Raw genomic sequence first — 121,338 nt, 5'->3', positions numbered from 1 at the left:
CCCCCGGCCCGCCTGGAGCCCCCGGCCTCCCTTCGGGCCCAGGAGCCTCTGCCGGGCGGGGCAGCAGCGCCCCCGGCAGTGTGGGAGGCAAGAGATTGCACCTCCCCATGAGCAGCACCATGGGCTTTGGAGTACCCTTGGCCAGGCAAAGCCTCTTCCATTTCTTTGCCCTGAATGCCCGTCTCCTTCCACTCCAAAGCAAAGTCCGGGCTCGACCTCTCTGTGCAAATCGATGCCCGGATACTTTTTCTGCTGGGCTGGGAAGGGGCCCCGAGGAACGCGCCTTCCTGCTCCCTGAATAGGAGGGAAATGTTCTCCCTTGGGCATTCCCCCCTCTTCTAGGCCAGTCCGGGAGGCCAGTGGCAGGATTGCCTGGGGCAGAAACCGAAGCCATCCTTGCCTAACCCCACTGGTGCTGTAGTCCCAGGGAGCTGTGTCTTCAGTTGTCATCATCTTGACATGTTGGCTTCAATCTTTTGTTTTGAAAGATCCTCACAAACAAAATTCTGCCAAGAGTGAGAATGCCATGCTGGAGGAGGGCCAGGGGATAAAAAGGAATAGCTGTGTTCACACAGGAATTAATGCTTTATTGAATTGACTCATTATCTGGGCTCACATCATGCTCTGAAGCATAAACTAGCAAAGATAACAGGGGCCGCAGAGTCCGAGCCTTGACTAAGGTTGGTATTGGTTAAGGATCGGATAGAGACTAGCAGGGGATCCAGCCACTGGTTTCATTTAAGGATGAAGACGTGCTTTCTCTTAACAGAGACGGACTCTGTTGGCTTGAGGGCCACAATGGGCAAGATCAGGATTCACTTGAGCCAAGGTGGCGCAGTGGTTAAATGCAGCACTGCAGGCTACTTCAGCTGACTGCTAGTTCTGCAGTTCGGCTGTTCAAATCCCACCAGGCTCAAGGTTGACTCAGCCTTCCATCCTTCCGAGGTGGGTGAAATGAGGACCCGGATTGTTGTTGGGGGCGATATGCTGACTCTGTAAACCGCTTAGAGAGGGCTGAAAGCCCTATGAAGCGGTATATAAGTCTAACTGCTATTGCTACTTGGGGCAGCATTGGGGACCTTAAGAACACCTTACAATTCATGATGAAGGTATCTTTTCTTTTATGTATGCTGAGAGCATCTGCACCAAAGACAAATTCACACTTGGCCAATAAAGAATTCTATCTATCTATCTTACAGCTCTGCAAAGAAGATCCAAACTTTGGGGGCCACTTATCGTGGACACCAGAAAAGGATTCAAGGTGCATAGAAGAGTCGGCAAAGAAAAATGGGTTTTGCATCATGTCAGTCCAACTGACCCAAATTTGCCAGTCCTGAACCTTGGTGAGGAAAAGGAAAATCCAGAAACATTCCATCATCCAAGAGTTTAAATGACAATTTAATGCTGGATGTTTGTATTCCTGGGACTTCTAACTGCCTGTAACCAATCTAGAAACAAAACCATTTCTTGACCTGCAACAAAGTAAACTCAGTTAATGGTTCTCTATATAATCACATTAATTTATAAAGTGCTTTGATTTTTGTTGAGTACACAGTGCAGCTGGAGCTATTCAAGCTGTTTATCCAGGTTTTATGATTTGTGTAATTGCAAAATTATAGTCTGTTCATTAAACCTGGGTAACCAAAACCATGATACCATCTGAACAAAGCCAGCAGGCTCCAATTGCCTTTCGCTTTCACTAGCACCCAAGCAGCTTCACTCCATACATCCTGCCTCCCTGCCACTTCTTAGCTACTTCTCTAGTTCTTCCCCCTTGGCTCAGGGCTAAGAAGCCTAAAAGGAGCACAGGAATCTTATGCGAGTATGAGAACGGGGATCAAATATTTTTAAAAAAATATTACTTCACTGGAGATTGCTCAGCTAAATCCATTCCAATTGAGAAGCAGCAGTTCCATCTTTTAATTTGTGTGCAACTGTGTATCCACACCCATCCTAGGGAAAAATGCTGCCTCTGCACCTGCACAGGGAGGATTCCTCTCCAAACCGTTACTCAAAGACAGCGCTGAATGGAGCCCTGGGGGGGGGGGGGCATGCAGAAGGCTGGCATTTCTGCCCAATGGCATCACCCGCTCACTTGTTCCCCTGCGATGCTAGGGGAGGAGAAGGCAAGCGAAAGTCAAGCCAAATGAGTGGTTAATTCTCAGGATTGAGGTCTCTCTGTGTGTGTGAGTATATGTATGTATATATATATGTGTGTGTGTGTGTGTATAAGTACATATATATGTATATGTATGTATATTTGTGTGTGTGTTTGTGTGTGTGTTTGTGTGTGTGTGTATGATTTTCACGGGTGTAGGTATGCTGGTCTTGTTGTGTTCGGGTCTTTTCCCATGTAAGATTGAGATTGTCTTGGCAACGTTGCAGCGAGGTCTCACTCGCCATCTTCAGGCTGGTGTTTTGGGCTTAAAGCCTGGTCGGGGCTGCCGTCTTTCTATAAATCTTGGTGGAGGTGTGTGAAGTGCTGGCTTTGTTTCAACCTGAAGATGGTGAGTGAGACCTCGCCGCAACGTTGCCAAGACAATCTCAATCTTACATGGGAAAAGACCCGAACAGAACAAGACCAGCATACCTACACCCGTGAAAATCTACGAAAATACACACACACACAGACACACACACACACAGTACTGTGCAAAAGTTATAGGCAGGTGTGAAAAAATGCTGTAAACAAAGAATGCTTTCAGAAATATAAATAATGATTGTTTATTTTTGTCAATTTTCAAAATGCAAAGTGAGCAAACAAAAGAAAAATCTAAATCAAATCAATATTTGGTGTAACCACCTTTTGCCTTCAAAACAGCGGCAAATCTTCTAGGTCCACTTGCACAGAGCTTTTGAAGGAACTCGGCTGGTAGGTTGTTCCAAACATCTTGGAGAACCACAGATGATCTGTGGATGTAGATGCTTTCTCACCTCCTTCTGTCTCTTCACGTCATCCCAGACACACTCGGTGATGTTGAGAACGGAGCTCTGGGGGGGGGGGCATGCCATCACTTCCAGCACTTCTTGTTTGCTGAAGATAGTCCTTAATGACTTTGGCTGTATGCTTGGGGGTCCTTGTCCTGCTGCAGAATAAATTTGGGGCCAATCATACGCCTCCATGATGGTATTGCATGATGGATAAGTGTCTGCCTGTATTTCTCAGCATTGAGAACACCGTTAATCCTGACCAAATCTCCATTTGCAGAAATGTATCCCCAAACGTTCAAGGAACCTCCACCACGCTTCACTGTTGCCTGCAAACACATTATTATACCGCTCTCCAGCGCTTCGACGAACAAACTGCCTTCGACTACAGCCAATTATTTCAAATTGTGACTCATCGGTCCAGAGCACCTGCTGCCATTTTTCTGCCCCCCCAGTTCCTATCTTTTCGTGCACATTTTAGTCGCTTGGCCTTGTTCCCACATCGGAGGTATGGCTTTTTGGCTGCAACTCTTCCATGAAGACCACTTCTGGCCAGACCTCTCTGGACAGTAGATGGGTGTACCTGGGTCCCACTGGTTTCTACCAGTTCTGAGCTGATGGCACTGCTGGACATCTTCCAATTTTGAATAAGCTTGATGTGTCTTTCATTTGCTGCACTAAGTTTCCTTGGCCGACCACTGCCTCTACGATCCTCAACGTTGCCGGTTTCTTTGTGCTTCTTCAAAAGAGCTTGAACAGCACATCTTGAAACCCGAGTCTGCTTTGAAATCTCTGTCTGGGGGAGACCCTGTTCACACAGTATAAGTACCTTGTGTCTTGTTGCTGTGCTCAATCTTGCCATGGCGTGAAACTGTCTTTCACAACCTCACCTTGGTAGCAAGAGTTTGGCTGCTCCTCACCCAGTTTTAAGCTTCCCACACAGCTGTTTCCGTTTCAGTTCATGACTGGGTTTCAACCTACGTGTGACACTGATGATCATTATCACCCGTTAGGTATAATTGGTTGATCATACACCTGACTATAATCCTGCAAAATCCCTGACTTTGTGCAAGTGGACCTATGAGAATTGATGCTGGTTTGAAGGTGGTTATACCAAATATTGATTTGATTTAGATTTTTCTTTTGTTCACTCACTTTTCTTTTTGCGTAGATTTCTCCATCTTTGGCTAGTGCTGCTTAAAGAGGAATCTGCATCTAGTAGAAAGACAGCCACAAAGAGCAGCTCCGTTTCAGAGCAACACAAATCCACCGGACACCAAGGTGGTGCTGCTGCCTTTTGCCGTTCTGCTGGATAAGGCAGTGTCTGTCCTAAGGCAGGGAGCAAACGGCTCCTCTTTCATGGGGTCCCTCCCAGGAGAGGGAAAGATATTTTTCTCTTTTTAATTTTTGCTATCTCGCCCCAAAATACCTCCCCCCCCCCCTGCATACACATGAGTAGCCAGCCATGAGAAACCATGGCTGCAATGGAATCGTTTGAAATGGACCCAGCAGCCAGGCCGAGAGGCTTCTTTGAGGGACACTCCTAGACTCCAGCAAAGAACCTGCCACTTCTCCTCAAGCCACCCCGACCCCCTCTCCCTTGACACGAGTTCCCAGCCGGTTCCCGGCCATTATTCTGCAGCAGGTCACCCCAAACTCACAAAGGAATGAGCCCCTTCCACTTTCTGCCACTGAAGTCGGAATTGCAACATCCACAGGAAATTGAAAAGGGCTCCACCGCCCTGCATCCCATCTTCCCCCCTTTTCACTTCCCTGTGCTTATCCATGTGTCTCTGCGATGATTTGCGTCCTGGTCCAGTTTACAGGAAGGGAGTCCAGTGTCGCTTGGGCTGAATGCTGGTCTTGGTAATTTGGCCACCTCTTTGGAAAGCTCCACTCTGCAGACCGGCAGCTGTTTCTGGCCGTGCTCTAGCCCGTTCCTTCTCCAAAACCAGCATCCAGGAGCCCTGGGAGATCATTGGGCCCAGAGAGAAGCAATGCTTGCTTTTTGGCAAGCAAGCAGATCCCATCACCCAAATCCTGGATTCCTCGTGCCGTCCCATTGTCCTGCTCTGTCCAGCATGGGGGGGGGGCGTTCTTCCCTTGGGCAGAGAGAGACTCTGGCACAGCAGAGACAAGAGCTTTGGCTCATCTTTTTTTAATGTACCACAATGAGCAGGAAACATACTTGATGAAATATTTTCAAAGGAGTATATTCAATACCATCTACAATCAACTTAACTATGACAACAAAGTGTTTTGTGACAAAATTTGTTTGGTTTCTTTTTTAAGAGTTCTGTGTGGTTCTGCTTTTGTCCATCTCTATGTATTTTGGTACAATTTGAGATCAGCATTATTACAGTAACAAAAAGGCTAACAAGACAACATTATAGAAAAACACCAAGAACGTCATTTTTGGTTTCACTTGCTCTAGTTTTTGTACATTGCAAAGGCTGTTTAGAGACTTCACCTCATTTATACTTTCTGTTTTATCCAGTCTTGTCCCCCTCCCCCCAACCAAAGGAATGAAAAAATAGTAAAAAGTTATGTGTTTCACAGTGGGCAGGACTTTCAGAGCCATCCACCCGTCTAGACAACCAACCAACCAGAAAGAATTCCACTTCCTCGTGTGCCCAAGGCCTAAGGGCCAGGCCCAGCTGGGCACCACCTTGGAGCCAGCCACGTCCGTCTGCATTGCTAACATTCTTGGGCAGGACTATTCCTGGCCTCTCCCTGGTTCCTCCCGTCAAACAGAAGGGCTCAGAGGCGGAAAGACCCTCAGCCTCAAGCGCTGGCACAGCCCTCTTCGGAGGCCAGGATGGCCATAGCTGCTTGCTCCTCCCCAGAGGGCCCCAGAGGGTGAGGTGCAATCACGGTTGGGCCCTAGCTTGGCTCAAGGCAGGAAGCTGCTCAATGCTTGCCACTGCCCTGCCAGGGAGGACCCTGCTGCCAATGTCCTCCCCGGCAGCTCTGCAGCGTCAGCCCTGCTGAGTGTAGAGGCCTGCAGGCAGAAGACTGGGAAGGACCTGGGGATGCCCCAGGCAGATGGAGGAAAGGCAGAACGGGAGAAGAGGGCAGAGGGAGGGAACCAGGGCAGAAGATAGAAAGGGGGCCAAAGAGGTCAACGCAAGCAGGCCACAAAACTGGCCAGGAAAGGCTAGTGTTAAACTAACAAGGTATGTACCACATAAAGAACCAAAGATAAAATGAATAGTCTCAGGATACTAAGTCATGTTCAACAGTAACACACTCTCTCAAAGAACCCACCCGCACCACTTTGGATCTAAAGAGGGGGCTGTTCGGGGCAGTCCCGGCGGCCACTGGGGCACAGGGCAACTCAGGGCAAGGGGTTTTCTGTCAGGGAAGGGTGGTGGATCCCCCATCAAGTGATCAGCAGCTAAGAGAGGGGCAGCAGTGGGGAGGCTGCCTTTCCCAGAGCCCCCTTCCGTCAGTCAGGGGGAGGGTCTGGAGCTGGGAAGTGAAAGGGGTGCAGGCTCTATTGGCAGAGCACTTGGGGGCGGGGGGGGGGTATGGCACGCAGGGATGGTGGCACTGGGCTCAAAACACCTGGCCGCAAACTCAGCCTGGCAGCTGAATCCCTTTCCCTTTGCAGGAGACGGTCATAGAAGAACATCTGGGCTATGGGTCTCCAGGCTCGCCCTCCTCGTTTCTGAGCACGGCACGGCGTAAGAACCCCGCAACTGTCTGTCCAGGCTCAGGGCGGGAGAAGCACCGAGGCTCCTTCATTCATGGGCGTCCAAGGGAGCCTTGTGGCCAAAACAGAAAGGAATCCTCAAAAGGCGCCTTTTTTGCTCCTTCTGCACCAGCGGCCGAAAGGGTTTGTCTTTGGGTTTTATTTAAAGCATAAACTTCTTCTGGAGGAAAGAAACAAAAGGCCTGCCCACTCGCCCCATCTCGGAAAGTCCTTCAAAAGGAACCTGGGGGCCCCAAGGGCAGAAAGAGAAAGGAAGGCCGACATTTCCAAAATGGAGCCTTTACACAGGGAGGGAAGGAAGCCGAAAGGAGAGAGAGAGAGTTAAGTGCACAATCGACAGGGATACACCTTAGAAACTTTTGAGCTCCCAAGAAAAATATTTCAGAAGGGATTCCCCTTTTTTCCTTTAACTTTATAAAATAACTTTGCAGCCGCCCTCTGAGGAACGAAGGCAGCGACTGATAAGTGGAAGCTTAGGACAGGATGGCCTGGGGAACAGAGGGACGGACGCAAAAGCTGCGGCGAGTCAGACTGGGCTCCATCCGGTCAGGACAGGAATGGACAAGACAACATTGAATGAGAAGCCGCCAGCCGGACCATCTACAAAAGCTAAACATACACAAAAGGGTGGGGGGGGGTGTCTTTAAATCTACCATACTGCTTCAGTTCATTTCCAATGGAACAATCTACTCAACACCAAAAATGGTCATATCTATCATAAATACAGAAAGTCAGTTGTTTAGAACTCCCAAGTCCTTAACGCTCGGCGTCTTTTCTTTTCTGAAAAGGGGGGGGGGGGGCTGAATGGTCCCCCTTGAAATTGGCTTCAGCAGAAAAGATGCCCCTAAAATCCCCAGAAAGCTAACTTACTGTAGTTCACATTGTTTCTCTTGAATACTTTCTGCCCATTTTTAAATTAACAACAAAAAATCCTTTCCTTGGAAAAAATCAAAACCAAAAAAAAGAAAAGAAATTATATATATATATATATATTTATATAAAACAATGATTCTGAAAACCAAACAAAGTGTGAGCGATTGACCTGAGAATAAAACGTTACATTTCTTTTTTCCTTTTAGCAAGCAAGCCATTGGTATCTGAATGCTAAGATAGCGAGAAAGTTAAAATGGTCCCGGGCGATCTGCTTTCCCACACAGTTATGCTGGCCTCCACTGCGCTCTCAAGGGGGTTGTGCGGGTGGGGGGGGGGGGCTGATTCCTGGGGGGGGGGGGTGACAGCCACCTTTGAGAGAGCCGCAGCAAACCTTTCGGCCGCCCAGAAGCAAGCCGAGCTGCCAGCATCGGCCTCTGGGAAAACCACCCAGGCGTTTTCTCCCTCGGTTCGTTTTTCTTTTTTGGTTAGAAGCTTTGGGATTGCAGTTAGTCTATTTCTGAAACCGGTTTGTTATTTCTAGATTCATTTTGCAAGAGTCTGTCTTCAAAGCTTACAATCGGAAAGGGTCCACGCTGGGGAGGCCGCCGTCCCCCCGAGGGGAGCTGGGCTCTAGCAGCCCCTCGGCCTCCGGCCCGCGGCCCGAGTCAGACTCCTCCGAAGAGAATTTCCTTGGCATCAGAGAGGGCCGAACCCCTGAGGTGCTGCATGAGCTTGAGGTAACCGTTGAAGATGAGGAGAGAGGCGGGGGCTTCCCTGGAGGGGAGGCTGCCGGAGGCCAGGGCTTTTTGGAGGAGTGGGGGGCAGCGGCGGGCAGGGGGCCGTCCTTGGGGTGAGCGGTGGGCTGCGAGGTAGATGCGGTGCTCGGGTCAGGGAGGCAGGCAGAGTGAGGTAATTGACTGGGGGGCTCTTTGGCGTTTCTGGCTGCTGCTCGGGGGACTGTCTGGTGCTGTCTGTGGGGGGCAGACTCCAGATGCTGCTGGAGGGCCTCTTCCCCACACACCGTGCTCTCACACGCCACGCACTGGTAGGAGCCGCCCCCGCCAGCGAGCACCTGAAGCGCCATCTCGGGCAGAGTCCCCATCGACTGGCCAAAGCAGCAGAGGGATTTCAGGTGGACGTCGGCCGCCTCTTGGCTCCCGAATCCGGCCTGGCATTTCCGGCACACCAGTCTGTACTGCACCGGAGGGACAATGAAGGGGTCCCAGAGGGAGTCCGGGGCGCTGCTGCTGCTTCCTGCGGTGGCGAGCTCTCTTCGGGGGGATCCCTGGCGGGAGCTGCTCTTCTCTTCTGGCCTGGGGGATTCTTTGGCAGGGCCTTTTTCAGGGGAGAGGCCCTCCGTGGGGACGGGGGGCTGGCTGCCTTTAGGCAAGGGCAGCTGCACTTGCCGTTGCAGCGCCTCCTGGAGGCTCTGTTGATATTGCTGGTAGTGCTGCAGCAGGGAGCCCGGGGAAACGCCAAGCAGGGCCTGCGACAGGGCCGGGCCGTAGGGGAAGACCCCTTCCATGCTGTACATGGGCTGGAGGTATCCACTCTGCAAGGCCCCCGGGAGCTGAGGGGCGTAGTACGGAGAGAAGCCGGGCACAAAACACGGGAGGAAGGGATTGGTCAGCAAGGCCAGGGACTCCGTGTTGAGAGCCGCCTGCAGGGCCTGCAGCTGGGTAGGCTCTGCCGAGTACTCCAGCGCAGGCCCCATGGCGGGGAAAGCCGGGCCAGGGTTGGGCGCCTCCCCTTTGTCCTTCTTGGGCCCCGACAGGGCCTCCCCCCGGGTCTTGGGGGGGCGCTCCTTCTCCTTCGCCTTCTCGCTCTCCTTGTCCTTCCGCAGTGGGAGGGGGGTTGTGGAGCCCACGGAGGTTTGTGCTGGCGGGGGGGAACTGAGGGAGGCCATCTTATTTGGGGATCCCGAGGTGGGAAGCCCGGGCGAGGGAACGCTTGTGCCTGGCAGACCCATCAGGGCGGGTTTGGGAGACGTTAAAGCTGGAACAAAGCAGAGAGACGGGTTCAGGGACAGGGAGAGAAAAAGCAGGATTTAGGCCTAAATGGTCAGCATGGCCCTGGTGAAGGAACCCCCCCCCCGCCCCCCATAGTAACTTTCAAACACAGAATGTTTAATCTATTAATGTTCACATACATATGTATCTCATTCACTTTCTTTTTTCCTGCTGCGTTTTTGTTCCTTTTTCTAATTCTGTCATTTTAAAGTTGTCTTGCTGTTTTGTTTATTCAGTAAGCAGACATTTAAAGGGAAATCCTCCACTCCTATTGCCCCGTCATCTCCGAGAGGGACCCAAAGGGGCCCCACCAGACCCATCCGGGAGCAGCCCCCTCTAGGGCACCCAGAACGGCAGGATCCCACTTGCAGGACAGTCTGAAAAGCTCAAAAGTTCCTGCTGAGATCAGGAAGGTGAGCCCAAGAAACCAGAAATGGACGTGATTCAACAGGGTCAGGAGATGCACAGAGGGGCCACACCTCAGGCAGGGCATTGTTTTTTCTCAGAAAACAGACACTCAACGCCATAAAGCTCTTGTAGAAATCCACGTGGCTGCTATAGAGCAACGGGAGGGCTGGCAACGGAGCTTCCCCCATGCCGGCCTAAAGAGATGATAAGAAGCAAGGCCACCAGTAACCTCCCCATCCCACCTGCCTCCAGAGGCAGAGGGCTGACCCTTCTCCTCCGTCCTCGGGCTCCCTTCCCCTCCTAGGCTGCAAGAGGCTCTCAAGACGAGACCCCTCCCCACGCCCCCACCTGAAAAGGAAGTGCCTCTAGCAGAGACTCCTTCTGCCTCCGCAGGGGCGTGCTTCATCCACGTTCTCCCCTCCTCCCATTTTGGACGGCCAAACTGGGAAGTTCGCAAGACAGGTGCAACTCACCTGTATTGGAAGGAGTGAAGCCAGGCAGGGATGGGCTGTTCAAACCTGGTAACAGGACCGGAGGGATGCTCTGAAGGGCTGCTGGGTAGCTGGCAGGAATGTTCAAAGCCTGCAAGGGGGGACTGTCAAACATGCCTTGTTGCTGAGCCGCCAGGCCAAGGGCTTCATTGGCCTTCTTGAGTCGGTCCAGCTCTTGCTGCGCCATCAGCTGGCGGACAGTGGCCGGGTCAAAATACTCCTTCTCTTTGTCCAGCTGACTCCCAACCGTCTCTTTCACTTTGGAGATGTGCTGCTCAGAGAAGATGTGGTCCCGGACAGATAGGCGGGCACCGTACTTGATGCCACACAAGGTGCACTCGGTTTTTGGCCCCTCGTAGCCACTTTGATTGATGCCAAAATGCTTGGCCATGTTGAGCTTGGCTTTCTTTTCTTTGGCTCGGGCGTTCTGGAACCAGACCTGGATAACTCTCTTGGGGAGCCCAATGTCATTGCCCAGAACCTCACACTCCAGCATGGTGGGGGTCCTGTAATCGCTGAAGCAGGCCTTCAGGACTTTCAGCTGGAGGTTGGTCATCTGGGTCCGGAAGCGCTTCTGTCCTGGCCGATCCCCGCCATCCCCGGATTTGCCTGCCGAGCCGCTGGTGCCCGGGCTAGGAGAGCAGGGGTCTGCCAGGCTTGAGGTCTCGCTGTAATCCACGGTGCCTTCGTTGTCGTACTCCTTGCTGTGGAAGCTGGGAGCTGGGCTCACCAGGCCCGAGGAGAGTCTGTCTTCGTACTCTGACATGGCTAACATGGCCGCCTTGGTCAGACCCTCGCTTGGCCCCAAGGTCCCCCTGGCTTCTGTGAAGACCCCTGTAGCGCTGTCGTTGTCTGCATTGGTCTCGTCCCCCGTCGTCGTGTCTGTGAGGGCTGTGTTGACGGAAGAGCAGTCGTCATTGTCCAGCTTGGCTTGGTCAAAGCTCAGGTGGACCGAGGACACCGAGGGACTCTCCAAGTCTTCCACGCCTTCCACCTTGATGGAGGACGGGCTCAGCAGGGTCTGCGGAGAGAGCTCTAGAGACTTGCTGCCTGGGGAGAGGGGGATTCCCTGGCTGTCACTGCTACTGCCGGGGGCAGACAGCTGTGCAAAGTTGGCCCCGTCAAAGAGGTCTCCTTTCCCCAGGAGCCCCCCCCCTCCTCCTCCTCCTTCACAGTCCAAAAGCATGGCTGACAAGGCCAGGTTGTATCCCGCCCGCTTGGCTTCATGCCAGTGCCGAGATCGGATATGGGCTTCCAGGGCGGTCTTGGCTTTGAAGAGGGCCCTGCAGAAGGGGCACCGCCGGTGGGCTTGAGCAGGCCCCACTGCTCGGAACTGCCCTTTCCTCTCCCGGGCGCGGGTGTTCTGGAACCACACCTGCACCACCCGCTTCTTCAGGCCCACTTCGTGGGCGATGTGGTCGAGCATCTTGCGGGTGGGGTTGGAGTCCAGGAGGTATTTCTGGTACAGCACTTCCAGCTGCTCAGGGGTGATGGTGGTCCGGAGGCGCTTATCCCGCTGGGGCTCCTCTCCCCCAGCGCTGCCATCGTTCCCGACCGGGCTGACCCTGGCTTTCTCCTCCAGCTTCCTCTTCAGGCTGCTCATGGTGGCGGTTGGGGTGGAGGGCGAGGTGGCCGAGCTCATGGGCAGCTGGGAAAGGGTCCCAGAGAGCAGCTGGCTAGCCAGCAGTGGGTTACTGGGGTCAAAGAGCATGAAGGGCAGGTCGAACTGAGGGTGGAGAAACTGGCCCTGAGTGCTCAGGAAATGCAGCTGCTGGTGTTCTTGCCAGTGCTCAAAGGAAGGGAAGGCCAGCTTGCACTGCTTACACTGATACGGAACAAGCTGAGGGGGCAGGTTGGCCAGCTGCTGCGCAATGGGCGTGGCCAGGGGCTTGTGAGGCAGGTGAGACAGCTGGGCGGGGGGAGGGCTTGCCTGGGGCGGGCCCCCCTGCAGAGGGTGGGCCGGCTGCTGCTGGAGGGGCGGGGAGGCCTTTGGGTGCACCGAGCTCAGCTTCAGCTCTTCTTGGTCCTGCGCCGGGACTTGCCCATCTCGCTTTGTTTGCCGCTGCTTGTCTGAAGCCGGGCTTTGTTGCGCGCCGCTTGAAGGCTCCGGGTGCTTTGGTTTCTCATCGGCAGCGTTTGCTTTAGGCTGGCAGGCAGCAGGGCAGTCGCTATCCGCCTCGGTGGTACTCTGTGACGGAAAGGCCGCGCTGGCGGAGGAGGTGGGCGTGCCGTAAGCCTGGGAAGGCATCGGGGTGCTGCAGGAGGAGCTGCTGGGCGTCAGGAGCTCCGTAGCATCCATGGAGTCTTCGTTCTGACTGTCCTCCTGCCCGTCTTCGTCTTCGTCCTTGTAGCAGAGCTTTTTCTGATGTTTGATCAGGTCGAAGATGCGCTGGAAGACTAAGCTGCACTTCTTGCACTGGTAGTTCAGGTTGCTCGTCCGGATGTATCGGTCGTTGGTCAGCTCCCGTCGCTCCCCTTCTTTGCCTTCCCCCTGATTCTCGTAGTTCTTCCTGGCTTTCTGGCGAGCGTTCTGGAACCACACCACGATCACCCGAGTTGGGAGGTTCAGCAGGTTGGAAAGCTGCTCAAACTCGTCATCCTTGGGGTAAGCGTTGGCGTCAAAGAAGTCCTGCAGCACCCGAAGCTGGTAGTCTGTGAAGCGGGTTCGGGAGGATCTCTTGCTCCCCCAGTACTCGTGTTTCTGAGGCTCCGGAGAAGACGGCCGGGAGTCCACCTTCAGGTCTTCCAGGCTGGTGATTGGAGGGTTGCTGAAGTTGTACGGCGAGTCCTTGTTGCGCTGGCGCTCCTTGAAAAGCGTATTTCGGAACCAGTGTTTGATCACCTTCTGCGGCAGACCAGATTTCTCGGCCATCTCCTTGATCTGCTCCTCACTGGGGGAATTGTTGATGTCAAAATACTGCCTCAAGACCCGGAGCTGCTCGTCGGTGATTCGTGTCCGTGGCCTCTTGTTCTGCTGCTGCTGCTGCTGCTGCTGCTGCTGCTGCTGCTGCTGCTGCTGCTGCTGCAAGAGGCCCTGGTTGAGCTGGTGCTGGTACAGCTGAGCCAGCTCTGCTGGTAAAGAGTCGACGGGGGCAAGCTGGGGCGGCAACTGGGCCGGCAGGGCTTGCAAAGGCATGGTGGGCATCATGAGTGGCGAGAAGAGAGGCAGCTCCATCGGCAGAGGGAGGGGCTGTGTGTGGGGCAAGGGAGGCTGATTGGGGGCGAGGGAGGGAGAGGTCATGGGGGAGGCGGAGACCTGCAGGGTGGGCGTGGAAGGTGGCTGGGGAGGGGCAGCAGTCACGGCTGGGGCAGGAGGGGGCGGTGGGGCCGGCTCAGGCGTCAGGGACCGCAGCGGGTAGAGCTGGTCGTAGTGCTCTCGGTACTGCTGGGCAAAGCTTTCCAGCTGCTGGAAGGGCAGGTAGTGCTGGTGGACGTGTTCCTGGTGGGTCTTCAGGATGAGCACGTTGGAGAAGAACTTGCTGCAGGACTCGCATTCCAGCCTCTCCAGGCCGATGCCCTGCTCGACCCTCCCGGCCGCCTTCTGCTTGTTCTCGTTGTACTGAATGACCAGCTCAAACCCAAAGTTCTCCAGCAAAGCTTTGGTGGCGTTCCCACGAGCATCCACAGCAATGCGGGGAGGGAGCCAAGGCGCCTCCTCGGGGCTGCTCCCAGCTGCTTCTGTGGGCCCCGCTGGGTCAGCCTTCTCCTGGGCCTTGCTGGCCTCAGGCAGGGGGGGCTCTTGGCAGGAGGGGCTTCTGCCGCCCTTCTCTGCCATCTCCTGTTCTCGCTGGGCCTCCTTTTCCTTCGCCACAGACTTGGCCTTCTTGTCCGGGGCCACGCTCGGTGGGACGGGCACACATGGAGGCTGTGACAGTGGAAGCGGCGGCTGCTGCTGCATCATCTGCGGGTGGCTTGGCTGTGGAAGCTGGGGTTTCAGATCCTCCAGCAGGCCCAGCGTCAAAGTGCCGTTGGTCATCGGCAAGCTCACCTCGGCGTTCAGCTGCAACTCGGCGCTGGGGAAATAGAAGGGGAAGAGTAGCTGCTGTTGCTGCTGCTGCTGCAGGAGGGCCTCTGGGACCATGGGGAAGTGGGGCAAGAGCGCAGGGCTGAAAAGCTGGGCCTGCAGAAGCGATGCTTGCTGCTGCAGCTCTTGCTGCAGCTGGGCCTGCATCAGAGAGTTGGGCGGTGGGGGCAGCGGCTGGCGGCACGCAGGCGCATCTCCGGGCTTCTTACGATTGGTCTCTTTAGGTTCTGAAGGACTCAAGGGGGCTGCAGGTGAGTGGCTGCTCCGGATGGGCAGGTTCAGAGGAGGCTGCCCTGTGGGGTCGCAAGAAGCCTGGCTGAGAAGAGGCGGAGTAGAGCCGGTGCTACCTGTGCTTATGTTGCTCTGGGGGGCAGCGGAGGAGGAGGAGGTGAGGCTCGTGGTGCCGGCCCCCAAGGGGCTGGGCATGGAGGAGCCCAGGGAAGCATTGCTGTGGCCACTGCCGCTGACTGCTTCCAGCTTAGCTGCTCGCGCCTTGGTCTGATGCAGCACAGAGCGCATGTGGATCTCCAGGGTGGAGCTCTGGCTGTAGGCCACGCTGCAGATGCTGCACTTGAAGGGCTTGTGGTCGGGGCTACTGGTGGCCTCGGACTGGCTGGCGGAAGACTCCTGCAGGGCCCTCTTCAGCTTGTGCAGGTGGGAAACGGAATTGTAGTGGACCAGGAGGATGTTCTTCTGCGTGAAGGATTCTTTGCAAACGGTGCACTTATAGGGGCGGGCTGGGTCCAGGAATTTTTCCAGGGTGAAATTGGGGCCCTTCCGGAAGGGAAGAGCCCGTTTCGGTTCTGAGCCAGAGTCTTCCTGGAGGGACCCGCAGTCGCTTCCCGCAGGGCTCTGCTTGTCTTCCTGGTCGCTGTTCTCCTCCTCTTTCTCCTCCTCCTCCGTCGTCGTCATCATGGGGTGGTCCTCAGCCAACGGAAGGTCCCCCACGGCGAACAGTTCGCCGTTGACCAGCAGTCCGCTGTACAGCTGCTGGATGTCGGCTTCGCTCAGATCCAGGTGGCTGGCTTCCAGGTGCTTCCTAAGGGCCTGAAAGGTGCGGAAGCTCCGTTGGCAGAGGCAGCACATGGTGGCTGCCCGGATGGCGTGGTACTGGGAGTGCAGCTGGAGCTTTTCGACGGTCTTGAAGGCCAGGCTGCACTGGTTGCAGCGGTACTTGTAGACGTGGCGATCGGAAACAGGAAGCTGTGGCCGCCTGCCGTGCGTCTCACTGAAGTGGGCCTGGAGGGCAGAGGAGCTCTTGAAGCCCTGGCCGCAGCCCTTCTTCCAGCAGAAGAAGCCCGTCTCCTCTCTGGCCCCGGGCTGCTCGGACGCCGCAGGCTTCCCTCCGCTGCTGCCATGCCTCACGGCCTCTGGCAGCAACCGCAGGCCTTTGCCCCCTTCCTCCGAGCTCTCTGTGGAAGGGGAACCAGAGCAAGGACTGGTCAGTGGTGGGGCACCCCTGCTTTGGTCCTCGCCTCCTCCTGGCCTAAAGTCATGTTCCCCTCTTGCCTGGCTCAGCTTCCCCTTTGAGCCCGGCTCTCCCTCCCTCCCTCCCTCCCTCCCTCCTCGCCCCAATTCTATCCGGGCTCTGTGTGGGCGCGTGTGGGCGTGTGCTACTTCCCAGCCCCCTGTGAGATTCTTCCTTTACGCCCCCCCTCCCCCCCTTCTGGAATGAGCAAGGCAGAGGTGTGGATGCCAAGGCCAGCTCTGAGCTACCGCAGGCCCCAAGGGCCACCCCAGGGCCGAGGCCATGTCAGGGGCCCCGCCACTCCCTCTCAGGGACACTTTGGCAAGGGCCCAGGGAAAAATGGGACTGACCGGGTGGCTGGAGGGGCTCCTCGTTTCCATCTCGATCCGCTGCCGCCGCTGCTGCCGCTGCTGTGGGGAACACGTTGCTAGGCATCACGGCCTCCGGCGTGGTCACCTGCCAAAGCGCCAAAGAAAACCCGGAGACAGCATTTAAAACCTTCTGCAAGGCGGGGAGCCTTCCAGCCCCAACAAAGCCCCCGGGGGGGTTTGCACTTCAGCTCCTTCTGTTTTTTAAACAACATGCAAGCCCATCACGCCTGTTCCTGCGATTGCATTCAGACGTAACTAATGGCATCCACGGAATGAAAAGCACTGATGTTATTTCTCCACTTTGCACGATTCAAACTGAATTTGTAACGGTGTTTCTGCACAATTCTGGGGTATCCTGGGAGGAAGTGAAGTCGAGCGGCTGAGAATGCAAAAAGCCCTTAACTAAAGCAAGATGTGAGGACGCGCCAGAGCTCTCAGCAAAGATGGCTGCATCCTTGTTCCTGGGGGTGACTTGGCCCTAAGGGAGCGCAAGCAAAGGAGCACAGCGGGATCCAGGAAAGGAAGGCCAGGAACAAGGAGGGAGGCTTCAGCTGCGTCAGCTGCACACGGGAGCGAAAGGAACCCTGGCAGCCCCCCTCCCTTCTCCCCACCAATAGGCCCACCACTCAGGCCCCCTTCCCCCATGAACGCTTGGCCTGGGAGCCCACTCTGGACACACACACACCCCACTCAAGGGACCTCCTCCCTCACTGCCACAAGTCCAGACTGTAGCTGGGGAGAAGATGCTCCAAGCTCAGGATTAGAAGCTCTTCCTCCACCATCTCCCAGGCTGGAGGAAAGCAAATCCCTCCTGGGTAAACTCCATAGAGAGAATGGACGTCCTGGGGAGCTGGATCATCAAAAGCTCCAACCAGACCCAGATCTTCAAGCATGAAGACCCCTCTCACGGCCGCCACAAGTTCCAGCAACTCCTTTGGAAGGCCGGCAGGGAAGGGACCATGAGCCACTGGGGGGGGCGGGGGGGGCGGGCTGCGGACAGTCCTGCCATGACAGCCAGCAGTAGGAAGTGGGGGTGGGTTGAAGAGCCGTTTGCAGAGTCTCTCCAGCCCTGACTGCTACGTGGCAGAGGAGTGGCAGAACCACTCCTGAATGGGAAGCCCTGCCGGGGAACTGACCGCCATCCGGGGCCTCCTTCTGGACGCCTAGGAAAGAGGTGCCGGGAGTCCTGGGGATGACCGTCCTTCTCTCAAGCGAGTGCAAGGAAGGGAGCAGCCTGGATGGCTGGGCAGCCTTTGGCCCACCAAGCCTCAGCCCAGGGAGAAGGCCTTTCCCAGGAGCCCAGGGCCAGGCTGCTCCCACTGGGGCAGCCTGAGGAAAGGGAGCAGAATCGGGGGCTGCTGGGTCCCACAAACTCCTCCGTGCCTTTTCCAAGCCCTCCGGCACAGAGGACCTGAGAAATGTTTTCATGCAGGTTGACGAGGGAAGAAATTACAGGTGGCTACAAGTAACAATGGGAAGCCAGCCAAGTAAGGAAGGCTCTTCTCTGCAAGGGCGAAAGGCAAGAAGTTCTCCCCCCACCCCCCCACACAGACGTCCAGGGGCATCTTCATCCCAGGTCCCTCAGATCCCCGCTTGGCTCAGTCGGCCCAGGGCTGCTCAGGCTTCCTGGGATCCCTTCTTCTCTCCCCCGCCCTCTCTCACACACACACAGAGGCAGAAACAAACGCAAAAACACACACACTGCTAACGCCCCCCCCCCCGGAGCACCCATGGCCGCCTCCTCCTCCTCCTCCTCCTCTCCAAGGGGGCAAGAAAGACTCTCCTCTCGGTTCCTCCCTCCCCTTGGAATATAATTGCCCCCAAATAAATTCTGCAGCCTGGAGGGGGAGGGGTGTTGCTGTGGGGAGGCAGCCAAAGGGGGCAATTTCCATCACAAAGACCCCGAGGCAGAGCCAGCCAGGAGGAGGAAAACTTCCTTAGGCACAGCATCAAGGTCGCTTCTAATTTGGGCCTCCTAATTGGCCAACGGGGCTCCAAATTAACAACGGCCCGAGGGCTTTTTCCACCACCTCCTATCAGAAGGGGAAGGAGAGCCACCCTGGGTGGCTGGGAGGTCGGAGGACAGCTGACGGGAGGGGCGAGCAATGGGAGCAGGGAAAGCAGAGGGTGGGCTCCCCGCAGGGACTTCTGCCCAAGCCTCCACCCGCCCTCTGCACGAGAAGGCTGTAGAGAACCCAGGCCAGCCCCCAGTCCTGAAGCCAGGGGGGCCACCGAGCCAGAAGACCCTCAGCTGGTATCAACAGGGCTCCTCATTCCTCCTCCCCCCTCTCCAGGTGGACTATTGGCAGGCTGCAGCTGCTCCCCCCTCCCTGGGATTTCACTATGCCCACCCCCCCACCCCCACCCCCCGCAGCACCAAGGGGGACCCAGCCCTTCCTCTCCACTGGAGAAGCCATGGAGGGATGTTGGAATCCAGAGCTGAGCCCCCGAGCACAGCAGACCCTCGCCTGGCCCCATTGCCCAGAAGGTTCCTGGCTGCAGCAGCACAATCTGCCGGGGAACTGCGAACCCCCCCCCCCCCCGCCCCCAGATCCAGCTGGGTATCTCAGAGCTGAGGCTATTTCCAGAGAGTTTCTCGGGCTAAGGAGGAGCCCTGTCCCAGCAGCCAGGAGGAGGGGGGACCTCTGCCACGCCTGTAGCGGCAGCAGCCTCCAAGTCCAGCCCCGCCCCTTTGCCCAGGGCCAAATTGAGATGGCTGGCAGCGGACGAGGTCCTCTTCCCCAGGGGCCTGGGGGCCAGGACGTTCCCATGGAAAGGGGCCACCTCCCCCGTTCTCTCCTGGGCCCAGTCGTTGTCCACTGCTGGCAAGCACTGCAGCCCAAACGCTCTCACCTCACGGGGGCAGCCCTGGGCACCGTTCTCAGCATGGGGGTCCTCTCAGGGAAGAGGGGACGAGGGGGGAATCCCTCGGAAAGAGCCCCAAAAGGAGGCTGCGGAGAAGGTCACGGTGGATCCTAGGCCTCCATGGCAGCTGGAGGAGGCCTCCCAGTTCCACAGCGGGGTCTTCTGACCCCTCCAAGCTTCCCTTCCCTCTGCTTTCCCAAAGCTCCTCCTCTCGGTGCCCGCCTGGATGCCTTGAACATGTCCTGCGGTGGAGGGACCCCAAAATCCCCCCCGGAACTAACCGTCAAGAGGAGCTTTTCCACACAGTCGGGAGACACGCTGTGCAGGTGGGTCAGGTGCAGCTTCAGGTGGAGCTTGTTGCTGAGCAGGTCCTGACAGAGGGGGCACCTGAGCGTCGGCTGGATGGAGTGCTGGGTCACGACGTGTACCCGCAGCCGGTTGACATCCGGATTGCTGTACTTGCAGTAGAGGCAGTGGTACACCTGGGGGCAAAAGAGAGCAGGTGCTGACAGGGGTGGGAAGGTGACCAGGTGACAGTACAGCCTGCCCCACCAGCCGATCGTCACGGCTTTTCTCAGGGCTCCCTCCCTCTCCCTCTCCCCCTCCGTCCCTCCCTCCCTCCCTCCCCCTCCCTCCCTCTGCATGCTGGCACTGGGCTGCCCAGAGGCGCAAAGGCAGCTCATTCTTGCTTCAGCGCAAGAGCAAGGTGAGGCTTCTGAGGCGCCAGGGCCACCCCGGCATCTCACCTGCTCTAGCTTGGCCTCGTCTGATGGTGTGGGCCATCTGGGGACAGGTGACGCCGAGTGTCTTGAAAATGACGGGTGCTTGGAGGGCAGTGAGGGCTCTGCTGGCTCCTTCTCAGCCTGGGGACCTTCCGCTGCCAAAGAGATAAAAAGACCGCTCTGTGAAAACAGGATCCGATGGCCTCGGTGGGCAGGGGGAGAGGCTGCAGTAGCCTCGGCCCAGAGCACCCCCCCCCCCCAATCCCTGCCTTCCTCCCGTTTCAGCCTCAGCCAAGGGGCTCCTGGGGAGGAGCTCAGTTTTCTGTCACCCAGAAGGTGAGTAGTTGGGGCTGAAGCTGCTGCCAGCCTCCCCACCCCCACCCCCACCCCCGCAGCTGGGCCTGAGGATCCTATGGCCAAAAGCCAGGAATCTCCCCATTCGAGCGCCTGCAAGGGGCTCCTGTCTGTACACAGAAGGACTCAGGCTGTGCCCACCCAGTGAACCAGCCCCACCTCACCCACTGGGTGCCCGGGTCACTGGAAGGCTCCCCCCGCCTTCCCCGTCCCTCAACCACCCCTCCTTTTCTGCCTCTGCCATGTTGGTGGTAGGGAGGGGGCTGAAAAGAGAGAAGCAGGTGGCATTCCTAGACTCTCCTAGGGCTGCTCTAGGAATTCTTCTCCTCTTCACTGGCAGCAGGAAGGGTGGACTGGCCAGGAGGGGTTCACTTCAGCCCCAAGCAGTCCTGGGCCCCCATACGTATGAAGCCCCCTCTAAGCCCAAGTCCTGCTCCCTGGGCCCCAGAGCTGTGTGCGTGAAACACACCCGGGCCTTGCCAAGGGCTCTCTGCTGCCCTGCTGCCTTCTCTGGGTTTCCCACATCCCTGCTCAGTGCAATGCAGCCACACGCCCTCTTTGTGAAGCCCAGTGGACGGCTTCTCCCTCTGCCCTGTTCCTCTGCTTGCCCACGGCTGGCTCCGAGTGGGTAAAACACCCGAGGGCGATGTGTGTGAATACAAGCCCCCTCTGAAGGGAGGGATTCGTTCTCCCTCCTTCAGCTTCACACTAGCCGTTTGACGGACAGATAAAGCAGCACTCAAATCCACCTGAGACCCCATCGGAATCTCCGCTCCGGTTGGAAACACGAGGGACAAGATGGGCGGAGGGAGGGAGGCGTACATGGAGCAGCAGGAGCCAGCAAGGCCTCTGCCCACCCTGCTCACCTGCCCACGTGGCCTGGTCCTGGTCAGCCACGCTCTCCACTTCTTTGGCTGCCTCATCAGGGCTTGTTGCCACCTCGCCGAGTCCTTCCGCATCTCCAATGAGCTCCTCTGGAGGGGACGAGAGTGCGAGAGGCAACCTGAGGCCTCCTGCAGCTGGCTCAGTCGCCGGCCCTGCCCAGAGTCAGGAGAGGCCCTGCCAGGAGCCTTTCCCAACCTCTGGGGGCCGGTGGCCAGCTCCCCATGCTCCCCAGCCCTCAAGAAATGAAAGCGCCTCTTAGGCAGAGAGAACCCCCAAGGATTAAATCCCAGCCTTCTGCACCCCCTCCCGAAGCCCTGAAGCAGCCTCAGCTGACGTTTCCTGAGAGGGAGGGGAGGAGAAGCCCCTGGACTAAGAGGGGGAAGGAAAGACACACAATCAGCAGGAGTCAGTTGGGGGGGGGAGAGAAAGAGGGAAAGGAGGGCTTATTTCTTGGCCACAAAACCAAGAATTCCCAGAGGTTTCTCGGACAGAGGCTCTGGGGAACGTCAGCAGGGCCTCAAAAGGAAGAGAAGGGGAGAGGGGCCCCGGGGGCTGCTTGACCCAAAGGGGATTTTCTTCAGGGGAGTTCGTGAAGTGGGACAGGGAAGAAGGGCCACCAGAGGGAACCTGGCAAAGCCAACAAGACTCCCCCGGAAGGAAAGGGAGGGGGGAGCCCTGGGCCCCAAGGGAAGGAAGCACCAGCAGGGGCCCCTTCAGGGCAGAAGGGAGCCTCCTTGAAGCAGCCGAAGCAGCCCACTTGGTGAGAAACGAGGAGGAGGAGGAGGAGGAGGAGGAGGAGGAGGAGGAGGAGGAGGAGGAATTCCATGGGAAAGGCCGCAGCTGAAGGCTCCAGGAAATGACGACCCCCATCCTGATTCTGTCGCTCTGCAGAAATAGGTCAGCCCTCAGCAGCCCTGCTCTCGGGCACTGGGCCACTCTCCTCCCACGGCAGATTCTGCAGCGAGAAGGACAGTCCGGGAAGCGGAAGAGCCAACTCCTTCTCTCCCTTCCCTGTGGCGGCAGGGACAGGGGACGGATGGGCACCCCCCCCCCTCCGCTTAACAAATGGAAACCCCCGACCAGCCTTTCCGCCTCTGTGGTGGGAGAAACCCAGCTGGAGGGGGCTCCTGGGACTCTGCAGCCCCTCATGGGCACCACCCCCTACCTGGGAGCAGGGGGCTGCCAGTCTGGGGCGGAGGGAATCCAGGAGAACTGCCCCAGAGGCTGGGGGCTTATCCCCAACAAGATGAAGCAAAGCAGATCATTAGGATGCTTAAAAACCATGGAGGAGAATGCCAATTAAACGTGGGGAGGGGGAATTCTTCATAAACTGGACCCTCCTTGCCAGTTCCCTTCTCCGTGCCCGCATTGGACCGGCTGTCCCCATCCGGACTCAGCAGTGTCAGCAGCAAAACTGAGCGCCTCCGGAGAGGAGACAGGGGAGCCTGTAGGTGGCCGGGATCCAGCCAGGCAAAAGGCTTTGGAGCCTTCTGCGGGTGGCCCCCTAGGCCGCCACCTTCGTGACAGGCTTTTGGGAAGTGCAGGGCAGAGCAACGCGCCTGACAGAGGCAACTGGGGCCAAGAAGCCTTCTTCTCATCCGCCTGAGCAGGGGTTCTTATATTCCACCCAGCCCTCTGCATTCCAGGGTGCTGCTCTCAGGGCCTCAACGAATATGGGCAGGTTGGCATCAGAGGTACCAGAACCCCTCTTTGCCTTTGGGCAGGCTGGCCAGCTGCCTACCTGAAGAGTTTTCAGTGCGGTTGAATTACTGGAGATAAATCCTCCCGCTCAAGCCAGGGCACCGCCAGGCCCTAAACAGGCACACGGTGGACTCGTATTCCCACGCAGGAAACCCTGTTTTGCCTCTCCCGCCCTTCGTGCTGGCAGACATCCAGATTTTAGGCAGCAGAGCCAGGTCTCCCTCCCTCCAGCCCTGGGTCTCTCTCTGGGATTCAGGCCTCCTAGATGCTGGCTTAACAAAATGACAGTCCTTACCAACACGGCCAGGCTGGTGTGGCTGGGGGAGGCAGAGGGCGGGAAGAGGAAAGTGGAGCACTGCGCTGGCTCCCCCCCCCCGCACACCCCCCCCCCGGCATCCCATTCCAGAAGATTCAGCAGCCGAGAAACATGAGCTGTCACAAACCACAATCAAATTGGGTCTGAAATATTTAGCAGTGGCTTGGAAAATGCAATGGTGCAGCTCTGACAGGCGAGATGGGTACAGACACCATTTTCCATTATAATGGAAATATCCAGCCTGCTCTGAATATGTATAACCCAGAAAAATGTATTGATTTTTCTTTCAGCATTAAAAAAAAATTGAAATACCCCGCAGCTGTCAAAAGCCTTTTGTTAAAAGCTCATCTTCCTGGAATGAGGTTTACCAGAAACAAGTTTTAATTGTGCACAGGCTGCTTCTTCGAAACGCAGCACCTTCTCCCATCCCGTCTCACCAGAAACAGCCCTCCCTCCCTCAGCCAACGGAAGGGGGAAGCCCCGGATCCCAGCCTTCCCAATCCCCTGGGCCACCTGCCATGTGCCGAGGCAGGGGAACAATGCCACGGAAGGAGGGCCAGGCGAGCGCGAGGATGGCCACCGTTTCCCATCCACCTGCAGAAGGCCTGGAGGGAAAAACGGGGAGCTTGCAGGAGGAAAGGGAGACTCCCACCTTTTGCCTTTTCTCCCAAGGATGCAGGGACCACCGGAGGGAAGGCCTCCAATTAAGCACAGGAGTTCCTGGTTGCTGCACAAGACAGGAGCAGGAGCCCCCTCCCCCCTCCTTCTTTGGAGATGTGATATTTTGCACTCGAGCCCCAGCCTCCCTCGGGGCCTCAAGCAAAGGATTATTTCCACCTCTCTCTTCTTTCTCCACCTCCTCTCCAAACTGCCCAGACTGACTCCCGTATGTGGCATCTGCATCTACAGCAGCCCCTTCCTTTGTTTTCTTCCCCCCATCTTCCCCTCCTCCCCCTCACTTCCCCCTCACTTCTCAGGTCAGGCTCGGAACAATGCCCTGAAAAACCACTCTGCCTCCCTGCCCTCTTAAATGCCACCAAAGCACCTTCTTCTGATGGTCAACCCACAGAAATCTCCCAACTCGAAACCAGCATCCCTAACAGAGACCCCAAGGCTTTCCTGGAAGACAAGGCTGGATTCCCAGCCACAAGCAGCACCCCAAAAGGGAGGCTGTCACTAAGAGGAAACCCTTCTAAGGGGCCCCTAGAGGGGGCCTTGGCAAACCCCCCAGCTCTTACTGGCCGAGCAGACTCATCCTGGGTTAGGGTTAGGACAGAGCTGATTCTGTTGTAAGAGTGGATCTAGGTTGGATCCAGACAACCTGGGCTGATCCCTGTGGCACCAGCTGAATATTCCAGGTAACGCTTCAAGGTCATTCCCACAAACATACATTACAATGTCCAGCCACAACGTGACCAGCGCATCAATAAGAGCAAGCAGGACGCCACTTTTCCAGAGGAGCCCAACTGGCCTAGCCGTGGCCTCCACTGGCTGTGCAGGCAGGAGGCATGAACCTCAAGCCAGCCACACCCGCGGGAGCATGGAAATAGGCCATCCTTGGGCTCAGTTGGGTTCAAATGCATTAACTATTTAGGCACTAGGATATTAGCAGTTAAAAGTATGTCATTCTGGCAAATTATGGCATTTTCCTTTTTCACACCAGGTGTTCTCTGAGTTGGCATAGAACAAAAAGCTCCACTGAATGGAAAAGAGAGGTTCATGAGAGAGTCAGAGAGACCATTTCCATTCATTCCATGGCAGCCCATCCAGAAGAGCCAGGAAACATTAGCAGCTCCTGGGCAAATGGCTCTCAGGGGAAGGCAGAGAAGGGATGTTTGGGAAAGACCTCCCTCCCTCTTCCCTGGCTTTCCCGACATCCCAGGAGCAGGATGTTCACCTGATGGGCTGCAGCATTCCTGGGCAATCAAGAGCAGAATCCAAAAAGAATGGGGCATCCAGGAGGTGCCTGGACAGCTTCTGCGGCTTCCTTTCTTCAGCCGCTTTCTCCACTACTGGCCAGTGGCTCTTAGGTTTCCCAAGAAACTCCATGGGAAAGACCAACCTGCCTCCTCAAGGCCAGAAGGGATGTGGTCCCCTTGCTTCTGTCTGGAGACGGATTCCTTCAGCACGTTTCAACTTCAATGATTGTGGTGGTTTTTTAGAAGAGAAATCCACAGAAGGAAGCCACACACCAATTTCTTTCTCTTCGGCTAAAACCTGCCAAAGTCCCTGACTGACTCTGGAGAGCACGGCCAGCCTCTGCAGCTCAGCTCCTCCAAGGCAAGCCGGGCTGTGGAGAGGCCCCCGAGGGCTTCTCTGCTGGGGACCCTTCTTCGGCTCCTCCCCCTGGAATGCCCTGCCAGGCTCCAGAAGAGCCTGCGCTTCTCTTGCCTCTCCGTTCTAGCAGCCCCGCGACTGAAAGGAAGCAGTCAGGTGCACCCAGGCGAGGCTGCTGATGGGGCAAGTGGCAGGTGTTGAGAGGGGGCCGTCTAGCACGCAATCCCCATCGCACCTTCTTGAAATGGGCTCAAGCCAGAACTCACAGCCTTCCTTGTGCAGGGAGCGTCTTTGGAAGGCTGTCGGAACTGGAGCCACCCATTTGATGCTGTCCCCCGTCTGCGCTGCTCCTCACACCAAGACGCGTGCTCCCACGATCACACTTTTTCCAGAGAGCAGATGGAGACAGGGGAAGGCACTTCCATCACTGTCTGTATGGAGCCCTATTGATCTCACCCAGTGTCTTCAAAATTGTTTATAATCAATATGCAAATCACTCCTAGCATCGATCTAGTATTAATTTTCAATTAGAGAATCCACCAGGGGTCTCCCAAGGTCAATACCTAACAGTGAAAAGGAAGTGCCAGAGTGAAATATCGGTGTTGGTGCTCAGAGACCCTTCGGCAGCTTCCCGCAGGCTCTCTTCTGCCGCCCCCACTTCCTCCTGGACAGAAGCAGCCACCGAATGGCTTCCTCCTCTTTCATCTTCCGCCACTTCAGCCTCTTATTTCCCACAAAGGCAGAAGGCCCTGCTCACACCTGTCCATTCTCAGAGCGGACATTTTGTTTGCTATACCTGAACCCAAAGATTGGAGAGTTTGCCATCTATTTTGACCCATCGACTCCACGGAAACTATCAGCTTATGATATCAAAATATCAGGAAACCCAGTGACGGGAAGTGGTAAACTGTCCTTGTGGTAGTGCCAAAGCAGAAGAAGGCGAGGCCCTTCTTGGTTCAAAGAAAGCATAAATCAATGTGTGATAATGAGCCCTTCTCAATTCGTGGCTTAAGCAGCTCAGACACCTTACGTGGGAACTCAGTGTAAACCACTAAAGCTTCAATAAAGTCTTTAAAACTCACAATAAATGAAATTGTACCACTATGCCTATAAAATATAAGCCAGTTTCCCAGTGTCTTCTCAAGTTACACAACGAAGATTGTGCTGTTATAAAATTAATTAGAAGAAGCTTTACAGCACCTCAGTGGTAGCTGGATGATGCTATAAGACGACTCAGCGGTTCTCAATCGGGGGTCCTCAGACCGCCAGGGGGCTGCAATGTCATCCCAGGCTTGAAGAAATGTTGTGATTTAAATCTTAAGTCTTGGGGGGGGGGGCGTCCATGGCCACGAAAGGTATTTAAAGGGGAGGGGTCCTCCGGGGTGAAGAAACGGTTGAGAACCTGTAATAAGAGGCTCTAAGTCCCAAATGAGGAAACCGCCATAAAGTGGCCTTTCTCTTCTTGCATGGACCCACTAAGATTCTTTGGTAGAATGACCAGCGCATATCGGGGTCCTCAAGACAGGGACATTTGCCAAATGTGATAACAGCAGAATATTTTCCTTTCAATAAATCTGGTTAAAGGTGAATTGGAGAAGTTTATTTTTTTGTTCCAATGGAAGAAAACGTTTATAGTCCAGCCGTGGAATCCTTGATGCTCTCTGAGCTGTTTGCTTTCAGACGTTTCATTACCTGACTAGGTAATATCATCAGTGCACTGGCAATTTTACCCAGTCGGACAATGAGTCATCTACAAGAAAACAGCCGTGCTCAGAAAGCATCAAGGACTCCACGGTTCTTTTCGATTTTAAGCGGCTGCCGAGAGCCCTGGGCGGAGGGCAGAGAAGGTGGCTTGCAAATGGTCTTAAGTGCATTAGATAGGTTAGCACAAAGTGGGGAGTGGGGGGAGGGGGGGAGGGCAAGGCCGTAGACCGAAGGCTGAGAAAGCTTGGGCCCCTCCGGCGTTTGATTTCTGACGGCCTGTAACAGCCCATGGACCACTGCCTAATTGGTTCAGCTAATTGGTCTACGGATAATGTTAATTACCATGTTTCTCATTAATGGATGAAATCTTTATTGGTTTCATTGATTAGCAGGACTCGTTAGCTAGCTTAACCAATGGCAGATGTAACAAGTTCTCTTATTGGCATATCAATTAGCATAATCAATTCCCGGCCAGCGCATTCCCTCTCCTGCTCGTTAGGAGCTGAAGCCAGAGCCAAGCCATGCTTCTCCAAGGGAGCCTCTGTCCCAGATGCAAATCCTGCAAATCCCCAGGTGGAACTCCTTCCTCTGAGGAGAACAAGGGGCCCTTTTGCACGGCCCACAGCATCCTCTCTGGCCAAGGGACCGGATTTCCTTCCTGCTGCTCAGGATGCCCTGAAATGCCACCCTTGCTGGTCCTTGGTTTCGCATGTGCCCTGTGCGCCTCCCCGCGGATGGGCCAGGCCGAGAGGAGAGAACGGGAAGCCTTGCAAGCAAAGGGGATCGGGGAAGCTCCCCCTCCGTTCTCCAGCAGGACCAGAATCCTCAAACACCCGGCAAGGCAGAAATATCTCCCTGAAGGGAATTCATAACACAGGGCAGACTCTGGTCCTCCTCGCCATATCCCAAAAGCAGTTGCTAAGCTAATTATCCCGATTCCGTCCTGGTGCCAGCTCTAATGACCTTCCTCTCTGCCCAGAGCCTGTGACTGAAGAAGCTACCTTTGGAGCACAGTAATTACCGCTTTCCCTTTCAAACTTCTAACTGGAGATCAATGCTGCATTTTAAGACTCATTGATTTACAATTAGCCCAGCTTTCCTACTAAAGCGTCCTCAAGCAGAGTTTACTTTTATTTTATTCTGAAATCTCTGGGATCTGGTTCTTGGATTCCACATTCTCTGGAGGCTGAAGAGAGAAGAGAGGCTTCTAAGTTAGAGAAGGAAGGCACCTGGGCCACACTAAGGGCCAGCGGAGAAAAAGGGACCCAGCGGAGGAGGAAACAGGAGCGTCCGAGCATCCCTGGCCAAGTCAAGAGGCCCACCTAATTGACCCAAGGAACGCCAAGCTCTTCCCTCCTCCGCCTGCCTCCCTCGCTAGCTGCATCCAGGGAGGGAGGCCGGCTGCCTTTTGCAAAGCAGCAGCAGCAGCAGCAGCAGCTAAAAATAGTCGGGAAGGTTCGGCTGTGAGCAGCCAGCAGCCCCGCTGCGTGTGCAGAAGGGAACAGAAGTCAGCAGAGCAACTGAGCCTTTGATGCCAATGGCTTCTCTGGCACAAAGGGAGCAGCAGAGAGGTGGGTTCTCCTGTCTTCCCCCCAGCTGGGCTAAGGGCGAGGGGCTGAGGCCCCAATCCTTGACTGCAGTGAATGCAACGTTCTGCAATTAGCTACAAAACGACCACCCAAATCTCCTGCCCTTGGGCAGCCCTCTTGACATTCAGGGAAGGGCCCAAAGTGTTCCCAAAAAAGAAGCTTCGTTTGCATCTCCTAATAATCCTGCCAGACACTGCGGTGAACTTCGCACCCGCTTCCTTTTCTCATCACCCGGCTCAACTGTCTTCCCCTTCTGCCCCTTTCACAGAAAACAAACCAACCTCACTTTAGAAATATGGAATTAAGGCCCAGCATCACAGGGAAGTCGACAGCTCTGATCTGAACAAGGTCTCTGGGCACAGAATCCGAGTCTCCTTCACATTCTGTGTCGGTTCCGGTGCAAAACCATCGAAGGAAAGGCCTACGCAATGCATTCCTTTGCATTCCTTTCACACATCCCCCCCCCCTCTCTCTCTCTCCCTCTCTAATGGACTCCTTTCCTAGTGCAATGTTTTCTCTCACTAACAGGAACCCATGAATTATATATTCTCAAAATATACACTATCTGAAATATTGCACAAAATTGCATAATTTAGTATTAATTGGATTAATGCAACCACTTAGCATACTTTGGCAGGAGCATGGCTCTGATATGTGGGGGGTTGCCCCCCCCCACTCAGTTACATCTGGAGTGCCGGGATGGCAGCAGGAATACCGAGAAAGCCCAGAAGTCAAGAAGCTGCTTCACTGACGACTGAATGACAAGTAATAGCAATAGCAATAGCAGTAGACTTATATACCGCTTCATAGGCCTTTCAGGCCTCTCTAAGCGGTTTACAGAGAGTCAGCATATCGCCCCCAACAACAATCCGGGTCCTCATTTTACCCACCTCGGAAGGATGGAAGGCTGAGTCAACCCTGAGCCGGTGAGATTTGAACCGCTGAACTGCTGATCTAGCAGTAGCCTGCAGTGCTGCATTTAACCACTGCGCCACCTTGGCTCTCAACACAAGAAAAGGACGTCCACAGAAAACAGCCGAGAAGAGCCCGCTGGGGCTTATCTGTGGCAAGAGTTCCGTTTGCTTTTGAGACCCGAATCCTGCCAGGAATAAGCAGCCCCGGCTTGCCCAGTGCAATGATGCAGGGGAAACAAGCTTTGCGAAGGCAACACCACCCACATCCACACACCAGTTTTCACCACAGTTCTGGCTCTGCACACCAGCGGGGTGGAGGGGAGAGGGAACGGTGCCGCAGAAGCAGCGGGCAGGCGGCCTGGTAATGAGCCACCCCTACTGTAGAGCATATGAGAAAAGCCTTGGGCCCCTTGTCAATCCTTGGACGGAGTCATTTCTGGCAGCTGTGGAGAAGCAGTGAACCTCCACTCTTAAGACCGTGGAAGGGGTGGTCGGCCACATCAGTGGATGCCCTTGCAAGGCCCTCTGCCAACACATGCGGTGGCAGCCCCCCCCCTCCCTCAAACCCCTTCTGGAAGGAGAAGCCCGTTGCTCCTCCTGTACGCTGCCTGTCAGTTTTCATCAGAAAAAGGACCCCCTGCCCTGCCCTGCTCATTAGGAGGGGCCACAGCCCCCTTGAGCCAAGCTGGACAGCCACAAGGGACATACTGGGGCCACACGGGGAATATCTCCCCCCCAAGAGGTGAGGGGGGGGGTCCCAACTGGCCTTTTGGAAATGCGTAACCGTAACCCATCTTTTTAACCTTGAATTTTATCTACCTTGCCTTCTAATACTTATATATAGTTTTTAATGTTTTATATTGTACACTGTCCAAAGTCAGTTTGTGAGGGAGATGGGCTGTTTTCTAAATTTGAGATATAAATAAATATTATCCAACATGTTTCTGATGGCCCCAAATGGGCCTGTATGAGCAGACTGGTCCAACCCGTGAGCCACAGGCTGTTCGTGGCCCCGGACAGCTTGTCGTGCGGCTCCCCAAAATATTTAAAAATAAAGGAAATTTGTTCTTTATACACATTAACTATCTTATATATTCAATATGAGGCCCCAGACAATTCCTCTTCCCTCAGTACAGGCCGAAGGTTTGGGCCGCCGTGCTCCAGGGCCGGGCTCAGTTAAGCCAAGCCGGCCGAGAGGCTCCCACCTACCCCCCACCCCCACCCCCAGCCTCCCCGGTCTAACACGGCCAACAAACCCGCCGTCTGGAAGAGAACGGCCGGTCCTCCTTCCCTGCTGGGAAACGCAGCCGCCTCTCTCCTCCTCAGGGCCCGTCCTCTGCAGCCCTTTCTAGGCTACGCGCGGCCGGGCGGTTTGCCTGAGGTGAAGAGAAGGGTTAACGCGGGAGGCACTTCATCGCAAGGGTAACTCAAGCAACACTGATGTGAATCAATGTTCCTTTTGTGAATGCATTATTTGGCAGAAACTGGCTTTTTGTATCCCCCTTAAACGAAGCCGGCAACACACAAAAAAAGAGTGGGGGGTGGATGTCCTTCAAACAAAAGGATGAGGTGAAAATAAAGAGAGACTCGCCTGCACTTTATCCTCTTCCATAGAAGCAAATGCATTTGGTGCTTTTTATACATTAATCAATCAATATCACTGACTGTACATCAGCAGGGCAGCCAAGTTATGAATGACCTTTCTGGCAAAGAGGACATTTTTAATGCTCACAAAATTGCTCAGAGATTTGCAACTTTCTGAAGTTCTGCCTGCATGGCTGCACCTTAAAAGTGAGACTCTCTTAGCAGAAGCCGCTGGATTGCCTCAGCTGAAAAAGGGGCCACTGGGCGCGTGTTCCCCGTGTGTGCAACCCTATGCCGTCCCAACCCCCAGGCCTCCCTTCCTCTGTCCAGCCAAGGGGATCCCCAGCTCTCAGGGCAGCAGTCTCCCCGCTCTCTCCCCATAGGAGACCCACCGAAGGCAGCTCCCCGAAGGCTGCAGCCAGAACAACCGCCAAGGGGGTGGCCTTGTCCCCACTTTATATTTAAAGGTAAACAGAGATTTAAAAATTATCAGTTTTCCCTGAAAATATTTCAGTATTCCAAACTGACTTTGTTTAATGTAATAAATTTGACTAAATGGTAAAGTACCTTATAACCCTAAAAGGCATTTAGAAATCAGACTCTTTAGGTCCAAACCCTTTTCTTGCCCTCCAGACTCATTTACAATCAACCTCTGGAGAGAGAGGGAAACGTGCTGCACAGGCATCCGTGGGGTGGGGGGTGCTTGATGTGCACAACTCCCATTTCTGTGGGGGGGGGGGGCAGCTGGAGACTGAAGGGAGGTTGAGGCGGCAGCTCTGACTGCCCCCTTTGTTCCCTTGGGGGAGGGGGAGGGGAGCAGGGGGCACTTGACAGATGAACTGGCTCATTCATTACTGACTAATTTTAGGGAAAGAAATGTTTTTGAATGGAAGGATAGAAATGCTCCCCATCCCTTGAACCCCCTTCCTAGCTGACACGTTGCCTAGAAAACCACGGGGGGGGGTCTCCCCACCCCACCCCGCCTCGTCTTCTCCCCCCCCTTGAGAGCTGAGAGGGAAGACACCCCCCCCCCACCCCAACCAGGCCCAGATCTCCCCGTAGGCAGGAATTAAGGAGGCCCATAGATGAACTGGCAGAAACTGACATCACCCCAAAGGTTCTTCAGTTTTATTTCTTTCGTGTATTTCTGATGCCCATTTCATGCTTTGAGGCGTCCCTTTGGGCTTTGGGGTCATTTGCCTAGTTTTGACTCACTTCAAGCAGCCCGAGAGGTTAATGAGGAGCCGCCGTCCGTCGGCCACCTGCTCTTCCCGGAAGGTGCCGGCAGGGCAGCCATTTTGAGAAGGGCGGACTGTATTTACCGAACCACCTGCTGTAATTCTGCAGACCTTCACAGGTGGGATGCCTGCTTCAGTCTTGCCTGGCAGCAAAGAGCAGGAGCCCCCTCCACTGTCATCCTCCCCTCCCCCCCCAAGGCTGCCATGTCTGTGATCTCCCAGGCATCCTTTAGCAGACAGGAGGGCCGAGCGCTGGGTGGGGGCCCTTCCCCTGCCCCCGTCCCTTCCAGGCCCAGCCCAACAGGGAGAGCAGCCCACGACTGCCCGGCTGTGGCCAGCAGAGGGACCCCCCACCCACCGCCAGGTTTTCTAGCCCCGAAATTGGGCAGCCAGCTTTCCATCTGGGTGGCAGATACAGCTCTGGGGCAAGTCGACAGCTCCAGCTTCCCCTCTCGCTGCTTAATGGGCGACAGGAGCTGTTGAGGACAAGCGTGGGGAGGAGCAAGCCAGGGCCGCCACCGCTGCCTCCCCCTCCCTGCTCCACTAGCCCCTTCTTTGGGCCTGGGACACCGTGGCTGCCCCACGGCAGACCCCCCCTTGCTCCTCCTGCTCAGCCTGTGCCTTCTTTCCTTGAACCGGGTGGTGGCCTGGCTGCTCAGGGGGAACGGGACACCCTTGCACAGGCAGGCGCTGGGACGCCCTGGAGGAGCCAGCCTTCCGGGGGCTGGACCTGGGGCTCTCAGGCTGGCGTGGATGGGCCAGAGGGGGAAGAGACAGAGAGGAGGGGAGGAAGGGCCAGCGCCTGGAATCCTGCTTCCCCTCCTGTCTCTTTCTTCTCCACCCGCCCTGCCCAACTGTGTATCAAGCCGTCAGAAGTAAGGCGAGGAGCCCTGGGGCAATTCCTCCTGGCTGCTGCTGGTAAGTTGACATACACTGGTGTGTGTGTGCACTTGTGTGTGTGTGTGTCTATCCAACCAACCAAGCAGTCAGAAAAACTGAGGGAGCTCACCCAGGGATGCTGACTTCCTCAGCCTTGGCCTTTCCTGGCTTCCCTGGGAAAGTCTGTGGACACCCGGGCTCAGGCCAAGGGCAACCGGGGGTGGGGGTGGGGGGGGAGGAAGGTCCCAGAAGGAAGAGCAGCCCCCCTGCTCCTGGCAGGCAAGGCCGGAAGTGGCCTCGGGTGAAGACTCCTACAGAGAAACCCAGGTTGCTACCCCTGGAGTTGAGTCCTAACAGGAGCTGAATGTACTGCTCAGTCTTCCAACGTCTCAGGGGCTGCCCCAAAGAAGAGGGAGCCAAGCTATTCTCCAAGGCACCCGAGGGCAGGACAAGAAGCAACGGGTGGAAGCCAATCAAGGAGAGAAGCGACCTAGAACTAAGGAGAAACTTCCTGACAGGGAGGACAATTCATCAGTGAAACAGCTTCCCTCCCGAAGTTGTAGGTATTTTCACCACTGGAGGTTTTTAAGAAGGGACTGAACCACCTCTGGTCTGAAACGGTGCCAGGGTTTGCTGCTTGAGCAGGAGGTCGGACTAGAAGACCTCCGAGGTCCCTTCCAACTCTGTTTCCAACTTTTGTTCTTCTGCAAATACTGCTTAGCAAGTTCAAAATGGAAAGAAAACACCTCAAAACATGGAACAGTCTCAAATAATGACATACATGCCCACCATCTTTTGGGATAAGCCATGTTTATACGATCACAGAAAATAAACAAAAAATAGCAGGCTTTCTAACATAGGCCGCAACACGTTTGGCTTTTCAACTACCAACACGGCATTAACTACATTCAAAAGCAACATCACCAAAAATATTATTTCTACACATCCATTAATGTATGAAAGAAGGAAGGGGGCATTATCACCTTTGCTTGCCCGCTGCCTGGGCCATTTGCTAAGCATTCCATTTGTTCTCATGCATATTTTACTTCCATCATATACCATTCTTACCACATTCGGCAATCAAATCCATATTCGTGCAAAACATTCCATAATTCAAGCCTATTTATTGGTCAAATGTTTTCTCTGCACCAAGCTGCTGCGAGGCTAAAAGACAGAATGATGGAGGGAGAGAATAATCCCAAAGGAGGGGAAAGGGGCAAGAGACGGAGCAGGTCCCCTCAGCTGCAGGGGGAGCCAGGGGGAGCCGGGGGGACCTGCTCAGCTCTGCCTCCTTCTCTCTCCTCCGCCTGGGCTGAACAGGAGCCGCTCCCTGGAACAGCCGGGGCCAAAGAGGTCGGGTGAGCCTGAAAGGAACAGCAATTCTCAGCAACCAAGCGTCTCTTCCTCTTGGGGCCAGAAAAGCACAGAGGGACCCATCACACCCCACCACCACCCGCGAGAAGGATGAGCAAAGTTGCTCTGAGTCCCCACTTGGGAGGGGGGGGGGGGTCTTGTGCAGGAAGGAAGCCGGGGGGGTGGAAAGCAAGGACAGCGGAGGACTGAGCTGGAATCGGAAAGAGAACAGGGAGCGACCAAGCATCTCTTGGGCAAAGCAGCCAGATGCTTGGAATCGGGCCAGCTGAGCAAAACCTAAGTAAACCAGCCATGATGATGCCCACTGCAGAGGACCCTTGGCAGCAAGGGGGAGATCTGGGAAAGGAAGCCGGCGAGCCCAAAGGTTCCACGCAGTGCAAAAAGACTGTTTAAAGCATTGGGGGCTCCCATTTAGACAGCAGGCCAACCAAGAGGGCCTCGTGCCATTCTGGGCCAAAGGCTGCCCAGCCTCTCTTTGAAGTCCTCCCTCCACGGATGGAGGCGGCCTATCCTACTCAGAATGGGAGGCACAGGAGAGGCCATACGAGGGCAGCCTTAAAGGATGCCTTCGTTTCTCCTTGATTTTATGGCAAAACACTCCATGTTTTCCAAATCCCCGCTCCCCATTTCTTTTTGTCTCCGTGCTGACCCAACGCCCTGATGCGTCTCACTTGAACACCTGACTTCGCTTGGGAAAGGACCGGAAGCCTTTGACCTGCCTGCAGCTTTCCCAGAAGCTGCTGAGGAGGCCGAGGGGCCGGGGTCCCTCTCTCACACCCTCTGCCCTCTACAGAAGGGCCTGACCACCGTTGCCAAGGATGCCTGCAAAAGGCCAATCGGCCCAAACAAGGAGGAGCCCGGGGCAAGCGACTCTTTAGCACCCTCGACCGGACTGCAGCGGAGGCCTCTGGAAACCACCGGCTCCCTGCCCCAGACCAGCTCGGGCCCCAGAAGCACCTAAAACATCTCGCCGCTCTGGACAGACTAGAAACCTTAAGCAGCATCGTCCACGTGCAATGCTCAGGGGGGAAAACGTGCGTGCCCCATGGGAGCAGGACTGCAACCTGCTGGTCGAGAAGGCCACTCACCAATGTCAGCAGCTGGGCAGTGCTGGATGGTGAAGATTTGGCCCAGGTCCTCCTCTTCCTCGGGAAGGCTCTTCTGCAAGCGCTTCAACTTGTGCAAACTTTCGGTTCGCTGGTGCTTCAAGGAGCGCACGTGTTGAACAAGGTTGAGCTTGGCCTTGGTGGAGTAGTTGCAAAGGACACAGTGGTAGAAGCAGCTGTCCCCCTCCAGTCTGCTCTCGTGCTTCTGAAGGTGCTGCAGGGGAGAAGCACAGAAGAAGGAGCCCAGGTGAGAAGCGGAGGAACAGCTGAGCTCCCTCTGGAATCTGCATCTGAACCTCCAAAAGAGCCCAAGTGCCCCTTTGCCCCCCACCCCCACCCCCTTGGCACTGCAAGAGTATCCTGGGAAGGACGGGAGCCTCCTTGAGGCAGACAGGGCGGAAGGATTCTGCTTCCAAGAGACGTTTGCTTCCAAACTCATCCGTGCTCATCCTTACCCAGCCATGGGGGTCCTTGGAGGCTGCTGTCTAACAGCCGCCCTGTTGAGAAAAGGGAGCCCGTGGACCAGAATGACTTCTAGTGAAGCCACCGGTTCCTAGGGAAGAACCTGGTTGGTTTCCAGTCCAGTCCCTTGGAAAGCAGCCCTCCTGCCTCTGGGTCAGGCGCTTGGGACACAGGAGCAAGGGGAAGGAGAAACAGGGCAGCAACGGAGGAGGAGGAGGAGGAGGAGGAGGAGGAGGAGGAGGGGAAAGTCCTGATTCTTTGCTGCTCCCCCTTTCAGCACAGCGCCCGGCCTCCCATGGCACAAAGGGTGGCTCCTCAGGCGCTCTGCCGGGGAGCCGCTTGGTGTCGCCAGGCCCGGCCTCTTGGCCCAACCCCCAGTCAACTGCTGCCCGCCCCCCCTGTCCATCATCTCCTGCAGCCGGATGGTCGGCCGGAAATATTAGTTTTGGGTGATCTATGTACACACACCATACCCCAAATTGTGTGGGCGACCTTTTGGGGAAATGAGCAAGTAAAAAAGGAACTCAACAATTCCCCACCAGAAGAGAAGCCTCCCTGCTCTTTGGGGCTGACCTGGAAACCACTAAAATGGATTTACTGCTACAAAAGAATCCCCCCCCCCCAAATAATCTATTTTGCCTGCTGGAGGTCATTAGAAAACTCCAAGCAAACTCTGAGAGGACAGGCTGATCACCCCCTTCAGTCTGGAGCATCTCTTCCTCCGGAGAAGATTCTGGTTAAGAGGTTCCGGGGGGAGGGGAGGTGTTCACAGAATGTCAACTCTGGATCCCTTCACTTCTTTTGCAGCTGGATTAAAGTCCCATCTGATCTGCAAGACGTTTCTGTAACACCACCACCCCCCCAGCCCACGTATGGGAGAGGGGCTGCAGCCCGGGGCAGGGCAACCTCTCTGCACGGCACCTGAGTCGCCTGCAATCCCCCCACGGCAGCCCTCAGTGTCCCTCCGGAGGGGCAAAGAAGGAAACTCTCCTTGCGCCCACCCCCCTCAGGGCCACCCCTACCGCCGCGGTCAGAGGAAAGGGACAGCGGAGATCGCGAAGGAGGAGGGAAGAGGGGATTTCTGCTGTGGGTCAGACTGGTGTCTTTGGCACCTCTGCTCCTCCCACCATCCAAGGGCCTCGTGCCAGTCTAGGTGGCTCAGGAGGAGGCAGAGAACCTGCCAGCTGGTGGCTCCAGCTGGAGCCCGGAGGCAGAGGGGTCTCTGCTGCCCTGACTCTCAAGCAAGCAGCGCCCTGAAGGAGAGGAGAGAAGCCGGGCGGGCAGGGAGGCCCGTTTGCCCCAGGAGACGGTTGATCAATTTCACAGCAGCTTAGATTCCCTCCGCACCCAACTGGTGCAGTTTCAAGGCAGAGCTCCCCCTTCTGCCCCGCTCCCAGGTGGGGCAGGAGGGTGGCAGTGTGCCAAGATACTCACAGGTGAGCCCCTCCCCCTAAATAACAGGCCCCTCCCAGATCAGTGCCAATCACTTTTCTCCCCGTGGTTTGCTCCACATCTTCCAGTCATCAGAGCCGGATTCGAATCCCTCTCCCATTCCCCAGGGATAGCTGGCTGGTAGGATTTTGCTCCGCCTTCCCAGCCTCATTAAAAGCCTACATTGCTCAGACTCAGGATGGAAAGCTCAGCATAGATTTTACTGAATGTTAAATCAAGCAGCAAGCACAGCCAGCAAACTCTGTGGCACTTTAACTTTAAATAATGCAATAATTATTGAATTTCCTTTTTATAACTGAAGTGCTGGAATGTAAACAATGGGGCTGTAATTGCAGGAAGGGGGGATCAATAGAGGCAATCGTTTTCAGCCATGTTAATTGTAAATACAATTGCTCCAAGATGTCAGCCTTGTTCCTCTCGCTCCAGAATCACCCTAACGGATGACAGAGTCCAACTTTCCCATTATAGCTGTTCGTTCCTTTAAGAGGTTCTCAATCAGGTCTGATCAATCTGTCAAGATAATGCATGGAGTAAGTAAGACTCTTCCAAACACAAATGCCCAATCAATAGCCCCAACCGGCTTAATGAGGAGGGGCTACGGCCCCCGGGGAGGCAAGAGTCAGCTCCACCGGCCAGCTAAGCAGATCAGCCCTTAACGAGGCTGCCCTGTAGGAGGGAAGGCCCAAGCCAGGCAGGCTGCTGGGGGGCCCCGGGAAGGCCCCGCATTGGTAGCCCCGGCAGCAGCTGGGGCATCTGCTCTCCTCCCATGGCCTCCTCAGCTCCTCAAATCAGCCCTTCAGGATTTGGCCCTCAGAGAATTCTGGTTTATAAACCCGCAAGGCCTCGTCCTGGATATTATAAAACCAGCGGTCTCCCAACAGGATGGCTTGCCAGATGTGGCCCATTCCTGCTCAGCTCCTGTGAGTTGGCTTCAGACATTCAAACACACCAATTATATATATTTAATGTATATCCCGCCTTTATTATTTTTATAAATAACTCAAGGTGGCAAACAACAGCAACCCAGTGAGGTGAGTTGGGCTGAGAGAAAGGGATTGGCCCAGTCGCCCAGCTGGCTTTCATGGCTGAGACGCTGCATCATTCTAGGCTGCATCAACAGAGGGATGGAATCAAGATCACCTGAAGGGTTGATGCCACTCTATAAGGCCTTGGTGAGGCCACCCTTGGAATCCTGCACCCAGTTTTGGTCGCCACGATGTAGAAAAGATGTGGAGACTCTGGAAAGAGTGCAGAGAAGAGCAACAAAGAGGATTAGGGGACTGGAGGCTAAAGTATATGAAGAACGGCTGCAGGAACTGGGAATGTCTAGTTGAATGAGAAGAAGGACAAGGGGAGACATGATAGCAGCCTTCCAATATCTCAGGGGTTGCCACAAAGAAGAGGGAGTCAAATTATTCTCCAAGGCACCTGAGGGTAGAACAAGAAGCAATGGGTGGAAACTAATCAAGGAGAGAAGCAACTTAGAACTGAGGAGAAATTTCCTGACTGTCACAACAATTAACCAGGGGAACAACTTGCCTCCAGAGGTTGTGAATGCTCCAACACTGGGAGTTTTTAAGAAGATGTTGGTTAACCATTTGTCTGAAGTGGTGTAGGGATTCCTGCCTAGGCAGGGGGTTGGACTAGAAGACCTCCAAGTTCCCTTCCACCCCCCCCCCCCACTTCTCTCTCTCTCTCTCTCACACTCCTAGAACCTAACAGAATTTATCTCTTAGATACTCCCAATGAGCGGCTCGAGCTTGTTCCAACTTAGGGAAGTTTTGAGCACATGTCAAGGAGCTCCTTGAGGTTCAAGTGCCTCTCATCAAACAAGCCAAGAAAACCGAGCCTTTTGCTCAGGGCCCCAAGAAAGCAAGACCTCCGGGGCCCAGGCTGTTGGTGACTGCCATTTCTGTGTGCATCACAATCCTAAGCAGGTCCACACGAAGGAAGCTGCTCATCCCGCGGGAAACAAAGAGCTGCCATCACCTGGGGTTCCAGAACCTCAGGCCCAGAAAGTCCCCACACAGATGCGAACACACGAAGGAGAAGCCGCTCAGCAAGAGACGGGCAGCTCTGGAGCCCTGGGTGAACTCGGCTCTTTGCCTGCAGGCATTTCATTTTACCCAAGTAGATAGTATCATCAGTAGGAATGAATGTGGGGTTTGGTCCCTCTTTATATACAGTAGCTTGTCCTGCCAGGGATGCTCCGTATCACAAAAGGGAGAATAAAAGAACTAAGAAGGAAACAAAAAGCACAGAGCGAATCCTTTCCAGCAGCCAATGTCCAGATAAATAGGGGCGAATCACACAGAAAACAATTCTCTAACCAAGGAATCACCAAGAAGAAAACCACATCTCCACCAAAACTGGAATAGCAAGCTATTGTGTATAAACGTACCTCACACTCACTCACACTGATGTTGTTACCTAGTTGGGCAATAAAATGTCTGCAAACAATCAAACTCGGGGAGCCCCACGGATTCTACAGCTGAACCTTAAGTTACTTATATTCTGTTCTTTTAGAGACGGACAACTCTCCTTCAAGGAGACTTATATAGCAATGGTTCTGTCAGGGCCTCCAGCTGAATTCTTTGCCTGAAATAAGAATTATAAATTACAATTACAAGCAATTACATGAACAATCCTGCCTTAAATTCCTACAGTAACAGCCTCTGGCAGGATATAAGAGTTCTGTAATCAAACAGCCTTGAGAATATTTGGTGAATAAAACGGAGGATAGCTACACCTCAAGGTTACGACATTTAAAAACGCCCATTTGGCTGAACCTCAATGAGAATTAGTTGACCCGAAAGGAACAAGATTATTACAGTAGGAGCTCTTCTTCTCCTTGCTAGCTCTCAGAAGGCCTAGCACCCACCACCTCTGAGGAAAAGGGGGTCAGGCAGAAGGAGACCCTAAATGCTTGCAGAAGAGACTCTGCTGAGATACATGGACCGAAAATTCAACCCCCAGCAGGTCCTGGCACTCGACGGAGCCCCCTGACCCTTTCATCGGCCCCCGTTGCTCTAAGCAGCAGCAGCAGCAGCAGCAGCAGCAGCAGCTTTCCCTTCCTTGAAATGAGCTCAGCTGTAGCACCCACCATCCAAACAACTGTATCAATGGGCACGGAGCAGGCCCTCTCGCCTTGCAGCCTCCAGGATGAAGGAGAGATGCTTCTCCGTATCAAGGATTGGAAAAGACAGTGACATGATCTGCTGGAGGTGTCAGCTCCTTGGTCCTGGTGGAGAAAGGAGCCAACGGATTTTTATTCCTTTCCAGTGCCTGCCTGAGTGGGGTCAGATCTAGCAATGCAATCCCACCTGAGAAAGCGTCTTCCTGGGCTGCCGTTGTGTGCCAAGCGCTGTTTAATTAGAGGGAGAGGAAGGCGGCTGTGTGTCCTTCCGCCTGATGCGTAAGGTCACTGAAAAAAGGCCGAAAGGGAGCAGAGGAATGGAGGCCTTGCAGCCTTCCACGGGAGCCTCTCTCCACTGTCAACATTGGGACCTACTGATGGCAACAAGGCCTCCAACGTAACTGGGTGGACGTCACATTGCGCTTCAGGCTTGACGTCTCCATGGATGCTACAGAGCTGCTTCTGTTTCAGCAGGACAGGCGCATTGCGGGGAACGAGAAAATGGGAGAAGAACCGCCCAGATTCCGTCATAGTGACCAGCCAAGGCTTACGGCTCTTTAGGAAACTCAGATGCAAGACCGGATTCCTCCCAGACCAAGACAGCAAACCAGTTTGGTAGAAGGACATTAATGAGGGAAGCTGGGGGCCGGGGGGGGGGGGATTATACACCATGCAAAGCAAAACAGGCTTTGAACTATAACGCCAGCAATGGACAATCCTGAGTAGGATTCGTACGTCACGCAGCCCCTCAGCTGCAGTTCATATAAATCATGGGGATTTCGTGAGAGCTCCGAGGTCCTGAACAGCTGCTGAGACGATATTTCTTCTGGCCAGGCTCTCCGCCAGATTTATTTATTTTATTTACCTATTTTATTACCTTTATAAGCCATCCAGCCCCATGACGACTCCGAGAATCATGCCAAATACCAAACTGAAAGTGGGGAAAAACCCCGGTCTGGAGGAACTGCCCCACAGGGCTGGTTCTTCGGCTCTGCTTTCTCCTTAAACACCCCCTGGCTCAGATTCTCTTGCAAGGGCTCCCTCGGTCCAGACTGTTCAGCCGCTGCTTCTGGACTCTTCTTCCGACCCTCCCTATCCAGAGGGGCACTGCTGGTCCAGCCTGAAGCTGCTTCCAAAGCCGAGAAGCTCCTGTGCCCCCAGACAAAATCGGTGGGAAAGGATTGTTGAGGCGCTCCAGCCCTTGTCAACACTCCTAGTCCTGGAAGACCCCAAGGACATCGAGGCAAGGGGGGGGGGGGACACTCTCCAGGGAAGGCGGCAGCAGCAGCAAAAGGCAAGCCGGTCAGGGGCATCGGAGGAAGCAGCTCAGCCCAAGAGACGGAGGGAGGGGGGGGCTCCTCTCCCAGGACCAGCCACCTGCCTTGTAGCAACCTGGATTATGTTCAGGTGCTTCAACGTCCCCTTTGGTGGGGATGATTAGTGGCCTCTCTCCTACGGGGCTGCTTTCTTCTTTCCCAAAAGGCCCTGTTGGCAGCTAGCCAATCTCCAAAAGCCGGAGGTGAGCCAGGCAGGGAGTGGAGGACGGCCACAAGTTTGGATAAACACGACTGAAAATCTCGACTGCCCACAAATTGATAGAACTGGGACAGGTGGCGGGGCAAGCCCCCCCCCCTCTTTCAGACAGAGGAGGGGCCGGCCGAGGGGAGGGGGCTACCAACAGGCCCTGGGAAGGGAGCCTCTTCCCCAGACCAAGAGCCACGCTGGCTGCTCAACCAGTGCGATGCGGACAACGCGCACAAGAGGCCTGCTGGGTCCATGAGCTTCAGAACAAGCAGCTCTCGATGGGGAGGGTCCCCCGTCTGTTTTGGGAGCAGAATGCGGATCCTTTCACTGAGGGGGCACAAGTGACCCAACTAATGAATCTGGCAGATCTCGGGAGATTGGCGCAATCTTTATCCTGCGGCCTAAACCAGCTGAAGCCCCAGCAATGCCATCGCCAGAGCAGCTCAGGCCCTGGACCTCATGAGGACCCAGGCCAAGGAAGGGCCGCCCGAGAGGAAGGATCGCAGCTCTGCCCCCGAAGCAGAGGGACGAGGGCAGAGGAAGGGGGGGCCCTCGGGCACTTCCCAGGGAACGCGGGGTCACGTCCAGCCGTTCAAAGCTGCCATGAAGGCAGGCAAGGACAAGTGGGCAAGGAAGCCAGAAGGGCCCAGTCTGGAACTGGCACCCATCAGCCACCTTCCCCCACCGCTCCCAACAGCCTCCCCGTCAATAGGCTTCGGGTGGATCCCTGGGCTTAGAGGGATCCCCCCCGTCGATCACCACTGCTTAAAATCTAACGGGGCAAATCTCAAGCACCAGGTTGATCTCCAGCCCTCCAGCTCCACCAGGCCAAGAACTGTTTCAGCAGCTGCACCTGAGCAACCTCCGCTGGGTGGGAAACGGTCCGTTGTGTTGGATTTGGATTTTGGAAATAATTTTATAGATGTCTCCTCTTCATTCAACATTAGGATGATTCATGGAGAAGTTACATCATTCATACGTTGTGTCTGTACTTTTATTCTGCCTTGTTAGTGTGAAATAACAAAACTAATGGACAAAAGGCCCCAAGGCCACAGCAAGGCAAACTGGCCCAGCTTCCTCGGGAAAGGAGCCCAGAGTCCACTCCAGCCAGAAGGCCCCCCCGGAAAGGCCTCCCCCCCCCACACTTTTTCTGCCAGGGAGAATGATGCTACAAGCAATGGGCTGGGGGGGGGGGCGCAGGGGGCTCTTCTCCTGCCACTGGAGCTTTCTGGAGCATTGCCAGCCACTGTAGGCGGGAGGCACGCGTTGTGTTTCCTGGCGGGCTTCATCTGCGTGGTGCCCGGAGGTTAGGGAGCATCAGGAAGGAAGGAGAATGCCAGGGGGTGGCCTGGCGCTCTCTCTCTCTCTCACCCGGCCAGCCATTGGAGGGATTCTCTCCAAGAGGAGAGAACCTGATTACATCCAGGTAGCTGCACTGTAAACTGGTTAGGCAAGTACCAGGCGAAGGACTCCGTTTAGGAGAGGCCAAGGAGAGCGGAGGGAGGGCTGGGGGTGGGGCCAATGAGCCCACAGGTCCCCCACCAGGCCAGTCTGCTGCTACACACACCAGCAGCCCCCCCCCCACATAAACCAAAGGGGGAGCTGCATCCAGAGCCACCTCCTTGCTCTCGCCAAGATGCAGAAATGAACCAGCAGGTGAAACCTCTGGGGACAGAAAAGAGGCTGCTGGGAACCCTCCCTCTAGCTCACAGGATGCCAACATCCTCCCCACAGATCAGAGGTGCCCACTGTGGCTTTCGGAAGCTAGCCGGCTTCTGGGGCCAGGGGGTGGTGGTGGTTGTGAGATCCAGGGGCAGAGCCTCCGGAGGGGAAGGGAGGAGGGCAGCAGGCAGGGCTGGGAAGCAGGAGCGCAGCCGGCCAAAGCCCAGAAGGCGACGTGTCTGGGGAGCAAAGCTGCCGCTTAGATTTATCGCAGGTGGTGCCCGATTGTTCATACTAAAGCCATTACGGGATGATTAGAGGGAAAGGTGAAGCTCGCAGTCCAGGGAAAATCGATAGAAACGTCTGGAGCAATTCTGCCACCCCACTGGAAGGGCTCTGTGCTGGGGGGGGGGGAGGAGTAGGGAGAGGGAGCTGCAGCCAGGCAGACCCAGCGGAGGGTGGGGAAGGTGGCCCTGCGATGGCCCTCATCGGCCTTGGGGGCAACAAGGGCCTCAGCAGGCAGGGGCGAGGAGTGGCGCCTGCTGGCCTGGATCCCCCCCCCCCCGGAGCCCCTGCCCTCCCATGCGCCGCCCCCTCCGGCCGCCTCACCTTGTACAGCTTCAGGCTGGCCTCGTGCCTGTAATTGCCGGTGTGAAGGCGCAGCTTCTCCAGGCTGTTGGTGTAATAGTCACAGGCGTTGCACTTCAAGTGCAGCGGGTTCCCCATCACCATGCACTTGAGGCGCCACTCGTTGGCCTTTCCACCCTCCCGGATGTGCGCCACCAGCTGGTACTTCTGCAGGTGCTTCTCGGTCTTGCAGTGCAGCTGGAAGTTGGCCTTGAGCTGCGTGCTGTAATGGCACAGCCGGCACTGGTAGGCCTCCCCCACGGCCCCCTTCCACTCCTCCTCGGGCAGGGCCCTCTCCGCGTTCAGGTGCAGCCCCAGGAGGTCCAAGGCGTCAGTGGTGAACTTGTTGCACATGGCACACTGGAACAGCTTCCGTGAAGGGTCACTGCTCTGGTCAAAGGTCTCCCCCAGGTTCACGAGCTCCTCGGGCACCAGCTGCCCTCCCCCGAGCGGCGGCTCCAGAGGGATCTCTCCCCCCACTGTGCAGAGAGAGAAGAAGGGCAGTCAGAGAGGTTTCCCTGGCCAACTGCCCACCTCCAGGGGACCCCGGGCTCTCGGCCCAGCTGGAGCGTGTCTGGCTAGTCCCCCACGTGGCTCTCCCACCACAATGTAACCCACGAGCACACTGGCGCACGCCTGCCCCACAGGCCTAAAGGGGGCTGAGGGGTGGGCTGGTTGCCTCCCGTTGGCATTCCACCCTGCGGGGCTATTCGGCATCTCCTCTGGCCGGGGCCCACAAAACCCTGCCACATACGACGGGACGCCTGCTGTGCTGTTCTGTGTGATCACGCTAACATCCCCACATCTCTCCAAGTCCAACTAATAGCATTGGTTTACTAGATAGTTTGTGTTTTGCTTTTTATTCTATTCCCACCTAACAAAGATCACATGATGAAGCTCTTTGCGATTTTCTTCCTCAGACATTCCTTGCTTTTTGGACAGAGGCACCTGTCCTCTTGATACGGCATACATTAGAACCGCAATTCCCCAATTGTGGGAAACAACAGCTCTGTCCACTGGTCAGAACCAACTGAGTGCTGGGTCCAGTTCTAAGCACCAGCAGAGGAATTCAAACCATTTCAAGAAGGGCAACGAGGACCCTGAGGAGGAATTTCTAGAGCAAGAAGTGAGGAACTGGGTCTGCTCGGCCGCAGGAGAAAGCGGCGCAGTGGACATCGCAGCCTGTGCCAAACTCTCACGAGACACACCAGCTCCCTCCACCCAAGGAAGGAGGAGGAGGAGGAGGAGGAGTCGGCTTAAGTCACGGGGAGACAAGCTGCAGCTGCTGAACATGAGGTGGAAAACTTTGGCCAGGAGCCGTTTGAGGGCGGGGCGTGTCCCCAAGGAAAGGGGTCAGGAGCACCTGGGCTGCTGCTGCTGCTACGGAGGCTTTAACCCTGAAAGCCCCTTTCCCCTATCCTGCAGTCGGGCCAAGGCGATGTGAGAGCCTGGAGCACCCCGGACCGTCCCACACCCCCAGCCAGCCTGTCCCCCAGAGAGGAGGAGGAGGGAGAGCAAGTGGGGAGGGTCTCCCAGCAGCCTGAGCAGCTTCATCTTCGCAGCCCAGAGTTCAGGAGACGCCATCTGTGGTGCCACCCAATTTGCATAGGGAAATGAGAGCTCTGGGTCCTTCAGGGGACGCTTGGCCTCTTCTGCAGCAGCCGAGTCTCTTCATCTAAAAGCTTCCACAAGCGTCCTTGCCACACGCACAGGGACAATGGGGCCCTTTTTCCTAGCCATGGAATGGAAGGACTCGGACAAGGCAACTCTTTCACTCGAGTCCACCGCAAGCCCTTGAAGCAGCTGCACCTCCAGTTGGGTCTCCAGCCTTCCCAGGACCAGGCCTCCCTCGTAATTACAACGTTCAGGTGCAGGCTTTGCCCAGGTGTCCCTGCTAAGGAACCAGCCCTGGGAGGCTCCCACCCTCTGAACCTTCTGAGCTCCCTCCCCACTTGCCCCCTCTCTCCGACTCTGGAGGGCCCACCAGCCAAGCAAGGCTCCCTCCGTCCCGGCTCGGCTGGCCAAGGCGGGGACCGGGGGTGGGGGGGTGCTGAGCAATAGGAAAGGAAGGCAGGTGAAGGTGGCAATTAGGAGAAGGGAAGGGATTCCCAGAAGACCCCCAGCCCTCTCCTCAGGGCCTCCAGTGGCACAAACCTTAGAAGGATCGTGTCCCTTTGGCTTACGGCAAGAGACTGCACGCAGAGGAAGCCCTCTCTCTCCTTCTCCCCTGGCCCCAGCAGCCTCCAAGCGCCACCCAAGACTAGGAGGGGAACGAAGGCGCAGAGGGGTCTTGTCACCACCCCGTGCCCACACGGGCCACTTCCTACTGAGGAGGGCAGGTGCCGCTAGGAGGGCTGGGCGAAAGGTAGTCCCTTCCTCCTGGACATCTCACCTAGGGATGGGGCCACAGAGGCCAAGGTGTGGCTGGGCTCCACCGGGAAATGGCTGCCGGTCAGGAACTGCGCCTCGGAGGCCGGGCTGTGGTCCATATTCAGGTTCTGGCCCAGGTAGTAACTGTAGAGCTCGGCTTCGGCGGAGAGGCCGTCCAGGCCGAGGGGCACCTGGCTGCTCTTCTGCTGGAACAGCACCATGTTGTGCATGTGCTTCTCGCTGGTCATGTGGATGCGGAGATTCCTGGCGACGTTGGTCTCGTAGTCACACACCTCGCATCGCCAGGAAGGCTTACTCTTGGGCTTGGTGGGGGAGGGGGCCCCACAGCCGCCCCCAACACTGGTGGCGGCTGCCGTGGCCACGGCCACGGCCCCCGCAGCGTGGCTGAAGCCTTGCTCCCCGCTGCCGTTCTGCAGGGTCTGCATGTTGTTGAGATGCTTGTCCGACTGCATGTGGATGCTGAGGTTGCCTTTGGTGGTGGTGGAGTAGTTGCAGACCTCGCAGCGGAAGGGCTTGTAGCCGCAGGTGTAGCTCTCGCCCCGGGCGAGCCGAGGGTGCAGCTGCCCCGACTGGCAGAAGGCGCAGGTCCCTCCCGGCTCCGGGTGCTTCTCCTTCATGTGGGCCTCCAGGGTCTGCTGGTACTTGTAGTGCCAGTTGCATTTGGGGCACTTGAGGGTCTTGCAGGAGTTGCGCGAGTGCATCATGGTCATGTGGCCCCCCAGGGAGCGCGAGGACCCCAGCACGGTGTCACACTTGGGGCACTCCACCCCTCCCCCCGAGGGGCAGCCCTCCCCCCCCAGATCACAGAGGGGCCCTCCGTGCTGGTGGTGGGGGAGGCAGAGCCCATCCTCCCCCTCCGGGCTCTCGCTGAGTTCTGGGGCATCGTCTCTGTTGGCACTTTCCTCCCCCGTATCATCAGCTGCCCTCTGGCTGCCCTCCCTGTTAAAGCTCAAGCAGCTCCTCCTGTTTGCACCATCAAAGACGAAGGAAGGAGCGGGAGGAGGAGCAGCGGAAGGAGCCAGGCCCCTCGACACCCCCTGAAGCACGTGAGGCATTAAGGGGGATATGCTTTGGTTTGAGAGAGCAAGATCCTTCAGGCGGCTGCCACTGTGGGCCACCAACCCGGGCTCAGCGGTGGCAGGAAGCTTCTCCTCCGGATCCTGCTCCAGCCTGTGTGGAAACAGCCCTTGGCCACCCCCGCCAGCACCTTCCTCCTCCTCCTCCTCCTCCTGATCCTCCCCGGGCAGTTCCGCCTTCGCCAAGGAGCTGCCCTGCGCATTACTGCCGGGCCCCCCGGGGCCCTTCCCTTCGGAGGAGGCGGCGGAAGGGCTGGAGGAGGGGGCATCCAGGGGAACTGAGGTAATTGGGGTCTTCAGAGCTGAGCTTGTCAGCCCCCCCAGGTTTAAGAGGCCCCCTGGGGCTAAGAGGTCTGCTGCCTGGGGCTGGTCGCTTGTGCTGGCGGCCCCAGTCTGGGAGCCCCCCTCCCCTTCCATATGAATCCCACTGAATTTGCCGTAGAAACTGTGTCCGGGGCTTATGAGGTCAGTAGCGGAAACTAAAGGGTGTGAAAAGTTTTTGTTTTTTGGTTCCAGGAAGCTCACGAGGGGCTCCTTGTCTTTGCCGATCCCTTGGATGATGGCGGAGATGTTCTTGTTGCTAAGAATCCTCCGCTCCTCCTCGCTCAGAGTCATCCGGTGATCGTGCACTGCGTGGCTCACAAGGGAGCGGACAAAGCCGAAGGAGAGCTTGCACAAGAAGCACATCAGGATGGGCTTCCTCTTCCCATAGAGGACAAAGCTATCAAATTTGGACATGTCCACATTGTTGGGAACATCTTTGGATACGCAGGAACTTTTGGCAGAACCGTCGCTGTTCAGGTAATCCCTGTTGCTTCTGTGGCGCACGTCAAAGACGCGGAAGCTGTGCAGGACGGGGCTGACCCCCACCAGGGCGGAGGTGCTGGGAAAGGCCTCGTCTGGGCCTTCAAACCACTTCCCAAAGGAGGAGGCAATGTGGAAAGTGTTGATGATCTGCGGATAGACTTGGGGCACGGCCGCAGCAGAGTCCCCCGACTTGGCTCCTGGGATGGTGAGAGCAGAGTTCGCCAGCAGGGGCGGGAGCCCCCCACCGCCTTGGCTCAGCTGACTGAGGCTTTCTACAATATATGCTGAGCCGTCCGGTTGGTAGACGATCTCTCCGGCCAGATTCTCGATATCGCTCTCCTCCTCCTCCTCCTCCTCCTCCTCCTCCTCTTCCTCGCCAATGTCACTCCCGCAGTCCTCTTGCGAGGGGAGCAGAGGATGGGCACTGGCACAGGGGGGCTCCATGTAGGCCTGTAAACTGGCAAATGAGGCCGCAAAGTCGTTACAGCTGATCTCCTTGCTGCTGGGCTCGGGGCTGCACGCAGCAGCGGCGGCTGCACTTCCTGGCAAGCGTTCGCAGAAGGAAGCCCGCTCATTGCCTAGCTGGGCTGCTGCGGTGGACTCTGTGTCATCGGGTGCAGTGGGGAGGTGGTGAGCGCTGCCAAACTCAGGCCACTGCTGGTGCTGAGGCCCAGCGCCCCCGAGGTCCTTGCCTAGGATGACCGGCAAATCACAGCCTTCCATTGTCAGCCCTGCAGCCAGCGTTCATCGCACCTGGCACGGCCGGGACCTAAAAGTGGGCAGGGGGAGAGACAAAGAAAGAAGCACGTCACTCCATGCTCCTGGCCACGCCATGCCCCCAGCCCATCTCGCCCCCCCCAAGCCACTTGCAGACAGTGTTTCCTCCAAGAAGCCCCCCACCCTCCCTCAGAGCCCCTCAAGGGCCGACTCAAGAATGATGATGGGTGGACCTCCATTCAGTCATTCTCCCACCCAGCAAAAGCTTCCTCCTTCCCACACCAAGGGTGGGTGGGTGTCTAAATGCTTCGTCTGAAACCCACGCCCTGACCCTGACCCACAATGCCTCTTGCTCCCATTCTCAGGCACCTTCGGCCATGCAGAGATCCAAGGAGGAGCAGATTGGAGCTCTGCAGGAGGACAGGGGAGGCCTCCCGGGACCAGTCCTGCCCCTGGTCCTAAGCGCCTCCATTAGCTCCAGCGGGAGGGCTGAGGCGGCCAGGGACAGCTCTCAGCTCAACAGCCAGGAGCCTGCAAGAAGCAGCGGAGGCAGGGGTGAAATCCAGCAGGTTCTAGCGGAAATTGTGAGTAGTCTGGAGAACCGGCAAATGCCGCCTCCGGCTGGCCCCCAAGTGGGGAGGGAGTGGAGATTTCGCAGTATCCTTCCCCTGCCACGCGCACAGAACTGGCAGTAGAAAGGTTGGAAGGCCACCCACTACCCCATCTTGCCTTACATTTCCCACTAGGGCCAAGGGGGCAGGGAAGCTGTCCCAGAGGGTGGAGGCCCTGTGGGAAGCAAAGACGGAGGAGGGGGTGGCAACAATGAACCCTCCCACTTTGAGAGCTACTTAATGGGTTTGAGGGTTTTTTCCTTCTGCTATTTCTTTACAGAGCTTCTGTGCGTGTATCACTTTTCATCTAGGTGCGACTGACCAATTTGGGATGTGCAGCCGAGGAGCCAAGGCTGCTTCCTGGCACAGCCGAGGCCACGGAGGCCTGACTGACAGGCTGGACCAGGGGGCTGGCAGGGTGGAGGGGGAGGGAGGGGAGGGGGTTAACCGCCTGATTGCAAAATCAATGTCATAAATGCTTGGTAAGTTACAGGAACAAGCGGGAAGAGGAGGCCACGATTGATAAAGGGCTGCGGCTTTGATGCTGCACTGGGGACGTGTTTATCGACAGGAAGGCCGATCTCCCCTGCAGGCCAGGCCAGGCCAGGCCAGGCCAGGCCAGCCGGCAAAGGCTTCCCAATTAACTGGGGCTCTCTGGCCACCCCCCCTTCTCCGCCAGGGCCAGGCAAAGCCCTTCGGTCACCAGCAGGAGCCACGCTCTGCCAGCATGTGAGCACACACACACGCGCACACACACACAGACACACACACACGGCCTGCACCCAGGATTATGCCAAGGGGATCCAGCCTCTGGGAAAAAAGCCCCAGCACTGGACTCTAGATCCCTTGCGTTGTTCCGGGCATCCCCCACTCCCCCCCCCCCCGCAGTCGTTAAGGAAAGGTAGCTCTTACTCAAGGAGGCAGGTCGATCGGCTCACTGTCTGTAAACATGTTTCCCGTAAAATCAATGATGCTCAGTTAGAGAGCACCGAGACTGGGAACCCCCCAGCCTTCTGCCCAGCCCCTGCTTGGCAGCACCCCCACCCCCACTGCCCTGGTGCTCCTGCAACCAGGCCCTTCTGCTCGGGGTGCCCCAGTTCTCTGGGAGGCTTCTGGGTGAGAGCTGAAGGGCCGCTTCCAGCCATCAGCAGAGCAGGAGCCAAGAGAGAATCGAGGGCAGCGCCCAGGCTGAGCGCATTCACTCTTTTAATGTTGAATTTATACCCTGACTTTCTGTTTATTCCAAAAGGCAGATTGCAAAAAAAGAAATGCAAAGTACAAAACTAAAGAAAATATAAATATGATTAATAAATACATACATACATTTTCAAAATCAATTTGGTCCAAACCATTTTGTGTGTGTGTGTGTGTGTGTAGATTTTCACAGGTGTAGGTATGCTGGTCTTGTTGTATTCGGGTCTTTTCTCATGTAAGATTGAGATTTTCTTGGCAACGTTTCGGCCAGGTCTCACTCGCCATTTTCAGGCTGGAGTTTTCAGCTTAAAGCGTGGTTGGGGCTGCCGTCTTTCTATAAATCTTGGCGGGGGGGTGTGGAGTGCTAGCGTTGTTTCAGTAAGTGGATTGATTGGCTGTGTGGCTGTATCATGATTGGCAGATTGATGCTGATTGGTGCTGGCTGTGTGTCCGTTGTTGTTTTGTGTTGTAATGGCCTGGGTGGTGGGTGGGGCTCGTTTGTTTACCAGGGCTGGTTTCCAGATGTCTGGCAGGTGGGAGCATCGTCATGTTTATTCATGTTGTGGGGGTGTTTCTCTATTTCGATAGCTTCCATAATTATTCTCTTGTTGAAGTGTTCAGTTTTGGAGATTAATTTGGTTCCTTCAAAATTAATTTCATTCCTGTAGCTTTAAGGTGCTGGAAAAGGGAGGAAGTTTTATCTTTTTTTCTTACTGTGTTCTTGTGTTCTGCGATGCGTGCATTTATTCTCCTATTACTTTCTCCAATGTATGTGGCTGGGCAGATTTTGCATGGTATTTCGTAGTCTACTTGGTTTTCTAGCTGGATCTTGTCTTTGGGGTTTCTTAAGATGTTGGCTATTTCTTGATCAGTGTTGAAGGCTGTCTTGATATTGTGTTTGTGGAGAATTTTGCTGCTTTTATCTGTGGTGCCTTTGATGTAAGGGAGGAGGGCGACGCCATTGTCCTGTTCTGTGTCTCGGGTTGTTTTTTTTTGGGGGGGGGGAGTCTCCATTTGGATTAGGTTGGTAATTGCTTTTCTTTGGAAGCCATTGGAGATTAATATGTTTGTGAGAGTGTGTAATTCAGTTTCCAGGTGGTCTTTGTCGGCTAGGCGTTTGGTTCTGGAGATGAGGGTCTTGGCTACAGAGTTGATCTGTGCAGGGTGGGGATGGGATTGTGCGTTTAAGTAGCGGTTGGTGTGTGCTTTTTTCCGGTAGATGGTGTGTCCTAGGGAGCCGTTGGGCTTTCTGTAGATTAGGATGTCCAGAAAGGGAAGTTGATTGTTTGCTCCTATTTCCATATAACGTTCGCTGAAACATTGCCAAGACAATCTCAACCTTACACGGGAAAAGACCTGAATTTCCACAAGGCCAGCATACCTACACCCGTGAAAATCTACGAGAATATTGTTTTGTATATATGATTGATCCTACAGATTATTAGACTAGACTTGGCATTTTTCTCTGCCTATCAAATCCTTCCCAAGGACCTGGGACAGGCAGGGTTAATAGCGTTAAAGGCATCCTTGGGGCAGGATGGAAGTTGTTCTAAGTAAAGCTCCCTTTTGCAATTGACGGCCAATTATCTCTTCTTCGTTTGCCACGAAGGGTGACCACCTTTCTTTCCACTAGATCTCCCATTGCTGGTCCTGGTTGCTCAGCCAAACCTTCCTTCAGCCAAGAACACCTCACAACTCAACATTGTCAAAAGGGATCCTGCTGCTGCACCAACCTCCCCCTTCAAAAGGAAGCCAATAACGCTGGGAGGCTCTGCAATCCAGACTAGCTGAATGGTCAAAGGAAGGAAATCAACCCAAGTGAAGCTGATCAGCCTGAACCAGCACAAAGCCCACCTCCGGCAGGTAGGGAAAAGATTAGCTGCCATCATGCCAGCCACAGCCAAGGCTCAGCCACAGGGGTCCCTGTGGGCCACCACCTGATCCTGGCGTCCGAAGAAAAGGAACGAAGGGAACACGCAGCTCCATCCTTCCCTGCCCCAGGATTCCCAGAGTTGCCAAACCAACATGCTTCTCTCTTTGGTCAAGGAGATCGACGGATCCTCAAAGTCAGCACTAAAGAAATTCCTTGTGTTCCAGAAGACGGAACGAGCAAGCTCCTTAGGAAGCCGTACGAATGGAGCTCCCTCTACTCACACATGAAGTCATTCATAAATGGGATACCTGCCATATACGGAACTGATAAAAATGCAAACAGGCCAAGAGATCTTCCAGAGAAATGTAAATGCCTCGTTCACTTGCAGCTACCACCGGCCTAGATAAATATCCAATAAGATATTTGTGTGTCCAGAGAAAGTGGGGAGCCTCAGATGACCGGGGTCCCTGGGCACCTAATGCATTTGTGTCTCCCCTCCCCCAATCCAAAACAACAGAACAGGCCCACTCTCAGTTTGTCACCACCTGGAACCGTCTGCAGAGTGCAGCTATTCTCCCTGGTTCCCAGCACCGTTTAGAAAGGAGCCAGGAGGATCCATGCTGCTTGGAGAATGAAAGAAACCAGAATTGCATCGCTTGGAAAGCTGGAGAGTCCAGAAAAGATGCAAGTGGTGGCAAATTCCCGTGACCAGGGACACCAATCAAGAACCCAAGGTGGCCCGTTTTCCATCGGCAGGAATTTGGGATAATTAGCAAAAATACATGAGATCAATTCAATAGGCTCACATCTGAGGTAAATATGATCTAGTGGGAGATACAATTTTAGGCTGTGCCATGAATAAAACATGAAATCACAGGAAGTCATCGTTCCATTCGATTCGGATTTCTTCAGACTCAGCTTCTCCTTCTGGTTCCACTTCTGAACGTGCTGTCTCCGGGACGGCCATGTGGGACAACTCTGGGCTTATCACGGGCCGGATTAAGCCCATGGGCCGGGTGTTTCACATGTCCGTTCTAAGACCAAGTGGCTCATTCAAATTCTAGGATTCTAATCATGATTACTGTATTTTTCGGAGTATAAGATGCACCTTTTTCCCTCAAAAAAGAGGCTGAAAATCTGGGTGCATCATACACTGAATACACTATTTTTTTGCCTGCCTCACGAAACCCCATCCCGTTCAACAAAATGACCATGCATAGCCTTTAGGTGGTTTGCAGAGAGCTCCTGGGGGCTGAGGAGGGCACAAACGGGCCGTTGTTGGGAGAGTGCAAAAACTTTTTTTTAATTGCCTCTTCAAAATCTTGGTGCGTCTTATACTTCAAAAATATGGTAGGTTGCATATATCATTTTTTTCAATAAGAAGCAACCATTTCAGTCAACCGGAAGTGGGAAGCAAAGAGAAGGAAGATTCAACGCCAACAGTCAGAACAGTTAATTAGTGCAACAACTTGCCTCCAGACGTTGTGAATGCTCCAACACTGGAAGTTTTCAAGAAGACGTTGGACAGCCATTTGTCTGAAATGGTGTAGGGTTTCCTGATTAGGCAGGGGGTTGGACTAGAAGACCTCCAAGGTCCCTCCCAACTGTTAGTCTGTTATTCTAAGGGAAGCGAATAAAAGGAATTCCTCCTTTGTGCCCTTTGAATTTGTTTGCTTGCAGGTGTTTCATTACCCAACTAGGCACCATCACTAGTGGTGCTCTGTGCAGGGTTCTGATGATGAACCATCCACAGAAGAACCAGCTCCAGCCAGGCCCAGCAGATGTGAGCTGCACAAAAGGTTCCCCAGCGGCAATCAAGCTAGGACGGAGCAAGGATGCCTCAAGAACTGGGTCAAAGCAGGAGAAGAAATCTGCTCCTCTGGGCAAGAGCAAATATCCAGTTGAACAACACTTGGCCCAGGTGGAAAACCATCCCTCCCCTTCTCATAAAGCCTGGACAAAACAAACCCTTTTTACCAGAAAAGGGCAAGGCGGCAAAGAAAGATCAATGAATGTCTGGCAAGGGTTTCTGGTGGAATCAACCCAGCCGGGGAATCCAAGGCCTCCGAGCCGTGGGAGCCCCGTCAGAAAGTCCGGTGGGCAGACGGCGAGAGCAGGAGGCAGGTAGAGCAGAGAAGTCCCAGGGAGTCCCAAAGCAGGCAGGGAGCAGGCCTCCTCCTGCTTCTCTCCCATCCAAGACCGGCACACGGGACGTGAGGCCCCCCCCGCCCCCATGTAATTAAGAGGCAGATTTCACAACTGGGAGACAAAGACTCCATGGACTCCATGGGCTGAATGGGCTCTTTTTCATTTTATACATCTCTTTCATGTGTAATTGTTTAAACAATCTGATTTATTTACTTTATGCAATTTGTGCACTGCCCAACTGCCAACGATTCTGTGCAGTTCACAAGAAAAGGTAAAAATGATAAAAGTATAACAATGTTAAAACGGTCCGGCTCTGCAGAACCATCCACAGATGAAACACCTCAGCCACAAGACTGTGAAGCCGGCTCAAAAGCCCATCAATCCATCAATCAATAAAAAGTGTCTTCAATAAGAATGCCCCCTTGCCTTCTATGAAACAGATGCCCTTTTGGAGCTGAAAACTTTTGAAAAATGACCAGCAATTTCAGCACCTTCTATTTCCAGAACAACGTAAGTATTTCTTAATGTTCATCCTACTAGCACTGCAATAGTGGTCATGATAATGACGATAATAAAGATAAAGATAATAATAATAATGTATATCTTGTGGGTGATATCTGTAACATTCACATCTGCCCATCCTAGGATTTGACAGGCAGACAAAAAAGCCAGATCCAGTCTGAATATCATCATCACCATCATCATTATTAATACTGTATTACAATTAATAATACATCAAGAAATTGCAGCTTCCTGCAATAACACCAGCAGAACTGCAAAAAATTGCGCTACTCTGAACATTGTAGATTTTAAGAAGATACTTGGTTGATACCTAGGATGCTGGCAGCAACCTGTATCAACCATTAACACCAGTCAATGGTATTTGTGACACATTTTTGAATGTTCAGTTGACTGAGTTTCATATTAAATGAATGATGATAATAATAACAACAATAAAAATTAATATTATTTAATTAATTACTATTTATTAATTTATCAAGTGCTGAGATTATTAATATTATTATTAATAAAGGCAACAACAATAAAAACAGTAATAATAATCAGCAATAATTTCTCAGCACTTGAGAAACGTTGAAGGAAAATGTGATGGCAGCCTGGCACGGGCAGGGCTTAAGAGAGGAGCCCTCAAGAAAGAAACGGAAGCTTTAATACTGGCTGCTCAAGAACCAGCACTGCAGACTCAGGCCATGAAAGCAAAGATACAAAAATCTACTGACAATCCAAACTGCCGACTTTGCAAAGTTGAAACTGTTTCACACTTAAGATGTGAGTGCAGCAAAATCACACAAACTGATTACAAAGCTAGACACAATCGAGTGGCTAAATTAGTCCACTGGTCATTATGTAAAAAAGAAAACATTCCTGTATCTGAAAAGTCATGGGAGCACAAAGTGGAAGAAGTCACCGAAAATGGGATGGTGAAGATCTTGTGAGATTTTCGAATACAGATGGATCGTCATTTGGAACCAGATATCCCGGTTGTCGAGGGCCAAAGCGTAGAGTTTATTGATATCGCTGTACCAGGAGACGCCAGAGTTGAAGAAACAGGAAAAAATCACAAATATTGCGACCTGGCCATCGAAACTATCTGGCTATGGGTGAAACATGTAACAGTGATGCCCATTGTCATTGGGGCACTTGGTACCATGTCCAAGAATTTTACAAAACACATCAAGAAATTGCAGCTTCCTGCAATAACACCAGCAGAACTGCCAGAAACTGGGCTCCTGGGAACATCATATATTTTAAAAGGGTACTTGCTTGATACCTAGGACGCTGGCAGCAACCCATATCAACCATTAATACCAGTAAATGGTATTTGCGATGCATTTTTAAATATTCAGTTGACCGAGTTTCATGTTTAATGAATAAAAGAGACAATGATGGCTGCCTAAGTACATGGAAATTTTGAACTTTTTAAACCTGAATATCCTGACTTTGAAAAAAGAGAGAAAGAAAACCCACCCCAATCAGAACTGCCTCTATACTCAGATGCTACCTTAATAACGCTTCGGTCCTTGGCTTGGACTTGAATTGTTACCAGTCCCAGACTGTGAATCGAATTGAAGATTGAAATAATTAATAAATAATAACCACAAACACAACAAACAATAATTCTTCACTATAACTACTACGATTTGTCATTGCACTTTTTCCTCTCTCAAAGATGCTGAATGATGCTGGAGGATCAGTCTCCAACCTGCCCTCGCTGTGGTTGCTGTTGGGAATCCCCAAGCGCCGCTTTCAGGCCCTGTTTGGCTCCCCTCGGGCTCCTTTGGTCTTCCTGTGGCCCTCTGGCCCCAGCTGTGCACACGCACTCACTCAGCCCTTCTTCTGGCTGCCAGGGAAGGAAGCTCAGGGTTAACAGAAGCTGACCACAGTGGCATGGCTGTTAAGGCAATCAATACGACCAAGATATTAAAGCAGCATAAGCTGCATTATTGATTGCCAAGCAGATGATAAAACTGTTTATACGGATAATTGCAAATCTCCTGAAAGAGCACCCCTTGCAAGGAGGCAATCTGGCCTGAGAGCAGAGGTGGCCAGGAGCCCTCCTCCCACCATGGCTCCAGAGCGCCAGGCTCTAGATAGGCAACTTTGCCCAGCCTTTCTCCACTGGGCCCCAAGGCCTCCGCTCTGAGGGAGGGGCTGGGAACAGGCGTTGGCAGGGGCTGGCAGAAGGGTAATTATAAGGATACATAAAGCTCCAGGCAGAGATCGCTAGGGACTGGCACCAGATTACCATGGCTGGTGGGACAGCCTGTTCTGCCCCCTGTCTCCCAGCCCCTTTGGCTGCTCCCCTGGCACCAGCCTCCAGCTCTTTAGCTGAAGCCCGAAAGAAGGCCAACGCACCCGACTGCTATGGGGGATCGGAGGGCTCGGTCAGCACGAAGAGGGGGCCGGAGGAAGCCAAAGTCTCCCCGGGTGGCAAGGGACACTGCGCCACTTGTGGGACGCCCATCTGCTGGCTGTGGGGAAGGATCCTGCCTGCAGCCCGGGTTACGTCCCAAGGGGTCCATGGGGGAGAAGAGCCATCAAAGCAGCCTCTTCAGCTCAGTCCTGCAGCGGCTTTTTCCCCCACCCCCCCAGAAACCTCATTCCGTGGATGGAGGGCCCTCTGGGCAGCCCCTGGGCTGGCTCTTCCCTTCCTGACTGGCAAAAGGGACCCGTCAGGGAGCTGCCAGATCCAGCCCTGGTGAGGCCTCTGGGAAGCCGCCACCACCGCCATCCCCGCTTTAGTCCAAGCATTCATTCCAGTTCAGATGCTGCGGCTGCCTTGCCTGCTTCAAAGGTCCTCCAAGCAGCCCCCAAGGGTTCCCTGCCAAGGGCTGCCCTGGTTCCCTGTTTGAGAGAGGGATCTCTCGTGGCTTAAACCGTCTCCTTGATCTCAGCAACCACATCCTGCTGGGGAAATTACGCATCCAGAAGTAAGACCAGAATCCGACATCGTGATTAGATCTATAAATACATCTGTACCTTGAACAAATGTCACAGAAGCCTCTGCGTGAACACTGATTCCCCCTGGCAGGTTCAAAGAGGCAACGGAAGCCTTGCCTGCGCCTCCCGTCCTCCTGGGACGGCCTCGGAAGGAAGGCTCTGGCGGAGCACCGCCACCTCTCCCTCCGGGTGAACGGCTCAGGTGCACCGCAGGCGTGAAATGGCACTTGGGACACGCTTGCATTCAGTGTCCCTTTCCTCTCCAGCCATGGCTCTAGAAGCTTCCTCCAGGTCAAGAACCCAATTGACGGCCACCAGGAACAAGGACTGGTGCATTGGGCTGGCTTCTTGGCCCCTTGGGAGGCCCGTGACGACAGGGGAGACGCCTCAGCACAGCAGCCAAAACGTCCCTGAGCACCATCCTCCGAGCAGAGCCCAGGCAGACCAAGAGGTGGCGCAGTGGTTAGAGTGCAGTACTGCAGGCTACTTCAGCTGACTGCTAGCTGCAGTTCAGCGGTTCAAATCTCACCGGCTCAAGGTTGACTCAGCCTTCCATCCTTCCGAGGTGGGTGAAATGAGGACCCGGATTGTTGTTGGGGGCAATATGCTGACCCTGTAAACCGCTTAGAGAGGGCTGAAAGCCCTATGAAGCGGTATATAAGTCTAACTGCTATTGCTATTGCTAAGAGCCTCCGCTGGCCAGACCCTCCCCGAGTCCACCACTCTCCGGCTTCTTGAGATAAAGGACAGCTGGTCATCTCCTGTGCCATCTTCTAGCACAGTGTTTCTCCACCTTGGCTCCTTTTAGATATATAGACTTCAACTCCCAGAATTCCTTAACCAGCAAGTCTGGCTGAGGAATTCTGGGTGTTGAAGTCTACACATCTTAAAAGGCCTAAGGTTGAGAAACATTGTTCTAGCATTTCAAACCGGGGGTGGGGCAGTCCAGTCTGGGGGAGACAACTGGACTCGTACGGCCCACGCTTGTTGAATGGCCACCGAATTCTCACGCAGGGAGCGAAGGGGCCTGGAGCCCCTCCGGCTCGGTTCTCCACCTAGAGACGGGGCAGGGCTTGGGCTCGACGGCTCCCCTTCAACATTGGAGACGATGAACAGGAACAGATCTGGCTCCATAGATGCTTATGGAGTAATCCTTGTTTACTGACCACCACTTGGCTGTTAAGCAAGCAGTGCTTATGGTCTCAGTTCCCCCACTTTACAGACCTGCAAAGGCCGTAAAAGTGAAGATTGTCAGAAAGTTGCAAATAGTCAATGCACAACAAGGCAGCTGCTGAATATGAACTGCCTGCAGCTGTCCAAACCCACCTGAACAGAAGAGAGACCCAGCTTTCCACCGGGAGAACTCTCTAGGTTCCTGCACACAACTGCACTGCCCCTCTCCTACTCTCTCCTACTCTGGGAATGGCAACCTCAGCTCTTGGCCAGGCCCCAAACCTTCTGCCGCCGGCCGATCGGCCCATCCTGGACGCCTGCGAATTGAGAGGAGCAAGAGGCGAGAGAGGCAGCAAAGGGACGGGAGGAAGGGAAAGGAGGTGCCCCACCCCTACTTCTGGTTCCGACATCGCTCACTGCTGGAGGAGTCCAAAGAGGGGGGGGGTACACCAGGGGCTGCTCAACCCCCTGCGGCTGGGTGCAGCCTCTGTGAGCCCTGCTTGGCTGGCATCCTTTCAGCAGGAGGAGGGCTGGGCCCTGGCCTGACCTTTGCTGGCAATCTTCAAACTTTCCGTGTAAAGTGATCTAATGCTGGGCAGAGCAATTAGCACCGCAGCAGCAGTAATTGCGGCTTCTAACAGAGCCAGGCCAAGAGAGCAAACGTTCTCCGTTTGGGTCTGCCGGGGACCCTGCGCACACACCGAGGCATCTACTGGCATTCAAAAGGACAGACTCAGCAACATTTCTGCAAGGCGCTAGCACTTTCTAATCGCTTAATTAAAGGAAGTTGACAAAACGGAAACTCTGGAGGCATTCAGAGCCACCCCCTCCTTCATAACGCCGCCAGAGCAGCCAGTGGCAGCCCGAAGACAAGAGAGCCACCCCCAAAAATGAAAGCTAACCGTGCCCACTTGCACCACAAGGGCGCCGGCCAAGGCAGAACAATGGGGCTGCTGAAGATACTTTGTGGCACGATACAGCTGCAGCTGACCACACAAGCGCTCCATCTCGGCCACGAGGGTTTAATCTCCCACTGAAAGAAACATGGCAGTCAGCCACAGACTGACTCCCTGAGAACTAAAGTAAACGTGGGAAGCCAAGATTTATTCCTAGAAGGAACTCCCCCCCCCCCCCATAGGTTCCAATTTGATTTTTGGAGCCAGCACCGTCTACAGCTTGCAAAAGAAGGAATTATTTGAAGCCTCTCCTTGCCATTCTAAGAAAGAAACCCAGAACAGTGTATTTTTCATGGCCTGGCATCAGGAGGAGACACGGCAAGGAGGAAGCCCATTCCCAGCATGGACTTCATGCTCAAAGCAAGGCCGGTGCCAGTGCCAGGATGAGCCATGCCTTCTGGAGGCCGAGGCCAGCCCAGGTGCCCTGAGCAGGATGGGGAGAGAAGACGGGGAGAAGTCCCTGCCTCTCGCCCCGGAGGAGCATCAGGAAGAGCTGATCACGCAGCCTCACAGTCAGGCGGAAGGAGCCTGGTTCGTGCAGCCGGCCGCGCTCCAGAGCAGCTTTCGGCTCTTGCACCGGACTGGGCTGGATGCCCACAAAAAGCCCTCTCACCTACAGCCTTGAAAGGGGCAGCCGTCTCTTTAGCCCTCCGCAGCCGTGCAAGGGCAGTTCCGGCCCCCACCCCTTGGCTTGCAGAGCAAGGTGCCCCCCACCCCCCAGACCTAAGAAGAGCTGGGATCTTAAATCCAACCCTCCCTCCTTCACGCCTCTCGTGGATTCTCTAGCAGCCCCTCGCCAGGTCTGGCAGGAGAGAAGCAGCAAAGCCTCCGGGCCCCGTCCTTCCTCCAATGGCTGCCTGGGCCCTCCACTCTGTCCCTCCCGAACTCTTCGGCTTCTCCAGATTTCACGGCGCCAATCCTTAGTGAAGGGAAAAAAGGGCAGCCCTGCCTGCTTGGGTGAGTGGCAGCAATGACAGGTCGCCCCCAAGAGGAGCCACTCCATGGGGGAAAGACGCTGCCTTGCCAGGACTCCAGCTGCCCGGGGGCTCACGCGTCTCTCCTCTGCAGAGGACTCCAGCCACCTGCAGCCCTCATGGGCTACCTAGGCTCATCATGGCGGCTGAATGTTCTTCTCAAACTCAAAAGGGAGAACGGCTTCCTAGGAAGAGGAGGGGGCCTTCCCGCTTCCCCCGGCTGCACTGGCTCTCCGGATGCCCCCCTTGGAAACCCTTCCTTTCAGCCGGGGATGCCAGCACAGGAAAGAAAACATTGAAAATACCCTCTTGGGAATTGGAAATTTCCAATTTTCCAAGATCGGTCAATGCCTGTCCTTCTAACACGGAGGGAAACTGCAACAGGTGTAGGGGGGGGAGGGGGCTAGTCCACATCCCAGACTGCCCAGAGAAAGAGTCCTAGAGATGTGGCAGCCCCTGGGGGAAGACTGCACCCCACAGCCCAGGAAGGGAAGTCCCAACTTGCCTCCCTGAGTCCAGGCGCTGGGGCTGGGAGGCAGCACCGCAGCCGCGCAGGGCCTGGCCAGTCGGCGTCAAGTGTCAGTCAGGAAATTGCTATTGGCTTCTCAATAAGCAGGCGGTTCAGCGGAGGTTTCCCCCACATGGGTGAGCCTCGCTCAGACTCAATACAGCTTATCAATACCAGCATCGCCCGTAATCTCGGCCCCTCAGCACTTCCCCGCGGAAGACAAACTCTACACGATCTCGGCCCCAAACCAGGGAGCTCCCAAGCAAGCAGACCAGGACCTCGCCCGAGGACCACTGGACGGAAGCCTTGCTGACCCCAGAGGGGCCCCACTGGCCTTTTGTGAGCCTGAAAGGAAGCAGGCGACTCTGGGGGACCCGATGCCTTGGCTGAAACCGGGAGCCCTGGGAGGCCGGCCGGAGGGTGCCGAGGCCCCAGAGGGGATTCTCAGCTGGGGAAAAAGAGTCTCCAACCGCAGGCCCAGCGGGAGACTCTGTTGGCTGCTCTCCTGCACCAGGGGACGCCTTGGTGCCCACTGGGCAAATCTCGGCTCTGACGGGTCAGGAGTTGCTGCATCGTTCTGCCTCCCCCCACCAAAAAAAACCTCTGGTCCATTTTGAAAGAAGCAATGCCAATCACAAGCGTTCTGCCCCTCCGCACCGGAAGAGCCAGGGTTGATGAGTAGAGCAGCCAATCCCGTCCAGATACCAGGGATGGGAGCTCACTGGGAGAGCTCCGAGGGCAGCTTTTCTCAGGCACCCCAAGGCCGGGCTGGGGTTGCTTCTGTGGGGAAAAGGGAAAGGGCAGCAGGACAAGCAGGTGCCCCAGCTGCTCCCCCATCCAGTGCAGAGACCCCTGCCATGCCCCCCACTCCCCACAGCAAGGCCTCTCTGCCGCCTCTCTTCTGGGCCCCAGACTGTGCAGGGGCTGCCCATGCAGGGAGGCCTGGGGGAAGCGGGGAAGGACCCTTTCTGCTGCCACTGCTGGAGCTGGAGTTGGAGCCACTGCTGGAACTCACTTGGGGAATAGCCTTCAGCCAGCAAAGCCATCGCCGGAACCTTTGCTATGGGGAACCCCTCCCAAGCCCCCCCAAACACCTGAACAGAAGCAGTTCCAAAACTGGGCTGGGGAGGGTCCCCTCTGCTGCCAGGGCAGGGCTGGAGCAGAGAATGGAAATCTCTGGGGGTGGGGGTGACTCAATGGGGCATTTCCCCCCCTCCCACTCTGAGCATGCTCATCCCCCAGAAGGCCCAGGGACCCTTTCTGGGTCCCTAAAAAGGTTGACCTGCACACTTGGCCAGAAAGAAAAGTCGGCTGCGGAGACCCCGGGTCTTGGCCAAAACCCTTCCCAGGAGCATGAAGGTTATCAGAAAAGCTCCCGGGGGGAGGGGGGGCAGAGCCACCCCCCTGGAAGGCCTGGTTTTATTCCGCCTGTGCTGCGAGGCTCTCGCCTTCTGTCTTTCCCAGGTAACTGGAAGGCTGTAATTGGTGAGGAAGGCGATTAGAAATATCGGCAGCTTCTAAGTAAGACTTTAATTTACTGGCAGATCAATAGCACTAGGGTTATATTGGCAAAATGTCTACAACTCTATTGACTCCCACAATTCCTCTTATCAATTTATCAGAAATCTGGAGGCCAGAAGATCTTGTTTGGAGAAAAAGGCTGGGAGGAAATGAGCCAACCCCAAACAGAGACTCTGCTGGTAAATGGACCAGCCACCATCCTGGGAGGAGGGAGGGAGAGCAGCGGAGCCCCCTCCCATCACTCAGGCTCACCTGCTATCCAGGCAGGAGGGCCATTCCTCTTCCAACCATTCCCCAGATAAGGAAGGAAGTCTTCCTTATCAATTCAGGCTAAGGGCTCCTCCTCCTCCTCCTTGGGCTGAAGGCTCCAACCCACGAAGGAAGGAATGCAGCTCCCCCAGGAAGGCCCTTTGGCAGCCCCAGGAGGGAGACGGCGGGTGCCAGGAGCCCAGAAGCCCCCGGGCAGGACAGGGGGAAACGCTTCTAATGCCATCATCCCACAGCGCCCGGGAAGCGCCAGAGGGCCGCCTCTGCAGTCCCAGGGAGGGAGAAGCAGCTCTGCTCGCTCTGGCCATCCCAGGGCAAAACCTCGAGCCCTTCCCTGACTGCTTTGCAATCCGACGAGACACAGCAGACCCTAACAGGAAGTGTGGCTGAGAGGACTGACCACGTGGGTAAGCAGAGGTCGTCTGTCCGGACCCACCGCTTCCTGCTCCAACAGAAGGCCAGATTCATTTTCCCAAATGAGCACTAAATACGTTCTTAAAGTCACCAAGTCAGAATTCCAGAAGCCAAGACGACAACTGCCCTCAATCCACACTTCCAAACCCATCCATACTTTAACAAGACCACAAGCAGCCCCGAACCTTCAGCAGCACCAACAGTGGTGGGTTACGGCCGATACACACAGGCGTACCGGTGGCAGCTGCGAGCAGCGGCAACCGTACCGGAACAGAGTTTGGGTGGGATCATCCACCCTCCCACGTTCCTTACCTGCTTTTAAGCCAACCAGACCATTTGCGCATGGGCGCGTAGCGTACGGCACCTGCACGGCCACCGCTGAGCAGCTGGAGCATCGCAGGGTGGTGGGTGCACATGCGTGCGTAGCGTGACTGCCTGAGGTGGACGCCCAGCCCTGTCGCAGCGCACTGGTTGCAACAGGATCCAGAACCCACCATTGAGCACCACCCCTTGGTTGAGATCAGGACTCAGCAGGGTCTCTCAGCCTTCCTCCCCATGGTCTGAAAGCCCCCAGCCAGGCCACGGGTGGCCAGATGCTTTCCCTGCCCTTCCTGAAGGGCTGGGGGTCAACAAAAAGGGGAGAGGTGTGCTGGCCAAATGTTTCTGCTGAGGCAACAGCCGGGACAGCCATGCCAACTGGGCCAAGAAATAAACTCTGCCTTTTGCCAGGATTCAGACACGGGGGGGGGGGGGGAGGCTGCTGCCTTTCTAGACCCCTCAAGAGGGGCAGGAGAGAGGGGAGATGGGTCCTTGCAGAAGATGACCCTGGCCCTAGATTACTCAGGGCAAAGTTGGGAGCAACGGCACTGGGCCCATCTCTGGAATCCCTTTGGTGGGTCCCAGTGTCGTTGCAGCCACCCAAATCCCAGAGCGCCCCTGGGAACTGCCTCCGGATGCCCACAAGCAGCCTTGGAGCCCTGGCTGAGAAGAGCAGCTGTTTTGCAAGCAGAAGTGGGGAGGAGGAGGAGGAGGAGGAACCCACCTCTCTTCAAGGTTACAACCAGAGGCCCCAAGCTGGGGAAAACTGCCTGCCTTCCAGCTACGCTCTTCCCTTCTCCAACTGGCCAGGGGGATGGAAGTCCGGAAGGCATTAAGTCCCCACCAGCCACCCACCAGACCAGGGGTGAGCTGGGGACAGCCGCATCCACTCATCTGGCCGGCCAGAGGAGACCAAGCAGCTGGAGAAGAACCCACACATCCAGCTCCCACAACTCTCCCCGTCTCAGGTCTTCCCAAGAAGGACCTCAGCCCCCACGCTCTCTCCACTCTCTCGGTTCGCTTTGGGGGTCCCTCCAGAAGATGCACGGGGCTACCCGGTCCCCCTCCCAACCTGAACCAAAGGGGCAGCAGCAGCAGTGCCAGGAATTTGACCCCCGTCCAGCCCTTCGGTCTTCTTTGAAGTGCAGATTTGAACTTTTCACCCCGTGGATGTCCACAGCTGCACCTCCCTTGTCCCAGCAGGGATCTGGAGCCATGGGGGCTCTGCCCCATCCTCAAATTTGCAAAGCTGAAGGTCAGGAGACCAGGAGTCACTTGAGGGGGGGGAGGGATTCAGTAAGCCCCCATCTTGCTGGAGAGACAAAGCCACAGAGAAGAAGGAAGGCAGTTGCCATAGACAATGCTCCATTTATCCTCAGCCCAGCTTCCGTTCTTGCAAGTGGAAGAGAGCCGCTCCGGCAAAATGTTCAGTGGCTGCAGCCAGAAAACCCACCAGCTCAGGATGCCTGAGGAAGGCCGCAGGTGGGGGGGGGGCTCTCTGGGAGAGGCCTCAGCTGAGCCCTGCCTGCAGACCCCGTGGAGGAAGAGGGCCCGGGGGGGGGGGGGCTTCTGCAGGACTGGGAGAGAGTCACTTCTCCTTCCTCCAAGCAGCCTCCAAGCAAGAGGCAGCCGGCTGGGCTCAGAGAAGGGCCCGGAAGGAGCGGCCGAGGCTCCCCCGGGGCTGAGAGGAAGTTCAGCAGGAGGAGAACCTCCCTGCGCAGCCCTGGGAGAGGCAGAGCAGCCACAGAAGCATCCCGAGTCCCGCTCCTGCCCACAGGGCCTTCCCAGAAGAGCAGCAGAGCCCCAGGCACAGGCGCTGTCCGCCAGGTAGCCTCTCCCCTCCCTCCCTCCCTCCCTCCCTCCCTCCCCCTGGAACGGAGCCAGCCAGCCCAGCTGCGGAGGAATGCAGCAGGGCAGCTCTGCACTCCCAGCCCCCCCCCCCCCCGGGTCCCTTCGGCTGCCAGACAAGAAAGACAACCAGAGGGGGGAGGGGGTCTCACTTCCCCAGGAGGCCCTGGCAGCCCCCAGCCGGCCAGACACCCTCCGAGCAAGTGAGGGCCAAGGGCAGGATGGAGGCTCCATGGAGCAGGGACCCCTTTCTAGCCCGCTGGCTGGGAGGCCGGCAGCCCCTCCACTCACTCAGGCATAGGGGGGGGAGCGGCTCAACCCCTCCTCCTCCTCCTCCTCCCAGCCCGGCCTTCGCTTCACAGAGAAACAGATGTAAACAAAGGGCCTGACGGTGAAGAAGACGGGAGACATGCAGAGCAAAGGCTGGAGCCAGAATTCGGGCAGAAACGGGCACTCCTCACTTGACACACACACACACACACCCCCGCCTGCAAACCACAAGAGATCTGCCCAGTGATTGTGAGGAGGACTGGAAAGGGCCACTGAGGGGCCCCCAGCAGCCCCCCCTCGCTTTGACCCTGCTAGGGAAGGGCCGGCCCAGCCGATCCTGCCAAGTCCTCCCAAGGTTTCTGGCCACTCAACAAAAATGGGCTCTCCTATATTTTAGAGCTATTATTCTCTGAAAAGGAAGAATAAACCAGAGGAAAAGTGACGCCCTGTTTTCTGCACCCAACCAAGAGCCAATTCCTCCTACATGCTTACCTACAAATGAACGTAAGAATTACTTCTGAAAATGCGTTTCTTCATTCTTGCAACCACAAGAACAAAGAAACGGATGTTCAGAAATAATTCTTATGTTGATTTAGCAAAACGCGCCCTGTTAAAAGAAATATTGGGGAGAAGCCCCCAGCGGTCCTTCTCCTTGAAAGGCCCCAAACTTGGTCCCTGGAGACCCCCTCGCAAGAGGAAGAAAGCGCTTGGCTGGCAACCTTTAGGCGTCTCAACCTGAAGCAGGCCAGGCTCCACCCAACCATCCCTGGGTGCCCAGCTCCACTGTGAGGGCCTGTCTGGGAAGGGGGTCCACCCTGGGATCGGCTCCGCCAGCAGCAAGAGGGAAGAGCCCCTTTTCCTCCTGCAAAGTGATCAAAGCACCCACCCCAGGCCCAGGCCCTCCCACCCCCCCACCCCCACGACCAAAGCCAGGTCCAACATTCCTGGGCAGAGGGAGCGGAGGGCACCCCCCGCAGGGCACACACACGCACACCCCATTTCTCCCACAGCCACGGCTGGGTGGTCCCTTGAACCTGTGAGGGGCCAGGAGAAGAGCCCTCTGACCTCCTTCCCTTGCAGAGCAAAAGGACTCTCCTTATCCACCCCCAGCAACTGCAGCCAGGGGGAGGGGGGGGAGCCAGCTGGAGGAAGAGCAACCAGCCTCCCTTCAGAGCTGCAGGAAATAAAGTGAAAAGCACTAATTAACTCAGCAGCAAGTTGCTACTATTTGCATACAAATGCAGCCACATATCACAGCTAACAAGCCAGGACAAGGCAAGCAATTAACATATGTAAATCCACCCAGGACAGCAGCTTCAGGGAGGGTCACTGAAAGGGGGCAGCCTGCCAATTTCCCCAGGCAGAGGAGGAGAGCCTCAGTCTGGGCAAACAGCCATCACAAGCGGCCCAGGCAGAGGGGAGCCCAAGACAAACTGGGCCCCAGCAGCACACCCCCCCTCTCACACACACACACCCGCTCCCAGCCCCCCCCCCCCCCCCCCCCCCCCCCGGCCTCAGTGGAGCAAACTAGCCAGGCTACCTCTCTGGAAGAGGAAAGGCAAGACCAGGCACGGAGTTTCCATGCGCCCAGGGGAGTTTCCCCACCCACCCACCCACCCACCCACCCACCCACCGTGGCTGGCAGAGGCTGCCCCTGACCGGAAGGGAGAGAGTGCTCTGCAGGCCTGCATGCTCATCAGAGCCACAGCCATAAGGCCACCCGGTCCACTTCAAGGGGGAAGGAGACGGGCAGCGGGAGAGGAAACAGCCCAGAGCAACTGCCGTTCTTGTCCGCAGGACCAAGCGTGTCTCCGTGTCAAATCAGGCCTATTCCGAATACAGCAGACCCTCATTTCAGGCCTTAAGCAATAACAGCTTTTATTCGCTTTGGAAACACCAAAGAGGCTGGTTCACTGCTTGGAAGGCCTCCTGTGCAAGGGCCAGACCAACCCTCCACGCGCTACGAGTCCAGGGTCTCTTCCCCTGGAAAATCCCACCGCCTCCCCCAGTTATGAGGCTGACCCGGTTCTCAGAGGCGCCAAAGGCACCTGCAAGGGAGAAGATGGCATCTCTTTGCTCCCTTTGGGCCAAGAGCAAAGGGCTCGTCCTCAAATACTTTCTCTCATACCCTGATCCAAAAACTGCACCTTCTGGGCCAACATTCCTGAAACGACAACTAACTAGAAAGAGACGAGTCCTGTTGTTCCCAAGCAAGATTTGAGCAGCCAGCAGGAGATGAGGAGCTCCTGGCTTGCACAAGACTCTCCCATTGCCCACCTCACCCACATCCAAGGACACCCCTGGCTGCTTGACTGGTGCGGCCCAAGACGCTGCTTGCTAAGAGGGGGGGGGCTGCCTGCACTCCCCTTCCCCTTCAATTGTGATTCGCTTCCAGGTTTCAGGCCAGAATGGAGGAGAGAGTGGTGGCCGGGAGGACTTCTTGGGTCAAAGCCCAGCTTCCTCGCCCAGAGACTTTCCTGAGCCGGTCTGGACAGGGAATCCAGCAAGGGGCTACTGGAAGCCAACGGGAAAGTCTGGAGAATCATAGTCATTGACAGGTTCACAAAATATAAATGGCAACTATCCAATCAATCCATCCATCAATCAATTATAAAAACAAAAAGATCCAGCAGCACCAGAAATATAAATTAAACAGACTCTGAAAAAGGGAGCAGGGGGGCGGCAGCCACAAGGTGAGAAGGGGTCTGAAGAAGGGGCCCACCCCCAGAAACCAAACTTAGAAGGAGGACCCCCACCTCCAGCCAGCTGAGGAGCAACGGAGGCCTCTCAGCTGCCCATCCAAGAGTTGCCTCCCGGCCTCCCCCCCCCTCTGCCCCCACTGCAGTCCGTGGCCAGGAGAGGCTTTCCGTGTTCCTCCATCGCCAACGGCGAAGGGTCATTCTGAGACCCTGTTGGCTTTGAGGATGGGAGCATTTAGTGTCCGCTGAGGTCTTCCTGCTTCTGTTTGGGCACATTTTCATTTCTGATCATTTATCAATCACCCCAGGACTTTACATCAGACGGAAGAGCCACTTCTAGAAGGCCCTTCAAAGAGGCAGAGATATATTCAGAAACCTCCAAGGCCAAAGGAGGAGAGCGAGGTTTTGAAAATAACAGTGGGAATCCTCACCCCCAGGACGCGCCCAGCTTCACCTCCAGACGCCAAAGCCAAAACCTGCCTGCACCCCCTTCTTCATCCGCAGCCGGCCCCATTCATCCATCACCCTCGCCCACCTTCTGCAGCTTCCCTTTCACTGTCCGATACAATAAATCTCTCGGGTTTTCGGAACTGGCTCCTCGCATCCATGCTTTCATCAGAACGTTAATTAATCATCATTTCAATAAAACCTGGTTTCCCTGCGCTCCGGATCTCGGTATCCAGATTTTATTTATTTAAAGAATTTAGATTTCTACTTATTTCATACACTGATTCTAGGCAGCCCTCAACAACCAGTAAACACAAGAATGAGGGCAAGACCCCGCTCCCAGCCAGGGGCCAGACCAACCCCACGATTGCCCTCCTTTGCCCTCCTAGCCCACGGCTTGGGGGAAGAGCCTGGAGGAGAGGCCTTTCCCAGTCTCAGGTGGGAGGATGCTCAAAAGGAGCGAGGAGACACAAAGAAGGGGACCTCCAAGGTCCCAACAGATGACGATATTTAAGGGAGGCAACTTGGAGTGTGCCCACCCTTTCTGACCTAATGGGGCAGAGAGAGGGGGGGTCCCACAAATCTTTTGTCCTATACCGTGCAGTGCTTTAAAAATTAAAAATAGCCCCCTAAATTGCCTCCACAAAGCAACTGGGAACTGGTGCTGCTCATGCAGGTGGGCTGATTCAGAACCAGACGACCTTCAAGGGCAGCCCTGTGTCGAGGAAACTGCAGTAATCCATTTGGGGGTGACGAAGGCATGAGGGACAGTGAGCACAGGAGGCACATCTTCATCCTCTAGAATCCAGGAATCCCTGCTTAGCCCAAGTCTCGGTACTCGGCCACCAGCGGTCTTACTCCTGCCCTACTCGTACCAGCCTAAAAGCCTGAACAACAACTAACCTCAGCTAATGGAAAGGTGTACAGGTAGTCCTCAACTTATAGAACCCAGAATTTCAGTTGTAAGTCACTGCAGTTGTAAGTCAAGTCATCATGTGACCAGAGTCCATTTTAGGACCGTTTTATGACTGTCATTAAGCATTAAATTATAAAATGTGGCCAGGTGACTACGGGGGCTGCAACCCAGCTTGTAAATGCTAGTTGCTACCCGAGTACGATCACAAGATCTTGGGGGTGATGCGGCAGTTGCAACTTTGAGGACACATCATATATAACTTTGTTTTTAGTCTGCTGTATCTTTGAACTGTCGTTAAGTGGCTGGTTGTAAGTCAAGGACTACTTGTATGCGTGCAGTTTTACTGCAGGATCAAAGGCCAGAGGCAAATCCTAACTGAGCAGAGCAAAAGATTGCTGTTCACAGGAACAACCCTTCACCTTTCCTCCAGACGTTGTGGGAGTTTTTAAGAAGATATCGGACAATCCATTTGTCTGAAATGGTCCCGGTCTCCTGCTTCAGCAGTGGGTGGGATTAGAAGCCCTCCAAGGTATCTGGCATAAGGAACCCACCACTGGCACCCATTTACACTGGCCAGGGACCCATGGGGATGAAAGCCGTTCCCTCTCCGTGGTGCTTCTAGGGACCCCGGGGCCCATGGGCAGCTCAAGGATTATATGGCCAGGTGATAAAGGTTTAAGGCTCTTGGATGACCCTGTAATAATTAATGAAATGCCATTAGGTGGTTTTTTAACTATGGATTATTCTAGGCAAAAGGACACCAAAACAATTTCAGTCAAATGAGAACTATGATATGTTGGAAGTAAGACTTGTTAAGAACGTTGATATTTGATATGGATGTAATGACTGTGGAAGAGATGCACAAAAGCTCATTATAACCACACTTTCTACAAGATGTAATGTCAGATGACTATTTTGTGTGTGTGTTGTTCGTTTAATAAAAACTTTAAAAAAATTGTATTAAGAAAAAGGATTATATGGCCAGGTACGGCTCTGCCCAATCCCACCTCAGCTTCTGCTCCCTAGGGACCCCCCCTCCCAAAACTGGAAGGGGGGAGCACAAGGGGGGACAAAGGGTTAACTACCTGGTCTTCTCAGAGAGTCCCATTTTTAGCTTCCCGGTGCTGCTGCTGCTGCCTTTCACCCACCCCAAACAGCAAAACCAGATCTCCAGGCAGCTGCTCCCTCTCCACGCAGACTTCCTACCGTGGCCACAACAGCCACCATCTTGGCTTCTCCAATATGCCCCCCCTCAGAAGCGAATGAGCCCCCGAGCGTCTGATCAGCACAGCTCCTTCTGCGCAGAAGCAGAGCGCCCCTCCCTGGGGAACTCGCCCGTCCCTCCTCTCTCGCGTCCACTTCAAGCTCAAGAGAGAGCCACACTTGGGTCTCCCTCCAAGCCAGGACCACCATTGCTCGATTCCGGCATCCAACATTGTGTAAGCCCAGAGTTTATGGGTTAGCCTGCTCTGCAAAGTCAAGCCCTTGTGCTTGATTCAATAAATCATGGTTATGCAAGTGCTGGCTGCGTGCCAGGGGCAAGCCCAGCTTCAGAAAAGATATTCAAAATGCAGCGGCCGATGCGAGTGCCAGCAGGACGAAGGGGCCCCCGCGGCCCTGCAGTGAGCAATCCAAGCAAGGAGCACCCTTGGCCAGGCGCCCTAATGGTGCTGCCAAGCTCCCTGGCATTGAGCTGCGCCTGCTTCAGAGTGCGTCATTTCCCGGAGCTCACCGAGGGATCAGGGCTGGGAAAGCCTCTGCAGACACGCTTCCTCTGGAGCCCTGCAAGCCCCCGTGTGCGACCGAGGGAAGCCCTTTTCCGGGGCACCTGGGCCCCAGGTGGGCAACAGGCCACGGGGGCAAGTTCTCCAAGCAACCGAAGGAAATGCAGCAAAGGAACCTTTGGGAGCTACGAGGGCAAAACCATCCCAGGAACAAGACGGAGGCCCCAAAAGAACCTCCACAGCTGAGGGTTTTTATTACTCTCTTTGCTGAGATCTCTGCCTGCCGACTAGGGAACACGATCGGTACGGAGGACGTTGCTCAGCTGGGCAATGAAACTCAAAGAGCACCAAGAACTTCCTAGATGTCCACCACCAAATCAGCCTTAAGCCAAATTAAAAGTCCCATTAGCCTTCAGAGCAGCTACAGGCAAGGCAGGGCAGAGGCTGCTGGGCCCCAAGTGGGGACTGGCCCCTGGGGAGAGCGGCTGCTCTCCTGCATCTATTTCCCCCTGAATTAATCCTGGTGCTTCTGCTTCCCTGATTGCTGCCTGTGAAGGTGTGTAACTCCTCCAAAGCAGGCTAGAAGAAGAGTGGCAGAGATGCCCTGGAGTTTTGGGGGGCAGCTGGACTAAGGGAACATCTGATACGGTCTGCTGAGCAGAGGTGCTTGCCACAGTGGAGTAATAAAAATTGAGCCATTCGGAATGGTAAAAGAAGTTTGTCCTAAGAAATCGGTTCCAGATACTCCCCAAGGACCCCTCAAAGGGCCCTGGATGCCCTGAGGGAAGGCCTGGCACAGCCCAGGCCAGAGCCAAGGGGGAGAGCCAGGCTCACTGCGGCTGAGGAGAGCCTGACAGGATGGCTGCTCGGACGAGGGGGCTTCTTCTGGGTGGTCTGCTGTAGCCCAGATGATGTCCTCCTTTAGCCTTAAGCTCTCCTGCCTTACAACGTCTAATTTGCCAGCATTTGTTGGGAGGGGAAGGGAGTCGGGTGAGAAAATCCTGTCGGACATCAGCAAAGGTCAGCCTAAGGTTACCGGGAAGCTCTGGAGCTCCTCGTGCTACCAGAGGTCCTTTCGGTGCACTTATCCAGCCATTACAGTTCTGCCAGGCACAACCGGGGCTGCAGGCGATGAGGACAGGTCCTCTTCGTGCACCTGCCAGCTAGGAGGAAGGCCCCTGCCAGTCGGCAACAGCCACACGCTGCCTCCACCTTTCAACCCTGGCAGGAATGTCAACAATCCTTCGAGGGATTCACAGACCCCAAGAAGGCGGCAGCCCTTCTCCTCTCACACTGAATCCCCAGGAAAAGGCAGGCCTGTGGCCTCTTCCCTCCACGGCCCTCCTCTTTCCCCCAGAGAGCCTCTTGGCCGGTCCCCCTGCCCAGGTAGGGCATCGCCCAGAGGCCACGCCTGCAGCCTGGTCTGTTCCAGGTGAAGGCGCCTGGGCAACACACTGCTATGGCGTGGCCTTTGGGCAGTTGCGACGGCCGTTGTCCAAAAAAGCCCAAGGCCCCAGCTGAGCCCCAGCGCCAGGAGGGCTGCAGGGTGGGAGCCTGTGGGTGTTCCTGGGCTTGGGCCGGAACCAGTAAATGCCCGGTTCCAGCTCTGCGCTGGGCCACGGGAGCCCGATGGCCCCTTATCAACCTGCCTGGCAGGGTCTGCTGCAGAGGCCCAATCAAGGGAGCCAGGATGTCCCCTTCCCTTCCTGAAGAAAAGGGAGATGATGCAGACCAGCAAATCACAACTGCTCAGTTGCCAGCACAAAATCATTCAGCCCCTTGAGGCCCTCTCACGCAGTGGGAGGGGGGGGACCGACTCCCCCCCCCCCACCCCCCCCCCCCCCCGGGCACAATGGGATCAGCTAAGGAGGATTTCCCCAGGACTTGGAAATGCTCAGAAGGAAAGTTCCCATTCGGAAATTTAACTCCTCTGGCAACTCCAAAAACCTCCAAAACCCCTCGACACCCAGAGCCACAAGTCCTGGGAAAGGCTCCCGAAACAAGAACATGACCCCACCTAATGAAAGGCCATACAGATCCTAACCAAGCTGCTTTCCTAGTCAGCACAAGGAACGTTTTTTTATTTTGCCACCATCCTGAAAAAGCAACTTGAAATTCTTCATTACAACAAAAAAGGGTGAAACCAGTTGAAGAGCCGCCTTGGTGCCCTGTGCACCCTCCTCTCAAGCCCTCTGGCCCAGGCCCCTTCGTGCGCCCAAGAGCGATTGGAGGCAGGCGAGGGCATTCGGCCACACCAGCCTCTCCCTCCTCTCCTTCCTGAAATGGCCCAGCAGGAATAAAACCCAGCTGCATAGGGCCACCTTCCCCGAGAAGCTCCCATCGGCCTCCTCCTCTTCACTTGTGGTTGCTGTGGAGGCTTCATCCACAGACATCATCAGCCCTGGGGGGGCCTGGAAGGAGCTGCTGCCCCATCCCCGGCTGAGGTCTCTCTTCGGGGCCAGGCACCGTGTTCCTTCCCTCCCTCTGCTGGGCTGCAATACGGGAGGCCCATTCATCTCTGTCCTTCCTTAACTGGGAGGGGGCCCTTCAGCAATTCCCCCCCCCCACCAAGCACGGACCACTCTCTTGGCCACCCCAGCTGGGTCTCTCCACACACCCGTAATTACTAGACTCCTCAGCCAACTAACATCTTTCTCCCACAACAGTCCGTGTGCATTTGCCTCTCCGCTCATTTCTAGAACCAAACAACCGAGTGCTTGCAGAAGGCTTCGCCTGGGCTCTCTGATTTTTCGGTCTCTCCTGACACGGCATCTAGTCGACCCCAAAGCTACTTAGGGCCCAGCCTTCCCTGGAAATGGAGCACAACTGCCAGTCAGCTGCGAGTCCATGGCTCAGAAATGTTTCAGCTGCAGCATTTCTCATTCTGATATAGACAACTGCGTGGTGGATGGGATACTTCAAGGGAACCGAGAAAATGAGATTTTGAAACCTTGGGTTGTGGTAGTAATGACTCTTTTCTTTGTAATAAAAAAAATTGCAGCATAATAAGGAAAGCTGTAATGGCAGAAATAACATTAAAGAAGAAGAACACTTCAAAATGTAGAAAGCAGGAGGTCAGGCTTTCAAAACAAGGCCTTGCCTCATCTAGGCAGCCGACGCTGCGTTTTTCCACGGGTCAAAACGACAGCCTGGCCCACGAATTCAGCCTACCTTCCCCATTCATCCCCCCAGAATTCCAGCACAAGGGCAGCAAGGGAAGAAGGCTCAGCCCCCTCCCCACCAGGCTCTGTTTGAGGGGAGCTGAGGTTTCCAACCAAGGGGTCTGTTAATTAGCAACATCTGTGACCATCAAGGGGGATCTGCCACACATCCAAGGGCCCAGAGGCTTCCTAGTTTCTGGGGTCCTGAAGCAGAGCGAGGGGCTCCAGTCACCCAAGCCTGCTCCGGCTTTAGACATCGCCTGGAGAAAAAGGCAGGACAGGATCTGGCAACACCCTGGCCTGATCCAGGGACTTGCTCTGGAACAATGGCTTCCCATTCCTTAAATCGAATTCATTCAACAGCCCCCCCCCCTCCCATGGCACCTGCGAAAGGGGCAGGGGGAGAGCCCCCTCCCCAGAAAGAGGCCTTTCAAAGCCCAGGAACGTCTGTGCCTTTGACCCCCTCCCACACACACATCGGCCCAGGGCTCTCCAGCCTTCCCACAGCTCTCCAGACCACCCCAGGCAGGGGCTGCTGCTCCCCCGTTCCTCAAAGGCAGGAGCGCTGCTGGGGCAGGGAAGTCAACTGGCCCACAACGGAGAAAAGGGTGGGGGGGGGTCGGTTAGAGACCGGGACTGGTGGGGCCCAGGAAGGGCAGCGCCCTCTCTTCGCAGCAGGCGCCGCCGAGGCCGGCCTGGGATTTGCAACTGAATGGAAGTTGCCTTGGGAAGTAGGGAGGGGACACCCAGACAACCGCGGCCACAAAGGGGCCATCAAAGGACCCAACACCAAAGGGACATTAACGCCTCCTGACGCGGCGGCGGAAGGCCCGATATTTAGCAGGACTCGGCGGCCGAGCCAGGACTCGCTCCGCGGCGGCTGCCTGAGTGGAAGGAGGCGGCAGCGCTCGCAAGGCCTACTCCAGCCCCGCGAGGGACACGGACGTCCCTCGGCCTGCGGCGGCGGCCGCAGCTCAAACAACACCGACAACGGCTTGACGAGAGCCGAGCCGAACTCCAGGCGACCCGGGGCGGCGGGCGAGGCCTCTGGAGAAGCCGAAGGCTCCGGCCGGCGGTCGCTCGTCCGCGGCTGTCCTGCCCGTTGTCCCTCCCGTTCGCGAGAAGACCCCCGTCTCCGGGTCTCCCCCGGGGCAAGCGGGGCGGGGAGCCCCACGGCCGGCAACGGGGCTTTTGGCTGCGGCTAAACGTCGGGGGCCGGAAGCAGCGACAGCAGCAGCCGAAGCCGCCGCACCGAGCCGCCCTCAGCAGAGCAGCCGCCTTCCGCACGAGCGTCCCCGGGCGGGAGCCTGTCCAGAGCCGCAGGCGCTCCGGCTCGCGGGCAGCTCGGACGGCGACAAGGCTACTCCTCGCCCGGCCGCCCGAGGCCTCTGCCTGCGGCTGCGGAGCCTGGCAATCGCCTGCTGGGCGAGGCTTTCGCCACGGAAAGCCCGGCAGCCTTTTGTGTAACTCAAACCGCAGCTCGGGCACGGAGCGGGCGGCGGAAAATGCCTGGCTCGCAGCAATGGCCGAGGCTGCCCAGAGTTGCCCGCGGCGGCGGCGGCGGCGGCGGCGGCGCTCTGGCCGAGGCGGCCGGGATTCCTTCCGGCCGAGCTTTGGGCCGCCGCGAAGCGGCTTAGCAAAGCGGCTCGGCGAGGAAGCGGCTCGGCTCAACTTTGCGGTTTTCGGGCCGGTGCGGGAGCGGCGCGGCTGGGGACAAACCACGGCCGCTCCAGCGCAGGCGGGACCTTCCGGTGCGGGGAGCCACCGTCGCCCGGCCGAGCGGGAGCCGCGCTTAGCCCGGGCCCAACTGGCCTCGGCCGGAGAGCGGCCCGGAACGGCCGACTCGGCAGCAAGCGCCGGGTGGCTCTCCGGTCGTCCTGCGGAGGGCCGGGGCCCGAGCACAAGAGGGCGGCCGACCGAGAGCAGCCGCGGCCCGACGCTTCCGTGGCTGCCAGATCGATTATGCAGATGGGCCGATCAATTTGGCTGCTCTCGGCGGGGCCCGAGGCGCTCCCGCTCCCAACTGCCCTCCGCGGCCGCCGGGAGACCGGCGCCCGGCCCGCAGCACCTGCCCGCGGCGAGAGGCGCCTAAAGTTTCCGCCGGGGGGGGGAGGGAGCAGCGGCCCCGATCCGGCGAGAAGGGGCCGGGCCACCCCATGCAAAGCAGCCCGGGCGGGGCGCATTGAAGTTGCCACTTACGCGGCGGCGGCGGCGGCGGCGTCTTCCCTCCTCCTGCGCCCGTCCTCCTCTTCTTCCTCCTCGGCCCCTCCTGCTGCGAGAGCTCCGGCGAGACGGCTAATCCCGGGCGGCGCGGGGGGGGAGACGGATCCCATGAAGGCTGCAGGCGCGGCGGGCTCCCAGCTGCAGTCCGGACTGGCGGCGGCGGCGGTGGTGGCGGCGGCGGCGGCGAGACGAGGCAGAGGAGAGGCGCGGAGCAGGCGCGGCGGCCGGAGCCGGGCGGCAGCCGCTTCCACTTGCGCCACCGGGGCCGCTGCTGCCCCCGCCGCCGCCGCCGCCGCCGCTGCCCAGCAGCAGCAGCAGCAGCAGCATCGTCGCCGGGAGCGGCGGCGCCCCGGAGCGAGGCGGGCGGGGGCCCGGGCGGGCGGGAGCCGGACGGCGGGGCGGCCGGAGCAGGAAGCGCCCGCGTTCAGATCTGCTGATTAGGGAGGAGGAAAAAAACTCTTTGGATCTTTATTCTGCTAATTAGTTTCCTGCAAAAAATGGCTGATTAGTGCAGTGCGCATGTGCCTCATTACCCAGGCACGACGGGAAGGGCTAATTAGCCACCTTCTGGATCAATAAGATTCAGCCCAGGCGGCGGGGGAGGAGGGAGCGCGGGCAGGAGGGAGGGAGGGAGGGAGGGAGGGAGGGAGCGCGGGCGGGCGGGCGGAGCGGCGAGCGAGCGAGGCAGGGAGGCGGGAGGGACGGGCGGAGGGGCGCGGGTGGGAGGGGAAGGGCAAGGGGCGCATTCCAGCCGTTTTCTGGCTGGAGCCGAGCGGGGAAGTTGCCGGGAAAGTTGGGGTTCGGCGGGAAGAAGCTCGGCCAGACGCGGCCCCGATCCGGCTTCCAGCGGCAGCGCCACGGCCCGGGAGGCTTCCGCCAGGCATCCTCGGCGCGGGCAAGGCAGCCGGCGCGGCGGGGCGCCTCCTTCCGGAAGACGCGGACCCTCCCCGACGCGGCGCTGCTCGGTCTGGAGCCCGGGGAGGCGGCGTCCGGTTCGGACTTGGCCGCGGAGCGGCGAGAAGGCCCGGCGAGGGGCCGCCGGAGGTCGGCTGGGCAGCGAGGAGGAGGAGGAGCGGGCGGAGGGGGCTCTGCGTACGGTTCTGCAGGAGGAGTGTCCGCCTGGCCGGCGAGGCAAAGAGCCCGGAGTCGGAGCGCCCAGGGGCTGGAGAGAAGCCCGCAGCCCCCAAGAGCCAAGTCGCCGCCGCCGCCGCCCGTGGGCCGCGAGGAGGGCCGGGGCTGGTGGCCGAAGGACACGGAGGGGCCTGGCTGGGCTGCCTTGAGGCGGAGCGGCGGTCTCGGCCGGCGCTGAAGAGCTGGCGGGTCGCCGCGTCCTTGGGCCGGCTGCCTCGCGACGCTTCCCCGCCAGAAGCTCTTCCTGGGAGAAGCGGCTCCGGGTACGTGGCTTCCTTTGCCGGTTGGGGTCGGAGGAGGAGCCCGCTTTCCTCCCGGGGCTCCTTTGCGCGCCGCGGAAACGCTGGAAGGATCGGGGCGAGCGGGTGGCCTTCGCCCCAGACTCCGCCGCTCCCTCGGCCCCAAATGCCGCTTCCTTTCGAGCCAGGAAGGCCCTTCTGAGACCCAACTGCCTCCCCGGCCTAGAGGAGGCCAAGCTGAAGGGGCAGCCGTTGCTCCAGGCCGGAGGGAGGCCACCTCCCGCCCCACAGAAGCCCCTCCGGCCTGGAGCAGAGCTCTTCCAGCAGTGGGGGGGGGGGCGTCCTCCGGTCAGTGCATTTTAACTCCCTCCTAAGGAAGAAATTCCTTTTCCAAATTTCATACAAACCGCTTTTGGGAGCATTGTGGTTATTAGACTATGTTTAATTAACGCTTTGGTTGTAATTTTAATAATTTACAAGTATAAATGGCTTGCAACTTATTTGTCAGAAACCAGCCTTAATGGTGCTCTGGCTTCAGCTCCTGCTGATTCGGAAGAAATGCCTTAGACGAGAGTCCTGGCGTCAATTTCATTTTATTCTAATAAATGTAGTCATTGATCCTAAGAAGGTTTTGGTTGATTTTTAAATCAACACCACAAGCTAAGTTCAGCCTTGTATCTAATACTTGAAATACAGACTCCAGCAGAGTCGCTCTTAGAATTATCAAATGACTGCTTAATAATGTGCACGTTGGTTCTGCTAAACTGCACCTCATCCACATGTCATAGGAAACGGAGGGGCAGCAGGTCCACTCAAAAGGGGGGCCTGGCCGCACTGCTGTCGAGGCTCTTGGGAGAAACCAAAGGGAGCTGCGGACTCTGGATGCCGGCTTTTGGCTCTCGGCGTCCCTCTCCTCGGAGGCTGCGGGAGAATATATCGCTCTCCAGGACAGATGAAGACGATGGAGGAATGTCACAGGCAGGAAGGGGAGCCTTTGAGGGATCGCCCCCTGCTTGCAAGCCCCTTGGGAGAAGCTCTGGGGCTGCTGTGGGGGCCTCCAGAAGCCCAACACTTCACAGCTTCCTCTGTCAGTCTGAGCACATGCCCCTCTGGGTGACAAAGAACGCTGCAGGAGCCGTGGTGCGCCTGGGCCTCTGGCTACCTTGAAGGGCTTTGGAAAAGATGAGGGAGTTTCGAGGGAGGTGCGCTCTGCTGCAGCTGCAAGGGAGACCTGACCGGATGGCTCTGCCTGACTGCCTTAACCAGCTCCATCAGGAAGGAAGGAAGTGGGAGGAAGGAAGTGGAAGGAGGGAAGTGGGAGGAAGGAAGTGGAAGGAGCTATCTCAGATTGACTGGTGGTGGTTTCAGCAAGTCCCCCCCCCCCCCCCGTGCCTTAAGGGAAGCAATCTGCCCTATTGCCCGCAAGGCTTTCGTCCTGCCGGGGCCTGAGCCAGCACACCACCGCCAGGGGCACCCGGCATGCTCCCCAGCTACTCCACCAGCACTTGGGGGTTTGGAAGGGCTCCTTCCTGGGAGTGCGGAGGAGAAGCTGCTCGTTGGTTTCAGCTCAGGGACTTCTCCGGTTTCTTCCCTGGAAAAGAAGGCAATGCTTGGGCTTCATGCTGTTCCTGCCGATTCCTCATGGAGCAGCAGCCCATCCAGGCAGCTGGAAGCAGACAGTTCAGTGGGCTTTGCAAGCACCAAAATCGTGGCGAGCGGAGAATGAGCCACTGGGAGGAATGGAGAACAGACTGGTGTTTGTAAGATGGCCCCTGAGAGATGGAGAAGAAAATGCTCCCAGAAAAGCATCGGATTTCAAGGGCGGCTGCAGCGGATGCACTCACACATCTATAAGCAGGGCATAAACGAGTGGGAGGACCCTCGCTTAAACAGTCAGAGCTTCAACCAGGTTTGCCATTCATCCATCACTGGAATAAAACAAAAGCTCTGATTTCACAGTATGTTTTGCCTAACGCTGGCATTTTGAACTATGCTCAGAAGTGATGCTATTTAACATATCTACGGCATCCTTCGTACATTTTATAGTACTCATCACAATCGTGACAAAGCAGAAACCTTTTCACGGCACAGTCTGCACATTTAATGTCTCCACTGCTGTAAAAGCAGAAAATGGAACTTGGCTCCCTCGGCCTTTCTGGGCAAATCAGCAGGAGGAGCCCCGTGGCTCCGCTGCGGACGCTACGGCGGTCCTGCCCAGACAGCCACCTCCAACAGGGAAGACGTCCACGTTGTTGGGCGGCGAGCAGCAATTTGGTGCTCCGGCTGTTTGGGCCCACTTGGGCTGGCAGGGAGCCGCCCTAGAGATATTCTTTCCTCTCGAGTGGGAGAGGAAGGGGAGGAGGTTGGCTCCTCTTGCGGGCAGAGCACCTGCAGGCACTTCCCAGCCCTCCTCAGCCGGGGGGATCCATTGCTTGAGTTGACACAGAGCCTGCCCGGCAAGCGAGTGCCCGCATCCAGGGCTTGCTGGGCCTCCCACCAGGGCTTGGTCTCAATCGAATCGAACCCTCTTGTTGTTGAGGTTGTTATCAGGCCAGACGGTTCTCTCGGGCCAGTGTGGCCCCTGACGTCGCGCTCATGCATTTCTATGGCGCATCAGAGCAAGTGGATCGTGCGTTGATCGTTCTGATGTAGAACTGGGGGGAAGCCCTCCAAAGGGGAGATCCGTGCGCACCTTGTGGGACCCCTGCCATGGCGTGACGCATCATGATGTTTTCCCCTTCACAGAGCTGGGTGTGGCCTGCGTGTGACGCATCCGGCCCAGTTTGGCACCCCTGCTGAGGAATCCTCCACCTATCCTGTCCCCTTCCCCACAGCTGCACCAAAATGCTCCCGGGGGGGGGGGGCAAAATGAAGCGCAGCCAGTCCAGGAAGTGGCCCAAGGGAGCATTTGCACCACCTGTGTGCTGGATTGCCAGGATCTGCCAGCTCCCCTCCACCTGCTAGACACTGGTGTCCCCACAGCTGCTGGTGGAGATGGGGACACCCCTGGTGACCTAGAGATGAACTGCGCAGGGCTTAATTCTGGGTAGGCACAGACACGGCTGCTCACCCCCAAAGGCTCTGAAAAACGGTGAATGAGGAAGCAGCAAAAGGCTGGGACAGAACAATTAGAGCCCACGAAGGCTTCCAGCTCAGCCTTTCTCTCTCCCGGCCAGCCACAGAGCTCATCCCAACAGATTCCAGGGAAAAGGGCGTCCGGAATCCCCCCGGCTCCTGCTTGGCAAGATCTTACTTCCCTGTTCCTGAGGCCAAGGTGCCACTTCCAACCTCTGGCTGCGGTGGGCCAGGGGACTGTCCAGCTTGCCCTTGAGGGTCTCTGCAGGAGCCCAGCAGGTCGGCCATTCCGTTGCCAATTGAGGGCTCTCGGGGGGAGGTTTTTGCCAGTATGCAAACAGAAATCCATCTTCCCAAAGCTTAAACCTTATTTAGAATAATTGTCCAAGAGGCATGGACGGAGCACCTCAGAATAGCTGACTCTTCCCGGGGAAAACCTGCAGTGCTTCCAAAGGTCCTACCCCTCCTGGGGTTCTTTCCCAGCCAATCCGGCTGCAAGGAAGGCTGAGATTCTTCTACCTTTTGTCATAGAGAGTTGGCTTTGGTGGGCTTGACCGGCAGCTTCCTTCTCCTCCTTGCAGAGCGACTCCTGTCCCCTCACTGGCCAGGAGGCCCCATCGGCATTGAGGATGAAGCTGTGCCCCTCCCCCAGCTGTCCCTGCCTGCCCAAAGGAAGACCTGCCAACCAGCCTAATATTCTGCCCCTCCGTCCCCTCCATCGCCCCTCTGCTCCCATCCCATCCCTGGACCTCCTCTTCCCCTCCAGGGTCCATGGGGTCAAGGATTGCCCTGGAAGTCCTTCCTCCCTGCTCTTCTGCAGACTGAGCCTCCCAGCCCCAGGGGCTCCAAAGGGGCCCCTCCCTTTCTGCCTGGGCTCCCTTAGTGTTCGGCTGCAGGATCATCAAACCACTTTTTACACCTGACCACCCACAACTAGCAACCTCTCCAGTGACGACAGCTAAGAGGGGCAGGAAAGGAGGCCGGAGCAAAGGCTCAGGAGAGGCCCGCCTGCAGGCAGCCTCAAACCCTCCCGGCACCCTCCATGCGAGGCATCTTTCATGTTCCCTTTCATGCGGGGGAGGCATCTGCCGCTCGACCCTTCGGCTCGCCCTGGAAGCTTGGCAAATAAAAGCTACACGCTCCCCTCCTCCGTCCCCAGGGAAAGAGAGGGGCCCAAGGGACTGGGGAATCTTCCCCGGACCACCATGTAAATATGCTGAAAAGGAAAGCCAGGGAGTCCCCGTTGATCTCTCCTGCTGAGGAGAGGGGAGGGCATCTGGAGGTACTTCCACTCCTTAGGGAACCGTGTCCCTGGCGAGGAGGCCAAAGAGTCTCACGTTGGGCTCTGACCGGCCTCGTGGGGACGGGCCGTTGCAGTCCAAAGGGGGGCTGCCCTGTACCCCATTGGCAGCCTGAAATGATGCCCCTGCCCTGGCAGAGCTCCTAGCCTCGGGGGCGCGGCAGACACACGGCACTCGCCACAGAGGCCTTTGTCCGGCCCTGAGGAGCCTCCTGGTGGAGCCAGGAAGAGCTGCCCAAGGGGACTCCTGGGGGGGGGGGGTTCTTCCCAGAAGAATCCACCACCTGCGGGCAGGCAAAGGACGACATCTTCCAGAGTCCCGTTTGCACTGAAGCAGCCGAATTGTGCACACAAGGAGAATTAAATGAAAATCTCAGCAACTCTGGCACGCCCGCATCCGAATGCAGGTACCCCCTGCCTGGAATCCAGGAGCAGAGAAGGGCCTTCATGGGCGGACGTGAGAGAAGAGGCTGCCTTCCCCAGAGGAGCTGAACGGGGCTGATCAGCCAGATGGCCCCCCTCTCCAGCTCCTCCTCCTCCTCGCTGCTTCTCTCCACAGCGGAGCAAATGTCCTCCTCCTGCAGGCCCACTACTGACCAACGGCCCCCCCTCCCTCTCTAGCTGAGGCACCACAGCTGCATGGGGAGGGATGCCCGAGAAGCCTGGAGGATCCTCCCGGCTGCAACACGGCCGAGGGTCAGGAGGCCGCGCAGCAGCTCAGCCTCTGCATACGAGGTTTGTCTCAAGCTGGCACAGGCAGCCACCATTCAGCCCAAAATGTATGTTGCTAAGCAAGAGAAGTGTTAAGTGAATTTCGCCCCATTTTACAACCTTTCTTACCAGTTGTTAAGTGAATCGCTGTAGTTATTAAGTTAGTAACATGGTTGTTAAGTGAATCTGACTTCCCATTGACTTTGTCAGAAGGTCACAAAAGGGGTAACGACATGTCTATAATGGTCGTAGGTATGAAAACAGTCCTGTCACTTTTTTCAGTGCTGTTGTAAGTTTGATTGGTCCCTAAACAAAAGGTTGTAAATTGAGAACTACTTGTACTGAACCTGTTCATCTATAACAAAGACTAGAGCGGGTACAATCCAGAATCAGCTGAGCAAGAAATCATGAAAATGGCTCCCAGGAGGATCCCTACCTGCTCCCAAAGGCCTGGACTTCCGGCTCCTCCTCCTCCTCCTCCTCCTCCTCCTCCTCCTCGCCCGCGTGAGATCCAGAGGAGACGACGGCAGATCCAGAGGCATCAGGAGAGGGGAATATTGGCTCTTTGGTGTATGTCTGGGGGATTTTGTCAGATAAATCCTTGGATTGTTTCAAAGCAAATGTTGGTTCTTGTCAAAGTTGGGGGCTCTTTCGGTATGTGGCTCTCCGGCACGTTCTGCCTGCTGCTCCTGTGCCGCTCCATGTAGGCCTCCTCCTAGGAGCGTCTCATCCTGAAAGGGAAAGGGAAAACTCAGCTACCTCTGCATGCCACCCATCGGCCGGCAGCTCAGGACTTCCCTTGTCAAGCCAGGCAATGCCACGGGGGAAGCCATCGGCGTTAGGGCTGCATGCCTTCGTTTGTTTACTTGCGTGCATTTGTTGTCTTGAGATGCATCGTGCCTCTCTCCCCACATCTAATTTTGAAAGGCAGGAGGGAGGAACGCCTTTCCCCTGAGTGGAGGGTGTGGCGGAGGCAAACCCATCCCACACCTGGGAGCCTTTCCATGCTCCTGGCTACCTGAGCACTTCATCAGAACTTATGCGCTCTGCTGCCAAGAGCAACACCAAATGCATGCGGGTCACCTAACAAGCCTGGAGCATTTGGGGGCTTAAAACCAACCCCCCCCCCCCGGCCAATGAGTTTGGAAAGCAGTTGGGAGCCAGAGCTGGTCTTCCAGTGGGAGCATCCTCATCTAATGCATTGTTCAGCATTCCCCTTGCTCAGCTGGGAGCCACCTAAAGGTTCCCTTTCTCACATCCGGTGCCTTGTGACGGCCCCCAGGACCCCGGGAAGAGCTGGCTCTGCCCCCCCCCCCATGCCTTTGGCCAGGAGAGGGAAGCCCCTTTTGGCTTTGCCCAACCCTTGTCTCACTGTTACTCACTGTAGTCCTGATGTTTTAGTCCTTGTGAGCGACCTAAAGCAATCAGGAGTTGGGCAGCACATAAATTTGATTGGAAAATAAATAATCAACCTCTAACTCTAGATTACTCTGTGGCCAATTAACCAGTGGAACAGCTGTCAGAAGTTGTGGGTGCTTCACTGGAGGTTTTTAAGAAAAGACTTGGTGGTCACTTGTCTGAAATGGTACAGGATCTGCTGCTTGGGCACAGGGCTGGGCTAGAAGACCTCAAAGGTCCCTTCCAGCTCTATGCTCAATAAAGTCTTCTTTTGCTCTGTGGTGTTATTTTCTGGTATGATCTATCTAGAAGGGCAAACAATTGTGGTGAAATATGTTGTATTTATATTCAAATTGTATAAATAAATCTACATTTACAAATATTATGAAAACATGTGCTCATATGTCCATACATTTTATAACTTTGAAATGTGCCTCATCATTGCGAAGGGTACTAGGTATGTGTGTGTGTGTGTGTGTGTGATTCATTTCTAACTATTGGCCCATCTGTATCTCAGCCTCTGCGTTGCTGTCGTTCTTCAAGACCTGCCGGCTTAGACAGTCCCACCCATTAAGAAGTGCTTGGGGTGCTTTCATCAGAAGAGACTCTACACAGGTCTGGCAAAACAGGCTAGTTTGGAGGAGCTGGCAGTTGTCAATCTGAAGTAAGGGCTGCAGAAACTGACACAACCACTAGGTGGCAGAAAAGAGATTGAAAACAGCCTTGTTTGCTGCCATCTACTAGGAAATCTAAAGTTTCGCACCTCAAATCTGGCAGCTCTCACAAGGCGAGAGAGATAAAAAGGAAGTTGACACCGCAGAGTCAATTTATAAGTCACAGTTTGCTCAGTAGCTGAATTTTCTGGGTTCACATTACACAAACTGTAAATTTACCATATCGGCTGGATTTGCACAAGATGCTCTACTAAAAAGGGATGGACTGTGTTTCGTTGGTCATGCAAACAACTGCAGGGGTAGCTTTCTCAAGCACAGTCAATGCAGAGGCATATTTCTATGAGAACGGTCTCCATGGATATCAGTTAGCCACGAATGGAGTGTCATCGTAATGCAAGCTTTTCCAGTGTGTGGCTCGTTGTCCCTTCTACACTCTCAGGTCAACGGAACCTAGAGGAAGGAGGGCCTTGCCTTCCACGGCTCCAGCTCTAGCAAAGGGCTCTGCTTTAAAATTCCTCTCTTCTTTTTAAACATGGAACGCATTGCTCTGGCTGGCCGAGAAGAGAGGCAGATCATTCAATCCTTTTTAGAGGAAGAGAGAAAACGGAGGAGCTGGAAGAGCCCCCCCCCCCCCCAAGCCACACCCTCGGGCCTGGAGTCTCCCCGGCTGCTGGTCACCTCACTGCTTCCAGGCATGGCTGTGGAGCTGCCCGCCCTGCTCTTTCGGCCAAATGGAGTCGGGCTTCCCACCAAACCATTTCTCCACGTCCTGCACTCTGGAGTGTTAGCAAAGGAGACTCTAGGCACGAGGAGGTTTGCATTAGGCACTCAGAGAAGAGCCGACTAAAACTCGGCCGAGTGGTTCGGCTTCTTTCTCGGACTCGGAATCCTTGGCATCTCACGGAGAGCAGCTCCTTTTGCCCTCTAAAGTTCCTGGGAGCGACCGCTCCCTGGGTACCTCGGATTGTCCTACGAACAGCCTAGAGGGGTGAGATGGGAAACCAAATCCTGTGCCCATCGTGAGTCTGACCCCCCCCCCCGGGTGCTGCCTGGACTGAGCATTAGCTCCGTGTCCTGCGTGTGGGATCTGTGGAAACGGAGAAGGGAGGGGGGCGTTTAGCTCTTTCTCTTCCCCCGGACCTTCCCTGGGTTCATTTTCTGTACTCTGAAGGATGTTCCTTGCCCTAAGAGGACGCAGGGGGATGGGTGAAAGAAACAAGCCAGCCTGCTCAACTCTGGGAAGGAGGAGGGGCTCTTTGCTGCCCTCTTGTGGTCACCTGGATTTGGGCAGCACCTGTTGCTCAGGGAGGTTTTGCTTCTGACGTGCTCCAAGGCTCAACGGATCACAACAACTCAACAGTTGGACCACTTCCACTTCCGAAGTCCGGTGCAAGGGGCTCTGTGATCGGACTCACTGCCAGACAACGTGAGAGGGAAAATTCCTCTGAAACTCCCCGGCCCCAAAGCCAACACAAGAGCAACAGCAAGAGAGCTAAAGCTGCCTTATTGCCCCTTGATTAACTCCTTTTGGGCACCGCATCCGGTCTCCTACAGCAGTAGACACACCCATCCTGGGCAATTCTGCCTCTGCCCTTGCCAGGAAAATCTACGGGGCCATGGCTGTTCCTTTCCAGCAGGGGCAGCCTCAAGTCAGTGGGCCCACCGAGTGCTGAAGAGGGGCTGAGGGCTGGCATGGATGGCACCTTTGCTCTGGACCTCCCACGGACATGTGAAAGGTGAAGAAGGGACCTTCTCCAGGAGGCTGTGCCTCGCAGCAGCAGCAGCAGCACCCCGGCTGGGCCTGAATGGCAGGACGCCCATTGCAAAGAAGGGGAGGGCAGAAGCAACACCAGGATAGGCAGGGGGCCGGAGCGTCTTCTTATTAATTAATTAATTAATTAATTAGACTTATATACCACTTCATGGGGCTTTCAGCCCTCTCTAAGCGGTTTACAGAGTCAGCATATCGCCCCCAACAACAATCCGGGTCCTCATTTCACCCACCTCGGAAGGATGGAAGGCTGAGTCAACCCTGAGCCGGTGAGATTAGAACCGCCGAACTGCAGATCACAGTCAGCTGAAGTGGCCTGCAGTGCTGCATTTAACCACTGCGCCACCTCGGCTCTTCTTTTTCGTCGCATCACGTCCTGCAGGCTGCACGTGTGGCACAGAAGCGGAAGCAGGGAAGAGGGTCCTTGAGGGCCTGAAGCTCTCTCCAAATGGAGACCTGGGTCATGGACTAGCCCGGGGTCATCGCAGGCCTCACCTTGCGGAGCCTCTTCCTACCTGTTGGAAACCGGACTGATCGATGCAAAGCAAAGCCGCCGTGCCTGAGCTGTTATGCAGTGCTTAGTATCGATCCGAGCTAAAAGCTGCCAATGGGAACGGGGAGGCCCTGACAAGCGGAGAGGAGGAGAGGGCTTTTGCTGGCGGACTCAGGCAGAGGGAAGCCCATCAAAGTCAGGGCTGCTACTTGAACAGCTGCTAACCAGATTTGGGGGAGGGGGAGGGGGCAGAGTGTTCCCTCTGTTTCAGAAGTGAACTATCCAGCCTGTGCTGGGCATTGGTGGAGCCCAGAAAGATTCAGGGCTGCCAGGGGGAAAGAGCTGAGCCAGCCTACATCCAGGGACGTGGGGCATCAAGAGCCCCTGGCCAACTGCTGCCTTTGCAAAGGTTCCCCCTTGCCCTGATTCCCTGGGAAGGTCAGGGGCATCTGAGGCCAGAGGAGCAGCAGCAGCAGCAGCAGAGAAAGTGACAGCTGGAGTAGACGGAACTGGAAAAGGGGGCGGGAAAATGGAGAACAAACTTTTACCCCAAAAGCAGGGATGCCCATTCTATCTGGCTGCGTTCTCTTTAGAATGAAGAGGTGTGGTGCCTCATTCCCAGGCCTTCTGCGGATTTATTCCCGCAGCTTCTCCACCACCTCAGTGGCCACAGACAGGGGCTTCCAGCCCCACCGGCATCGTTTCAGCTACTTTCTGTTCGTGCAGAATAAGTTATTGTAGAGTTGAAAACATTTCTTCTCTTGAACCAAAGTTAAAACCAATTCAGGCCTTATCCCAAGCGACGCTATTAGCCTGGCTGGCCAGGCCACTCGATGTTCTCAAAGGAGGAGAGGCAGGAAGGGAGAAAAAGGACGACATTGGCTGAAGATTTGGTAAGCCAAGAAGGTGGGACGCAGGGCCAGGGTTCGATCGGCTTTCTAAGCTGCATGCAACACAAAGGACATGGCCGGAGGACAAAGCATGGCTGAACTATCGAGCCGCTCAGGCCATGCTTAGAGGAAACCTCCAGCCGGGGCTCGAGGCCTGCTGGGGTCTCCTAAGGCCTTAAAAAAAAATATTGATGTTTGAAAGTTACAAATAGATTAAGAGTCCAGAGTGATTTAAAATAAAATTTTGACATTAAGACTCTTTCCTGAGGGAAAATGCTGTTGTTTTGATTATTTAAAAAAACAGGATCAGGTAGGATCCTGAAGCTTGGACACTAGAGGGAACCAGAAGGAATTAAAAATTACAATTAAAGGAAAAGAACACTTTTATTTAAGTGAACAATAGACCCAGAAGATCATTTTAAGAGTGTCTGCCGTTCTAGATAGAGTCTTTAAAAGATCTTATGGAAGAGGAGGAGGAAGAAGTTTCAGCTGATGAGATGGAGACTGATTTCAAATGGGATTTAAAAATGAGAGGCTACACTGGATATGCAAATGAAATCATCTGAGGCTTTAATAATTAAAAGGGAGAGACAAATAACAAGCCAAAAGAGTGACCTGGATAACTTTCATTTATTGGATTTACAAAAGAAGTTTGCTAAAAGTTTTAAAGAATGCTGTGAGAAGGAATGAAATGTGCTCTTCAGAGAAAGGGGCTACGCCTAAGGGTCTTCCTCTACTTCAGGAGTTGCTAGAAAGAAGAGCCGAGGGGTCCCGGGCAGAGACCCCTTTGGGGATTCATTTAGTCACGGTGTGAGGCTATGCCTGGCGGCTATTTTTAGTTAAAAATCAATAATTGAGGTATTATTTTAATTGCTTTTATTTTTTGAATTTTGTTCAGTGCCCAGAAACAATTAAGAGATAGGTGGCCATAGAAATTCACAAAATAAAAGACAGAGAAACCACAAAGACTTGGGAGAAGAGATTTAGAGACTTCACTGACGGAGCCGATAGGGTGGGTGCATCAGCCAGAGAGAGGAGCGGCTTCAGCCTTGGCCGGGTTCTCCCAGCAGGTTCTCTCAAAGGGCCCCGGGGCCAGCTGGGGCCTCCAGATGTTAGGCACTCCAGGCAGTGGAATTGATTCGCTCCCTGTGACCAGGTGAAGCGCGGACAGACTATGCCAAACGGGCCCAATGTGGAGGTCACAGACGGAGCCAAGAAAGGGGACTCTAACAAGGAATCCTTTGGGGGCTTAATGGGCTCTCAGAGAGCTGCACATACTGGATTTCCTGCCAGTCACCTTACAAGTCAAGCCACAGAATGTCAGACATTGAACCGGAAACTGAATTAACCTGCTGAAGTCTTCAGCGAGGATCTCCCGTTCCCTTTCTTCTGGCCTCCATGGGGGGCTCCCCTCGCTCCAAGCACTGGGAAATCTCGCTTCTTCACCTTTCTTCCTCCCCAATGAACGGCTGGCGACTTTGGCGGCTGCCCCGGCTGAAGTCCATCTCCAAGCCCAGGAAGTCAACTTTTCAGAAAGGCAAAAAGACAAAGCTCTGGGTTAGGGGGAAGTTCTAGCAGGTTGCATTTTAAAATCAAACGCAAACTTTGGAGCAGGGCAGGGAAGGCCCTGGTGGAGACTAGCCGGGCAGGCTGTGCATTTTCCATCAATTGGGCACCTGAGCCCCGGGCCCCAGGAATAGGCGCCCTGGCTCCCCCTCTTCTGCCAGCCTCTGTCCCTGTCCTGTCAGCAGGGCCCCCACTGGGCTGCTCCCTGTGAGCCTCCAAAGGAAGGGCTGTCTTCTTCTCAGTTGGAAAAGGAAAAAGCGCGCACGCACACACACCGGGGGGGGGGGGAGAGAGACAGTCTGCTCCTGGCAGATCCCAGGTGCCCCTGCTAGCTAAGGGTAGCTTTATGGGTTCATTGAAATTCTGAAGGATGCAATCTGAGTCAGTCACTGGGGCCAGAGGTTTCGGACTCCTGCTGGGACACATCTGTTTGCCTTTGTCCACTGACCTCTGCATCCCAGCCCCCCCCCCCCCGGCCAGCAGGACCCTTAGCATCACCTGGGAGCAGAGCTGCTGTGCCAAGGAGCCCAGCCAGCCAGCTGTTACATGCCTTGTTTGGGCTGACAGCGACTGTCCCTTTTTTCAGTCGTCCTCCAGCCTAACCTTTGCTAGATTGAACAGAAGCATCTTTGAATTCCAAGAAGACACTTGTCTGTTTCTGGAAATACCTGTCATTGGATTTAAGCTATTCTTCGCTGACGTTGCAGCTTCCAAGTCAAGCTGCCCACCAGACCCCTCTCTTAAGCAATCATGGAGAGAGAAGGAGGAGGAGGAGGAAGAGGAGGAGGAGGAAGAGGAGGACGGAGCGAGGGAGGGGAGGAAGCTCCCAGGCCTGTCTAAAAACCAACCCAGGGAAGCCCACGGACCTCTACTGAGAAGACCCCACCGCCGGTGAAGAGCTGGTCCTTCAAAAGAGCCAACTCTTTTCTTTTATTCCCAGACACACAAATGCCCGATTCCCACCAGAGCTCTGCCAGGTTTAAAACGACTCAGGGAAACCCTGGCATGGAAACTTTTTTTATTTAAGCTGTTGGGAGCAGCCTGAGCCCCTCGTCCTCCCCAGATGAGCTTTTGACCCAGGGCATGACTGGGTCTCAGAGGAGGAAAGGGGGCCCAGAGGTGGGGGTGGGACGAGGGTTAGGCAGGAAGACTGATGCTCTCCTCAGATGGAAGGAGCCTCAATTATCCCACCCTTCAAAGCTCTTTGCCACCCGGACAGCCAAAGGCCTTCCAGAGAAGCCCCGTTTTATCCAACCCACTTTACACGCGGAAGGAGGATCTGAGATTTCTTAGAGCTAGAATAATTCGGAGTGGCAGATACGGGCCATTCCCCTTCCTTCCCCTTCCTTCAGAAGAAAGGGGTCTCTGAAGGCAATCCCATCCTTTGCCGCCCCTTTTCAAGCCTCGGAGGAACAACGTTTATGAGTACAGAAGAAGGGACAGGGAGCCTCTTTCAGGGATTCTTTCATTCGCCTTCTCCAAGCGACAGAAGCAGCCGTCTTCTGAGACACCCCAAATTAAAGGTGTATTTCTGGGGCTGCCAGCGGAAAGGCCCACCAACATGGCAGCAGGGACCCTCTCTGGGAGGAGGCTGGGCTGAACCCAGCTGCAGCCTGGCAGGGCTCTTCCCGAGGAGAGGAAGCCTTCCAACAATCACGGGAAGAGCAGCCCGAGGCAACCTCCAAAGCCCCCTCTAAACAGCCTCTAATTAATTGTTATCCTGCTACTCCAATAAGCCCCAGGAGGGCAGCAAGCCAAACAAAGGGGGGGGGGGGAAACCTCATTTCCTCATTCAGAAAATCTCTGAGGGCAATTCTTCAAAACTGGGCAGCTCCAAAGGAGAAAGTGGGACCCCCAAGTCCTCCAGCTGGATTTCCCTGCCTTTTCCTTCAAGGTGAGCAAAGGGCAAACAAGCCTTTGTCCTCCTGGGGATCAGGTCAGCTTGGCTTTGCTCCAGCCAAGCCTTGGAGGACTCCGCACACTCCGGGGCAGGACAGCAATTCCCGCCCCCCCCCCGGACTCCCACAGTTGGCTCCCAGAGGCAAAGGTGGAGAGAAGTGGGCTCAGGAAGGCCCCCTAGTTCAAGCTCAGCCATGATGGTAGCACTTCTCCCACGTTCCGTGACTTCAAAAGCCAGACCGCGGAATCCATCATTCGTCTTTTGGGAGTCCTCTTTGGACATGGAGGAGGCCTTTCCTAATACGCCAGCAAATCAATCCTGCCCTGGCCGGGTACTTCCCTCCACCCCTGCCCACCTTCAGAGGGCTCCGCTCTCTGCCTCTGGCTGACGGACTGGAAGAGGCAGCCTGCCTCTGAGGCCTTTGCCACCTCCCAGGCAAGGACTCATCCCTCCCAGCCGTGGGGAAATGATGAAAGGAAGGGGATGCCGGACCCACAAGACCTGGAGGCAGAAATCCATTTCATTAGCTAATTCGGGAGCAGAGCAGATGATCAGCCGGTGCCCACTTAAAGGGAGGCAGGAGAATCTTAAAGGAGGACCAGCGGCATCTCCCTTGGGATCCCAGCTGCATTTCTACCTCTTCCCTGACCAATGGGGATGATTTCGTTCCAGTGTGCTACTACAAGACCCTCCTTCCTCTTTGACAAAATGAAACCGAGGCCTCAGGATTTTTCCACCCGTTGCTCTCTTGGCTGCTCCGCTGCAGTACTTTTCCATTACTTATTGATTTTTCAACATGCTGTCTGCCTGGCTGTAATTTACACAGGTTTTGATGGCTCTTAGCAATTCTTAACACCTGAAGGTGGGATCCTGGAGCTCATCCAGGACAGGAAACGTAAAGAACTCGAGTTATAAGAATGACAAAGCAGGAAACTTGGTAGCCAAATAAAAGGTGGCGTGAGCACAAGGCGGACCTTACACTAAGCCAATGCCTCCTAATTAGCAAGGCTGGAAAAGCAATTGACAGAGGGAATAAAAGGAGAGAAATCAGTGCAATAAATTTTAGCTAAAAATATTAGGCAACATTGGACATCAGGAGAAACTTCTTGATACGGAAGGCAAAGCAGTATTCATTTCACAACCAGGGACCTTTTCTGATGGGGACGTCTTCTGTCGCCACGGCCTCAGCCATCCTTCATGGGGAAAGTATTCTGTCTTTTCCATGATGCCAATTCTCACAGCAAGATGTCCTCGGTTACAGGACCACCTTCTCTCCCCTGAAGCATCCTGTGTCTCCCCGGATGGGCCCACTCAAAGCCCTGACCGAACTCTGCTTTGTCAGAAGCTCCGGAAAGGGGAAAACTCCCTCCTTCTAGGCACAAGGAAGCTGTGGGGCCGCCCGGCTCTGGTTCCCACCCCTGCAGAATCCAACAGATTAAATGGCCAGCAAAGAGCCGGGGTGGTTTCTCTGCTGCAGCACCAAGGCCACTGATGAGGCCATTTAGCTCCCCCGCCCCCATATTTCTCTCTCTGTGCATAAAGTGACATATTAAAATTGGTATGAATAATGCAAAGAACACTTTTCAAAAATCAATAGGCTGCTTTAGACTGTTCTTGTTTGTTGAATTTCTGAGTTATTGACCCCGGATCAAGAGCCAGGTTCTGATTTATCAAGTTCCTTTAGTAAATGAATACTTTCTGCTAAGCCTGAAAACTAAGCTTCTGCTGAAGTCTGCCAAGCCGCTCGGCCTCTGCCCACCCTAAAGCCACTGCCTCTGGCAAGATCTGGGCGAGGGGCAGGATTGGCTGGAGAAGTCTAAGTCGGCCTGTGCCCCGGCCCAGATGGGCCCCCTTGACCTGCAGGCAGCAGCTGGGCATCCACTCCAACTGGGCCTTGAAAGGACTGGCTCTGCCTTCCCCAGCCAGAAACAGGCCTTGGGGGTGCGGCTTTCCCCACCTCCTTGGGTCGCCCTCCTCTCAAGGCGGAAAGCGCAGAGGCAGCCAGGATGGCTCAGCTGGGATGGTGGCAAAGGAGATCCATTAATTAGGCTGCCCACTTGAACTCCCTTAACCCAGGCCCAGAGGCCCTCCTCGCACTGACCTCTCAGAGCAGAGCTGGCTTTCCTGGCCACAGAGCTAAGCTTCCCATTTCCTTTAAGGTCAGGCCAGGAGAGCAGGGCTCAGAGCGAGGAGGAGAGGGCCATATCCTGCCCTGCTCTGCTCTGCCACTCACTGTCCCCAAGCCCTGAGGCTGCTTTGCTGAGGGAATCTTCCCAAATCAATGGCTTTCTGGCAAGGACTCTCATGAGGGTTGTATAAACTTAATTAGCAATGATGAATATTTACAGCTTTAATTCCACTTCCGCCAAGCAGCTTTTCATTTTTGGTGGGGTCTCCCTGTCGCAGCCCCTTCAGGGCAGGGAGGCTTCTGAGCCGGAGGGGCAAGTCTGCTCCTGCTGGGAAACCTCTGAGCACCATCCGTCCTTCCTTTCCTTCCGGAAACTGAGGCAAAGAAGAGGGGAGATTCTGGAGTCCTGCCCGATCAAGGTTCAGTTGTGCCAGATGCAGAAATAAAGGGGACTTTTCAGGATAGAAAAGCCATTTATCACCTATATTTAAAGTTGGATTTGCTGATATTTTATGGTATTCGATATTATTTCTATTAACATTTTATGCTGAAATTACAGAATGATTCGCGAGTGCTGAATTTTTGATTGCCTTTACACTTGCTGGGATACGATTAAAGTTGATTTACGTTAATAGCACTGTAAGAAGATATTAACAATGAAATTCCAGAAGCACTTAGCATCCGATAATTGGAATTAAATGACAAAAAGAAGATCAGGAAGGGGATGGAAAAGGAGGAGTGGGCTTGGCAGCATTTCCCTCAGTGGCCACCTACCACCTGGGCAGGCTCGCTTCAAGGAGCCTCCGATGCCAAGGAGCTGCAGCCGGCCGCCCGAGACGGAGGGACGCTGGGCTCCCTTCAGCCGAGGAGGGCTGCCTCGGACACCCTCCCGGCGGCACTGGAGCCAGACGGGGCCAGGAAGAGGCCGCGGGCGCTGTTGGCGACGGACCGAAGAGTTCCTCGGGGCTTCGGCAGCTTCCAAGGTCCGAGGGCAGGAGCCTCCCGGCGGGGCTCCGAGGCTGCCGGCAGGGCTCTCCCGGGGGCCGGGCAGACGGAGGCTGCGACCCGGAGGGAGGGAAGGAGGGCCGTTCAGGAGAAGGTCGGCGAGGGGAGCTGCGCTTCCTCGGCAGGCGCCGCCACCGACCCCAGGGGCGCAAGCAGGGCGCCTTCCCTCGCCAGGAAGCGCCGCTGGAAACGGCCCCGGCCGAAGAGCAAGCGGGCCCCACCTTAGCGCGCCTCGGCGGGGAAGCGGAGGGGGCGCTTCTTCTGCGTCCGCTTCGCACCTGCGGCTGAAAAAGAAGGGAAGTGCTGGTGGGCTCAGTTCCTGGGCTTCCGCTACGGCCTCCCTTGCCTTTCCTTTCCTTTCCAAATCTTCCCGGTTGTGATTTCAACAAAATTGTCCCGCCTCGGAGTGAAGCCCTTGGCTTCTTTGCGGCTTTGCCCGTTTGGTGGACTCACTTGCCCTCCAGAAGGTGACTTTCTAGCCTTCCCGGGCTCCATATTGTGCCCTTTGCTCAGCAGAAGGACACGTGCGAGTGAAGGCGACTCTTGCAAAGTAGCAGAACATTGAAAGCCCAGAAACACTGAACTGGAGAACAAGGGCTCTGAAGGCCTTCGGACAAGGAGCTGCCTGATAGGCCCCGGGGGCTTAGCTAAAGCCGAGAGCCTCCCCGTCCATCCCTGGGCCTCCCACTCATCCTGCAGAGGTTCCTGGTCCACTTCTCCATTACTCCCACCACTTCTCCTCTCCTGACAGGCACCCTGGGACTGGCAAAGGAGGTGAAAGGGGGAGGGGAGGGGAGGGAGGGGGGACAAGGCTATCAGTCAAGGCCTACTGACTTGAAAGAAGAAAGGGGACCAGTTGCCTTGGGGATGCCTTCTTGTCAGCACTGTCTCTTATGGGCTCCTCCTCCTCCTCCTCCTCCTCTCACCATAGGTACTGGCCCTTATCCCGTGGGAGGTCAAGTGGGAGAGGCAGCCCAGGGATGAGCTCTGGAATCTCCATGGGGCAACAAGGATGTCTGGACAGCAACTGCTTTGGAAGTTTCCAGCCCCAGGATTCTAATGGTCTGGTGGTCTATCAGCAGAAATGAGAGTTTCCCTGATTCTTTATCAGACACACAGTGGGGCTACAGTGGGGAGAAGGCTGGACCAGCAGAGGAGACCCAGGAAAGCCACCTGGGTGTTTTGGGCCCAGTCAATCTCTCTCACTGGGGGGAAATGGAAGGAAGAGTCTTGAGTTCTTGGAAGTAAAGGAGGATGTCAATCCCACAAATATAATAAATAGATTGTAAAATGATTAACTGCAGAACCAGCTTTTCCCCTCCCACTGAGCCAATGTTCCCTATTCCCCTACAGTCCTCCAGAAATCCAGGCCTCTCTGGCTAAACTTCAAGAAGCTGCGGGCCACCACCGGCACATGGCTCCAGCCCTGGACCTTCCTTTCCCTCCAAGAGATTCCCGGGAAGGAGGGGCCTCCTGAGCCCTCGGGGCCAGCCTGTCATTCAAACCTTTTGACACGGCTTCATTTTTGTTCCTAGCCCAGCAGGAGCAACCAGTCCTGCAGCCCCATGAAGCGAACGGAGCGTTTGATCTGAAATTGTTTTTCAATAGCTGTATCTTCTTCTGTGTTATTGCTTTACATGGCATATGTTTGTACAATATTGAAAATCAATAAAAGTACAAAAATGTTCCATCTTCTTTTAAAAATGAAACTACCTTGTTAGCATTCTGGAGCCGACGTTCGGCTTTTCCCTTTTCCTGTTTCTGGGGGTCTTTGAGGGCCCCAGCCGAGATATTCAGCAAAGCGGACAGAAGAGGGGGCTGCCCTCCAGGCCCAAAGAGCAGCACCTGGCAAACACCGGGCCTCCCCCCCACCCAATTCAGGCTTCATCTTGCAAAAGAGAAACTTTTGCAACCCTTATTTTCAACATCTTTCAGCCGTTCTTCAAGGGGGGAAGGCCTGCTGCACAGCCAGTCTGGTGGCCTTGTGCCCTTCAAGGCCTTGTGCCCTTCGAGGGTGGGATGGTGCAACCCAACTCCTGTTCAAGAAGATGCCAATCTGACAAGCATAAAGAAACCTGCCCGCAGGCATTTGGAAAGCTTGAAGAGGAAGGGATAAATTCTGAATGACAGCAAGGGAGGTGAAACCAGGGCAGGGCAATAGCATCAGCCATGATTAGCTTTACCAAAGCAAGCTGAGGGGTGTATATCAGACACACGGAAGACAAGCAGAAAGCACCTGACCTCCACCCCACCCCAGTTCCTGCCAATCTGCTGATTAATTGCAGGTGCTCATTGGAGGAGAGAGTAATGGAAGGGTTTCTGAGCATACCAGACAATGTTGGCCAGAAGCACCCACGTTACTTGGCTTTTCCTTGTGGGGAGAGCACAACGCTGGCTGGTTGCACTTTCTGAAATTCCAAGAGCATGAATTCCCAAAGGCCTGATGCTCAGCGCCAGTGGCTGTGAATTACGGCAAGAGTTTGACTCCTTAGAACTTCTCTGAGCATCTGCCTGAAGCCTTCGAAAATGGAGCTCCTGAGGTCTCCGTCAAGGGTGCTGGACAAGGCAGACCGGGGGGGGGGGGGGGAAGGGGGCTTCGTGGTTTTCTCTGTCCCTCAAGAGAGACAGGGAGGTTGGAACCATCCCCAGCCTCACCACGGATTAAAATTAAACTTTCCTTGGTCACATTTTAAATTATGCACAAGCCTTCAGGCATCCTCTCTTTCCAAGGCTGCCGAGTGACGCTTGAGACCCAAGGCTGAGATCAAGCTGAATGATGGGCTGGATTCCAGTGAGCAAAACCCAGATTACAGCTGGATCCCATGTAAACACAACTCCTCCTCCTCCTCCTCCTCCTCCTCCTCCTCCTCCTCCCTCTGCTCATCTCCCCTTCAGGGATGTAGCAGGTGTCTCTTCATTCCCATAACCAAGAGGATGGGGGAGGGAACCATTTCCCCTGGGCATGGGGTTTTTTTTTGGGGGGGGGGGAGCAGAAAGGCCCTTCACTGCAGAGCCCTGTCGTCTCCTACATTTGCTCAGTGAGGACTAGTGTTCCCAGAAAAATAATTGTATCCAAAAACCCCTTTAGGAACTGAGGAATAATGAAGATGACCATCCAATTCCTTCAGCCTGGCAGAATGCACTTCTGTTAACCGAAGGGGGACGAGACCAAAAGGTTTGCTTCTACTCAGAGGGGCCAGGTTGGGGCTCCCCTTCCTCGCTCTCCAATCCTCGCCCGGCGTCCTTACCGGAGGTTCCCTCAAGTGCGGCCCATCTGCTCTCAAATTGCCCCCAGAGCCCACTGGAAATTCCCTCCGATGTCTAACAAGCTTCAGACACAACGGAGGTTTAGAAAGACAGAGAAATCAATACAGCGGCTTCCACCAGTCAGGCTGAGGGATTAGCCGTCCCAAGAAAAGCATTGACAGTTGAATGAGGGAATCATGACTCTGAATAACCTGGGAGGTTTATAAAGCTGGAGAGCCCCCTTTGGCCCTGATAACCTCCTTTGGCTGACCAAGGGAGGCTGTGAAAATATTCACTTAGCTTCCTCCCCTCCTCTGTCAATGAGGGCAGCCCTCCACCCCTCGGGTCAGTCGGGCTGCAGAAGACACCTCCACACAACACCAGGGATTGGTCAAAAGGCCACCCTGAGCTCCTCCCGGCCAAGACTTCAGGCTTCCAGCAGCTGATCCTGGTCTCTTCCCACTGGGGTAGCCAGATTGTGGCATCTGAGAGCTCGGTGGAGGACATGGGCTTGTTTTCATCCATCAGGAGCCCTTAGGCTGGCCAGCAGCAGGGACCCTTTCAATGGGACCCTTGGGGAACTCTCTCCAACGGTCGGGTGATGCTCAATCTGAAGCCCCTTTACACCAGCTTGGACTTTTCTCTTGCTTCACCTTTCAGCTAAAACTGAAGTGTCTAAAATGAAACCGTTTGATGTGAGCTGAGCTCTTCCGGGCGAGACTTCCCAGTGGGAAGAGTCGTTGCATTTATACTCTCAGCTTTGCCCTGGAAGGTGGTACAGAAAAACCGAGGACGGCCAAATCAGGGGCCCTTCGCAGGTGGCAGCGAAAAAGAAGCCCAGCTCAGGCCTTCCTCTAAAACCTCCCTCTGGGAAGTCTTGGACGGGGAGGGAGAAACGAAGACTTGCTCCTCCAGAGTTTCAGCAGCTGCCAGCTCAGTTCCACCCAGGGCTCAAAGCGGGATCTCCGGCCAGGTTCCTTCACACACTATTTTTCCAGGCACCCCCTTACTTGAGGGGACCGAGGGTAACTTGGAGCAAAGGTTCTTGACGAGAATGTGGAGCTATAAGCCCAGGACTTGCTAGGCTTCAGCTGAAGCCTGTTGTTCCCTGACTGTCACCCTAACCTCCCCCTAAGAGGTTTCGGGAGAGGAAATGACACCCCCCCCCAATCTGCCACACCAGGGGAGAGATAGGATGGCCCCCAAGTGGCCTTTGTATGGACGATGGGCGGCAATGTGCCACGAGGAAGGAGTTGGCAGGTGCTGAGGTGGTGTGGATTTTTCTTCTCTCACCACCTGGAAGTGTCCGTCCTCCATTCCCAAGAACCCCCGGTCTAGACCACAAATAAAAGAAAATCACGGGAAAGCCACCTGAGAGGGAGAAATGAGCGGCAGGGATTCCCAGAGCTGCTTCTGATATGCCAGGGTCTCTGGAGGCTGGCTGGCAGCCCTGCACAGGTCTCTTGGAGGGAAGTCCCCGGGGGCAGCGTCCCTACGGCTCCAGGGGACTGAGGCCATCCCACAAGGCCCCCTAAGAGCTCCTGGCAAGGCCCCCAGGCCGAGGGGGGCGGAGGGGCGGAGGGGAAATGTGCTCCCCGCCTGGCACCCCCTCCTGCAGCCACTCCCGAGTGGAGTAGAAACAGAGGTGATTTACAAAGTCCTTGACAAATGCCTCTATTGATTGGGTATTAACGTGTCTCGTGATTAATACAGCCTTCGGAGTAATTAGTGCAGAAGATCTCTTACATCTCAAGACGTTTAAAGAACGCATCTGCAAACACCGAGGCCCGCTGTCAGTCTGCCTCATCCCAGCCCGCTTTGGGCTTCCCAAGGCAGGCCCTCTCTCTCTCTCCTAATCGCCCTCTGTAACCAGCAGAAGCAGATACCCGTGAGGGCGGGAGAGGAAATCCCCAGGCCCCGCCTGCCCAGGACCCCACAGCCCAGCCTGGCCCCTTCCTCCTGCACCGACATTGCTGGGGGGTGGGTGGGGGGGGAGCATGAGCCGTATCCCATTTTCCAACACGTCTGATCTTCCTTAATTGCCATGTAAACCACATGCTGGTGTGGAAGCTGCTCGGAAGGCCCCGGCATCAGGCAGAGGGGGAATCCATTATCACTTAACACCAGCTGGAATGAATTGCGCGTCTGACGCCTGCACCCCCCTCCCTCCCTCCCTCCCTCCCTCCCTCCTCGCAGCAGCTGAAGGAGCGGAACAGCTGCTCCGTCTGGGCCGCCTCTGAGCCCCCTCGGCACCAGCACTGGGCAGGGCCCGGCCTTGCTGACAGATGAGAGGAGAAGCCCAAGGAAGTTGTGCCCGCTTCTCTGGGGCGCTTAGGACAGTCCCACCTGCCGGGAACTCCTTGCTTCTTGTTCAGGAAGCCTCAGGTCCAGAGAGGCCAGCCGGGCCATGCGGCTGCCTCTGAGGCCAAGGCCGCCTCTCCTCCCTACCAGCCAGGAAGCTCAGAAGGGGCCCCACTTGCTTGACTCTCAGGGGCTGCAAGGAAGAAGGGCTCCCTCCTCCGAGGAGGCTCTCTTCGGTCAGAAAGGCCCTGAGTCAGCAGAAGACACAGTTGTGTCTTTGGAGGTTGCTCTCACTTCTCCACCAGCAGAAATCCCACAAACAGCAAACCCCCCCCCCACCTTCTCCTCCTGACTCCGAGGCTCTGGCAGCCAGGAGACACTCCCCCGCCCCCCCTGGCTTTCTAAAGGGGAGGGGAGGGGGTCATCCCTTCCAGGGGACAGGCCGGCCATCAAGAGAGGCTCCCAGGGTTACAGGCGGCAGGAACTGAGGGCGTCCTTGAGGGGCCGGAGCAGGGCAGGCCAGCTGCTCCCAATCCAATCTGCCTTACGCTCCCCCCCCCCCGCGCACTCGTTACTGGTGGTGCTTTTTACCGCTGCTGACTCCGTGCTCTCTATGCCATTATCCTCCCTTTGCTCCTCCTGGCCCATTTTATTTCATTGCCAGGAGTGAACTTGAAGGCAGCCTTCAAAACACCGGAATTGTTCAGGGTCCCTGACATCAGAAGTCCAGAACAACACGGGACTGCAAACCACTAGGAACGTGATCAGCTGCTTCCCAAAACATGAGCTGCAGGTAAAGGACACCTCTTGTATTTGTGTGTCCCAGGACAAAGCCACAAGCTTCCAGATATTTTAGTTTGCACTCCGTGAGGATTTCCCCAAATCCTGTCTTTTCTACATCAGAGCTCTGGGGGCTGTTTTGGAATGCCTGCGCGTCTTCAAACACTGCGCACCCCAAACCCTCCGGTAGGAAATGACCCAGGAAATGACCTCCGCTTTCTCTCCGGGAATCAAAAGAAGGTCCTCCGGGGAAGCTGGCGCATCTCTGCTAATGGAAGGTTTCAGGAACAGAAGAGCCACATAGGCATCCTGGCGTTTGCCCCAAAGGCTTCGGCTAATTCTTTGGTGCGATGTTTGTTTGTTTTCTGAGTTTGTCAATTAAGATCTTTCTGCTGCTAACAATTAAGAAACTTCCAGCTAATTTTTGAAAACGTCAGCATCTCATTTCACAAAAAAATAAATAATGATGCGCAATCACTGTCCTGTGCTGCCGGAACAAGTTTGTGGTATCATTAGTAAACCAACAGTATCATACTATTGTGCCTCAGCCTCAGCCATGGATTACACAGAGTCAGAGCCTGAGCGAAGGGGAAGGTAGTAGAACTTTTAAGAAACCCATTTGGGTTGGCCGGAAAAGGCAGCCTGAAGCGGAAGCGGAGGCTGCTTTCAAGAGGAGGTTGGCTCGGCCCTTTCGGACTGCCAGTGGAGCTCCGGGAGGCGGCTGCCGCTCTTCTGCCGTCCTTCGCCCAGGGGGAACATGGACCACGGCCACAACTCCCTTGGGCTGTGTGTGACGGAGGGAAAGGCGTAGCTGTGGGCTGGGAGAAGAGAGAACAAAACCTTCTCCGTTGCCATGAAGCCTTTTCTCCCAGCAGGCCTGGCTGTGTCTCTGGGAGACTCCAGCGGAGATGAAGACAAGTTAAGCCGTCTTATTTGGGGCATTTTTTCTCGCTTACAACTATTATTTGTTGGTGGTTGAGTATTGTCCACTTTCTGGACTGTGCAGTTGATCCTTTTTTGTCTTAAAAGCATCTCAGCCACTTTGGGCTTAGCTATAACAAAAGAGTAAAAAGCGCCTGGGAGAGTTGGTCAGAAGAACCTTTTTGAGAACCTTCAATACTCTGGTTGAGTCTGCAGGTCCCCAGGCTTCAGTTCAGACACCGGGCCCAATAAGACCTTGAAAGATGCTCCCTCCTCCCCTTCCACCCCTCCCCATCTCCCTTCTCGGAGACGTTCAGATTGTGGGTCTCAGAGGGAAGGAGGCGAGGGAGGGGCTGCAGCACAGAGGATGAGCCCCTTGGAGGACCACTCCTCAGGCAGAAGGGCCCTTCCTGGCTCCGAGCTGGTCAGCCTCAGCAGTGGCACCTGGTTGCTGTGCAAGGAAAAAGCCCTGGGCTTCTGGAGAGCAGAAAACGCCCCTCCCTCCCTCCAGCCAGCCCCCCTCCCACCCCACAAGGCAGGCAGTCATCCACGTTCAAAGCCCTCCTGGAAAGCTAGTCAATGGGAAGCTGCCTTCTCTGCTTACACAGCAACTTCCAGGTTACACCGAAGGCTTCCTGGCAACCAAGCCCCCTTTGCAGATCAAACGGGATGCCACTTGTAGGGGCGGGGGGGGGGGAGGAGGAAGAGGAGGAGGATTTCCAGGAGGAGCAGGAGGGGCCCAAGCCACCACAGACCCCTCCCCTGCCAAATGTCCCTCCCTCCTCAGGGAGGGCTGTTTAGCCACTTCCTGCTTGACTCTGCCATTGAGCAGCCCATGGCAGGCGCTTGAGGAGGGATGCATCTGGCAAGGAATTGGAGGGAGAAGCAGGAATTCCTCAGCCCCCAAAGCTGCTCCAGCCTCTACAGGCACTTTAGGGCTGGTAATTGGTGGTGCGTAAGAAAGCCACGTGGAACCCTCTCCAGATAAGCAAAGATAAAACTGAATGGCTTTTGCTTGATTTAATCTGGGCTGCCCTGGTGGGGAAAGGAGGGTGGGTGGGGGGCTGGGATTCATGAGCAATTGAAGCGGAAGCTGCTCCTGCCTTGTTTACATACCGAGCCGTAAGAAAACCACAAGCGACAGGGCCTAGGAAAGCGCACATTTCAGCAGGAACAGCCAGGAAGACCTCATGCATTTTGATTTGGAGGCAGAATTTGCACACACCTTATCCTGAAAATGGGGGTGGCGGGGGGGGGGGAATAGTGGCATCCTTCTGATTATTTCTCTGGTTGTGGAAAAGAGGTTGCCAAGGCCAAGGGGGGGCAGTGGCTTATTCTCCCTGGGATGGAATCAGCGGGGGGGGGGATCAGCAGGGCCTCCTCGGGCACTGACAGGAACAGGAGAGGCTGGGCAAAGCCACAGGAAGCCGAAAGGCTGCGTCAACAGAGGGAGAGAATCAAGATCACATGAAGGGTTGATGCCACTCTATAAGGCCTTGGTGAGGCCACCCTTGGAATCCTGCACCCAGGTTTGGTCGCCACGATGTAAAAAAGATGTGGAGACTCTGGAAAGGGTGCAGAGAAGAGCAACAAAGATGATTAGGGGACTGGAGACTAAAACATATGAAGAACGTCTGCAGGAACTGGGGATGTCCAGTTGAATGAGAAGGACCAGGGGAGACAGGATAGCAGTCTTCCAATCTCTCAGGGGCTGCCCCAAGGAAGAGGGAGTCTAGCTATTCTCCAAGGCACCTGAGGGCAGGAAAAGAAGCAATGGGTGGAAACTAATCAGGGAGAGAAGCAACCTAGAAGCTTCCCTGAGGGCCAAGGCCCAGCTGTCGGCCGGACGCCATGGGCTCTTTGCTGTCCAGGCTCTCACCTTCATACGGAGAGGGGAGCTCCGTGTCAGGCTGCAGCAGGCACAGCGCCCACCCAAACCTTCCCTTCCCTTTCAGCAGCATGGAAATCGATTTCTGCACTGCTGAGTCATGCCTGCCTCTAGAACGCCTGTTCTAGGTCCCCGCAGTCGCACGGATTCCCTCCCAGCAGAGGGTGACAAAGCTAATGAGCCCATGGTGGCCTGGGGGGATGTTGAAGCAAGAGAGCAGGGATGGCTTCAGCATCCTCCCTGGGCTGCAGGTGGGACCAAGAGTTCTGCCAAGGCGCATTGGAAGAGTGCAGCTGAGGCTCTGGCTGAGCCCTCAGGCCACCTGCATACAGATGTGCAGGCTGCCCTGTTTCTGCCACTCTCTCGGTCCAGGGTTACTGAGAGAAACGATCGATGCTGGGTATAGGAAGCGGAATTAAAGGGCTGCAAGGGGGGGGGGGAGCTTCCAGGCTGGCAACCTGCAGAATAGAGCTGGCAGACACCCAATTTCTGTGCATTCCAACCTGGAGATGCTCCTTAGAGAAAGACAACAGAGGTGGCACAATGCAGGCTCTCAAGAAAGATAACAGCGCTCTGTGGCTGCTGCTGCTGCTGCTGCTGCTGCTGCTGGCGGCGGCATTAAGTGTTAACTGTCCGGGAGTAACTAAAAGCCCACTAAATGGTCATCACTTAGGAAGAGAGCGGGAGAACCCGGGAGGAGTAGCGCTCTTTAAAGAGGACAAGCAGCTCTGAGTAATCCAATTTAAGAGAGAGAAGCAGAGGCTGGGAGCCCCGTCCTTTCCCCTCTCTTCAAGTGTCAACCCCAATCCTGCAGGAGTCGCCCAACCCGCGGCTGCCTAATATACGCCGGAATTGGCAAGGTGGGTTTCCGAATGATCAGCCTGGCCCAGCAGGCTTCATTGCCAGTGGGGGCCCCTGTCTTTGCTCAGATGGTGCTGAATCAATGCGTGGCAAGCCGGACAGGCGCTGATCAACCCCAATAAGAGGTTGCCACCACCCTGCCCTCAACCCCACTTGGCTCCTCAAGACAGCATATGCATATAGATATATATATTAGATTTTACAACCCCCGGTATGCCCAAATATGGGAAAAAATATTGGGTTTCTGCCTGGATGGTCTCTTGTGACGAGCCGAAGGACAGAGAATGGAAGTAGTGATCTTCCTCCCATATTTGGGCATACCGGGGGTTGTGACTTTATATATATACCTTTCACCCTGGCTTGGCTGATAAGGAGTCGAGCTCTGTAGCTCAGTGGTTAACACATCTGCCTAAGAGGCAATACAGCACAGGTTCGATTCCCAGTAAGGGTATGGCTAGCTGATGAGAGCTAAATAGCTTGAAATAGATCTATACTAGTCTCCCTTTATTTATTTATCAGCACAAATATAACATATAGATATAGATATATACACACACACAAATGAAAAATTAAATGGAACAGGAATACCGACTTTCCATCAACTGATAGTTGATGAAGATCAATTTTTAGCACATCTTGTGTTAAGAGACAAATATCATCTACCAATATTACCAATGGCAGTAATTACAGTTACAACATTTGTTAACCACACTGTTTACCCCAGGAGAATTTTCAACTTCTGAGGCCTCTGAGCTATTAGCAACAGCCCTTAGACTTATATACCGCTTCACAGCGCTTCACAGCCCTCTCTAAGCGGTTTACAGAGTCAGCATATAGTCCCCAACCATCTGGGTCATCATTTTACCCACCTCGGAAGGATGGAAGGCTGAGTCAACCTTGAGCCGGTGAGATTCAGACTGCTGAATTGCTGGCAGTTGGCAGACAGCAGAATTAGCCTGCTATACTGCATTCTAAGCCCCTAGATATTTTTTTTAAACTAAAAGACCCCCTCCCATTCATTTCTATGAATGTTATAAATAAATCAATTTGACATGAAGATGCTAACAGATGAGTGGAATAAAGAACTGGCGGTTCTTATACTCCCTGGAAAATGGGAGTGTTTTAACTTCTAGGCAAGACTGTCAATAGGCCTCCAATGACAACTTAAACAACCAAAAGTAAGAGTTAGAATTTATGGGGCTCCTTTACATTTATGTAGAAAAGGACTGTTAGAAACTGCATTTTGCTGGAGATGTGATAAAGATAACGCTCCTTTAAAACATGCTTTTGCAATGTCTCATACTTGCCAAGTTTTGGGGGAAATTATTGGCTTATATAAATATACGATAACTGTGCGACAAAAGCTAACGTTTTTAGGGGATTATTCTCTTTTGAACTATATACCTAATACTTGGAATTTGACAACTGGACGCCATAAATGGATTCTCCGTTCCCTTAAGGTGCCCCAAAGACTGATGCTATTATGGCCAATGTGGAAATATAACTGCATGGATTAAAGGCCTGAATGGACTCGGTGGCATCTGTGAGCGAGACTTCGTAGGTTGACAAATATAATGAAGCAGGAGATTCATTTACACAAAGTACAGTTGGTTTAAATGTTACAGTTATATAAAGGTATCATAAATATAAATGTAATTGAATAATAATTGTATTCGATATTTACAGCTAAAATCTATTATACCTTTTCTTTCTTTTTTTGCTATATTTTTTCACTTAAAAACACTTCATGTGTTTGTTTGCTTTTTAAATTTTCTTTGACGGTGCCTGTGGTTTTCTTCCATTTCCCTCTCCCTATTTTAAGAGCAATAAAAGGGGTTAAAAATGTGTCTGCCTGATGTCTCTCACACAGACCAGAACGTTTCCTGGCCATTTGCTCCCTGCAAGCCCTCCTCTAAGAACCGAGGAGGCAGGCGGTGTTTGCATTTGGAAAAGTCTTTGGTACCATACATCGGTTATTCTGTAAGGATGTGACAACGGTTGACACAGAAACAGTTTTGTGATTGTCACACAATCAGTCACATGACGGTCAACTTCCTGACAAGCAGATGAAATTAAGCGCAGCATCGCAAGGGGCCAGCGATGGTGGAGGAAGCCTTCGGTTGGCCGAGGACAAAGACTCACTTCGGCCACCTGCTCTAATCTAGTCTCCCACCATCCTTCCAATGGGATGTTCTCCTCTGGAATGACCTTGACAAGGGGAGCTTCCTCAGCATCACCAGTGAACCTGGAGCCAATGGCCATCGCTGGTCCACCTGGGGCTCCAGTGAGAGCAGGAAACTGGCCAATCCGTGAGAAAGACAAGGCGTCCCCATGGGTCTCTTTCTCACGCTGCCTGGCCACCCCCGGCCAACGCGGCCTTTGGCAAGGAATGGCTGCCTGCGCTTGGGGAGACTTACTCCTCATCCGCGCTGCTTTCTCGGAAGCTGGTGGGAGACAGCCAGGTCCCAGTCCTATTTTTCTGTCTCCAGTAAGCAGGCTGCAATCCATCACCTCAACTATCTCCTGGCATCAGAGCTGGGATTTTATCCTCATGCCTGGTAAATCGGTCTTCATTTAAAATCTCCTCTCTTAGTCCTAAATGGAAATCAATTCTGCAACTTTAGCAAATAGTTAATTACTCCACAAAGACGATTGATTGGCCTTTGATCACCAGAAAGCTCTGTAGTGCTATTAGTCTCTTTCATTTGCGATTAAACCACAGAGAGAAAGAAACAAAAACTAAATTAGGCTGCTCCTGTTATAGTGCAAATATTTAATGACTGGATCCTCTATGACAGGCAGGTGTGATCAGAGGATGCCTGTTCTGACAGAAACCCATCCTACCCCAGTTCAACTCCAAATCCCAAAATATTTTGGGAGAGAGGCGGGCCGGGATCCTTCCCATGTGAGTTCAGGCTTCCTGCTTTCCTCTCCACTCCCTATTTGGGGCAGGAGAAGCATAACCGTGGGCCTGCCTGCTTTTTGAGCCCCCCCCCCTGCCCAGCCTTTCAACAAGAGCTCAATCCCTCTGCAATTCACCTGGAGGGATTTTCCTTTCAGTCAGGTTGGAAGTGAATTTGGTTAAAAAATAATCTTGGTCATTAGGATTGTTCTCCCCAAACTCAGGACTGAAAAGGAACGTTTAATTCCTAACAAGAGATTATTAACAGGCAACGGTTATATTAACCTCTAAGCCACAAGCTCTCATCCCTTATCATATATTTAATGCATATACTTAAACATACATGTATACATACATACATATGTTGCTGGGAGCAAGGCGGAGGGAGAAGAAAAGGAGAGTTGAAATGTGGCCAAACATTTTGCAGGGCAAACTGTTCTCTGCTGGGCGATGCCCGTGTTCACACTCAGCTGCCAGGGAGGGATAATGGGCCTCCTCGTGTGTAAAGGACTGCCAACCAGCTAAGCAGAAGGCTGGGCACAGACAAGGCAGGATGGAGGTGGAGAGGAGAATTAAATGTTGCCAAGCGTAATCCGATCAAAAACTAAACGTAGGCAAGCTTTTTTTAAATTTTACTTAACTAGGCAAATGTCTGGTTAAGTAAAGTTAACATCCATCCAGACTGGGGGGCATGGCCACTCAGTGTCACTCGTGTCAGGGGAGCCTGTGGTAGTCCAAAGGCTCCGCCAGAGAAAACGCAATCCCAAGCTCTGTTTCCACTGGTAGAGCCACCCTGGGCCAGTTCTTTGCTGTTTCCAGGGCGGTCCAGTGGGCCAGATGTAAGCCCTCCGTGGGCCGAATCCAGCTCCGGGGCCTTCGGTGGCACCCCTGCCCTAGAGGAAACAGGCTCCTTAGTACCAGGATTCGGAGCCAAGGCAGGTTCCCCAGTGCAGCCTGCTCACTGTGCAGGAAGAGGGGTGGGGGGGCGATCAAATGTTCTACCCCTAAGCTCAGGAGTCCCTCCTTTACACCACAAGAACAGCCCCATGGGACACCAGATTCTGGGTTTGGCTGTGCAAGTTTTTACTTCTTTTTTCCCCACAGCCAGAAAACATTCTCCCCACACATGGACAGTCTCAAAAGATAGTTTCAAGCAGGGAGCGTGGGTATCCTAGACCAAGCTAAGTTTAAAAAAAGCATGAGAATTTTTGGAAGCCTGGCATTCAGACAAATCCGCCATCAACAGACACACAGAGATAATCACATTTTCACTCTATTGAAAAGAGACAAGCTAAAAAGGAAACAAAAGGACCAGAACACATCCCTTCCAGCAGTCTGCCCACAGATAAGCAGGGATTAACACTAGACAAACAATCAAACAGAAAGTGAAGGAGAAAACCACACCCCCAGCAACACTGGCAGGGCAAGCTACTGTATATAAACAGGAAGTAAACCCCACTCCCTTCCAGCACTTATGATGTTCCCTGGTCAGATAATGAAACATCTGCAGGCAAACATCTGCAGGCTCAGACAGTAGTCCACAGTTCCACCTGAGCTACAGATCTTCTACTGGAAGGGCTACGGTACTTCTTTCTTCTCACCTCCTCGTTATCTGTGCATCTATGGGCCTGCCTGGAGCACAGGGTCTTCCCCATGGCCAGAGCCCCGAGGCAGACGTGCAGCCCAAATGCTCTGGGCTCCGTGCAGAACCTCTGGGCAGCGCAGGAGACCATTAACTTGCACTGGAATATTTCCACAGCCCTCTCTGGAGTCCGGATGATACGTGACTTCTGGCTCAGCTTCATGTCTAACATATTGTGCCTATCATGCGGAATTGATGAGAACCACCCAGAATCAACTGAATGAAGCGAGACACGGAATTCCGTAATAAACGGGTTTCTACATGCAAAAGAGCTGAAGCCAGATTCCCTTCAGGGACGGAGGCAAAGTGGCACCAATAGGGCAGCATGTGCCATGTCTGGTATTAATCTGTCTCATTTAGACAGTGTTTTGTGATCATTATCTCATTAATCCCCACAAGGCCCCTGCCAGGCAAGTAGGTCATCTCTCACAGGCCCACTGACAACAGGGAGGGGGCGGAGGAGGAGGGCGGGTGAGCTGCGTCATGCCAGGCAATCAGCCCACGTCCAAGGGGGCAGGAGGCCGGCCCAAGGACGCCCCTCTGGAGCCACTCGCAGGGCCTCTTACCTGGGAAGAGGTGGAGGTGGGATAAGAGGGCCGCCTGAGCAGGGACCCCGCCCGGACCCTGTGACCCGTGGTCCTCCTAGTGGGGAGGCTGAAAGGGCCTTTCCCCCTTCGCTGCTTTGTGCCTTTCTGCCCCCTGGCACTTGGGCAGAAGCGCCTGCAGAGGGAAGTGGTGGGACGAACTGCAGCTTTTCGGCCTGATGGCCTGGAGAGAAATTGTGAGGAGCTCCGTCTGGTCCCTCTGGGGTTCATTTAGTGACTGGCTGTTCGCGATGGCTTGTCACTTCTGACCTGAAAACATTAACATGAAGGAGGCCAGGGCAGCAAGGCCTTTAAGAGAGGACTTCCACAAAGGGCCTGCAGAGGGACTCTGCCCTCCCACTCCCCCACCCACCCCCCAGGTCCTCAGGGTGCTATTACAGGCTGGATTGCTAATTGACTGCAGATACGCGCGGCTTCTGCTCCAAAGCTTGTAAAAAGAAGGATGCCCAGACCACCATCCTGGCAGCAGAAAGGCATTCCTGGCTCCCCTCCAGGCTTGGAAGAGGCCCCAGGATCCCACCAAGGCCTCAAGGCCGAGCTGGGATGCCCGCAGCCCCTTCTCCAGCCCTCCCTTGCTGGAGAAAGGTCTCCCCCCACCCTGACCTCAGGTAACATCTGGTGCCCTTCTCTGGGAGGTGCTCCTGGGCTGCACAAAGAACACCTGGACAGGCAGAAGAGCTGGAGGGCAGCCCTGGCAGTATCACGGTGGGGAGGGGGGGGCTGCACAGGCCCCACCTCTGCCCTGGGCCCCTCCTGCTGCTTGCTGCCTTTTGAGGGGCGTTTCAGGGCGTTTCAGAGGAGCAAATCAAAGAAATGTCCGGAGACTCCAATAGATCCAGTTCGGGGGTCAGGGGGAGGCCTGGAGAATTCACAGCGGGAGGACAAACTTGGTTTCTGAGAAGGGGCTGCTCACAAGTGGAAGTCCTGGATAATTTACTCGCTTGCAGTCCTGCAGTCATTGAAGCTCCATGTTGCAAAGTTTGAGCAACTGATGAGGCATTAATTTAAAAAAGGGTACAAAATTCGAGTCTGCGGTGTCAATAATACGGAAGATTTATTATTAATAGTTCTTCCGATGCTTTAAAACCTATCCTGGTCTATATGAAACACTCTGAAAAAAACAGGACAGCCCAGCAATCGGATGCCAGGCTGTTGAATGGCGGCTCTGAGGGGAGCTTCCCATTTAGGAAGGCGGCCCATCTTCTAAGAGGCCAAGCCTGGGGGCCGCGGGGGGGGCAGCTCAGAGGCCCCTGGCAATAGCCAGCCCAGGACACAGGAGCACCCAGGTCAACAGACCCCCCAGGAGGAAGAGGAGGAGCCGTCATGTCCTCAAACACATGAACCCCCCCCCCCCGACTTCATTAGGCTCCTAGGCCATCCGGCCCATCCAGTCGCTCCCTAGAAGAATCAGGTGAGGAAGACGCGAAGCCGAGGGAGGAGAATCCGCGGGCCACCCCTTCCCTGCCCTGCGACGGGCAGCTCTTGTGCCGCAGGGAAAAGGTCCCGCTCAAAAGGGGAGGGGGTGAAGGGGGAGGGCAAACACACCTCGCACAACTGACAAAATGACCATCGTGGAAGGAGGAGGCTATTGGCCATAAAGGTCAGCAAAGGCAAATATTTCTTCAAACACCCTGGAAGCAGGAAATGGGCTAGAAAACCAGGCCAACCCATTTGTATTGATTTTTGCATGGGATTTTTTAAAGGGTACGAAATAGTGATGGATGGGGAACTGATGATGAGTGGATCCAACGGACGCCCTCCTCCTCCTCCTCCTGGGCGGCAGCCATGGAGCAAAGCCTTGGCAATGGCAGCCCACCCCATTTCACCCCCTCTAAGGCGGCCAGACTCCCAGTAGGAAGAACCTGCACTAGCCCAACGGCTCCCGTCAGCCTGACAGAGCCTGGCCCGGAGGCCCCGGGAGACCCCTAGGCTGCCCTGCTGAAGGCGGCTCTGCCTGCTGGTCACCTGAAGGGGCCTCCTTGAAAGGCAGCCCTCCTGCGGCAGCCCTCCTGCGGCTTCCTCTCTTGAGCTTTGGGGAAATGCCTCCATTGCCCTCTTTCTATGGTCCTTTGGCTGGGGTGAAGCTTCTGAAGGGCCCTTTCACTGTTTTACATACGATTGTGTTGGCTTTAATTGTTCCTTATTTGTGGGCTGTCCAGAGTCTGTATGATTCCGTCCCTTTAAAAATGAACGTGTGAATGAATGTCCAGTGGATTTTAATACATTACTTTATTACATTTATTCGGGTCTCCTGCTCCAGGGGAGCCTGGGCAGCTGGTAGTTTCCACTGTTTAAAGGGCAATGGAGAATTTCCAGCTTCCCAAGTGGACGTGGAGAGCAGGAATTGGGTCAGAAGACACATTCACCCTCCCTGGAGAACGCAAACAACCCGCCTGTTTGCAGAGAGGGAGATCTCTGCTTTCAGCCTTCTCTGGTTTTATGCTCAGCCTGGGGCCTGATTTGAACATTTCCTAGATCTGTACAGTCCACTGCGGTGGTACATATTCGCTAAAGAAGATGGGCTGGCCGTATGACTAGGCTTAAAAACACCCACCAAAGATGGAAGCCGAAGAATTTTAGCATGTTATGCCGATACAGCAGCTGGTATTATAACTGGTGAAAGATGCTACATGAAGCGGCTCATAATGGTGCCAAGACCCAGGGCAAGCAGGACACGGGAGTGGAGGGCACCGGGGGTGGGGAGATAGGATGTGTGCCCATGGCTGCCCTCTTTCTTTAGTCGGGCAAGGGGCTGGCCAGTTGAGCCCCTTCCTGGCCGTTGGGTGGGCCTCTTAAGCAAGGGGAAGGGAAGGAAGGCAAAGAGCAGAGTGCAGAAGAGCTTCCGATGCAAGAAAACCTGCTTTCTCTAGAGCTGTGTTGGGGTGGGGAGGTGGGGCGTCTCCCCCATCAGCAGGACTCAAAGGAGGATGGGCGGGCAGGCAGGCAGGCAGGCAGGCAGCTTCTGCCGGTTGCGGCACCGTCTTCCAACAGCAGCACGGCAATGGGTCCCTGGATGCCACACTGTCATTCTGGGGAGGGAGAGGCTTTTGCTGCCCAATGAACCCAGGAGGGAGATGCAGAGCACCGAGGAACAAGGGTGAGGACAGAGGCTGCAGGAGGCCCTCGGGAGGCCGCTCGGCAGGCAACGTAGCAGCCCCTGTGAGTCACGGTTTCCTCTGCCTCCCGACTTCCTTTCCTCCAACGGCCCAGCTCAGCCGGCAATGCAGGCTGCAGGTTTCATTAGCATGAAGTGCAGAGCACAGCAAACCCCCATGGCGGCTGTGGGAACAAGGCCTTCAGTGGAGCACAGAAAAAAGTTAAATTGGAGGTCAACCAAGCCGGTCAGGTCAGCGGGAAAGGAGGCTGGAATGATCCCTTTGTCAAGGCCCTGAGAGCTCCCTCCAGCCCCAGGGGAGCTGGGCCATTGTCTTCAGTGGCCTGCAGATGTAGGGAGGGAGGTTCCACATGCCCAGAGATCCTTTCCCTCCCTTCTAACCCCAGGAAGATGGAAGGAAACGGCGCTGATCCTGAACTGCTTCTCCTTCTCCCAGGTTGATTGCCACTGTCTGATTTCCACTATGTGAATTAAGAATGAGCAGCTCCCTCTGGAAATCTGTCACCATGGAATAACAATCACCTTACGTCACAAAGATGCTTAAAACCCTGAAGATAAACATGCCGGGAGTCTCCAAACCATCATGGGGGGCCCCCGGCTGAAGAAGAACCAAGGAAGACGGGGCCAGAAGGCGCTCAGACCTTTTCATTTCTGTCTCTTTCCAAAGATGCCTTTCCTCCTCCATTCCACTCCTGGTGGCTTACAGACTTCATGGAGAACATCAATCAAACAAGCATTTCATTTATAAAGCACCATCCACAAGGAAACAGTCCTACCACTATAAAAAATTACCAATTAAAAACTACACAGCACTTAAAAGTACATGAAAGCAATGAAATCACTACACAGCATAATATATTTACAGAAACAGTAAACACAGTTGCAAAGTCCTAAACCTGTACGATTTACAGCAAAAGAGGATCTCCCAGTCTGGGAGAGAGAGAGGTTCCCGCAGGATGGGCTCCAGACCAGTGCAAAAACTCAAAGACGAAACCTCTGGTCCCAGGGACCAACCCAGATCGGATGCGGCAACATTATCCGCATGCGCTAAACAACAGCCATTCTCACCTTCAACCACTTTCGCCAGTCAGCCTGCTTTATTAAACAAATGAAGTTTCCACATGGAGACAGGGGGGACGGGGGAGAAAGTTCCTGATCCTGATCCCAACACACACGGGGATGGAGCGACCAGAAAGACAGAAACGGAATTAAGTGCCTGTCCTGGGATGGTCTGCATAAATAGGGTCCCACCAAGACAGGTGCTGGGACAGGCAGTGCCTTAAACTCCTAACGGCACCTTGAAGAAGGCTCTGATCTTACATGGAAGCCCTGGTGAGAGGAGGAAGCATGGGAAAAAGTTCAGAAGAATGGACACTGCAAAACCCTGGACCAAGGTCAGCAGACAAAGAGAGAAGAAAGGGAGGCCAGGTGACAGCAGGGTCTGAACAAATGAAAGCTACGCGGGGGGCCAAAGGAGAGGAACTGCTGGAGGCAGCTTGAAGGCCTTTGCTGCTGGGAACTCCTCATCCTCGGCCCTCATTCGACGCTCTCCTGCTTCCCAGAAGGACCCAACTATGATGCACCAGAACTACGGTTGAGAGAGAGAGAGAGGTCTCCCCTCTGCTGCATCCACCATCAACGTAAGTCTTGCAAGAGTTTAGTACAATCCTGGTCAGGCGGCTACTCTCAGATTTTCGAAAAGTAAATCAGATGCAGACAGGAGCGTGAAAAGTGATATGTGGGTCAGAGGTGGAGCCTAAAGTTGTCCAGCCCAGAGCCAGGCTCCAGAGGGGCAGGAGGGCTGGGGAGTTCCTGGCCGAGTGTCTGAGGACCATGGAAAGATAAAACACCTGCCTCTTCTCCTGTCTCTAAGCCTGGTAAAAAGAGAAAGAGCGGACGTCCCCATTTGGCATCCACTCAAGGGGGCCTTGGACTTGGGCCCACAGCCTGTGCAGAGGCAAACTAGAAGGATATTTGTGTACTGCAGGTAAATTCTCACCACGTTTATAACCTACCCAGAGAGAAGCAGCAGCCAAAGGAGAGAGAAGCCAAGGCCCCCCGGGGTTCCCCAGCAACCGGCAGCCCCTCTGGCTGTGCAGCACCCTTTCCAGCAAGCAATGCCCAGCGTGGCTGTTTGCACAAGGCTTTTAATTAAATTCCTCCTGCCAAAAGGGGTTCACAGAAGTGCAACAGTGACCGTGGCATTCCTTCAGGGCAGCAGTCAAGGCCCCTCTCTCTGCGGGATATTGCTTCATGTCCAAGAGGGAGGGAGGGAGGGAGGGAGGGAGGGAGGGAGGGAGGAGGAGGAGGAGGAAGCGGAGGAAGAAGATGTTCTATAGGCAGGCTCGTTGCCCGTTGCTGCTGCTTCCTCCTGTAGATTGCGGAGGGTGGAGGCAGAGCAGGTCCCTCCCGCGAGCCTTTGATCCCTCCCACCTGCACTGCCACCCCCTGGTTGTGGCCATGGGGGGGGGGGGAGTTGAAAGTTCATGCCTGCCCAGTGCAAGGAGAGCCCAAGGAGAGTGGACACGCAGGGCACTGGGGGGAGGCTGCTTCTTTGCATTATAGGGGTGGAATAAAATGGACATCCCCAATTCCTTTGACCGGACCTGATCTGTGACCCTCCTGGGCCCGTTGGTGGTCAGTAGTGACCAGGAGGGCTAACTGGGCTATTTCCAAATCCAGTCAGAGAGCAGCCCTCCAGAGTGGCCCAGTAGCCCCGGGCTTATCCCTCACTCGCCTCAAGGGGGACGGAAGAGATGCTGCCCCCAAACTTTGCAGAAGGAAGGGAAGAGACACGATCCTTGGAGACAGGACTCCGGATCGCCCTGGGATTGGCTTGCAAATATACAATCTGCACTGCACATTAATTTTAGCTGCTTCTCAGGCAAATTATTCGACTGGCAATGTTAAATATGGGCTTGCCTGTTTTGGCACAAAAGCCTATATAAAATCTTAGAATAGAATGGAATTCTTTATTGGCGAAGGGCGATTGGAGACACAAGGGATTTGTCTTTGGTGCATATGCTTTCAGAGTACACAGAGGGAATAAGATACATTCATCAAGAACCATAAGCACAATGATAGTCTTGGGGTACAAATAAGCAATCAGGGAACAATCGATATCAGTAAGAATCATAAGGATACAAGCAACAAAGTTACAGTCCTCCAGTCATCCGTGGGAGGAGATGGGCCATAGGAACGAGGAGAAGACTAAGAGTAGTCGTAATGCAGCCTTAGGGAATCGTTTGACAGTGGTGAGGGAATTATTCCTTTAGCAGAGTGATGGCGTTTGTGGGGAAAACTCTCCTCGTGTCTAGTTGCCTTGGTGTGCAGTGCTCTATAGCATCGTTTTGAAGGTAGGGATTGAAACAATTTCTGTCCAGGATGCGAGGGGTCTGTAAATATTTTCTTTTTAACTCGTGCAGTGTAAGGTCCTCAATGGAAGGCAGGTTGGCAGCAATTGTTTCTTCTGCAATTCTGACCATCCTCTGAAGTCTCCGTCTGTCTTGTTGGGTTGCAGAACCAACCAGACAGCTCAGTTTATTAAGTTCAGTTTATTAAACTTGTATGCCGCCCTATTCCCGGGGGGGGGGGGGGGCTCAGGGCGGCCAAGAAACCAAAAGGGAACAGGGGCCATACAAAGAAGGCACTTTGAGTCTGGAAACGGCTATACCTGGGCGGGGGGGGGGAGGGGGGGAGGCAGTAGAACCATCTAAGCTGTTCTGGCAATTTTAAGCAAAGCTGGTGAAGGTTCTTTGGCTGGAGGAGTAGCCGTCTTTGGAGCTCTTGGCTGGGGTCTGGCACAGGAAAAGGCTGCCAGGAAGCCAGCTGCCCCTCCAGCACTCTAGCCAACTGAAAACCCCGGGACAAACGGATGGGTGCAGGTGGCTGCATTCAGAGAAGACTTAATGAGTAGGTGTCTTCTGCAGTGGTGGTAATTACCAATTTTCTCTATTTATGGAAATGTCACAAATATTGAAGTGTGGCGTTATTATCTCTACACTGATACTGATTTAACATGAATATGGAAATGTATTAATTATCTCAAAAGCTGTTCATTAAATTCTGAAAGTTACAAAACAACATTTATGTCATTTATTGCTCCAAAACCCTACGTTTTATCAGTCTTCTTTTACTGTTCCACCGGTGATAGGGGTTAAGAAGAACTTTGCTCCTTAAACAGGACAGATGTGAACTCCAAGGCAAAAGTACCAATCACAATGAATTAGGTAACCTATGCTTTTGATTTATAAATAAATAAATAGACAAATAACTCTATAAAATCCAAGCCATCCCTTCAAAATGCATGAAGGCTATCGGAAGAGCCTTCAAACTGGATCCCCTCAAAGGGACTTCTGGCCCAGGACCTTGTCCTTCCTCAGCCATTACTACCAGATGCTTTCTGCACACCCATCCCAGCAACTTTATTCGTTAATTTAATAGCTCCTGAATGTCAAAACTGCATAAATCCACCCAAGTTTTCCGTCACATCCTTGTAGACGCCTTTTAATGTTGCATGCCACCTCTCTTGCTCTTCTATAAAGCCATAAGGATTCACAAGAGTGATACGGAATCAGGCATGCAGTCTCTCACCCACCTGAAATGAAGGAGATGGTGACTTGGACTTAACAAGTCAAGGAAAACTTCGATCAAATGAAGGCAACACATTAGAACATCGAAGTACAGGAATAATGAACAAGCAAACAGATGGTTGATCAAACAACTAACATAAACATGGACTCAAGTAACTAAAGCAAAGAAACGCTGCCACGTTCGCCCGTGCAACCGATTTCAAGATCCACCCATCAAACGGCGCCTTCTCCTTCGGCCTCTTCCTGCCCCTCCCCTACACAGCTGGAGTGTCTTCCCCAATTGACCACCCCGGGCGGCTTCCTTTCCTCCAGCATCGGGAAACAACTGAGGTGGAACTTCTACACCCTTACGCACCAATAGGCACGGAGTGACGAACGGACGGAGCAATTCAGCCCTGTGACACCCCCCCCCCTCAATGCCTCGCATCCTGACTTGACCTCCTCTACTGGCATTCCTGGGGTTTCGTCGGCTGCAACCCGCAGATGTTCAGACCTTCTTTTCTGTCCGGGAATAAGGGCACATTCGGCTTCTTGCTGTGGGAGACCCAGGGTTGTCTCCCACTGGGTCCAGCTGCATGTGCTGTGAGCCTGGCGCATTGGGAGCCCCCGCCCCCCTCCTCTGCTTTCCGATGCCTCCCACCCCTGCACCTGAGAAGGTTAGCTCTGCCCCCGCTTGGAACTGCTGGTTGCTGCACCCGTCACGCCTCACCCTTGGCCCCCGGCAGCACCTTCCGCCTTCCCTCCTGCCCACTTCAAAGGAGCCACCCGGGCACCGTTGATGAAGTTGGGGCTGAAGCTCCTGGCTGGGATCCTAGCTAATGAGTGGGTGATGACAGGCTTTGCTGGCAGTGGAGCAATTTAAAATAGAGGGACCCAAAAAGGATTATAGGCCCTTCTCTGCTATCAATACAGTCAAAATGGATTTACACCAAATCCATATGCAACTGTCTTTCTTTTTCTGAAATGGATAAAGAAATATGCTGATAGAATAAACAGTTTCCAACATTTTAATTCTTAATTCTACAAGAAACAGTATTGTAATGACACCATTTAACAAAAGCAAAGCTGAATTCCCTTATAGCAGCAGTCTTTAGTACATTAAAGTGCAATAGGTAAAATAATTATCAATGAGTTAAAAGGCCTATATAAAAGTCACACGGAGTTACCCTATTGGGGAGATGCAAAGATTGGGATCCATTCTGGGGCAGGGTGGCAAATGCTGGGCATCCCCAGGGACCCCCGGGTCTCCCGTGGGAGATAGGAGGGACGTGCAGGGGGCTCAACGGCTCCCACTCCCACCAAGCTGTGCCAGGAGGTGCCACCGATTTGGCATAATTAAGAGCCATTTAAGAAGCAACCTCCGAATAGAACCAAAAGCACTTTTTAAACTATGCTGATGTGGGAGATTCTCGGCCGGAGAAAAGTCCAGGTGCCCCTCAATCCAGGGCAAAGGCAGGAAGGAAGGAGGCAGATTACAAACTTCAGTCACATTTGAAAATTTTATGCTACAGTAATTCACTTTATGTAGAATTAATGTGCTTGACTGAACGTTTGTGTGGCAATTTACTTATAATTAGCATTGTATGGGGAAGAGATTTCACCATGGCCTTCCTGCTGGGAACTCCACGCCAGAGTCAGAAACAGAGATGAAATAGAAAAGCATAAAATGCCCCCTTTGAAATATTAATGAGCTTTTAATTTACTGCTTTAAAAATATATATTTCATCAATACCTATACATTGAATCATTATTTCATTTTTCCCTCCAAAGTCACATTAAGGCCACCTTGGTGGCCTTTAGGAAGCTCCAGCGAGGGGGGAGGAGGCGGCTCTCGCTTGCAGAAGCAGCCCC

General features: G+C 54.9%; 1 protein-coding gene across 2 annotated transcripts; it reads right to left on the bottom strand.

Annotated features, from left to right (window-relative positions):
* Positions 1-5,063: 5,063 nt before the first annotated feature.
* ZFHX3 (zinc finger homeobox 3) lies at positions 5,064-78,950 on the bottom strand. Of its 2 annotated transcripts, XM_032230665.1 has the most exons (11): positions 78,330-78,950; positions 69,141-69,143; positions 47,051-49,701; positions 44,641-45,137; positions 35,778-36,009; positions 21,095-21,202; positions 19,899-20,029; positions 19,434-19,634; positions 16,267-16,372; positions 10,407-15,860; positions 5,064-9,511 (listed from the first exon to the last, which is right to left on the bottom strand). In XM_032230665.1, the coding sequence occupies exons 3-11, from the start codon at positions 49,653-49,655 to the stop codon at positions 8,088-8,090; spliced, it is 10,758 nt and encodes a 3,585-aa protein (XP_032086556.1). In that variant the 5' UTR covers positions 49,656-49,701; positions 69,141-69,143; positions 78,330-78,950; the 3' UTR covers positions 5,064-8,087. The 2 variants fall into 2 exon arrangements, with proteins under 2 accessions (XP_032086556.1, XP_032086563.1); XM_032230672.1 differs by lacking the exon at positions 69,141-69,143.
* Positions 78,951-121,338: the final 42,388 nt, after the last annotated feature.

The sequence above is a fragment of the Thamnophis elegans genome, chromosome 1, assembly GCF_009769535.1.
Source record: "Thamnophis elegans isolate rThaEle1 chromosome 1, rThaEle1.pri, whole genome shotgun sequence".
NCBI classification, from domain to species: domain Eukaryota; kingdom Metazoa; phylum Chordata; class Lepidosauria; order Squamata; family Colubridae; genus Thamnophis; species Thamnophis elegans.
This window is presented reverse-complemented; position numbering and strand designations above follow the sequence as displayed.

Coding starts and splice junctions, on each gene's coding strand:
- ZFHX3 (XM_032230665.1), bottom strand. CDS start 49,655: ATGGAAGGCTGTGATTTGCCGGTCATCCTAGGCAAGGACCTCGGGGGC. Junction 19,635..19,898: donor ACGAGGCCAAGCTAGAGCAG/GTGAGATGCCGG, acceptor TTTTGCCCCCAG/GTGTACCACTGCCTCTACTG. Junction 16,373..19,433: donor TGGAAAAGCTCCTCTTGACG/GTTAGTTCCGGG, acceptor GCGCTTTGGCAG/GTGACCACGCCGGAGGCCGT.